Below are 121,896 nucleotides of genomic sequence, written 5' to 3' on the forward strand. Positions count from 1 at the left end.
TAAAATGTCTCTTAAGAATAAAAAAAAAAGGAAAATAATTGGTATAATGATCTTTTTTTTTTCACTTTAGTTCCACTAGAAACTTCAAGCCTGTGCTGCAGTGATGGAACAAATATGGAACTGACATTGCCAATTCCCCAGTTCCTTGAGTCTGATTAAACTTTTCCTGCTGTTCTGAACTAAAGCAGGTTTTGTATCTTACGACATTTTACAACTGCTTCAGGTGAGAACTATTTCCTCCTTCTGTTACTGAGCAGCATCTATTGCAATCATAGTGGTAATTTCAAACTGTAAAAGCTTCAAATTTTTCTACGCCTGTGCTTTTTAACCATGGTTTTAACCACTAAAATCATTAATAATGGTCTTGACATGAAAATAGAGGAAAAGAATTAGTCTTCTAACAGAGAGAACATCTAGTTTCTGTAGGTGGATCACATTGAGGCACAATGTGCACTGCCTCTCCAGCACTACCACTTCTCAAGCAGTTCCAGACATGCCCGGTGATGTACCACCAGATTCCTGGCACACTTTGAGCCTAGGAATTGGTACCATATAAGCAGGCATTTTCAGGTTTCTAATTTTGGCCTTAAGTGCCCGTATTTTGCATATGTCATACTACAGGCTTATACAGTTATCCTGGTTGGTTTTTTATTCCTGACGTCATTCTTTTTTCTGTTTATACAATAAAGTAGGAAGTTGGATGCTGTTGATACTCTGTGCATCAGCAGGGTGAGAGGGACTCATTAGGAGAGTAATTCTGCTCCCTGTGGTGAATCCTTCTTCTGAATTGCCCTCTAGGTGGTAGAAATCTCTTTTTCCTAACAATTCTGGAGTGTTCTAGGAAGGCTAATCAACCAGCAGAGGCACTTGTCCTGAAGTGTCTTGAATGAGGCTGTATGAGAAGTACCACATTACTAAATAACACCACCTTTGCATGGATCAAACAGCAATATCTGTCCTTTATATAAGAAGGGAAGGGTTTTTTTATTAGTTATTGTTATGCTCGCATCTAATACAGAGCTGACATGCAGTCAACATAAAAAAAACATTTATCCCACAAAGCACATTTCAACTATTTCAGGACTAGATCTTTCACTGACCTTTACTTTCATCTTCATCTTTTGTAAAAAAATTTTTAGGATTCAAATATAACCCAACTAGAAAGAACAGATCTTATTTCTTCAGTAAGTAATGATAATTTCTCTTGCGTTGGTGTGGTATAAATACAGACAGCATTCAAAAGTCTTACAGCCACTTGTGTAATAAAGTTCTTTTTCAGAGAGATTTAACATCAAATAGTTTTAAAGAACTCATTTATAAAATTGTAATTTCAAATGGTTATTTCACTGTCAAAAATCTTGTATTATGTTCAGACAGCTGAACTATAAATCCTCCAAAGTTTTAAACTGTACTGGCCAAAGAACTGTATCATTCATTAGATGAGGATAGTGACTACCTCATTTAAAATGAATCCTAGTGGATGACAGGCTGTGGAGGGAATATTTTTGAGCGTGACGTGAGCCAGAAATAGTTACCTACAGGAAATAGCACTGAGGGGTAGTAGATATTAAACAAGGAAAATGCCTGCATGATGATGACTGTAGAAGGAGGTGATTCAGAGTTTCCACACAAGCAATATTTCTTATGTAGTCTTGACTACAGTCCAAGACTTCATACACACACACAAACACACACACACACACATATATATATGTATAAAAAATGCACAGCCCATTCTGGGCTATATAAATTAAAACATAAATTAAAAATCCTTACATATATTAATCCAACAGCTGTGAGCCACTTACTACAAGAGTCCACCATTATATGTTAGAGGAAATAATATTATTTACAATATTATATTGTTTATTTTATTATTTTACAATATTATTGTTTAAATCCCTTTGTCTTGCAATGTATAGAAAACTGAAGGTGCAAATCAGGATCTTATGTCTCATTTGGCAAGAAACAGACATTTCTGAAGGTTTTAATCCTCTGAGGACAAAGTAATAATTCAGTTCCAGTTTTTGCACATGCCTGTTGCACACAATATTAAAAAAAAAAAAAATCAATGGGAATGTTCACACGAAAATATTTCAGGCAGATTCATAAAATTGGAAGAACTATGGCCTTAATACGTACGTGGATTAAAGTAGTTTTACAACCAAGTCAAGGAGAATGGTCTGTAATGACTGCACATGTAGGGTACACAAAGGCCTACCTGCACGTGAGCAATCACTTCTAAAAGCAACTTAATTCACTACAGCAAGATGGAGGGAGTGCTATGAGATGTTCTTCCAGTACATGGCTAAGGCAGGAATAAAAAGTTGGGTTCAAATTCAGCCTGGAAGCAAGAGGAAAATGCTTTCCTCTCGTTACATTTTGGTTTTGTCCAGAAGAGTTCTGCTGACATTCAGTATGCACCCACAAATTTTAAGGTATGGGGTACTTCCCATCAATTGTTCAGATGCATTTCAGCCCAGAATGCAGCAGTAAGGTCAAGAGAAGTTTAGAATTTATTACAGAGAAAAGATTGCTGCTGTGGGACATTGCTGGCATCAAGCCCCGAGAACAGCCCCCAGTAACTGCTGGTCTACACAACCTCCATTGTTCTCTCAGGTTTCACAGCTGCAAAGGTTGCTTCCTCTTCCAGAAGGCAAGAGCTCTCCTCCCTGCAAAGCTGCACAGCAGCTCCATGACGGGAAGGATTTTGCTCTTTCTGTCTCATTTTGGGAGGGAGGGGTGCTGGCCTTGCTCCTATAGCCCTGCCCAGAACCAATTCACTTGGCCTGAATAGCCCAGTGGGTCTCAGGTGGCCAGGGATTGATAAGGCATTTCCTCTCCCTGTGCTGGTCTGGATAAAAGTTATTCGAAGGACACACCTTCTAAATGATATAACCATTATTTATTTATTCAAAAAACAACTTCTGCCTTATAGATAAGAGTCTGAAAATAGGCCAAGGACATATGACTTGAATATTTTAAATTCTTGTTTAACTGACTGCATTTCTCAGAGACTTCTGTGGGTTTCTAAGAGGAACCTTCACCTAACAGTTTCCTTTCATGGAGGGTAAGCATGTTTCCCAAATTTTAGTAACTTGATCCATTTCTACATTGGAATTCCCCTGTGTCCTCTAGCAAGAATCACCTGCAATTCCCAGCTGATGACAGTCTCAAGGTAGGATATTTGTGGCAAAAGAAAACTACAGTTTGAACAGTTCTCCGGAGTTTGAAAAGGAATCTATCCATGCTTAAGCCTGGAGCTGCAGGGAGGGTGTCCCAACACCCTACTATGGCACAGAGCCATCTCATGGGCTACAGCAGCTCCTGGCAGAAAGCAGAGGAGACATGGAAGGTGGAAAGGGAGATAGAGACAGAACAGGTGTTTCAGGAAAGAAAGCAAACCCCATTTCATCTGCTCTGCTCCTGATGCAGCAGAGCATTCAAAGCAACCTACAGGCATCTGATTACATCATTACCATTGCATACATTTTTCCTTGAGTGCCTTCGTGGTCTTTTCAAGCAACACGAATGAGAAATTGGGGTGTGACCACTCCAGAAAGCACAGACATAAAACATGTGAAGAGTAGGCCCAAAACCTGAAGTTTAATCATGAGTAACTCTAAACTAAACAACAAAGGCAGTAAAAAGAAGCTCTTCTAAAATAATTTCTCCAGGAAAAAGCCCTCACTAGTGTGTTCTGGGGAGACACAGGAAAACCTGACACTTATTGTACCTACATTATTCTTATTGCTCTTTTGCATTGGTGGACCCAGATCCAGTTGCCATTAAAAAAAAAAAAAACACACAAACAAAACAAACAAAATTTTAAAAATCCCCACCCATAAATCCACAGACCTTCATGTAGTATTTCCAATATTACTTAATCTATGAGTATGACATCACTTCAAGCTGGTTTTGTGAACATTCTTTATAAATAAATTATTTAATTTCTGACAAAAATACAGACTTAAGAAGGTTGTGTTCTCTTTTTTCAAGCATGGAAAGACTTGCTTTGTCAGACTCAGTAAGATTTTAAAATGCTAATCCATTCTTGGAACATAGAGGTGACATTGACAGAATGTTTTATGATGTGATCTCTCGCACCTACTTCCAGCTAAGATTAATAAAGTCCTCACCTCCCCTTTGGCCTCCAGATCTTATTCCAGCAGGAAGTCACACCTAAAAGTTACTGATCCTGCCAAATACTTCATCAGTTTCCACTAAGAGGGAAAGTGGAAGGCATGTTCCATCATAGATCTTCCCAAACATGCTGAAGTGAAAGAGGAAAAAACCTAGATGTGTTCATCTCAGTCATCTACACCTGTAGCTTCTATTGTTATAATGAATATCCTTTAGATAATACAGATGTAAGAAGTTGGTCTACTCTGAAGTTTTTAGGAGTTTCCTGTTGTATGTTTATTTCTGTATTACTGCAGCCAATTTCATTAAGACCTATATTTTAAAATATCATCCTAATATATATGATGAAATACTTCGCACAGATAAATTTCTGGGCATTACTGCTCAATACAGTACAGTGTACACTGCATTTCTCTGAGTACACCTAATTCCAGAAATATTAACATAATTGTTATAGTGGGTTTTAAAAGCAGTCTAGTGGAGGAAAAAAAAGCTCAGGTGGAGGAAGATTTTACAACAGATGAGTGAAAGTTGTTGAGGGCTCTCTTCTTATCAGGCCAGCTCCAGTGAGAGGACTGTATTTAATGCCATGTGGGACTGACAATTTCAAGCATGGTATGACAATGCAGTCATGTGCTCAATCAAGGTTCTGCATTATCTGGAAAGTGATATCAAACCTGTATTTTGTAGGCTTGTTTCCCTTTTTCAACTACTAACATTGCCCGGATGTAACTAATTTATTGTTCTACCCTGTGAGTTATTATTCTAGATTTCCAAGGGGAAAGCTGCTCTAAGAAAACACCTGCATTTAGAGTAAGAAATTTTACAGAGCTATGAGATATTGTCCGGGGTGCAAGTGGAAATATTAAGAGTTATATCCCATCCGTGACTGAAATTAATGTATTTTAAATTTCTGTTTCACTTTTGCACATATGGAATATGTTAAATATAATTTTCAATGCCTGTAGACTTCCTTAAAGCTTGAGATAAATTTACTGTCAGAAGAAGGAGCTGTGTAGTCACACAGAAGTAATTACTTTTAGTCTTATTCCACATTTTAGCCTGAAATCTAGTGAGCATTTCTGTTACCACCACAGAGGATCTGACATGAAGAAAGCATCTCAAATTGTAATCCCATAACCACCTGAAAATCATAGCTGAGTCATAGTACCCAGGTTTTTGCCAGGGCAACATATCTAAGTAACAACGCCAGAAAATATTTTCTGACAGAAAATATTTTTTTTAAATAAATAAAAAAATATATATTTTTTAAATAAAAAAGTTTTACAGAACTTTACAAAGGATAGGAAAAGATGAGGGCACAGAATAATCACGTCCTCCCAATGACAGCTGTCCTTAGCTAATTTTTCAGATTTGAGACAAGAACACATTATGGGATTTTGATTGATTATTGGGTTATTTCAAGTAAGTATTGGCAGATAGGACACAATTTAGCTGTGCCACAGAGGTAATTCTGCCAGGTGGGTCTTCACTGTTTCACAGATTCCCCCCACACTGAAATGTTAGATGTTTTGACAGGCTTTTGATCCAAGCAGACATTTGCTTTTGGTCTAGACCTTCAACCTCTGAAACAAATGATGCTGTTTACATGCTTCAAGTCCCTTCAGACCAACTACAGGAAATATGCAACATCCTTCAACGTGATCACAACTGATTTCTTAGGATTACTATGAGGCATAATGTGAAAATAGATATTTCTGTAGAAACAAAGTTATTATTTGCTGTGATGGAATGTAAGTCTGATGGCTTTGGCTCACACATAGGACATAGTGTTATTATATTTTTCATTCAGACCACAGGTCTTCCTGCTCTGACTCAGAAGCAAATACAGTTGGGCATTGTCACACTGATTCTGCCTACAGGTTTCAAAATAGTCTGCAATGCAATTTGCAATATATAAAATTTATTATTACCAAAGCCTATGGATAATTCTTCAAGAAAAATTTAGTTCATTTTTTTTTTCTGATTGTCATTGACTGAAATTTTTCCTTAGTTACCACTGATTTTACAGAAATCTTCAATTCTTCATCTTTAAAATTATCTCCTGTTGCATTGCCATGAAAAAAAAAAATCCTATTATTCTTTAGTATATAATATCTTCCTAATTCTTTATTTATTATATTTCCATTTTACCTGCTTAAATCTCTAGTGTACTAACATTTGGTCTGTTTTTACGCTTCAGTTTCTATACCAACAGTATTTTAAAGTCCAGGGTTTTTCTTATTAATATCCAATTACAATAGCCTTAGAGCCAGGAACTGAAGTACTTTATTTTTAATAGGTTCAGAATCCCTGTTTGAGCTACATCCATGAAACACAACTGTATGCATGTGTTTGTGGCCATGACAGAACAAAACATCCTGTAAATTTTTAGTGATCACTTTAGTGTCTGAATTCTCTATTAAATACCATTGGATTTTTCTTGCTCTTTATAAAGGAGCCTTGCTTCACAGGGGATGGAAAAACAGCAAACCCAAGCAGGACACTGAATTAATCTCAGTGCTCTGCTGACATCAGAAACCACTCCATCTTTGCTCAAGAGACTCTTCATGTATTTATAACCCTGTCATTTACAGTTTCTTTCCATTTACTCTTTACATGGGTGACCTACCAAATGTATGCACAGCAGCCAATATGCATCCCTTATATGCTGACTGCAAGCTGCCTGATGTTAGCACCCACACTCCAATTAGGCTTGCAAATATCTTGGACAAAAATATTTACCATGGAGCAGAAATCAGAGGAGCTGCCTTCTAAATACTATTCACAGAAACAAAACTATTGGAAAGCGAGCCTGACAAGATATAAGCAAGAGTTCAAAGATGAGAAGAACATTTGGGGTTTGCACAAACTCTGATGGTTTTCTTAATTAATTAATTTCCCTCACTTACATAAAACCAGAATAATTTTCTAATCTTATCTATAGAAGAATCCACCATTATTCATGTTGAATAAATTCTTGGTTTTAAATGGGTTTGACAGAACAGCTTCCTTTAACACTTGTTCAGAAGTAAGCTAGGCCTCAGAGCAGGAATAAACCAAATGCCCCTGGAACATTTTTGTACTCTGTTGGGAATAAGATTTTTCTAGGTTGTTCACTATATTAAAACACTCTTTAGTTAAAATAATCCCACTCCCATTTCATTGCAGTCAGCCCTCCTGCTTCAAAGCTAGTTTAGTTCCTTTGGTATCTGCTTGTACCGTCTTTGACACAAAGTTGCCCACAGAAAAAACTATTAAGGGGTACCAAAAAGTCCTCCAGCTTTGCTAAGAGATTAATTCAAGGGAAGGCTAGGAGCTGCAAGACTATACAGGAGCAAGCCTCCAAACTGAAATAATTAGGAACCAGTTTATGACTCTGTGTTATGCTGTCTCTTCAGTCTGTGCTTCATTCATAAACAGATGGACTGTAAATATTCATGAAACAAATTTTTCAAAATTAACTTCTAACCTCATAACCAAATAGTAACTGAACAACATGAAAATATGATTTAAACAGATCTCTGGACTTAAGTGTAAGGAATATGGAACATAACATCATAAACCCTGAACAGACTTTTTAAAATTTATTTTAGAATTTGAAAAACCCAGTTTTGCAACGACATTTGACAATCCTTACTAAATTGGTCCCTACTGTGCAAAGGAGAAGATTTAAAAGACTGGGACTGCTTAGTTTAGAAAAAGATGAGAGAAAATCTGGCCTCAGAAATACAAATGTCACATTTTATTTTTACTCATAAGGCAAGAACAAATGGACACTCATAATTATGACAGACTAACATAAGCATGTAAGCTTTGTGCTGACTTGTAAACTCAGTTCTGTGACATTATTTTCTCTCAAAAGCTTCTAATTTTGTTTATTCTTTCCTTCTGCATTTTTCCACTTGGAAGTAAGTATACATGAAATAGTGAAATCTTTCCATTCAGCAAGAACACATTAATGAGAAGTATGCCACAAGTAGAAATTTTAATAATTAATTTGTGTTCACTCTAGAAAAGGAGGTTGCCTACAAACTCCAGGAAACTGCTTCTCCTTGCCTGCAATTGTTGTGAAAGGGCAAAACTGAGGTAGGCAATGGATCTCATGATTTCTGAAACTGCTGAAGACCTTTGAAAGAGAAACTAGAAGAAACTAGAACAGCACAGATTTTTCCATACTGATGTCTCTGTAACAACCCATCATCTGAGGTCAGGTACCATAAAAACCACTAAACTGTAAGAAAAACCCATGGGTTTAGTAAATTTTGTGAACTCTCATAAGAAGAGTTTGGTAAGAGGTGCTTATTAACTGTGTTTTGTTTTGCTAGAAAACTATGGCTGATTTGACAATAATTTTCTAAATCTCTAAGTTCCACAGTTTTACTTGCAATCTCCCTACTGAAGGGGTTTATTGATCAGATCATAGAACATGGTAAAATGCAGGAAAAAAACATGGCATTAACAGAGCAATGCTGCAGTATTAATATTCCTCAGACAGAAAGAATGGAAGTTGTCAGAGTACAAAAGTGGACTCAGCTATGGCCTCAAGAAAGGCTGTAATACCTTCTGAGTTCTCTTCCCATCTCCAGTAAAGAGCTCAGAGCAAATCAGAAATGCCTAGAAATTCCTTGTCTTCTAGAGGAAAATAGACATATATACTTTATGGAACAACCAAAACAACACATTGGACACATCTGGAAAGATCTGTAGCTGTTGTAATGTCATGTACTAAGAAGCAGAGTCTTTCTGGTTCTGGTAAATGACATAGTCATAATTTATACCTGAACAACAAAAACCCAACAGTGGCAAATGCAAATAAAATAAAATAACCAACTGATGCTCTGGCTGTAAGAAAGGATAGGACAAAGGCAGTATTGTAACAACAGCTTTTGAGGCCTGATCAAACACACAGTATTAAAATAAACACCCAGCTCTAAGGAAACCTAGGTTATGCTCCAACTAGAAATATGCTGAGAGTCACATCTTATAGAGAAAGGAAAAGGAGGAGCTCATTCAGTTGTTTTGTGTTACTCAGCTCTTTACCCTTACACAGGAAAGTGAATCCCTAAGATATCTGCCAACTATGTAAAGCAGGAACCATGTAAAATCTGCTAGAGTGGAGTCCAGAGATGAGCTGAATGCTTTCTGCATTAATTTTTTGCAGACACCTTATTTTAACTCAAAGTCCTATGGAGCCCAAATACAGGACTCTGTTTTCAGGTCTGGAAAGTACTTAGGTTACCGAATAAGGTATAAATTTATGGTGGCCCTAGATAAAAAACAAACAAAAACTAAATCCAAACCTGAAAGCAGAGTTTCTGTAGCAGAAAAGACTGATTTGCATTATCTCCTCAAAACATTGACATTCTCTATTTCTATAATAATCACTGCAGCAGGAAAGAATTGTGATAGTCTAACTTTAGACTCTATTACTAAAACCAGACCTCGTGTTGAAGAGAAGCTGCTAAAGTTTACAACCACAGCAACCTCAGCAGTGGCAATTTCAGACTGAAAATAATGAAGATCTTAAATGTGCAAAACTCTGGAAAGGATTATAAAGGCGACTGTAGTACCACAGCATGCAGTAGTTTATTATATGGTTATTTCACCATGCACAAAGTATCTTAGACACACTTCTGAAACTTTGTAGGGTAAAATTTATTTATGTAGATTGAAAAAAATAAAGTGTCTTTTTTTTTTTTTTAAACTAGATTTAGGCTAGTGTTACAGAAGTCATTCTCTATTTATGCCTCCCCAGACTATGCACTAGCTGAAGCAGGGCACCCTAGGCAAATTATAGGCTATCATGTAATTGTACACTGTATCATAATGTATTCACTCTAGAAGGCAAAATTAAAGATACATTTACTTTCATGGGAAGAAAAAACACAGTAATGATGGTGAACATTTTAGAAGCCTGTGTTTGCTAAGAACAGAGAATTAAAAGGCTTTTAGCAAATGGACTTTTTCTAAATTGGTAAAAGTATTCCATTGATATTCTCCACACTTACAACCCCAACAGTGGTAGCAATAATGGAAGTGATGTTAGAATTAGGGTTCAAGGCACTGATGCTCAAATTGCTTTCACCATCACAGGGAAATGCTGCAACTAATCACAGATACTCAAACAATCAGCTGGCCTGATTTAGTCTGATGACCCATCAAGACTGGATACTGAACTTAAGCAGGATTTTTTGGAAATAGTTTGTGTATAAATTCTTAATATGACTTCTGGAATACAATGTTCAGATCTTGTGCTCTTTACATGAAGATTTTTAATTGCTCTTTGTAGTACCTTATACCATTTGACAAAAAACCTATTTAATAATCAAAAGGTGTAACTTCATGGAGGTTTGCTTTAGTATAAGCCCAAGCACAAGAGGACAACTCAGAAGAGCTGGTATTTACAATGTCCTCAGATGTGTCAGGTTCACAATGAAAATAAGCTAAAACTTTTCACTCAGCAGATTTCTGTTCCTCATTCTAGTAGGTAAATAATTTAAATACTAATAAATAATCATAAACTTTTATCTTTTTCCTGTTGCTGGAATAACAAATCAACTCCCAGTATTATTCAAAGGGTACTTTACAGGTATATATCTACTTATCAGCAAAGGACAGGAGTATTCCAATTCTACATTTCAGTTCATGTTTATTTCCAGTAATAGCATTAACTACACTTCTTAATAAACTAAATTGTACAAAATTGGCATTTACCCTTGAAAATATGCAATTCCCACATGCAGCCACTGGATGGACTTATGGAACTAGTAAAACCTTTAGACTGTAGACAAGACGAACAATTAAGTGAGCAACTAGCAAGAAATTTCCCTTCTGGCCACGAGAAGCTTTCTGCAAAAAAGACTTCGAGCCTAAAAAGCAAGGTGTGAGCTGGAATTTTAGCATCTCCTTTTCAATACTTGTTCAGTACTTGTTTTTCAATACATTTAGTTTAAGAACAACTAAGTTGTTGAGTGATAAGCAAATTGGTTTGTAGAACATACAGGTCAGTTCAAAATGCGATTATTTGGCATTAAAGCTTTAGGGTAAAAGCACTAAAATTTTTACTGAAAAGATGCTAGGGTTTTGTTTTTTTTTAATAGCTCAGTTTGCAAACAAAAGCAGATCACAGTTATTTAAAATACTGCTTAATTTTGTTTAAATTTATGCTACTTTAAAATGCTCAAGAAGATAGAACAGTATTTGCTTAAGCTCCCTTACCGTTTTCTGGAATAGGAACCTACTACTCTGCATAGGAAGTGTAAAACAAGCCCTGCATCAAGAGTATGGTCATTCATTAATATAAAACCTTTATTTCCTTTTTCATTGCAGGTGTTAAAATTACTCCTGAGTATTTTGTGCGTATTATATTTAACTATATTACAATTATTTTAATGCACTCTTCTAGACCAGTTACCATTTCAGTGTATATAACAATGATAAAATACAAATGTGATTCCATTCATTGTGTTCTTCTGTTGTGCAGATATGAGCAGGAGTAGATATCAGCTGTAGCAGGAAAACTCAGTAAATTCACCTCCAAGGAAGTAAATAGGGTTGCTCTGAGGAGAACTAAGTGAATCTGGGGAGTGGAAATACAGATGTATGAGCTCAGGACATGAAGAGCTGTTGCATAAATCTCCCCATACCTGCACTTCTCAATCTGTGGGCAGTGACAGTGACAAGCAAGGCCCCTTCATTCCCCCTCTACAGACACAGTTTCAGATCTAAAAGGGGATCATGTGTTTTTGTCATGTTGTCATTTTGTCTGCCCTCACCCAATTCTGTCCTGAACAATTTAGAATGGCACCAAACCTAGCTCCTCATCCCTGGGTTTCCTTTGTGCTGTGAAGGTCATATGCAGAGTCTGTGTAGTGAATGAATGTCCTCTGACTCTCTCTTTAATTGCATGGGTTAGTCTTACTGGGTATCTATTATAGCCAGGATGAATGAGAGACAGTGAGAAAAAAGCACAGCCAAGGCAGGCTGGGTCAGGTTCAGTGCTGCTGTCAATTGCTTTCAGTTCTCATCTGGAGCAAGGCATGAAAGGACTCTACAGACATTTGTCAACTAACAACTCCTTCCCAGCCTAATTCATTTCTTCATTGTGTGTAACAGCAACTCTGTGGATAATCAAACACCTGCAGAAAAATCTCTCCAGATCTCACTGGTTTTGCTGCTTTTTACCATATTCTTTAAACTCCTGTTCCTTTATAGAAAAGCAAAGCCACTCACAGGGCCCAAAGAAGCTAACTGAGCAGCCACATTTAAAGTTATGTATGCACTTTAACACCATTCTAAGTCAGGAGCTGATATCCATGAATTAATTGCCTACAATGAGCACACAAATCATGGAACAGGACGGAATGACACCTCTTACACTTACAATAATCATGATGCCCATCACTGGACAAAAAATGCATGCAGTGTGTCCCTGGCATGCCAGGACTCCTGAATGCCATATGTTGTCCTGACCTCAGATGGGGAAATACCATCTGGCATAAAAGGCCCACAGTTGGCATTGCAGACTGCAGGCTCCAAGCTCCTCTCTCTCCCACCCCACTTCTCACCCTACCCCTCCTGACAATTACAGAAACAGCAATTTTGCAGGAATGAAGTCAGGCTACAAGAACATTGAATACCTGAGTCAGAGACTAGGAATGGGGCTGGAAACTCCAGAGCTGCCTGATATATATCATTGCCTAAAAGCAGAATTGTGACAAATCAGGTTCTTCTGTACCACGCACTAGACAATGAGATCCCTTCCCTGTTCTCCCAACTACACACAGTGTCATGTCACAGGCATGCACTTCCCTGCTACAATCTTCCCAGGAAACATCATACCTCAGCCAGGAATGCTTTCCCTTGTGAAGCCCCTGAGCATAACTTGCTATTCTTGACTTGCTCTGACCTCCTTTAATTTCTTGACCTTGCTCTGGAACTAGGTGCTGGTCCACTTTTAACCACACCAGACCAACCAAGCAGCAATCTTCCCACACCAGTGCTCATTTGGAAAGCCTTGCTAAGCTACTGCACTGGGAATCTTCCACCATACAGGATTAGGTCACAGACTTCCTCCCAGGGTAGGTGGCACCAGGAGCTGCCAGCTCCAAGCTAGGACAGTAAAATGGGTGGGGCAGCATTTGAATATAACACAGGGAGATGCAGACAGAGCCTATGGAATTAGTGGTATCACTAATCTAACCAACTACATAAGCAAATCAAGTGAATCATCTGCCTTACTGGTCTATCAAGCCTCTGGCACACACATGATACTGGATATATAATGGGGGACTGGCTCACATGAATTAGATTTTTAAAGTGCTTCTAAATTACATGTTACAATTCAAGTTGCTTAGAGACACAAGCTCAGTTTGGGAGTGGTCCTCCTTCAGACAGAAAATCTCACCAGTTTTTTATTCTGCATGAACCACGGAATACCAAATTGTTTATTCCTATGAATAGAATATTTGCCTAAAAATGCAGAATTGCAGAATAATCTCATTATTCTACTGCTGTGACATTTTTTTCAATCTACTCTAGTTAGGAAATATGAAATAAGTATCTATACCTGTAAGGCTGCTTTTATGTAGAGTTCTGTCAGGCAATTAGCTGTTAGGCACACAAATGACAAAGCTGATGCAAAGATCATCTTTTTACTGACAGATTGTCTGGTAAATTGGTTTATTTGCGTTGGATGCACCGCTCAAATCGTTCAAATTAGTAACCAATCAGTTCCTGTTATTGCACACCTGAAAGTGTAACAGCAAATCTGTCCTGTTACAGCCAAATGACAAATATCAGGAGAACTGTTGCCAAGGCTGCCTGGTTTCTCTGTGTTGGGGCCTGTGGATTCCCACCTGTTCTGTGCAATGCCACTGTGTATATTAAGTCACAGCACAGGCTAAGCACAGCTTGGAACACTGCAAGTGTGGATGACATATGACATTCAATATGAATTCCCCTCGCTTAATTAACATCGCGTACTTTCTTTGACTCACAAAAAAAAATTCAGTAGCATGTTCTTAAAATTTAGAGATTTGGCTTTGTTTTCTCTTTGGCCATTTGTGCATGCCATTCTGAGAAAGTAACAAGTTAATAGTGCTCACAGTGCTCAACCCCGACATTTGAAATGTCTACACCTCATGCCAAATTATTTTTTGAAAATCCAAAGTGCTTACATACACTCATGCTGATCGTTTTTTCTTATCTCCTGACATTTAAGATTAGCTTTATAAGGTGCAAATACTACCAAGACATGTTTCCATGTGTTCTTTAACACATTTCTACACAATTCAGACTTTAATTTCTGATACCACACACACACATGGCCTTTTCTCATTGAAACCAATTTCCCATGCAAATGTGAAGGAAAAAGAAGAAATCTGGAAGGAAAAATAATAATCTGTAACTCCTGAAAAACACATGAAAAAATGGATAAACCTTCTATCCTGGAGAACAGCTCCTTTCATTTATGCATAATCAAATTCCAAAGCCAGAAGTTGGTTAGAATGGGTTTGTCTCCCCACTAGCTAATGTGTACCTGGAGCTGACCAAGTTAATTGATAGGCACAATGAAACAGGTCCTGCTCCAGGGTAACCCCACCCTTATTCTGCTCTTCTTCAGTGACTCCTTGTCCTATGTCCCTGCTATCCATGCCTGACCTTGATCCTCACTGCTTTACAATGACATGTGTCTTTTTATGAATTGGTTCTTTATTTAAACTCGTGAAAATCAGATGTGGAAGTGTGTTACACAGTGCATTTCCCCTTAGAAATTCCAATCTCGCAGTGCATGCTGATGTGCAGATTGCATGCTGTAAATCCACCCTCATTAGCCAGCCAATCAAATCCTAATAAGGGAATGGATTCCTTGAAAAGGAGTGGGCAGGACAATCCAGGGTACTAATTTCATGTACCAATATGCATTGGTATGTACCAATAAGTATTCTAATTTCATCTACCAGGATGCATTTCCTTTTCTGCCATTTAGAGCCTCTGGATGAGCTCAGAGCTAATGATGACTCTGAAAATCGGTGGAATGGTCTTTATAGTTACATTCGAGACAAATATTGATGGAAATGGAAATTATACTGGGAAAATGTACATTCAAGTGTATGGTAATTAAAGATGAATAGAGTGGTTTAGCATAAATTGTATAGCTCAGTACTAAGAGAACAGAGAAGTGTACTGTGACCTTTTTTTGTAAGATGCTGTTCTTGCATTAAGTGACTTCTAAATATAGCAGCATTCTGCAGCCAGACTACTTAGATAAACTGGAGTGGCAATGCTATTCATCTAAAAATAGAGAAGCACTTCTCCCTGGAAATACCTAGAGCCTGTACCTGTGGTCTCACAGGCAGCTGAAGGGAATCTGTTTGCACAGTCATGGAAAGCAGCTATCCTGTCCTGTCCTCCATCTCTGCTTGTAAGGATCTGGTCATGGTGATAACGCTCCAATTTACAAAATGGTATTAAGCCTTAGTCAGAGGCAGGAAATTTGGCCCGATTTCTTCCTTGGCCAAATGCACTTAAACACAAACCTCTCTGAGGTGTGCTCTGATCATCAGGCTAACATTTTGCTCTTGGATGAGGGCTGGAGCAAAGGGAATGGTCAGGCACTGGTAGTACTTGAAAGGAAAACAGAATTCCAAGCTGATTGGGCAAGACAGAGAGCATGACACTAATCCTTTAATGTAAAATAAACAGCGAAGGAACTTGTCCTCATTATATGATGCCCAACTGTGGGTATGGGAAACACAGCTCTACAGATGAACAACGGCAAAAAAAAAAAGATTTTGCTTTCTCACGTGTGAGCTGCTAATTACAGTCAATTAAAATCAAAACAAAAACCCCAATCCAAACCACAGATTTGTCCTCCAAAATTTTAAGTCTGGCTTTTTTTTTTTTTTCACACATCTAGGTGCAATCTGCATGCTTATTATTAATTTTATTTGCTTTATCAAGTACTACATTATTAATTTAATTTACCTCACATTCAATTACTTCATCAGTTCTGCAGTTCCTACTGCAAGGTAGCACTCATACAGAAGGCTCAATTTCCATCCCTACAAAATTATGTGAACAGTGATGAACAATGGCAGGTATATCTAAAATGTAGTTTGTATTGCTGTCCACACAAGTTGGATTTGTTATCCAGTGTGCAACAAGCCAACATTTACACACTCAAAAGAGATGTTGATTATTTATTTCAGAGTTGCACAAGCCTGGGTGCTCAGTGGTATTCCACGAATGAAGCACATCAACTACCAAAACATTTTTACAATTCACACATTTTAGCAAACAAGAGGATTAGTGTTCATTGGCTACAAGTTACATAGTTCTCTAATTAATTAGCATTCTGTCTTCTATTGGTTAACGATTCTCTCATTTCTAATGCTAATTAGTCTGCATGCTCAGTCTTTCTGTTCTTTTGGGTCGGTGTGTTTCTTGGATTGGCGGTCTATGAATTGGTGGCCACACCCCTGCCAGTATTATCTTTGACCCAGTTGGAGCTAATTACAGCACAATTGCTCCGTTGGCTTTACTAGTTTCATCCTTATCTTGTGGGTTCTGCCAAACATCCTCACAACCCCTAAATTCTGCATTCTTTGTATCCTCTAAGAGAGGTACATCCTTCTTCCCAAGCTTGGTTAACTTCCCCCTAAGTCGGAGATCATTGAAGTCAGCCCTAAACCTCAACAAGGCAATTCTACAACAGGCAATTTGGACCTGGACATCACTTAGATCTTGTTAGCTGCTACCTGCTTCACTGATTAAATCTCCTTTCTTGCTGTTTAGCCTTGACAGTATACAAAGATCAAACCTATAAGAAAGATCAAATCTTTCTTAAGAAAACTTACCTACTCCACATTTTGCAACAATCAGCTGCCAGACTTTTTGAAAAGGTACAGACATTGCCATTCCTATTTTTGGGCTCCTCTTCCCTGACTTGTACAAAAAGTAATGAGGCTACAGAACAAATTCTACTCCTTTCCCTTCCTTTGGGCTGCAATGATTGCCTTTCATTCTCAAGATGCTTCCAATTGTTAATATCAAAGGAAAGAGAACTGCTGTTATAGATTGTAAACAAAGAGACTGCTTGAAACCCTGTGTCATGGGCCTTCTGACATCTTTCCACAGACATCATGCACAGAACTTTCATCCTCAACCTCAAAAGCAAGGCCACCTGAAGACTCTTGCAGGTTGGACTGCCCTGTTAAACCAGTATTGCTGCTGCTCTTTACCAAAGAGCTTGTTCATGAGCTGACATTCAGTCACCTGAATTTTCAGTTCAAAGAGCTGCCATGTCCTCCCATATCTACAGCAGCTCTCACACCAAGGCACATCATCTCACTTAGATGAACTCCCAGGTGCAAATCAATAGAGAGGATATAGAAGCAAAGAGAAAGCATTAGCCACAAACTCTGCTGCTGCCCAGCAAGAAAATCATAAACTGCCCATTCTAGCTGAAGTCCGCAGTAAGTCACAGAGCTTTTCTTTCTTTTTTTCTGGATCATGAAGAGCAGTTGCAATATGTTATTTCTAATCCACCTTCAGGACATGGAGTAGGAAGGTATTTAAACAGGGAGACAAGGCTGTATCACCTGCTCTTTGAAGCTGGCTATAAAAAAAGGAGTTTTACTGCAGCTGCCATAACAAAGTAACATTTGTATCCCTACCTGTAAAATGTCTGGAATTCAGTCTGATTTGAACTTTGCAGAATGTTTGCATGTGTGGGTCAGTTCACAAGGCAGGACACTGCAAGCTGCTTGCTGTATCTGAGAGATGTATTACAGGTCAAAGAGGAAGAAAAAGAATGTTCAGAGTGGCCAGGTGGCTGCTGGTGGCTGGTAAGTGCTGGCTGAGAGGGTATTAGTGACTCTGCAGCATCTCAGAACACAAGGAAGTGTTTTCTAAAATAATCTCTTTTAGCTGGGCACGAGGATGGAAAGTGAACAGTTTGCTTTTCAACCTGCTGCTCTTGCAAGGGTCTCATTCTGCTTGTTCACTTTTCACTGTGATCTACTTCAGAGTAGAGAAAGAGTAAATATAATCAGCTATAGATGGGACCCCTGCAGTTCAGAAACCTGCTATTGCCCACAGCACTGCTAAAGGCATAGAAAATTTAGCTGAGATGTGAGATTTTATGATTGCATTAGCAAATATCGAAGTGCCACTGAAGACATACACTACATAAATAGGCTGGAATGGAACTACTCACAGCTGATTGCAGGAGCACAGGTACAAATTACAGCAAACGCAGCTCTGCTGATGCATGAGGGCTGTAGTCTTGCCAGGCCAGCAGGTGATTATTCCCCATCCCCTTTTGTACTGAGGGAGAAACAGATCACAGATACCCATGATGGCATATTTCCAGCCAGGCTTCTTTAAATTCAAACTACACATGATAGCACAATTAGAACTCCTGATTTTTCATAGGCAAGAATAATCTTAAAATGTTCTTGCACTGAACAACGCTTTTACAAAAAAATAGATATATATTTTTAATGAAATCAAAGAAGAGTATGAAAGGGTGCCATAATGAAGCATTTAATCTAAGAACTCGAGTTGTGCTTCATCTTCCAAGATTAATTATCAAAAGCTTCTGGGATCCTGCTAGAAGAAACAGAACTTTTTTTTTTTTCCATACTAGACCAAATTTTCTTTCTTATTAATTCCTTTCCTTAAAAGAAGAGTGTTTTTTTTTTCTCTATTTCTCATACGTACAGCCTTTAATTAGTCGGTTAGACAAAAGCAGTATTAGCTAGACTCTGTCACAATTACCCACATTTGGTAGCTAATTACCCCTTGAATAGTCTTAGGGCTACCAGCAATTTTAGTGCAATTGGCAGCCTGGGGCCCCCAGGAGCTGTTCCAGCAGCCAAGAATAGCTGGAACAAGGGGGAGGGCCAGCCATGACCCTTTCTCCTCAGCCACAACCTAACATATCTACTATGCCAAAGGCAAGAGTAACACAGAAATGAAAATATTCCCAAGCGGCTAAATGTGCTCTCTTTATAGCCTTTTTAAACTAATGGAGTGGCATAAAGGGACTACGGGGAAATAGAAAATAGGACCTTTTAAATGCTAAAGCATTGGCAGGACTACTAATGATTTTTCAATTTTGCAATGTTCCATTAAAACAACAGTACTAAACACTTATATGGGATCAAATTCTGACACGAGACTACTATTCTAGTGCAATTTTATTCACTGATGCCTCATATTGCAACAATTTACATCACTGCAATATAGGTGTCAAGACAATAAAAAATGCTGACTTGATTTAGTAACATTTCATATGTGTTTTACACAGGTAGAAATTACTTCACAAGGGACACAGCAATGTCTGTGATTTCAGTAAAATTATTCCTGCTGTACACTTGTGTGACATCAGTGGAAAACTAAAATTAACATAAAAATTTAAATGAGGATCTCAGTTTTAAATACACTGCTAATTCAAATTCTATCCCACAACTGCAAAGAGCATTGCTCTGCAAATTCAGCAGCACTGTGCTTGTAAAAAGCCAGGCATTCCTTTAAAAAAAACTTCACAAATTCATGAGGCATCCCTTTTCACTACATTCTTTAAATTTAACCTTTAGCTTACCACTGCTGATGAGAAAATTGTTATGAGTACATGGATGTGGCAGCATTGCAGAGGCTGACTGTAAGATGGACACAACAGCAGCAGCTCAGCTGTCAGCAGCAGCATCAAAAAGCTGCAAGTTTGGAGAGACATTGCCTTTGGCAGCAGGATTGACTTAAGGTACTTGCAACAAATACTCCCTCCTTACTGCCTGTCCTGTCCTCTCAAGGGCCATAAGACTTTTATCAACACAACTGTCTCTAAGGCTGCCATGTGCACTGGGCCCAGGGAATGTAACAGGTATTAGAGAAAAGAACTCTAAAAAAAAAGCATTGCTAGTCAGTTTAACCTGAGTCAGTCTCAGGATTCAGTTCCCAAACACATACAGCTGTGATGGCACAGCTGAAAGGGTTTCAGGAACAAGCAGCTGGCAGTTGAGGTGGGTCCTGGAAATGCCTGGAAATGGGCTGCTGCTGGCCAAAGTGTGCATGGAACCACACATTCACTGTTGTCCAACTTGGCATTGCTTACCTGCACGTGCACTGGCCACTTACAGGGCTATGGTCCTTTAAGTACTGCAATAAGTTGAGGCAGCAGGAATCCTTAACCAGTGTTTGTGAGGGAATTTGCCTGCCTTTCTGGGAGCAGAGCAGGGATCGGAGAAACAGCAGTGCTCTTAGCACTTGACTGCAAATCACCAGCCTAAGGGAAAACAAAAGCAAGACATATCAAATTTGAGTTCCACCAAAGTGCAAACTTTGACCCTCCTGACTACCCTTAGTAAAAAGCGCCCCTCAGCTTAGCTGCTCAGTGGGAGCTATACTAAGACCTCATCCAAAGCACTGCACAAAACCCTCTCTGGTTTTAAAATTCAAGATAACTATATGGTGTCCTGACAAGAGATTTCCTGCCAGTTGTGCTCCATGAACATCAGAGTCCAAGACCTGGATGAACAGACAAGTGCAGCAGATTCTGAAGAGATAAAATTACTTCCTAAAATGGTCTTGGTTATAGATTGAACAGTAGGACAGATGAATTGTTGGACAGACAGAACAGCTACTGTGGAAAAAAAAAAAAAAAACAAAATAAAGATAGTCCAGTTAATCTGATCTCAAATGGCCCTGCTCTGGTCTGAGATTGACCAAGTGATCTCCAGGATCCCTTCAAATTAAACTGCTCTGCAATTCTGTCAACTAGGAGTGCCATGTGCATGACTGATGAGGTTCTGAAGATTTCAATTAGGCAATACCTCAGAGACAACCCCAAAAAGCGCTTAAAAAAAGCAAAGCCTCAGTCTATCCTTTTTACCACTTATTCATTTCCTCAGGCTCTTAAGGTCACAAAAAAAACCCCACCTTATTTTTCTTTAATTCCCCACTAAACTATGACAGGTAAGTACTTGATAACACAGGTGATTTGAAGAAGGTCAGTATTTAGAAGCAATATCGGGAAGGTGAAGAGTTTTCTGTTGAATTTCAGTTATAATAGTAGCAAAGGTTTTGATCTTTTTGGTTCACCAATAAAGGTTTTGAGCCTCTTTCCTGATAATGGAGATCACATTTGGTCTTTTCCCACCTCTTTTTTCAAATGGTTTGGAAATTAAGGAAATGCCCATAGTTCTGACACTGACAATAGTTGCATCAGAGCAGTGAGGGAAACAGCAGCACAGCAAATGCTCTCATTCTTTCTTAGTACCTCTTACGAGAGTACAGAGCTTATGGGAAGCCTTGACATTAGGGAAGCAAGGCCTTAAGTGCAATTCTGGAAATGCTGAGAAGGACAAGGATAGGTAAAAGGCCTTAACTTATCTTTCCAAAACAAAAAAATAAAGTAAAATAAATATTTATAAGAACAATATTATTATTTTCTGTAAGGCTGGAAGACCTTAAGAGACCTATCCAGGAAATCAGAATGTGGTTTTGCCTTGCATTAGAGCCTTTCCAAGCTCCTTTCATTTGGGGGAATTCCTTTACTATCATCTGTGGGCAAAGCCTAAGTTAGGTGTGTCATTATCATTGCTGTGCAATGAGAGCTAAGCACATTGGGAGTTAACAGCTTTGCAATTATAATAATTGCATATAATTAGAAATTGTGTAAAATGCATCTGTGCATTTTGCTTCACTAGTGCAATGTGAGAGCTGTGGGGTTTTTAGAGATTTGTATCTGGAAAAGGCTAATTAGACCTATACAAAACCTGTGCACATGACATGTTAAGAGCACCAAACTGCAGGAATTAAAATGAATAAGTACTATATGTACCCGACATCATATTTCACCAATATCTTACAGTGGTAGGAGAAATGGCTCTTAATAAATTCTTCTACAGTGCAGCTTACAGCCAGAGTATTTCTTTGATAGAAGACCAGACAGCAATAATGTTGGGAGGAAGGGAAACAGGAAGGTGAAGGAACACAGGGCTACATCCATTTCTGAGTAATCAAGTCTCTCCATACCAAAAACCTCTCAGTATACTCTTCAGTCACATCCCACTAACTATTCTCTCCCATACTGTCCATGTCCAAAATGGAAGAGTAAACTGCCAATGTCTTTTTTAAATATCCTGTATATTTTGAATTCTGATAAAGGCCCAGCAAATGTGAGTTTTCCTTTTGGATATCTTCACATCTTTTGCTCTAATGCAATGTTGCACCAGGGCCTATGACCAAGCTCAATTCACAAGTGGCCTCAAAGAGTTTGAGTCCTCCCTGTACATTTTACATTTCTATGCAAAAAGCAAGAAGATTTATGAGTCCAGCATAGCATTTATGGGAGGAGCACAGAAGAGGCAGAGGAAAATTCTGACTCCTAGAGTGTGATGTTGCACAAATTTGCCATTATTTTACAAGAAAATGCATCAAGAGAAATCACATGCATGGGTTGTTTTTGTTTTGTTTTGTTTTTTTTCTTCACGACTCTGATTCCCATCTGGTTTACCCCAAATTAACAGGCCCTATCATTCAAGGAGATTGGATCCTCTTGGAGTATCTGGGCCAGCCATACTCAATAATCTTCAGCAGTTCCTTTACTTTAGGATTTGTGGTCAGTCCTGAGACTCTGAACATCAACAGCAACCTGCCTAAGACAATGCCTCTATAAGGCCTGCTGCTTAGCAGCTGGATCCATTCCATCCCAAGGGCACTGGAATCACAAACAGCACAGCAGGTGTTTCTCTTGCTGGTGTAAGTCAAATATCACTTTTTGGGTTAAGTACCCTCCTGTGCAGCAAACTGCTATGTATCATCAGACCTTAACTTGGTGTATTTCATCAACTATCACCCGGAAGTGTTTCCCCCGTTGATGAGCTTTATGCAAAATTCAACCCCACCCCAAAGGATGTTTTAAGCTCTTGTATATCTTTAGTACTTGCATATAATGTAAAGTGATTGCAGCTAAAAGAGCACTGCTGGTGCAGATTACATGGGAATGGTCTGGAGTCCAAGCCTGTGTCTGGACTAAGTGATGGGAGTGCTTTGTAGGAGTTGGAGAGCAGTGTGATGGCAGGAGCCCAGGTTATTCCTCCACAGGAAACTGGGTTAAAAATACCAATCTCTCAGTACAGTCTGGTCCCATTTGGAGAACAAACACAAGCTTTCAAGGGGTAATAGTGGAAGAAGTAGCAGTAATGGAAGAATGCTAAAAATGTTTCAGGTGCGCCAAGACTGATTTCGGAAAGTTCACCAAAATGTATGCAATGAGGTAAAATGTCTCTTCAACTGCTAAAAGGTAACTTCTGCATTCTCCCACAGTGTTAGCTTAGTAGAATAACAGCTCTAGAAACTCAGACCTGCATAATAGGAATTCTTGTTTAATTAGGGTGTGCAATGTTTACATTAGATTGATACGTTATTTATTGATTACTGATTCCAATTTTCAGGGGTCTTGTACCTAAAAAAGTTATTATCATCACTCTCTCAGTTAGGAGAACATTTTTATTAATACTATATCATAACTACCAGCACCATTGGTATAGATGTAGTCATACCAGAACAAATCTGATCTACAGCCCCCAGTACATGCTGTACTTTTCAAGTGTTCTTCTATCCATATGAGTGCATCTACCTCAGGTAATCTTTTCCTGCTGGGATGGAGGTTACAGGTATGCTCTTACCTCAAATTTTTCAGGGATAATACTCCTTTCAGTTTATTCCACGCTGCCATCATATCCTTTTGCCAGGTCTGCTCTAAGTTCCCAGCTCTATTTGTATCATAGACTGTGTAGTTTGGAAGGGAAAAAAAAAAAATCAGTGGCAGAGTCAGCTGCCATAATCCCTGCTATTCTTCAGTTAAATCACTTCCATAGGCTGGTCCAGCAGGCACCCAAAAAATTGCTGTTCCAGCCCAGTAAAGACTGCAGTACAGGTGCAGGCAGAAACAGGTAGCCAAGGTGGCCTGAACAACACTAAGCAGTGCTGTCACTGAATGTTGCTCTGCAATCACCATCCCTGGCCAAAGACTGACACTGGTGCAGTGACAAAAATAAGTCAATAAATTCTAATGAAATTCAAATTAAAATTAACAAAATTCTAACAAAAGTCTAACAGGACGTCAGCCAATTTTATAGCAAAACTGGTAAAATCTGCATACACTTACTGATGGATTCAGCCCTCCAGCTTCGGAGATCTTAAAAATCCTTGGGTTCACACTGTAGTGTTCTGGTTTGTTATCTTCACTTCCCACAACTATTGTCATGACAATTCATCTTCAGAATGAAATGCCAAGGATTCATAATATGACATGGAAGCTACATATTTAAAAGATGAAACAGGGTGGGAGACACAAAATCAAATCCTTTCTCTTTCACAATATGGGCTCAAACCTAACCAAATAATTTCAAGAATTATGTTTCTGTCACTATGACTCATTTTTTCCCAGTTCATTATTTACATTTACACTCAAGATTTCTATACAAATCATACTCTGGAATGCTTCTGTACTTGCCTAAGGTGTAAAATACAATGTGGATTTGTGACTCTCCCCTTCTTTCCCTCTGAGGAAAAAATTGTCAGTCTATTTACAGCTAATCAGCTATAGACACGCTTTGACTTGAAACAGATTTTTCTAAGATCTATGTAGGGCTTATTGCATAGTAGGGTGGTAGGCTATCATTCTGTGTGATTGTAAATAGCTTGAAGAAATAATTTTGTCCCAGGAGAGGTCCTATCAGATGAGATACTGTCTGTTTGGACTACTTAACTTTGTGCTGGACCAGGCATAATTTATCCAGCTCAACTGACAGAAAGCTGGCATAAACCCTGAATAAACACTGTAACATATGCTCTGGCTCATTTGGTAAAAATGCAGTTGTGTGCTCACACCAATACAGATCAAATTTCAACTGCCAGGAAATCCCACATTCACAAATTTTATATGACTTGCTGCAGAACCACATCCTTACATTGCTTCATTTTCTTCTACATATTAATTGAGTTTTAATTACTTTATGATGGGCACAATAAAGAATAAAGATATTTGAAATCTCCCTGACAAATACTTGGTGGAATGAGTCTACTATAGCATAATGGTTCTCCAAGTCGGGAAGAACACAATCTCCACAGATTACCAATGTCCCTTTTGTAACACTGGTGTACATGATTTTGTACCTTCATGGTCTGTACAGAAATTACCTCACACAAGGCGAAGCAGGCTGTAACATCCCTCTGCAACAAAGACGTTGGACTGGCAGTAATTCTGCACCACTGGAGACAAACTCGTGTACTTTTGGGCTACTTTTCACCTCTTTGCAGTCATTAACAACACTGGAAGAGAGGAAATAGGTTACTCTGACTTCCAACAGCTCATAGTCCTCATAGTCCGGCACGGGCTTTATGCTGTGTCTGAGCTCTCCTATGTACCTCTGCATACTTGAATCCCTTCTCAGCACAAATTACTACAAGTACATGGTTTTTGCTACCATTGGAGGAAAAGTTTAGGCTCTGAGATTACTTCTTCAAGTCTGCATCAAACACAGATCTTAACAGCAAAGTTCCCAAATCCTTACCTGAATAAAAAGACAACCTCTCTGACTCTTTCCAGGCTGTTTCTGTCTAATGCCCATCCAGTTTCCAATTCTAACAATCTGATTGTTAAATTATAATATTGCATTGCCTCTTTGGAACATGGATTTCTTGCTCAGTTTCAGCCTAGTCCTGGTCATTACCCAAAATCAAAAGGAAGACACAGGGGTACAGAGATAACAGATGGATATACATACACTAAGCCTGCTTTTCCAGGGTCTTGTGTTTTATTTACTCACACACAGGCCTGTTAGGTGAATGCAGAACACAGGACAAGGGCTCCAATTTTAATTTCTTAGTATTATTTCCTTTAATTGCAAAAAGGTTTTAATAACCAATGATTTGCAAGATATCTAGTGTACCTCGTTTGTGAATTACAAACTCTGAATCTAGCCTCAGATAGCTTCAGACTAACATGTACAGTAAAGAAAACATAACGAAACACAAAAATTCTGTTCTTCTTCTTTCCAGTTGTCCTTCAATTTTTTAAATATTTAATGCATTTATTATATGCACTACAATTACACTCCTCTCATCACAGGATTACTCCCAAACAGAATATGGTTGTCTCTTCTCAAATAAGGCTGGTCTACATCAATTATCATACAGAACACTGCTTCCCCCCACCCTCACCCCAGCAGCCCCGTGAAAAAGCTGAGCCGAATTTTTCCTCCCAGAAGTTTTAACGCCAGAAGAAATCTAAGTCCAGTTCTGAATGTCTTGAGGAATTTGATCACACCTATGCCAAAAACACTATTTCCAGTGTAAAGCACTGAAAGGACAAACTGGAACCTTGTTCAGAAGCAATGGCATTGCTTGCAGTGGATTAGCAGTTGTTAACATATGGGGTCAACCTCATTTACCTTGTCCTGACATTATTTTATAAGCAAGTCCCAGACAACGTGGGACCTGCAGAGAAAAATCAGCTATTGTTCTCAGTCACTGCTGAAACAGAACAGGGGTTTGGCTGGCAGGACAACACTTCCTTTTATACTATCAACAGTTTACACTTGTTTGTAGCCTACTTCAATCTGCACCTTCACTTGAGAAACTGAAAGTGAGGACTCTGACAAGGTTTGGATCTTGTAAACTTTTTGCTGGGAGTTGGTTTGAGCCGACACACTTTTGGGAAGCATCCATGCTCTTGAAAATAAATCGGGAAGACTACAATTAGAAAGACTACGTGTGTATTCAGATGAGGCCATTTTAGGGAGATTTTATTGCTCCCTATTATTAGTTTTAGGGAACTTATTGCTGATAGAGTGGTTTGGTGCTAGAAAAATGGTTTGAAACCACCATGTCTGTATGTTAGGAGGCTTTATAGAGGCCTCTGGTGCTTCTTCTTTAAAAAGCTTTAGGTTAGGTGGCCATAAATTTCAGCTTTACAGTGCAAGATTCATTGTAAGGATTCCGTAGGGTTGATTGCTTTTGTAGATGACATGTCAAATTAAACATAAGTCTTGGTGTGTGCTTTCCTGTGAGCACAGAATGTGCTTTTCTGATGCTGTTACAGCTGATCTAACAGGTTGGTTGCTTTACTCATCTTCAAAAATTCTGAAAATGGCATGATGGCCATTTCTTTATGATTAAGTGAACAAAAATGTGTAAACAAACAACTTCATTAACATTAAAAACATAAAAGGAAATGTTTAAGTGCAAGGTCATCAAACCTTCTGTCAGCTAACAAAACCCTGCTTTTAACTACCTAGAGTTTGGCAGACCAAAGCTAAAGTGAAACCTGTGAAAATAAACTCTATAAATGTACTGTCATAACTTTTATGTGTTACACTCCACAAGTTATTGCTCAGGGATTTTGTAATTAGTCTTTACAGAATTTGTATCTGCACATAAACTTTAGATGCTGGAAACTCTTTGTTGCCCTTCTAGCAAGTGCCTTCTTCCCTCATTTTTCCTCATGCCGTTGTAAGAGTTTCTTATCCTTTGTTGTACCTGCTGCAAGTTTGGAATTTGGTGTTCCTCTTGCACATCTCCACAGCAATGTCAGTGGGAATGAGATGCAGTTCCTTGCTACCTGCAGAAGTGGCTTTGCTCAGCCTCCTAAACTGGACCTTCCATTCCCTGAGTACCTGCAGAATTGGAGAAAGAAGATTTGTTGATCTGAGATTCCAAAGAGAAATGCTGTTAGGCTTCTCTCTGATAAAGGTCCCAGTTTACAAACTGTAACACAAAGGCTGTGCTGTCTAAGAAATGAAAAGGGGACATGTTCCAGTACAGGGATGTGCTGTGCAAGTGAAAAGGTTTTGTAGACTAGGGTGACAGTACCATGTACCAGTGAATGTGAGTCTTAGTAACAGAAATTACCCAGCAAAATTCACCTTATGAATCAAACCAATCAAAATTCTGGCTGTGCAATAACTTCACAGGTAGTACTTATTAGAAGTGGCAAAGGCTACTGATGAGTTACTGATGTGAATGATCCTACATGATAAATAAAATCTGACTGTATTCCTCAACTTTCTCCCCTTTCCTCATCAAAACCAGAAAAATACAAAGGACAAACCCTGAAATAAGCATGGACTTTGCCAAAGAGGACTTCAGCAATTTATTCCTTGCTATGACTGCTTGCCAAAGAACAGGAGCTGCACGTGTGCAGTCTTCACAAACACCCCTCCCAAAAAGGAGGAAAAAACCCCCAACAATTTACAAAGACAGACTGACTTTTGGTGACTTTGAACCCTGGCATGCTTTGTCCAACGCGAAGAGATCTAATTATCATGACAACTCTATCTCAAATCTGTTTGCCATTATGTGTGAATGATGCAGTTCTAGATTATGACACCACACAAAGAAAAGGCATCTAATTGTATGAATGGTGCCTATTTAAAATATATAGGTCACTACTACGACACATTTACACTTGGCTGTGTATTTAGCATTCTCCCCCTCCCCCCCCCCGAAAATGAGGGGGACTTTGTGATGGAAGAGAGGCCATAAAATTCTGTGTAAGCTGCTCAAACGGCTTTTGCCCTTTACAGAAGCCAATCTCTTCAGGAAAAACCAACACTGTAACAGATAAGGCTAAAAAACACAAATGGATGCTGGCTTGAGACAGGGGTTCCTGTACTTTGATCCTACAAAACAGTATGCACATGTAAACACAACAGCATTTTACAAGGATAATCCCAAGAGAGAGTAAAAATGAAAAAAAAAAACACTGTTTATAAAAACAGTTGATTTTTTTTTTACCAATGAAAAATTGAGTCCCAGACCAGTAAGAAAGAAGAATATTAACTCTCTCCTAGCCCAATCCAGCACAGCAGGCCAATACAAATTTTTATGTGACTGCATTTTCAAATTTTTAAATGAAATTCCTGGATAATTCAGCAGTCCTTCATTGTAACATATTATATGAAACAATTCTTCATAGGTCTACATGTAGAACTTAAATATGAAATAAATATGTGCAAAGGAATTCAGGCAGGCACTATTTTGAAATAAGACATCAAGTACTGCATTGACCTCATCACTGTTTCCAAGCTGTATCAGCTTAAATCAAAATTGTCAGTGCATCCCATACATTAGGCTGGGTTTAAAAATACCCCAGATCAATGGAGCTGATTGATTGTTCTGTGACTCCAAATTTACTCAGAAATCCCTACATTCCTTCACACACGATCCACCTCCTAATCTATCCTGAACATAGCCTGTCCTTGCATGATAAGAGATGTCTCTTCAGCTTCAAAATCAATGGAAAACAGGCCTCAGCCATGAAAGTGGTTGAGGGTTCACGGGAGTTCAATTTCTGCTCGTAAAGCTGGGCTCTCCTTGTGCTTTTCCCTGAGTTGTCTTCTTTCCAAAGGCTGCAGTAAGCAGTGCTCAAAAAGAAAAAATGAACAGCATCACTCTGAGTCCAGGCATTCACCTCCTAATGGATAAGTTATCCAGAAGATGAGGAAGCACAACAAGGTGAGACTGTGTGTGAATGCAGTGATGAGCTATTCACTTTCTAGGTGTTCTTCAAATTTTCTCAGGGAAAAAAAAGCCCCTACAAAATTACAGCATCTGTAATTAGAAACTTCTTTCATACATTTTTTCAGGGCTTACTAAGCACTTTATGGGAAACTGTCATATGTAAATGTTATTACTATTTTGCTTGCTCTTCAGATCAAATTCACGTGAATGAACTAGCTGTGCATGGCTTTCAGAATTGGAAACATTCTGAGGTTTTTTTTTCCCCCACAGATAACCCAGAGTGCCCAACTTTCCTTTCACTCCTTTAATCATATTGCTGCAATTACTCCTCTAATATCTGCAATTACATACCTTAGCTATACCTGGGCTTCCCAATCACAAATCAGGACCTATGACAGATGGCTGTCATTTAGATTGAAATAAGATTTGTTCACACCTCTATAACCACTGAGAAGCACAGGTAAAGAACAGCAGGAGTAGTGCTGAGAGACTTTTGGATACCATTTATCAGTTGTGTAATTCTTACACTGTACAGGGACAGACTTTTTATCTGGGCAAACCAGTCAGGCAAGGAAGAAAATCTGGGAAAAGTCATACTGGAGAAACTATGTTTTCTGGCATTTCTTTGGCAGGTCAAGCTACCACCACTGTAATAAAAATTGACAGGTTTGGGAATGATCCAATCCAGATTTATTTAGTATTTGTCTATTTCTTAGTGTTTAAATTCTTTCAAGTACAACTCCTCTAAATGTGGCCTTTTAAATTATTTCATGTCCTTAGGGCAGGTTCCTGAAATTCCTCTTGGTTTCCAGCTCTTATCTGAGGATCAACAATAGTCACCATGGCTCACAGAACTAAGCCAAGGTGCCCCAGCCAAGCCCAGGTAGCAATATAATCTCTTAAGAAGGTATCCAGAACAGAAGAAATGAAGATTAAAAGGAAGACTTGGAGTTGCCTCACCGACTTCTTCAAATATTCCCGCCAGGATTTATCACACTACCACATTCATGCAGTGAGAAACCACAGGTTTTCTAAGAAACATGTAGAATGATTTAGCCCCTCTGGATGAATTTAGGGCCAAGATCTTTCTAGGAAGACGGGTAAAAGTACTTGACATCTCTTACCACTTCTGTTTTCTAAACCCACCTTTGAAATACAAAGGAATTTAAGAGACCACCTTAAGATGATGTGGAAAAAACCATATCAAACTTAAGAGGGAAGGAAATCCAGAGATAATACAACGACTGTCTTTTTCTCATCTGCACCATAGGTATGCCCAGACAATTTAAACATGTTATAATTCTGTAATAAAAACAGTTGTTAAGCACAATCAAGCTGTGACTCGTTCAGATAAAAGGACTTTCCTAATAGTGTTTACTTACACATATACTAAATAGAGCCTGCTGGGTTAAGGAGAATAGTGATAAGTATTTTAATTACAGGTCTTTAACTATCAAGAACTTTATCCTGTTTCCTCACAGAGGTAGTCATTACTGAACCGGCTCAGAGGACAGAAGATTAAACACCTAAACATTACACAGGGTGTTGAAAACTCGGGGCTTCATGAAAATGCTAGGAAGCCTTAATGTTATTTCCCACTGGGTTTAGTCCCTCGCATTGCCTTCCCAGCTTAGTGAAAACATTTGCATTTTCTAAGCGAGTTACATGATTGCGAGTTACTCTAAAGCACGGATGCTTCAGCACCGTGGAGTACCAGCATTTCTCGAGCCCGAGCAGTAACTCCCTGTACCACATTCCAGCCACAGGGAGAGTTGCTGAGCCGGGCTTGCATTCCCTGAGCCTGTTATACATCCATAGAGGGGGCTCTTGTGTATTACCCGATGAGACAGATGGTCAGTGCTGCTCGGGAACACGTTCACAAAGTGAGAGGTGCAGAAGGGCTTAATTCTGCTCCCAGGTCTTTGTCTCCTCTGCAGGCGTCCTCCTACTGAGACGGTCTACGCGTACAACGTCTCCCATTGGAAATAATAAAGCCTTTAAGAAGCGTTTTTCCCTCAAGTTACTGAGCACACTCGCTCCCGAGGAGCACGGGTATTATTAAGTACGTCACGAGGAATAAGAGAGCCATCTATGTGCTGCCAGCGATACATTTCACAGCACGGGAGGCGATCCTAGGGCTTCTGTTAGCAGGCAACCCGTTTTCTGACAGCCAGAGAGGCAAGAGTACGTCTACCCTAAGCAGCGAAGTGCACCAAGCAGCCCCCTGAGCCCCACAGGCAGGCCCTGGGTCACCCGGGCGGGCAGGGCCGCCGCCTCAGAGCGCTGCGCAGGCAGACGTGTCGCTCACTCAGAAGCTGCCGAGCGGGCACTGCACGACGTGGCCGCACCGCGGTGGCCAAACGCCGCCGGGCTTCGACCCTCTCCCGGTGGCGGGGGCAGGCGACCGCCTCCCGCCCGGCCCTCGGGACTGACGCGCGTCCCTCAGACCCTCCCGGCGGTTCCCGCCCTCTGCCGTGAGGCGGCGGCGCGAGCCCCCCCGGAGCCGCCAACGCCACCTGGGCGCGCGGGGGCCGGGGGCGGTGTGCGCGCACGCGCGCTGGGGGCCGCGGCGCCTCTCGCGCGAGCGGCGCGCGCGCGCCGTTGGGCGGGGCGCGGGGCGGGCCCGCGTCCCGATTCGCCGGCGGGGCGCGAGCCTGGCGGAGGCGGGGCCGGCTCGGGCCGGCGGCCAATGGGAAGCGGGAGGGGCGGTGGGCGGGGGCGTGGCCGCGGCCGGGCGTGTCCCGGGCGGGCGCGCGCTGTCCGGGCAGCGATGGCGGACGATGGGCAGGGGCGGCTCAGGACTGAGGGCGACCGGGCGGGCGGCGCGGCCGTGGCGGGCGGCGAGATGCTGCTGGGCGTGGGGCTGCTGGCCCTCGTGCTGCTGGCGGCCTACCGGCTGTACCTGCGCTGGGGAACGCGGAACGGGCCGGGGGGCGCGGCCCGGCAGGGCGAGGCCGCCGCGCTGCCGCGCATGAAGCGCCGGGATTTCTCCCTGGAGCAGCTGCGCGAGTTCGACGGCGCTCGCAACCCTCGCATCCTCCTGGCTGTCAACGGCAAAGTCTTCGACGTGACCAAAGGCAGCAAGTTCTACGGGCCCGGTGAGACGGCGGGGGGATGGGGGGAGTCCCGGCCTGGGACCCACCGGCGGTGTTACACTGGTGATGCTCAGCGGGTCTGGGTTCTCCTCAGGCAGCCGTCGTTTCCCGGATGCCTTGATTTGGATGTGCCGTGGTTAATTCTGTGTTTTTTTTTTTTTTTTTTTTTTCCTTCTGTCTCTTCTAGTAGGTTTCCCAAGTGCAGCAGAGCAGTGCTTTCTTCGTTCTAGCGCTTGCGGCTCAGGAGAGGAAACCAACCAGCTGGTTATTTATTTAGGTGTAAATGGCGTATTGAGCGTGACTTTTAGTCAGGCTAGAGATAGGCAAGGAGAGCTCTGGGACTAGTGTGTTGCTGCTGTTGGGAAGAGTGCAGAAATCAAGCCAATCTCGTAAACAGACAGACAGCACTCCTTTTCGGAGAGGAAATGTGTATTTCAGAGGTTCAGAAAAGCAAGCTTCGAGCAAATGTTCTGGTGTTGTATTCACACTGTGAAACTGCATCACATTTCCTCATAATAAACAGCATTCTTAATAATGAGGTGGGTAAACTTACTGGTGAGCACTGTGTTCACAACTGATGCCAAAGGAAATGAGGTTTATGACTGCTGCTAATTTTCTTCTTTAAACAATGGTGGTTTGGAAAACTTGCTCTAATCAAACTATGCCGGAGTTTTCGTAGTAGGCATGGCAGTCTTCCTTGTGAGAGGGGTGGAGGGGAGAGAGAGGATACTTCCCACTCCTCCAGGAAATAGTTCAAGTTAAGTAATCATTCATTATTATTTAATAATTGAGTTTACAAAAAGAAAAAATATGAAGCTGGTGTGCTATGAGCCTTTGGTTCTTGGCAGGGAAGGGACAAGCGGGTCTGTGGTTGACCTGGGCTAGAATTTTGTAACTACTTTATGCTCAAAGTTTGTGATATCAGTTGCAGACAGTGAAACTGCTGTAGCTGAATTGAAATGCTTTTGTGGCTGGGTACAGTAAAAGTTGTGGAATCTGAAGTACTTTGCTGTGCTTTATGCTGTTTATTAACCAGTAAAGCTGAGAAAATGCAGCATGATGAGCTGCAGCTTTCATGGCACTTAATCAGGCTAGTTCTTTTGTCTCTCTTATTTAGGGGTTTTTATACTGAGACCTGTGTGCTGGCATAAAATTCAGGTAATACACATGCTGCATGAAACTTAAAACACCAGTAAGCTGACAGAGTGAAATAATACAGAACTGTGGTGTAAACATTCACTTTCTCCCTTTTGTGTATCAAACTTCAGTTAAATGTTCGGCTCTCCTCTCCAGATACCATCAGTGGTTCACACTGTCAACCTTTGGAGGCCTGTTGTGTTGTGAGGAAGCTAAAACTTAATGTTCTAGGACATCAATCTGCTTTTTGATAACTGGTAGCAGCTGGTTTCCTTAAAAGCAGTGCTTCTAGCTTTTTGTCAAAGAAGGACAAAGGCTTTTTTATTTTTTGTCCCTGTAGTGAAAGATTGCCTTTTTCTAACAGAAGTGGCATCGTTTTCATCTATCAGATCTGTAACTTGGGATGTTGCATGTAAAGCTCACCCTGTGCATCATCAGCTGTGTGTTCTCTGCCAAACACGATGGTTTTTGAATTGTGCTGACATGGTTTCCCTCTCTGGATACATATCAGGGAATTTTTTCTTGCAGCTGTTTTGTGGCTGAAAAGAAAAATACTAGTAGGTAGTTTGCAGGCCTTAAAAACCTGAGAAGAGTTCAGGTGGAAAAGTCTCCTACATCTGGTTGAGATCTTTTCAGAAAGGCTTCAGCCAGAGTAGCCAGATGTCCACAGCAGTTCTCATGGAAATTCTGTGTCTCATAGCTGGAGTATGGCAAGGGAAGTACAAACTGTGGCCAAACTTTAACAGAAGAAAGAGCTGAGGATGCTGGCCTTGATGATGTTTCAGGCTCTGACCGTGAGCCTTTAGTAGTTTGTTGAGGTACTGATGTGAAGAGAGGGAACTTCAGCTTTGAAGGCAGTGGGAAGCAGTGGCTGAGGGCTCACTGTCAGTCTTCACCAAGTCTGGAGAGCTGGGTTAATGTTGAATAACGTGGCTGCCTCAGGTGGCTTCTTATATCTCAATAGTAAGGTCTGTCTTTTCTCCTTCAGTGTAGTTTGGATACTAAGGTGTTCCCTTTTTTTTCTACTTAAGAGCAGAGAGTTTTAAAATGGACACTATTGTCATCTAATCCAGATTTTTGTCCAACAATTGAGATTCCATTTAAGCTTCCACCAAACTGCTGACTGTATTCCAGGTTCTGCTGGTTTTAAGTTTCTGTGCAGCACATCATGTTATACTTTGGTGCATGTCATTGAAGAGCCCTTTACATACATACAGTTAAGATATTTTTAAATAATGATAAGAGTGCTGAAGCCATCCTTTCAAAGAGACATTTTGAAATGTCTGTTTGACATGAAAACTTAATTTTCTCAAACATTTAATCCAGATATTTCCCATATTTCCCATTTTTTTTCCTCATGTTGTCTCCTTTAAGCTTTCCACAGTTTATCTCATTGGTGTCCTGTTAGTCTTTCATATGTCTTTAATGTATTTTAGCTAAGAGTAAAGAAAGGCTGCATTGTACATATAACAGTCTGTGCCTCCAAAAACCGCTTTGCTTGCATTGAACTCTTAATTTAAAACTTTACTTGACAAGTTCTTTTCCAAAATGCTGCTCTGTCCTGCAAATACACCATTTGTTTCAAGACTTCACTTAGGTGTATTAAATTCCACTTCTGCATGTGCCCAGATGAGTAAGTGACCTAGAATGCTTTGACTAATTATTAAATCTAGTTAATTGCCTTTCCCTTTATCATCCACAAACTCCAAAAGAGATAAAGTAAACAATGAGTGGTTCACTATTAAAAATATCACACAACTAGACTGTCAGGGAACCTCTATTGGGATGATTTCCCATCTGTAATCACATCTCATGACTTAGGGTCTAGTCATCAATACCTTCTGTGTGTGCTGTGTTGGTTTTGTATCTTCTAATGAGAGACAGTTTTTTACTTTCATTGTAACATTGAACTTTGTGTGTTTGTTTGCATCAGGATTTCTGGTTGTATATTTGTCAGTAGAATAGCATTGTAAGAGTTAGTGTACTTTATGTCAGCAAATCCTAATGTTTCACAGTTCAAGTTGCATGCTAAGATAATGCTATAAACAGGTTTTGATTAATTTAGTAAATACTTTATGCATTTATGAAAAATAGGCATCTTTGAGCATGACAAAGCAAGATTACATGCAACCCTGAGTGTGCAGCTGTTCACGTCACTTCTTGGTTCTTAATGTTTCATGATCTTAAAAAAAAATCAATTTCCTTTCTTTCCTTCACTGCGGTATGTTGCTACTGTCAACTCATTGGTCATCCCACTTGTCTTTCACGATGTCATGGAGATTTCTGATTTTCCAAGTTTTCCAAGAAGAATAGATTAGATAATAGTTCCTTCCACAAAAAATATTCCATCATAGTTCATTTTGTCTGAAGGGAAAACTTCCTTTATTTCACTGTAATAAACAGCTGTCATTTTTTTTTTCAGTAATTTATATAAAAATAATCTGATGCTGTTAGACTTTCTTTGGAATTGATTGCCATAAATTTCAGTGTGTCTCTGTTGACCACCTGGCAATGGTGCTTTTCCATACATCCTTTCCAAGGGTATGGTTAGAGTGAAATGTGCAGGAGGAACTCTACATATGTTGTATTTGGAGAATACTGTTTAGGGTGGCCTTATCTTAAGAACACAACAGGCTGAGGGGGTTACAGATAAGTACAGAGGATAAGACTTCGGGCAAGAAATGTTTTCTGTAGAGTGTGAAAGGTCTTCTCAATGGTTCTGATGTTTGTCAGCTCTTTGGTTGTCTGTGTCGTGCAAGTGTCTGTTGCCTTGGGATTCAGCTTTTCAGAGGAATAGTATTTTTGGATGAAGAAGTGGAGTTCCAGCCAGCAGCAGTAAAGCTAAAAGGTGTATACACACATTGGTGAGAGATTGTTTCCATACTTCTGGTTCAAGGGAATAGTGCCTTTGCTACCAGGGTAGAGGTTGTTCTGAGCCTCCAGGCCATGTTCATGGAGGGCAGTAAAGTGGTTTTGTGCAGGAAGATCAGCACTCTGTCTCCTCCTCTGCATCTGCTCTGTCAGCTCTCTCTTTCTTGTTTTTTAAACTTTTTCCTTTTTTCACAACCTCAGTATATTTCTAGAAACTTGAACAATTGTGTGTTTCATAAGAGGTCTGTGTAAATTCCTAGTTCCTATTTAAACCAATCATGTTCCAGTCACAGAATTTATTAGGTTGGAAAAAAACTTTGAGATCCTTGAGTCACCGGACATTTGAGGGGCCTGATCAAGCAGGTGTGCTCAAAGCAAGATCTCTGAAATGTGATAGTGACATCATTGCTAGTGACATGTAGGTGTTAAGTCCAGTACACATCAGCATCACCCTCACCGAACGAAGACACTTTGCCAGCATTGCATGTCTCACTAGGAAATAAACTGGTGGTCAGAGCATTTCTCACTAAACCAAGATGTGGAATCTAGGTCCTTCTCAAGAATGCAGCTATCTTCCAGAAAGCTTCTGACTGCTGGCCTACAGGCTCTCTTACCAGTGTTTGTTCTCTGCCCCTTCAGTTGAAATTGGGTCGTTGATTCTTGCACTTTTTTTTTTTTTTTTCCACAGAGTTAAAAAGCGAGTAAGCAAAAGAGAGACTCTTGGCTTTGTGCCTGAGGAATCAGGTTTAGACTCCTGTTTCTGGGCAGTTCCCATCTTAGCATGGAGACTTCACATCTGTAGAGTTCCATTTAGCATGTGGATTGGTCTCCTCAGAACACGTACTTTCCACACAAGTTGTAATTTAAAATTGACCCACATCTTCCCTTTCATGTAAATCTAGAGCAATAAAGTTAAAATTATGTCACCTTGAATTCCCAGGGATAAATGCTGTTAGAAACCTTCTGCTCTCAAGCTCTGTCTCCAAATGGCTTAGTCTATAACTTTCAGCTTTTTTGTTCTCTCGTGAAAGATGTAACACTGAACAAACACATGCCAGGATTCAGATAGAAAATTTGAAACAGCCAGTGAAGGTTTCACTTCAGTTTGGGGTGGAAAAAGGAAGCAAAGTGATAGAATAATGCAGTTTTTAATAATTTTGTGGCCTGTCTCCCTATGCCCTAACTCACATTAAAGGGGAGATTAGTCCTTATTTTCTTCTGCAGATTAACAGGTGCTGTCCATGAGTATCTAAACTTCAGAAAAGCCTGGGGTTTATTTACAGTAGCTGCATGGAGCCCACAGATGCATATTTGGTGATTGCTTTGAAGTGCTTCTTGACTACTTGAAGAAACCAAAGCTGCTGGTTTAAAACTGAGCCTTGTTGTTAACCTGGGTGGCTTCTCTAGAGAAATCACGTGGAGTTTGTGGAAACGAATACAATTCTTAGCTCACCTCTCGCTTCATTAGCTATAAAGTCCACATGTGGTTATCTGTCGTGTATTCCCTGTGCTGCCCCTTGGAGCAATCCAAAGTTCAGTGTACAACACTCACCTTTGTTATTGGTGTTGGAGTAATAGCCTGGGATGTTCCACAAAGCTGCTACCAAAATGAAATGCTCAGGGAGCCTCTCTGGCAACCAGGGATAGACTCTGAAGTTGGATACCAGCATAGGTTTTGCTGGGGGAGCTATTGGCCAAACTGGCTGAAAATTGAAATGTAGGTTGTCCCAGATCCAGTTTACACTGGTTTGGAGGAAGTGACTAGAAGGAGTGCTTCCAAATAAAAACTTCATGGTTCAAAATTTTTAATATGTTGCTTTAGGATGAATAGATTTTCCTTGTGTGCAAAGAGAAATCTTAATTAGAGAACCAAAACAGCACTAGGCGATGCAGAAATCTTGAATGCATTTTTATGGTCTGAAGAGACTTTAACTTTACCAATTCTCAAGGTACCCAGTTTATTGTGAATAAAGATGAATGTCAGGCTGAACAGGATGTTAAATTCATCGAGGCTGCTAAATTCTTAGCTGCATTCTGAAAGGAAGTGAAGCTCTGCAGGTGGTGGGTAGCATGTGTTTTGCATGTGTTATAGCTTAGGGAAGGGTGTACTTCATACAAGGTAGAGTTGTAAGGTAGATGAGGACTTTATACAGGGGAAATGCAGTGTATGAACGTGGAGGTGTAGATGTGGAGATAGGCAGGCAAATATGTGGGCTTGATAACTGGTCTCAGGGCTAAAATAAACAAAGGCTCTGAGAAAGTGGGTTCTTTAAATGTGCAAGCCACGATGGGAAGAAAAGCATTCTTCAAGGAGCAGCTTTCCTTTATGAAAGAGTTGTACCTCCATATAACCATGTAACATGTAGCAGACGTGTTTCAATTGTTTTCAACACTTCCCTGACTCTTCTTGTTGTACTGTGCCAGATAGGAGTGGGAAGAGAATTTTTTTAAAGACATATGACAGTGAAATGGCTAATTTGGGGATACAGCTGAAAAACAAAAAAAAAAAACCCAAACAAACAAAACAAAACAAAAACCCTGAAATTTTGTGATACAGTCTGAGAAACTTGCTTTGGTTCACATACCTGTGCTCCAAGCTGCTCTTTCTGCCCTCTCTTCAGCATGTCTGTCATGTCGTGCTGCAATCAATTATTTACAGCAGGAGCCAGGCTAAATAGGTAGAGAGACAAAAGGAAAGGGAAGAAGGACTGAGGGTAGGGCTTGCAGAGTAAATTACATCAGGCCACAAAAGAACTCCTGGGAGTGTGTCTAGGATTGCACTGATGTTTCTACCTCAATCATATTCCTGAAAGATGTTTACTCCACAGGATTTTATGTGCTGGCACCTTCCTGGACACTTCTCCAAGTGCAAAATAGCTTTTTCAGACTGTTGCACCAGTTTTTTATATTAAAGTAAGTAATAGACTGGGGCTTAGAGCAGAACCCCAGACCTGTATGTTTTGTATTAATATAAAATTCTGTAGTTAAACTCTGTGTAGAAGCACCTGAATGGAAGGTTTAAATCTAGAAGTAGATTGCTTATACTGAGATCTCTGAACTTTTGCTTTAGGAACCAAGGTGAAGCCAAGCTTGCACCATTTACTAATAATCACAATTCAGTATTTACCTTTTAATATAGGATTAAATAATAGAACACATTTCTAAGTTACATTTGCAAAGCTGGAATTTAAAATGCTGTCTACTGAGTCCAAAGGTTGGTTTTTACAAGTTAGCATTCTACTGAGTGCTTGGACTGGGCTTGATGATTCCTCTGTGACTTCTGCATGCTTCTGTAATAAACATTCTGGAATGTTAAAGTTCAAACTCAGTTTTAGGAAAGGAAAAAGATACTGATGTAATAGTGTCTGAGTTTACAAGCTACTTGCAGAAATTTTGCATCTATTAATCTTAATGCAAGCTGATGTATTCTAAAAGTTTTCATGCTTTCAATTAAACATGTTATTGAGATTTAAGAGTGTTCAATGCTTGATACAGATAAATATAATATCTTCCTCTTTTTAATATAAATAATTGGAATCAAGCTGGTGGTCTGAGAGGTGGCGTCTCAGCAGGTGCTGTGAAACTCCATAACCCACTAAATGCAGGGTAGAAGGGAAGGGCAGCAGGGTGCTACTCTGATTAGCCAGTTTGGAAGACACCTTGTGCAAGTAGTAGGATCTATGGACATATTTGCTTGAAACACTTCAAAGAAAGGAAAAACTGGGGACAGAGTAGACTGTTGGTGAGGTCACTAAGTAACAGTTTCTAATTGCTTGTAAGGATTTACTAATTTTGTCGTTTGTAAGAGCTGTTTGTAGCTCCCATGTTCTTCATTCAGAACATGAAAAACAAGATCTCTTGAATGATTGCTGTTTTGCTTGAAGCAGGACTTCTTGTTTGAAGAAACTGTTGTTGTTGCAGATGATGGTCATTGCTGCCTCAGCCTGTCCTGTGGAAGGGATTGAGCATGCAGAGTGCATTGGTAGAGGATTGATTTCAGTCCCTAAATCCTGCTTTTCAAAGAAATACCTAATTCAGGATACAAATAGGAAAGATAGAACTCTTGACTTTGTTTCCCTGAAGTACTGTACCTGTAGTCCCTGATCCCTGAGGTACTTCTCGTTAATGCTGTTCTTGGAGCTAAACACCTGAAAGGATGAGCACAGTGCAAACTTCCAGCTGATAGTTTGTTCTCTAATATCTACTTGTGAAATCGTGCTTTGAAACCAATAGGTTTGTTTCCAGAGAGACAAGGGAGTTGTCTTTGGCACACAGGACAACCTTCTGTTCTCAGGTTTGACTGTAAGCAGCTTACAATGCCAAGCACTCTGGGGTGGAGAGACGACAGCAGTACTGGCGAGGATGTAGTTTCTTCTAATCCATATGGCACTCGGGTTCCCCACTTCAGGAATTGTCCCTGCTGCATTCAGCCTGTGTCTCAGCCCTGGAGTCAATGCCCAGCAGGAGCAGATAGGTGTGGTGGCTGGAGCCAGCGGCCTGGGAGGAGCCAGCCTTTCGGAATGATTCCCCGTGGGTCAGAAGAGCAGTGAGTCCTGGTGCAGAAGAGCTCTGAGGTGCTCCAGCAGGCAGTAGAGGGGGTGAAGGACAGTGTGCTGCCACTTGCTTGTGTTCATTCTTGCCCATGGGTGCTGCCTTTTCTTCAGGCTGACAGCCACTGTTGAGAGGTAAGCCAGAGAAGGGTTCTGGCCTCTTCACCACCAAGTAAGGACAGCTCTGTAGCAAGCCTTGGGTATCTCCCTGCTGCTAGGCTGCTGCAGTTAGTGCAGGAAAGTTTGAAGTGTGGGGGTTTTGGTTGCTGCTTTTTTTTTAATTGCTTTGAGTTTTTTCATTGATCTGAATTTAAGGTATTTGGTTTTAGGTCAAGAAAATCTAAGATAACAATATGCTTAAAGTTGTTTCAGTTAATTAAAATTTGGGAAAGCCAGTTAACCAACCTTACCCTGCAAATTGTTGGTTTCTAAATCATCCATTTCTCTTGGTAGTAACATTTATTTCACAGTCATTGATCAAAATTTTATTGGGATATTTGGGCTGCTTTGCATTGGTCAAAAAGCAGAGAGGAAGCAGTTGTTTTGTACTCCTAATGTGACAATTTGCACTGTCTTCAAGAGCATTAGAGATTAAGGGTATAGGGGATCTGCTGCCCAAAATAAGTGAGATGATTTCCTCAGAAGTAAGAAATATCACAAAAGATACAGGAAGTTCTTGTGATTCTGTAAGGGAAACGAAACCATTAATTAGCCCTCTTAAGTTCTATTTATTAATAATAATGGATTTCTAATTAAGAAGTGTATGCAATTTGCTTCTGTTCATACCTGACTTGTAAATATTCAGTGTGTTGCTTAATAGAAGTGTATTTCTTTTGAATTCCAGCCTCTGGTCCCTTTGGAATTTGCATCAACTGGCTTGCATCAACTGACAGGGATTTTTCCAGATATCCCTTCAAAGCTATTTTTGTGGTTCTGCTTCTCTCAGCAGACTTTATCTCCTAGTGATATTAAAGATTGAATTGTAGTGCTGTTGAATGTCAAACAGCCATGGCATTGAAATTGCTGCTGTTCCCATCACTGCAGAAATTTAATGTATGGCTTTGGCAGACTATGTAAAGAACTGAGGTTTGGTCACCACAAACAAAGACGTGAAGGTATCAATTTTGTCTTTTTGTTTTCAGAGGGTCCATATGGAATATTTGCTGGCAGAGATGCCTCCAGGGGACTAGCAACTTTCTGTCTAGATAAAGATGCACTCAGAGATGAATATGATGACCTATCGGACTTAAATGCTGTACAGATGGAAAGTGTAAGAGAGTGGGAAATGCAATTTAAAGGTAAATTCTCAAATTATCAGCTTAAGGAAATGCTTTTAATAAAAATAACTGATTTGGGCTTGGGGAAGCTTTTAAATAGGTGTTGACAATAATATTATCACAGAATATGCTGAGTTGGAAGGTAGCCCCTAGGATCATCGATTTCCACTCTTAGCCCTGCACAGGACCATCCCCAAAAATCCCACCCTGTGCCTGAGGGTGTTATTCAAACACTGATGGAACTCTTGTCAGGCTGGTGCTGTGGCTCTGGGGAGCCTGTGCCAGCACCCAGCCACCCTGTGGATGAAGAACGTTTTCCTGATACCCGACCTAACCCTCCCCTGCCACAGCCTGGGGGTTGTGTCACCGCTCACCACAGTGAAGTGTCTGCCCCTCCTTGTCCCCTCATAAGGGAGGTGTGGACTGCAGCGAGGTCCCCCCCTAATGTGGGTGCAATGTAACTTTGTTCCAGACCAGGCATTTTGGGCCTTTCTTCCAGAGGTTTTCACCATATGTCACTATAGCTTTTTTAACCTTTTAATTTTATACAAGAAAACTGTTCTCTTAGCTCTTGAGCACAGAATCTCACTCCCAGATCTCATCAGCTTAGCTGGTGGAACTCCCGCTCGAGGTTGTTGGCTTTGGATACCATAGAATTATCATTAGGACTAAGAGTTGTTTTAACATAAAGGGTTGAACGAGTTTGTCTTGAAATAATTTCTGACAAATACGAAAGTATGCCTTTGGAGGGAGGGGGAATAATTTTTCACACTAATTGAAATCAAAACAGGCTGAAGGATTGAAGAGCAGTGGTTTTTAGCCCTTGGGTGATTAATCTTGCCTGATCAGCTGGAGGAGAATGGAAACAAAGTACTCACAGTTAGAGGAAGTAATGGTAGAAAGACTGCTTTAGGAGGCTGAGCTTGCTGCTAAATTACCATCAATTTCAGTGATTGAAATTTAGAAGTGTAGTGTGTAGGAGAAAAAGTGAATTTGCAGTAGTATGGACTAGCAAGTAAATGTAGCTGTATTTAATTGTAATGGAATCATAAATCTCTTTCAGAAAAATATGACTACGTAGGTAGACTCCTAAAACCAGGGGAAGAACCATCAGAATACACAGATGAGGAAGATACCAAGGATCACACTAAACAGGAATGAACTTTGTAAACAACCAAAGTCAGGGGCCTTCGGAACTGCAACCTCTTATTCCCCATCACAGAATGTCCTGCATCTTTGGGTACAGTTCATCTGCTGCGAAAAAAACATTCAACAGGTTTTGTACAAGGAAAATAATATACTCACAAATGAAGATTTGAATACTAGACATTCTTTGTGCTGCCAAATTTTTTGTTGCAGTTTATTTGTAATGTCTGGTTAGGCTTCGTTAGTGAAGAGGGGCCAGGGATTTAAAGGCAAAAATGCTATTCCTTTTTATCAGTAAGCTGAAGCCTTCAACTAGTGTACCTTACAAGCTATCTAAAGACGTGAGTCTTCAAGCTCAGAGGAAGGTTTGAATCTTGTTTCATGTGTGTCTTCTCCTTCAGCATTAAAAGAAAGATGTACTCATCCACATCAGCATCAGTAGGTGAGACTACTGAAGCCAGTGTTAAAAAATGTGAATTTCCAATTTTGTTTTGTATGTGGGCGCTAGTAGCCCGGCAGAATACTTCAGTTCTTTAAGAAAAGTCCATGTAGATTAGGATGGGGATAAAATTCATCCTTTTCTCAAAAGGATTGGGTAAAAGTTTCTTCTACAACAACTATTATCTGAAGCCTGCCTCTCCCCCTTTTTCCCATCCTCAAAATGAAATCAAATATTAATTGTGCCTTATTTTGCTTACACAGACTTGAATTGTTTTAAGGGACAGCCCCCAAATTGCGGTTTCATAGTCACTACAAGCAGCAGTGAGACTGAATTGGAATGTTCTGTTGACTGGAAAACCTTGATGTCATTCTGTGTATAGAATGTAAAAGAGGAGTACTCAGTGTTACTGCCATATGTTAATACTACATATACTTAAATTAGCATTGTGATGGCCAAATGCATACTCCCATGCTTCTTTTTAAGGAATTACAAACACACAAAAAGGTCTCCCTTCCTCCTCTTCCAGAAGCTGCCTAACTTTTGGGAGCATAGCCTTCACACCCCCGTAGAGTGAAGGGGCATTGCGCGCGTGTGTCTGTGTGTGTGTCTGTCTGAATGCAAGACTTGGGAGGGATTGTTTCTGCAGATATTGTAAATACGAGTACCATTTTAATAAAGCATGTACAATACCACATGTGCTGTCAGACTTTGTGTAGAAGCTGTTAAGCAGAGCTGGAATATGATGTAATAAAAAGGGGGAGAAGTCTGGGCTAGATGAAGCAGCCACTGCTATTAATACTGCTCTTTGTCCTGGTGGAGTTATTTTCCCTTTCAAGTCCCAGCTGTTGAGGAATCTTGAAGACTTACTCGGGTAAGTCTGTATTTAAGAGACTAAACCTATACCAGTGAATTTATGGTGGGGGGAAAAGGTGATAAAAATAAAGGATTTTACTGACTGCGTGCAAGGTAGAGTATAAGGAATGTCACATACCATTAACAGGACAAGAACAGCAGCCTGGTGGCTTATGTTTGTACCTCTGGTTGCAGATTTCACTATGTTAAGTCTACAGTAACAATTTATATACATACCTTCCGTTGAACTGTAAACTGAAATTCCAGGGATGACTACTTTTTTTATTCCTGTTTGATTGAAGGGGACTGATACTGATATAAATGAAATAAACAAAACCTCCTCTGTGGAATCGTGTAACTCATGTGGCCTAGAAGGCAGGATGAATTCTCTCTCTTTCATCTCCAGCCTTGAAACAGAATTGTTTTGGCATGGAAGAAGCAGCAGAAATGGAGCTGTTTCTCCCTAGAAGTTGTGTTTGCAGGCTCCTGTCGAGGCTGGACACTCCTGGGAGGTGTGAATTCAGTAAGTGCTGCCTTCTGCTTGAGTCACATCCTTATAAGCTGAGCAACGGTGCAGTGCCCAGGCTTGGGTTGAGTATCTGCTAATCATCTAACTCTGCTGAAATGCTGGGCACGCTGCTGTAACTAACCACAGAAATATGTGGTTTAGATGGAGCAGTGGGAACCACCAGGATAAATAAAAGCTTCCCTGCATAGGACAGGGGCTGGGAGTAATTAAACACCAGTTCTATATCTGGATGCTTTGCTAGGGAATTTTTTTCTTTTGGGTAAGTCTCAATATGAAATGTTTTACATGACTTTTACAGTATGCCTTTCACTTACAGCTATTGCACCTCATCATGGCACCCAGCTTGTTTAGCTGTGGAACAAGAAAAAGCAGCTTGCTCAACTCTTCTCTTAGCACAATTGGATTAAGTTGTTTGTCCCCAGGCTTCCACATGAAAATACATGTATGTGTTACAGCTTCTAGTGTACAGAGTCATAGCTGGAAGTTCTTGACACTTGCTGTGTTTCTCTGCTCTTCGCTCAGTGCAGCTGTTGGTATTTCTGTGTCTGGCACAGCCGTAGCATTAGCTGCTCTTCATGCTTGTAGCTGCTTGCTGGACTAACTTCCTACCGCTGAAAGAAAGGTAACTTTTGAAGGAAGAGTAGTTTTGTGTCTGCTGTGACTTATTAGCTCAAGTGCAGTCTTTTCCTTGCTATCAGAAAGGCAGGGAAGCTTAATCACCGGGAAGTTACATGTAGTTGTGTTGCTGGGGGTTTAAAGTTGCTTTAGAAGGACAATGCTTAAAATCTAACTTTCAGAATTGGCTGAACAACAAGGTAGGTAAAGGGTGACTTTTGCTTTCAAGCACCTTCAACTGTGAAGAATACAAAACTTGTCCCATGGCAGCAGAACACTGCATAGACTTAATGTCTAGTGGATTTAAATTAAACTCATCCATCCTACATAAAAAGTCACCAGTGCTCTAAAACTGGCAACCTAAAAGAAAGTGCTTTAAAGCACACTGTAGCTTTCATACTTATAAAACCCTGACACACAGCATAATTTAGCATAACATCAAATCCATCTGAACTTCAGTGCAATTATTATAAAAACTTGATGGAGGTGTTCAACCTTGGAATATTTGTGTCAATCACTTGGTCAAAATTCAGTGTTGGGTAAAATGACAGGCATGTTGATACTGCGGTAAATTTTGTTTAAGCAACATGAGGATCTTGGTGGAAGAATGTCTTGTCTTCAGAAACAAAATACATTTCCATTTTAATACATGCCTTGTTTTCCTAGGCTAGACTAGGTGTTAAATTAGTTTTAGTCATCATTTGTTTTGACACTTCTGCCTCATTTTGTACACCACTTCCCAAAAATGCTTCGTTTTGGCAGGAGATATATTTTCAAACCTCCTTGATTTAAAAAAAAAATGCCATGTTGTTACTTGATCTGAACATTTTGTATTTCTAGTAAGGACTACAGAATTATCTCGTGTGCTTGTACTTGTTTGTATCTTTTTATTGAGCTATAGATCTACTTTTCCTTGACTAAGGCTTACATTTTTTATCATTCAGAGTTGGGCACAGCATATAAAATCAGTTTGACACACTGCTATGGATATTGTTTCACTTTAAATATCTCATTTCTGAGCTATTTCCTATATTATTTTTTTCCTTCCTGCAAAATCAGTTTGATTTTACTCTCTTTGCTGTATATAAAGGGCAGGGAGCAGTTAAACCTTTTATAGGCTTTGAGTCTCTTTGACAGTATTCTATTTGACAATACTGTAAGAGTTTGTGGGGTTTTATTTCCTGTAGGAAGAGGTGCCGTTCCTCTATATGTAACAGTACAAAAGATTTGGCTATTTATTCCTTTCCCCCTTAACATGAATAATAATGTAACTCTGGCCTTGCAGACTTGCTTTCAGATGGAAAGCAAATCCTTCTCCTGGCTTCTAATTTATGTTTAAAGGTGAATGTTTCTTAAGAGGTGCTCACAGGTTGGGTTTAAGCTTGCTTTGACAGAACCTGTGTGCCAGGGTTGGCTGAAATGCAGGTGAAAGGTTGTTTACCTGAAATCCCAAAAGCACAGAGGATGAAGACAGCAGAGAAGAAAGCTCTTGAGGTGACAGATCAAGCCTGGTGTAGCTGTGGGATTTTTCAGGAAGACATCCTCAGCTACTCTCAAGTGTCCTCTCAGCCTGGAGCCGAGGGAGTGTCGTTTGTCATCTCAGCAGTGCCTGAAGCAAAGGCTGCAGCGTGGAGGCTGCCATGAATACAAATTGTTTTCCTCCAGTCTAATGTTTTATCTCCCACAGAAATCCAAATCCCTGTTAAAATACAGACAGGCTAGTGCTGCTCAGTGTAGGAAAACATCTGGTGTCCAAGAAGAAAAAGAGACAGCTTGAATTTTTTGTTTTAAAAAGCTGTTAGAACCCAGTATTTTTGAGCATGCCAAAAATCTGTTTTTAGGCAGAGTAATGGTTTGAAGTTTGTATAGCTCTTTGTCAACAGAAGAAATAAAGACAAACCTAGACATTCTACAGCAAGCACATGGGAGAATTTTTAGACAAGGTCTTAGACTTGCAAAGTGGTCAGTCATAGACCACTGCTAGAACACAATCAATCTTAAGCCATAGCTAAGGTTGGAATAAATGGACCTAAATGGAATGGGAAGGGATGTTGGATACATAACTATCATGTTCAGAGTTATAGGGCTGCACCAAGGCCCCTCAATTACTGAGAGGTGATGAACCACTTGAATCCAGACAGTGAAACCAGCAGCAGTGCAAGGACTGTTTTTTCCACTGTCTGCAAGGGAAAAGAGGGAAGATTCAGGGAGGTGAAAGGGGCATTCCCAAGAGGCAACCAGAGCTGAGAATGGACTTGGATAGTGTTTTTGTCCAGCCCACTAAAGGGACACTGAGCAGCTCTAGAGGCCAGCAGGTGAAATACTCACTCTCCTTGCCCCATGTTTATCGTTCACCTGTCGTATCTTTGACAAATATCCAATCATACGACAAAAATTAATTTATATTCTTCTTTTGATGCTTCTTTTGAAGAAAGCTGGCTTGCATTCCAAGAAACACTTCCACCTTGACCAGGCTGAGTTTCCCCAACACCTCAGTGCAGCAGAAATTCCCATGTAAATCTACAGCCTTACCTTCTTCCAAGTTGTTTTTCTTCACACTTTTGGGAGGGGGGGGAGAAACTTCATATACAACACTATTAGGGTTTTTTGTTGTTTTTATAAAATTTTTCAAGATATCACAAAATTACACACACTATAAGCTTAATCTGCATGTTTTCCAATGAAAAATTGAAATATCTTAAATTTATTATATACAATTTCAATCCAAATTTACATTCGCATCATTTTCATGGGTAGCAAAAGGCATGGATCAAACACAGAATTGAGATGTGTCACTTCAGCATATTTATAGGATATTTACTTCAAATTTTGGTATGTGTTCATTTAAATTTATTTAGAACAGGCCACTGACAAAAAGGCTGGATTTTGTGCTGAAATGGTATAAATTGTGGGGAAAGTCACCTACCATCCACTCCTTTCAATGCAAGCATCCATCATCTGTTTCAGTGGGATTCACAGGGCAATGACTGAAAAATTAACTAATTCATTATAACCTCTGAGAGCTGTTAGTGTAAAGCTCCATCCATGGTTGTGCAGTCAGTTTAAGGCATCTGTGCTAGACATCACTTTATAACTTTAAAAGTTACCTGAAGTAATGCTGCACTTAACTAACAAAATGCTGGAATTCTTCTCACCTAACCCTGGAAGTGAAGGTATTCACTTGGTTCTTCTTGAGTGTTTAAAAAGAAAGTAATTAAGTTAATAAGACATGACAGGTTCTAAACATCCCCCTCTTTCAGCTACAAAAATGGATTTGTATTTGAATAACTTACATTCAGTGAAATTGTCTTTAGACCTGTTTGAAATCATTTAGGCTTAGCGAGCACAATTTAAGCAGAACTTCATTCAGATATTGCAAAACAAAGCAAATAAAAATGAAAATTTTCAAGAAATACTTTGTTTCCCTCCAAACTAATTATTACTTGAAATATGGAGAAAAAAAATTAACAATTATGCCTCTCCTGCTAGACTTCATAATCATACGAGAATTCAAATGAAGACACCTCTCAAGCCCAGAGTATGAACAATTGGCTATTTTAACAATCTGCACAAACTGTAGATACTGGATGTTAATTTAAGACACTATGAAATCAAAAGCTCAATTTTTCCCCGTAGCTTTCTGTTACTTGAGTTATTAAAGAACCAGCACTGAAGGAAATATCTGCAAAACTATCCCAGTTATGTCCACTCAAACTCCATACTTAATGAAATACTAACTATGGAGACCCTGAAAAAAAAATAGAAACTATATCTTGAAACAGAATCAAGAAATGCAGTTTCATAATACAGCTGCATGTTCTCAAGTGTGCTTTTGCAGAAAAACGTATTTTTGATAGTTAGCCTTGAAAGCAAACAAGTCACATGGATCCTTCCTTTCCATTTAATATTCCACATAGAATGTGATCTTTTTTTTGCTTTGGTAAAATACAAATAACAGGGAAATATGGGTAAGGAAAGCACAGTAAATAACATGGGTATATAGCATACCTTTTTTTAAGAAATCTGAGCTGAAATGTAAGGCATCCCTCGAAGTATTTTTTGCATATGCAAGGAATGCAGTTCTTTGTAAACAAAAGCTTGAGGAAAGCAATACTGAAGCCAAAGAATCTTCCCTAGCATCCTTCCAATGATCCCATAACCAAGAGCAACTCTCCTAGGGCAAGTGTTTTGGAGCTATATCCTGTGAAAAAGAGAATCCCATCCTTTCCATACATTTTTAATCACGTAGTAGAGATTGCCTCGCCTTGAAGATCTCCAGATTAGGGGAGTGATGCCAAAGTTGATTCTTGAGGGCACGAGCTCATCCCAAGTCTATTTTTCTGGTACATCACTTTCTATAGATTTTGGGGCAGCATTGCTACGGCCCACAGAGGCTTGCACGGTATTCCCACAGGAAACGCTTCCCAGCGCCTGGGACTGGCAGGCAGCAGCAGATTTGTTGGTGGAAAGTGTTTTAGAAGAGTTGGACTGATGTCTGCGATGACCTGAATCCTCACCTGGTCTCCTCCTGCCAGATTCTTCACCAAGAGGAGGCTGAAAATAAACATGGGCAACTTGTTGGGTGTTTTGCTGTGAAGCCAGGTAGTTTTTGCCTCTCCCCAGACTTGTAGGACTGAAAAGATTATACCCTTAGAATTTATCAGGTTGCCTTTTCATGAAATCAAATACTATTATCAGGTTACCTTGCAGTGAAAATATTAGTACACCAAATATTATTTAAAACAAGCATTGAAACTTACATCCACCCTGAAGTCCTCCAGTCTCTTAAATTTACTCAGGTATTCTTGCAGTTTGGGATCAACAGCTGGAGTCTTGTGCTGAGAGTATTTTAGGTAAGCCCAAAATTTTTCCAGTCCATACAGCTGACCTAGTAACAGAATAAGATAATTTTACCATTTTACAAAGGTCAAATTTAATTATAAACTTCATTATTCACTGGTAAATATATTTTTAAGAGAACTGAAGATAAAAAGAATATGAATAAAAGCTGTTCTTGGTTAGTTAATAAGTCAGTGCCAAGGAATTGGAATTATCTTCAACTAATGGTACCACAGTGCAAGCCTGTGATAATTACCAGCTTCATAGTCCCTCCTTGTTTCTTGTTGGAAATCCTCAAATATTTCTTTCCTGAATTTCTTTTCCAGGCCATAGCTGTAAAATCTGAACAAGCATTCCAAGCCGTACCTGGAACAGAACAGAGAGGTACAAAAAATCCACCTTATCTCTTTGGCTCAGAGAAACAGAGATGGGGGAACTGGAATTATATCCAAGAACTGAAGGGCAGTGACAATTTCCTTTGTGGTCATTTTTCTGGTATTTTTGTAAGGCAAGCCAGTTTGAACAAGTAAAAGGAGGTTAAGAACATCTTCACCTACAGAAGGAAGACTCTGAGGAGTGTTAGTACAGAAGTGACTTGTCATGGTCAACAAATTACAGGATTTTGTAGAATTCAGAACTAATTACAGGTCAGGAAAAGCTGCACAGTCAGCTATCCATCTGCAAAGCACAATTATATACTGATTTTTGCTATTAAAATAACTTTTACACACTGCTATTTTAAAGATTTACAAAAAGTCAAAGGCAGTACTAAAATTGTATGCAAACTTTACAGTCATTAAAAGGAATGGTAAAGGCCTCAGGAAAAAAATACCTGTAGTGTTCTTTTGCATCCTCTAGAGCAAGCTGTTTGAATTCTTCATACATTTTCTTGTTGAAGTGATCTCTCAGAAAAAAGGACCAGAAACGAAAAAGTGTGTTCATTTCTTGGGACTGGCCAATTCCCAACCGTTTCCTCTCTGGAAGAAAAAAAGAAAGGGAAGAACAAAACCACTATTTTAATTTTTCACAAGAATATTTTGAAGTGCCTTGCCTTTAGTAAAAAAAACACCAGATCTTCTGGTAACTTCAGTTCATATTTGAGGGTGATATTTTAGTCAGGGAATGTAAAGTTAAATGGAAAGCAGGGTTCCTAAAACAGGAACCAAATAAATTCTGCTTGCCTTTCCCAAGAAAAATTAAGGATGAGGAACAATGGAAAGAAAACTGGTATCAGACAACTCCTGGAAGCATCTAAAAATTATAGGAGGTTCATGGAGCAGCTTACCCGTTAAACACCTCCGCCGGTATTTGTGGTACACCTGCTGAGTAAAGCCATTTTCCTTTAACAGTTCATGAGATGGGTGCTGGAATTTGGGAAGAGAATTTGGAGTACAGCCATAACCTGTCAGTGGAGCTCCTTCTGAAGGTGAGGCATTGGAACTGCTGGAGAAAAAAAAAAAACAAACCAAGATATTTCTGCCCTGTAAACAGAGCTTTTCTGCAGCATTAGTTTTCACCCACCCTGACCTATACAAGAGCTGGGGTCTGCTGCACCTGGGGACTGCTGCAGTGCACCTGGGTTTGGGTGCACCTCAAGGAAATCAGATTTTGCGCTAATATGTTGAAAATAAAAGAGTTTTGGACAATGATAATTAAACATTACTGTCCTGCTTGATTTTAAATGGCCACTGAAGTGCCTCAAGTACCATTACTGCTGCTGTATCATGGATCAAACAACACTGAACATCAATCTGCCTAGCTTGTTTCTGGACAGCTCCGAATTCCATATTTTTGTCTTTCTCGAACATTCTTTTCTTGCTTCCATTGTATTTATAAATTGCCTTTTACAGCTTGCTTCTCCATTAGTAGTGAGAACTACCTGCAAATAAATTTTGACTAACAGCAACAGCATTTACCTCACAGAGGAAGTTCTTGGCCTGTGGTCTCTGGAATCCATCACCCAACCAACATGGCATTCTAAGGGAGGATTCGTACTGTGGCGCGTTTTTCTTTTTCTTGGAGTCTAAGAAAGTAAATGAAGGGTTTATTTCCCTAATTTGACTTCACTCATTCTCTCCCTTTTAAAAGAGAGATCTAAAAGTTTTCTATTCTGTTATCTAACAAGTCACAAGACCACGGTTTCATAACCTGAAGATTAGTCTTATGTAAGTAATCAAAAGTCTTAAGCACTACACTTCTTTTAGTAAGGACTTTCAAGGAAGAAGACTCAAAAAGCATTTAATAGAGATAAAAAAATGAATATGGTAAATATTTTGGAGTTAAGCAACAGGAGTACAAGCATTTAATTTTTTGCTTTTTGATTCTTGCTAAACCGTGTGCACAAACATGAGCTTTACAGGCTTTTGCTGGTTTGTTTTGTTTTTTAATATATTTTTTCCATTTACCTTTACATCAAAGGATCGTGCTTCTTTAACAACAGGGTAGAACCTGGGTGTTTTGTTGGGATCCTGGAGCCTTGGGGTGCGAGGTGTTCGTGGGATGAAGCCAGGGTGGAAACAGGGGGAATCTGGGACTGCTGTTGGCAGCGATCGAGCCATTCCTGCTGTTGGAGGTACTTCAGTAGTCAGGAAATGACAGGCCAGCTCCTCTGCTAAATATGGAGGCAGGGAGGAGAAAGTGAGGTGGTTTTACTGAGCTACTTGAGAGATGCTATTAGCATGTAACCCCGAAAATGCTAATAGTACCACTGTATCAGAAATACCACAAGAGAGAAGATTTGGATGTTGTGGCTGCTCAGTAATGGTATGATACAAGCAGTAAATTCTTCTAATCTCATTTCCTTCCATCCCTGTATCCCATTAAAAACCTCTATAAAATGTTTCACAGCTTCAGTTTAACTTTACGCATTGTAAATTCCAAGGCACACAAAGAGTACCTGGTGCTGGTGGAGAGTGACAACAAGGCAGAAGAAGTGCCAGCTTCTTGTCACTCAACTGAAACCACACTACCCATGAACAGCTGACAATTTGAAAAATTAGCAAAGAAAAAGCCTCCTCAGACTGCTGACTGAATCAAAATTAAAATACAGCACAGGCAGAAAGACTCAAAACACCTACAGAGTTGTTCTTTATTACAGAGATTCTAAAAAAACAAATACTTTCATACTTACCTTTCTGGAACCCTGGAGGTCTTGGAGGAACTTCTTGGGTTGGATCAGCAGTTTCTGGTGCAAGACTAACAAATTCGTCCTTATTAATGAGGTTTAGCTTCTTAAAGTTCTCAATCTCTTGCTGAATTAGAGAAAGCAAATTGTAAATGCAAAGCAGGGTAATAGATACCATCCTGAGAGACAGATGCATTTCATGAAGAGCAAACAAGCCAGAACTGACACACAAGTAACCTCACACCTGTCTCAGGTGGGACATGTGCATGCTGTGTGTGAAAAATCTCATCAAATCATTGCCAAGTCTGTAACAACAACAAAACAAAGGAAATATTCTCTCTTGCTGTTTGCTATTTCTCACTGCCCTCTTCATGTTTGCTGGTTTTCTTGGTCCATTCTAATCCATATTCTAAATTCTACCGTTATTTCTTGCTCTTATTCTCAACAACCATTTCTACCTTTGTCATCTTGCTTTTGTACAGACATGCTCCATTTGTCCATGAAGCTACTTCCCCCTCTTTGTGCACAGATGAAGCAAGCCCCTTTCCCTCACCACTCATTGTTTAGGTTACTTCATTCTAACTATTGCTCCACCAAACAACAAGGCAAACATTACCTTAATATAAAACTGCTTTAAAATAATTGTATTATTTCCCTCTCATCATCTCATCTCTGACACACCCCCCCCTTCCACTCTGGGTAGAGGTTTGCAGTTGTTATGAAACAAACTACTCACAGAACAAGTGAACATTGGAAAAGTTCAACCATCTCCAAAATGTAACCAAAAATATTCATTCAGTGTTTTTGGTCAAGTCTGTGGCATGAAAAATTGGGGTTTGCTTTCAACTGTAAAGACAAATCAGCAGACCTGCAGATTGCTGTCACTTTCCTGTAGCATTTTACAGCTATGTGGCAGAAGGCTGAAACTAATTTGGAAACTCTTTGAACAGGCATGGTTTTCAAGTTTAAAATTAAAGAGAATTACCTTCATCGTGGCATCATTTTCACTCTGATCCATCCACAAATCCTGTTCGTAGTAGTACAAGCCATCATTAATGACTTTAGCAAGTTCTGATGTGATTTTTGCACGGCACACACGATTGCCAGCGCGGTCTCCACAAGGATGTTTTTTCACATATGGTGGTGTCTGTGTTACAATTAAAATCTTGTTTACATCCTGATCATCAATTTCATAATCAGAATCGCTATCTGACCAATCAGTAAATTTATTCTTCCGACACTGATTTTGTTCCATCTCTTCATCAAACAAAAATTCAAGCTCTTCCTGTTCTTGTTCCTCCAGAGGTGGGGGTGGTTGGTGTTGATCTGGTGTTTGATCAGGTACAGGAACAGTCTCCTAAGTTGGAAAAGGTCTTATATTTGAATTGGATAATGATTTTCCAAACTTTATTGCATTCTCAAGCATCACATATGTTAAGATGCTTAAACCTTGGTTTACACTGTAACCTCAAAGGTGGTTCTGCAACTGGTTAATTAAATATAACATAAAGGTTTTTGATTTTACCTTTAGCTTTACAGTGGATGCACGATGCCTCTTCTTCACTTCTATCCAAGGTTCAGAGTCCAAATCGGGCAAACTTGTAGACAGTCCTTTAGACATTGTCTGAAAATTACTCGATTCAACGTTTTCCTTTGGACTCAATGGGCTTCCCACTCTTGGAGAACTTGGGGCAGACTCTAGCAATAGAAAACAGCAGTTCAGTTCCTGTTGTGGATTGCTTTGGTTCTGTTTTGCTAGTTTTTCAGTTGTTTCACTGGTCTTTCTCTTAGCCACAGCTATCATTTTTCTACCTCTCTGGATAAACATAATGCTGATGAAAGAATTTTTACATTTTTAAGAGACAGCTTTTCACAGTTCACACAACATTTCAGAATAAAATCAATTCTAAGAATTTATTTCCATGGAAAGTTTCTTCTTAGCCTGTGAGACATTACGTGTTATTGAGGAAAAAGAGAGCAGCATCCTTAGGATCGTGTTTTCTCTGTGTCATTCTCTAGTCCTGTGGATGGGTGCCTAACTCCATCTTCATTCTTCCCATTTAATTTCAGCCAACATTTTAGGAAAAGATTCCCTTGCCAAGGGTTGTCAGCAAACAAACGCATCTCCCTATTAAAAATGTGAATGAGCTTCCCATCCAAAACAAGGATGTCCCAAATAAAGAGTGAACTTTCAGCTGCCATAAAAATGAAGCAGATTTTAGGACTAGTTAAGGATTTTAGGACTAGTTTAAGATTACTATTGCTAATTCTACAGGGCTGTAATCCACCGTTCTATATTCTGGAGAACAGTCACAGCCATAACACACGAGAGACATTTTTATCTACTTCACATCAGCCACATGACTTGGCAAGTACAGGGCTGGCAGGCAGAGCAGCTGAATAAACCATTACCAAAAGTACAACTTCTATTATGAAATCAGTATCAGGAGGCAAATTTCCTAAGCTAGACAGACAGCCCTAAACTTATGTTTCTGTAAAATAAATCCTTTACCAGTATGCGAGTCAAAAGTTTGTCCTGGTATGAATTCTGGACAATTGATGAGCTGAGAAAAGTCAGTTGGAGGCAGGTTGCATGAAGGAGGACCTGGAATTGGCCACTTTTCTGGATCAACTCTTTTTCTTAGTTTCTGATCCACAGTTTCAACTTCTGTACTGTCCTTGAGGGCCTGTGTGACAAACATATTATAACATTAAAAACTATCAAAAAAAGAAAAACAAAACAAAACAGCAACTTGGCCCCTTAGAGCCTCTTCATAGAATCCTTGTCCTTGCAAGCAGACATTTTTCTTAACTTCATAGCTCTGAAGCTGTGGCAGCATAGAATTAACCAAACAACTTTTCAAATACATCCTTCAGAATGCTTTTACCTCCAAAATGAGTGCAGCATTCGTAGTCAGAGCTTGCATCCGACGGAAACTGGCGATCAGTGACACAGGCAAAAATCCTTGTTGGTCCATCTTCCTCCTCAGAAAGAAGTCTCTCTCCAAATTTTCTGTGCTGAAATAATACTCACTGCAGAAGGAAACACACAAACCTGAGCTTATCCTATGGTTAAAGAAAATCCTAAAGCAGCAACCTAGATTCCTCGTTAACATCTTCCATTAAAAAAAAAAAAAAATCCAGAGTATTTTGACAACAACAAAACCATTCTTCAGCAGAAGACCTAGAGAGCAGCAAGCATGCTTGACAGGCTGACAGACTTATGACTCAGTACAGCACAGAGGGGTAAAAACCAAAGCCTTGCTACATTTGCACAACCAAAAACTACGCTCCAGTTTTCCTTCACCCACCCCCTCCCTCATTACTTACATGGACAGAAGGGAACAACATTGTCTTGGCCTCCATAGAGATGAAGGACAAGCACTGCTCACAGTCAGAACATAAGTTATGTCCCACACAGCAGTACCAGATCATCCTGAACTACATATTTTATTATCCCAGTTTTCAGTGCATTGGAAGGCTTAAGTATCCTATCTGAGTGTTGAGGCACAGATATATACCCTGAATCACCAAGCATGCTCGTGGGAAGATGAGAAAACAAAACCAGTAATGTTGTATTTGGTATGAAACTGTACCAAAAAGGCACAACAGTTCATGGAGGAAAAATGTCTTAAAGAGTAGATGATGTTGAAGTACAAGGACATTTCAGGAATCTGGTAATACCGCAGAGACGAGGGACAAACAGCAGAAAGACAAATTCAACAATGAAGCTGCTCTAGGAAATAATCCGGGTGTTAGGATGTTTTATACTTAGTGAAGGCAAACATGATCTGTCACACAGAGCAAGAGAATGAGAAAAAAAGTCCTATGAAGAAGAATGGACAACCCCCTCAATTTCCATGATAACTGAAATCTAGGCCTTTCATAGAGCTTACACATCATACCATGATTTTGCACAGTACATCCAGGGAATATTAACTCCTCATTACATTCAGAAAAACACAAGTATGGAAAGACTTAATGGAAAGCAGTAAAATTCTATGACAAAAATAGAGGTAGGGCAAAAAGAAAATGAGAGGGTATTAAAATGCTGAGGAAAAAAGCTGCACATGCAAATGTAAATAAAGACCATTCTACTTTCAACAAAGAATAAAACAAGTCTGTCCACTAGAGCTGGGATCAAGGCCAAAGTCTCCACGAGCAGGGCATTCTGATGCCATCAATGACTCAAGCAGCACCTTGATACCATTTCTTTCTCTAATTTTTTGTAGCTGAAGAAATTTGAAGCAAAAGCTGGCTCTGTGAAACACATGGAATCTCACACACAGAATATTGTGAGCTGGAAGGAACCCACAAGGATCCTCGAGTCCAGCTCCCAAGGGAATGGCCCATGCAGGGATCGACCCTAAGACCTTGGCAGTATCAGCACTGTGCTCTGACCAACACAGAATGAATTTAAAGTCTCAGTGCTGGACAAGACAGGACAAATGGAAACACTGCTATTAAATCAAAGCAAACAGAGAAGAGAATGAGGCTTTTGGAGAATTAAGCTCTTACTCAGAGCCAAGCATGATCACTGAAGCAACTGGGCACAAAGAGATAATTTCTTTCAAGAATATCCTGTCTACTGTTCTGAGCTGCTATGTTCCTTTTCCCCTCCCAGTCTAGAAGATAAGCAAGCACAAATGCCATATACCAACATTTTACTAGTGTTACCTTTACAATCATACAGTAAAGGTAAAATCCTGTCACGATTCGCCTAGTTAAAAATTCCACAAGCAGAAATGGACAATGACTGAACTTGACTCAAACTGCCTCACTTGATGTCCATCACTCTAGAAAAAGGAATGTGAAAGACCATTAATGATAAATTAATACAATGCACAAGTTTGCTCCAAGTAGAGGGACAAACCTAAACACACACACCCCCTGCAGCTTTTCTCCTTTTCCTCAGAGTCCCTTTCCTTATTCTTGAATTGATACTTGAACTTTTATTTATTTTCTAAAGCAAGAGGAGTTTTTAAACAGAGTTCTGCTGCATGTTGCAGAATGAGGAGCTGCTAAGCACTGAAACTTTTCAGGCTGACAACTTCAGCCTGTGGTTAAAAACATGGAAGATACTTTTGTATGCAATACAAATATTACTCTCTTGGACATCGAGCTGGTTCTTGGGGCAAGTATAAACTGCTTGATTACAATATGATTCTTCCTGTAATTACAGATCAACTCACTTGGACAGTGTCTAGGATTTTTCTCTATTAAGCAGGTAAACTTTCGAAATCTATTCATCCACTAGGATTCAATCTCACTTCTTTAATATATCCTGGTTTATCTTGGACTCCAATAGGAACTCTGAGACAACAATTCTGTGTACCTTTATTCTGTACATACTTCCTTCTTTGGCATAGTCACTTTAATATTTTATAGCTAAATTATGAAAGGCAGACAAAGCCAGCCCAATTTAGAGGCTAATAATAGGTAACTGATTAATAAAGCCTGTTTCCCATCATTATTAATGTGGTAAAATAAGGGAATAAATAAAAAACACCTTTTTTGTCTAGGGAAAATAAAACTAGTGAAGTTCTCTTCTAAATCTGCTCAGGAATCTCCCTCTCATGGAAAGCAAACTCCATAACCAAATACCTCAGGAGTTCACATCAGGCAAGTAACCAATGGCTGTGTTTATCCAGCCAAGCCAAGTCTTCTACCAGCACCTGCCAACATCTCGGTGCCAAAAGGGAATACAAATATACCCAGAAGTCAGATGTGACCAGTGCTGTAACTGACATTTTTCTCAGCAGAGGGGGACATCATCATGTCCTACCTTAGGAGGTCTGGATTCTACACTGCATGCCCAGAAATCTGGCCAACAGTGGAGTGGCTGTGCTCCTCCCCCACTTGTCTGAGGACAGTGAAGGCCGATTATCCTGACATGGGGGTACATGTCCACTGTCAGGTCTCATAGGGGCCTGGCAGCAAGAGCAAAAAAAGACTGCAATAGAAGTTTTGAAGTTGATAGCCACATGTCAGATACTTTCTGCCCTTTAAAGAGGCTTTTCTCTTCCTTTTTGCGTCAACTGTAACAAAAGAAGCGAGAATAAAATAAGCAAGTTGCTGTACGGAACACGAGGGCAATCAAAAACCACCACAGAGGCATCCAGGGAAATGCAAGTACAGAGGATGAAATATCTGCCAGTGGTGGAAACTGTCTCTTTAAAATGAACTAGTGCTTTCCAGGCCCTTTTTGACTTGTCTCCTGGTGATAATCAGTCTTCCAGATGGTTTCTCATTGCCTAATGGTATACACGAGAAAGTAAACATTTCAGATTATTGAAAAATCAAGTATCATTGCAAAACTACTCTCTCAGTTACATGTTTCAGGTGAAACACACTGAAAACATCAAACTAACAAGACTTCTCTAAGTGAAATTGAGAGCAAATAGGGGAAACATCACCCAAGAAGAGTTTTACAGGCAAACAGACCAACAGTACTCAAAAGCACAAGCTCAGAGACATCCATATCTCAATTACATGACAACATAAAGAGGGTTGTACCATAAATAAAGCAGTTAAACAAGTTAGAGCCAGACTACAGCACAAAATGCAGAAACAGCTTCCTTAAAACTCCCCCCCATCACTCAAGTTTTTCCACCCCACCAGTGAATAAAATTGAGCCGACACTAGTAATGGTCAAAGTTAATTCAAAAAGTTAAGCTGAAATGCCTTAATCTCCAACTTGACATGGATAACAAGGATTCAACACTGTTTGAAATTAGTTATTTTGTCTTAATTCGATCTCTGAAAATATTTATACATTAAGCAATCTACTTACATTTGGTGTTTTATATATTCCTTGAGAAGTGCTTCATCCACAGAATACATCTGCACTCCTGTTCCGTCACCATAGTAATAAATCACACCAGGGTTAAGTTCAGGCTGAAATACTTGGTCAATTCCTTCACCATACAGTTCTTGATAACCAACTGAATAGTCAAAGTTCACTTCAACATAAAAGAGAACATCAAATAACAACATTAGAAAATGAAAACAACATTATAGCCAGTTTTATATTTTTTGGCCAAGTATCCATTTCTTTGCATACTGCTGGGGTTTCCTCTGCCTCGTCCTCTTCCTCTGCTTCTCCCCCTTCCTCTGCCTCTGGAGACCCCTCGGACGCTGCCGCCCTCGCTCCTCACGCTGCACACCTCGTCGTGGTCATCTCTCTTCTCTCTGTCACGACGCCAGTCTTGAAGAGAAGAAAAACCACAAAATCACAATGAAACATCCTGGTGCCTCAAAGTCCCTTGTGCCACCTCAGTTCTCAGCCTGAGCCCAGGCAATGCAGAGCCTCAGCCATGGTTAAGTGGTCAGAGCTGAGGCTGCAGGAGAGGAACAGGAGACGTCTGACAGAGGGTGAGTCAGGCAGGAGGGTCAGCAGCAAGGAGGTAATGGATGGACTGACAGTCAATCCCAAATCCTTCTGAAGCAATTGGACACCCCAGTGCCAGCTCTGCAGAACGGCTTGGGTTGGAAGGACTCTTAAAGACCAATTTGATTCCAACCCCTCTGCCACAGGGGCAGGGACACTTACCACTAGACCAGGTAGCTCAGAGCTTCATTCAACCTGCCCTTGAACACTTCCAGGGATGGGGCATCCACAGCTTTCCTGGATAATCTGTGCCAGGGTCTCACCACCCTAGCATTAGTTTGTTTTTTTTCCCCCTAATATCTAAGGAAAACCTACTTGCTTTCATTTTAAAACCATTCCCCCTCGTCCTGTCATTCCATGCCCTTTTAAATAGTCTCTCTCTCTCTACCTTGCAAGCTCCCTTCAGGTATTGAAGGCCACAATTAGGTCACTCCAAAGCCTTTGCTTTTTCAGGCCAAATAAACCCAGTTCTCCCAACCTTTCATCACAAGAGATGTGCTCCATCCCTCTGATCATCCTCCTCTGGACTCACTCCTGCAGGTCCATGTGCTCCCTGTGCTGGGAGCCCAGCTCTGGATGCAGTGCTCCAGGTGGGCTGTCACCAGAGCAGAGCAGAGGGACAGAATCCCCTCCCTGCCCTGCTGCCCACGGGGCTCTGGATGCAGCCCAGGACACGTTTGGCTCTCTGGGCTGGGAGTGCTCACAGCTGGGTCATGCCCAGCCTCTCCTCCAGCAGCACCCCCAAATCCTTCTTGGGGTCATCTGCAAATGTGCTGAGGATGCACTCCATGCCCAGCTCTTGATGACAGGATCCCACAGCAGTGGCTCTCTGGAATCTCCCTTTTGTCCCTGGCAGCAGCTGCCAACCACTCCCCTGACTCTGCCCATTGAACAGCAACTGTCCAAACCAGACCCCAGGGGCCTTGGCTTCATCCACCCCAAAACTCTGGGACAGGTGTAATTCCCACTTCACTCGTGAGAGGAATTGTGTGAGAGAGGGTTTCATTTTGTTTATCTTTTCCTAACACTTGCAGAGACTTCCATATACAGTCAGTCACCTTTGCTGAAAGTTTCTCTTTGTTTTAAAGCTGTAATTGGATAGTCTTCCAGATGCCAGGGAGACCATTTTGCCAAAGGAATGCCTGGGGATACAGCCCCTACTGGATCAAATTGAGAGCTGCTAAATTTAACAAAGGATTGACTAAAGACATGTATCAAAAATTGTATTAAAAATCTTGGTTTAGCAACTATTTTTAGTGAACCCTACAACCACACATGTATGTCCATACACTCAAGTCCTGTTAAATAAGACTCTGAATTTACAGAGAATATAATCTCTATGTGTGTGGTTTGCAGTCATTTGAACATCCTAAGAAAAAACTGCTGAAGGAAGTGATAACTGGTAAAAATGCTCCCCCCACCCATATCCATCCTTCAGACATCCAGATCAAACTCTGATATCCATGCTCCTAAAATGACTTCATAAATTCCATGTCAGTAGCATCCTGTCGTTATAATGAGCAAACATTCAAACTGTGAATAAATATTGCAATTTTAAAACTTAAACCAACAATTTTTTACTTGGACCGAGATTTCTGCCTCCTAACCAGCTGTGTTCACAACACCTGAGGACCAGAAGCAGCACCAGTTTTGGTGTTAGTACAGCTTTTTGCATAGCTGTGCTGAGAAATAGGTCAGGGAGCTGAGGGAATGGGTCCAGCTCGGAGGAAAAAAACAACGTCAGTAGAACTGCCAAAGCAGAGTTCAAAGTGTAGCTCCACAAGCAACTGTTCTGCTAGCAACAAGCTGTGGGAATAGCAGCAGAGCAGGACTGAGCAGACAACTTCTGAGGCTGTTTCCAAACTTTCTGCATTGTAAAATGGTGGGACAAGATGGTATAAGGCACCATGAAGAGGAATATATATGCTGCTGGTCACTGGCAAATATAAACACCAGGTTTTACCTACCACAGGTAGAGCTAAGTTTGGATGTGAACTGCCAGCTCATGTGACATTACACTTTACTTGCCACCAACAGCAAGACCCAGAGACTGATGATTACTTACTTCTTGCCTCATTCCTCCTGTTGTTATGAGGTATCAACTTGTTTGTTTCCAGCAGAAATCTGGAGCTCGTTCGAGCTCTGTCTTGATTGTCTGACCTCACATCGTCCAAGTGAAGCGGCACCCATTTCTGCTTGTTACCTTGAAAAGTTAATGTATTACTCTTAATTATACTAATACTCGAGGCTTCAGCTCCTGAAAAGACTCTATAGAGTTTTCCTTTTAAAATTAGCAGCAGTTAATTTCAAATGCTAAAAAGTGGGAGAAGCTTAACATTGAAATGTTAAGATATCACGAATGACTAAATAATAAATGCAGTAAACAAGAATTTCTGAGACTGAAATGCAATCTCACCTAAGCTTCAAATATTAGAAACAAAGGCAAACATTATATTTAATGGCTTTTTAGATGCTTCATGATCAAGAATTTACAGCTATGTCACTGTTAAATAAATACAGGCTGTAAATTCCTTGCTATATAATTTCACAACTTGCATATGAAACTTTGAGGTAAAATAATAACATGTAAAATTAACCATCACAATAAAGATTTCAATCACAAATCATTCAAAATTTTCCTGAGAATTTAGCTGTGGATACTGTACTTTCACCTCAAGATATTCAAAGTTCATTCACATGCACCAAAAATTACTAGCAAAGCTTTATTTTGCTTTATTTGCAGGTTGGCCTAAAGTATCCACTAACAATTAATTTAACTAAAATAGAGATTGGTATTATGGGGTCCATTCTTTTGTGGCTAAGAAATATAAGCCAGTACATAAAATGTCTTCTCTGCAGTGGCAGCAGGGGGGAAGAAAAACACATTTTACCTGTGGAATGGTTTGCTTTAGATTTCCACTTAGACTGAAAAAAATAAAAGCAGTAAAGTTTATATATATATATATATATATATATATATATATATATATATGTATAAAGGATGATTCATAAATCTCAACAGCAAAGGTCTTTAAGGATGTGGAAAAACACCAGCAGGGAATCAAAACAAAAAAGCAGCTGATCTTGAGACTCTTTTTGCTGCTTCTCCAGCCTATTCCAACCTCCTGACCAAATGACATACAGGTTTGCTTCCCATTTTTAGTGTAAGAGATTGGATTGAAAGGAAGCAAATAACCTGGTTTGGTTTTCAAATGATCACTGCAATGTGCAAGCTAATAGTAGAGCATGAAAACTGAAGTACTGGTGTATATGCAGTAGCATACACACACACACACATATATATAGATATAGATACAAAGTTAAATTAACACAGTGCTACCTATCAAGGGAAACAAAGGCATCAGAGACAGCAATGACTTGTACAGCCATGACAAAGTCTTCCAGAAATCATCAGAGCTCCAAGGACCATCAATAGGGCACAAGCTGCTTTTCCCCCAGACTGAACAGGATGCTCCAAACCCTGGGGGAGGCAGCCTGGCTGAGGCTTCTGTGCAGACAGCAATACATTCTGTATTCACCCAGCTAAGGCAAATCATGAGAAGTTTTATCAAGTCACTTAACTGGAATCCATGCAGCTGTATCAACAGTGACTTACTGCATTATGCACAGTGCCTAAACTCACCTTTTTTCCTTTGGTTATTAGTCTGGGCTTCATCTTCACTAGTGTTATCTGTTGGACCATCTGGCTTTGCCTCTGGATTGTCCTTGATTCCATTATCGCTTTTTTGATCAGATTTTTCCTCCTTTTCTCTTCTATGTGTTGGCTTCTTATTATGACTTACAGTCTTACACTGTAAGAGACACAGGTAATTATTTCTGGCAGTAAAGCTGCTGATAGCAGGAGGTGCACATTTCCTTTAGCTATTAAAATTCCTTTTTTATTACCTGTTCTCAGCCTCTTCAGCAGGGTTAACTAAGAATTGTCTTGTTTTGTAAAGTCTATTTTAAAATGGTTTTATTTTCTGCTAACATGGCAAGAGCATAAAATAAATTTTTAGATTGAGAAAGTTTTTTGTTTTTTAACAGAAGATGTAAAATGCCAGTGTGTACAACAACCACGACCTCAGACATGAAAATCTATTCTATAGGAAAGAAAGAAATATTCTCACTAGTATCTACTGTTCAGACTTACTATCTTTTAAAAGCTGGGCTCACAGAATACTGGGAGGGAGAGAGGGAGGGGATTCTGCTCCTCTGCTCTGCTCTAGTAAGACCCCCACCTGCAGTGCTGCCTCCAGCTCTGGGGTCCCCAGGATGAAAATATGGACCTGCTGGAGAGAGTATAGGGGAGGCCAAGGATGATGAGAGAGCTGAAGCTCCTCTCCAGTGAAGACAAGCTGACGGCTGGGATTGTTCAGCCAGGAGAAAAGAAGGTTTCATGGCCCTTCAATGCTTAAAAGGCGATTACAAAAGGGAGACAGACTATTTAGCAGGGCCTGTAGCAATAGGACAAAGGGGAATGGCTTTAAAATAAAAGAGTTTCAGACAAGGTATACAGGAGGAAATTTGTCAGGATGAGAGTGGTGAAACAGTGGCACAAGCTGCTCAGAGAGGTGGTGGGACGTCCCTGGGACATCCAGGGAAACATTCAAGGTCATGCTGGATGAAGCTCACTTGATCAAGTATAAGATGTCCCTTGCACTTGGGTTGGGGGGAGTGGGGGGCCTGGATGAGAAGACCTTCAAAGGATCCTCCCAAGCCAAATCATTCTATGATCAGATATAAATTTTGCCTGCAAACTGGGACGTTTTGCAGACATTTCTGCAAATGATAAAGAATGTTCCTATGTTGTAGAGACAGCTTTGAACCTTCTGGAACACACAGAGTAGATACTGCCGTACTGTGCTATAATTAATTTGAACGAAGCCTTCCCCTATTCAAATAAACTAAGTTTAAGTACAAACCGAATGTTATTTTGCTTTACAGACACCACATGAATTTGGACACTTTCAGTTATAAAATGCATGTTGTTGAACCCAAATGTTGTGGTTTCCCTGACCAAGAACACAGTAAAAGCACCACAGGGATGCTGCTGCAGAGCTACAGCACAGTGAAATGGCACCCCACCATTTGCAATCATCTGTGCTCTCTTCTTGTTTTAAATAGCATCAGAGAGGTCTAAAATACATTATGTACTTATCACTTGAGATAAAGAGAAAGGAAGATAATTTGACAGAATAGATGTTAACTTAAAACCCAGAAGGGGGAAAATCTATCAGAGGAATAAGATAACTAAGAATAACTAAAGTGTGTTCAGACAACAAGCATGAGCCACAAGAGAGGGCAGTACTTTCACAACTCCAAAGGCCTTCTCATCTGGGCATAAACAGATGAAAACAGCAGAAAATAGAAATGAAACTTTTAAAACAGTGTAGTTATAAAATAAGGCACTATTTCATGTACATGTCTGTGGCACACCATTAACGAATTCCAGTGCCAGTGCCAACAGTTAAGCACACACTAATATCCTGAATTATTGACAAAACTTCTATTGAGACCCTAAACACCCAAATCACATTCTGGGGGGAACAGTATTAAACAGATAAGCCAACATGGTTTAAAAAAAAATAAAAATCCTGAAGATTACACAGGACACTTACTTCATTGTTTGCTATTTCACTCGGGGTCGGCCAGCTTGCGATATCACCCAAATCATCGGCCTGCAAAGATGAAAAACAATTTAATGTCCTTCCTTGATTTAGCCCTTTTTAACCCAGGAAAGATGTCAGTCGTGGCTCAGGGAGCCAGACCACCCCCTGGAGCAGAGCAGTTAAAAGTAGCAATATTTTCACAAGACAAGAATTACAACAGAAAACAAACACACAGCTTAAGAGTTTTGAGCTCACATCAAACAATTTGTCAGATTAAATGTTGTCTTACACATATGTGATTTAGAGGTATCTACTGCTCAAGGCTTTTAGCTTTTTGAAAACCTTGACAGCTATTAACCAACCTAAAAAGGAGTGGCTGTACAAAATTTTGGAAACTTAATGTTTCAATAAAAGGACTCCGTGTCTCCTGTTGTCATAATGGTGATTTTATGCACATAAAGGACACTCATCACACAGGATGCAAAGAGGATTTCCAAAACCAATCTAGCATTATTCGTGCTCAAGTGATGCTATTTCTTTGCAGCCCCTTCAGGTTTTTATGGAATCCTACTGATTTTTTGAACAAAAATGCCTTTCTTTATCCCTTGTGCATACACCAATTTAGCAACTCTCCTAATTTTAACTTCCTTTTTTATTAATATTTATCTATGTGTTCAAAGTTGTCTATTACTAAGGTATAATGTAACACTTCTGGTTGGAAGTCCAAAATACCTTCTATCTTTTTATTAGAGCAGTATCAGCTATTTATCACACTGAATATTTATAGGCAAAAATACAAACCTTGCTGCTTTTTCTTGTCCTGGGTTTTCCTGATTTTATCACTTTAGTGGAATTTTGTAGTTCTGAAAAGGAAGAAAAACATTTTCAGGTGAAGAATTAGGCTGTACTTTAAATGAGTAAGGCAGGTGTGTGTTAGTAACTCTGCCATGCTCTATCTTAACTACACCAAAGTGTTTCTGAGGGCTTGATATCAAAGTCAATTAACTTTTTTTTAGTGAATAATGTCACTAATAGTACATGACACTGAAAACTCACATTCATAACAAGGGCAAATCCTCTTGCAAACCAGGTATACAAGATGCTGCCTTACTCTGTATTTAAGCACTTTTTTCAACGAAGAAGGTCAAGGCTATGTCAAAATGCTGGTAATTTTAACCTAACAAGTGGCAAAGAAAAGCCCTGATACACATTTAATCAGTTCTCCTATTAAAAGCTATACTTATAAGGCAGAATTTATGAAATCTATAATTATGCAAGCACGGGGGGTGGGGGGAATGGAAACAATGATATATTCCCAAATTCCTAATAATTTTCTTTTAGAAGTAATTAGTCAGGTGCCAAATAGTTTATATGTATAGCTCAAAATCAAGCCAAAGTAAAAAACCAAAACAAATCAACAAAGGAAAATACAAAAATATAAAAATACTACTTTTTTAAAAAGCCTAACATTGTAATAATGATGCCATCTGATCTCCTGAGCAAGAGGAAACCATCTCTTGATTTCTTCTGTTAAGTCCTGGCTCTCCCAGTGCATGTCTTCCCATACAGATGGGAATCACAACCACTCCTTGAAACTTCTCGTTTGGTGTTTTATTGTGAGACAAGTTTTAAACACTGAACGTGTCTGAAATCACAAGTGGATTATTTTATACGGGGATAACATCACCTCCTCAGCCCTTATCTCTTTCACATCCAGTGACTAATCTCCCTTATCACGGCTCCACACTGGGAACCCCACCCTTGTGCCCCAGTGACTCTGGAAAGCCTCTCTGTCTGCTTCCTGGAATACACAGCAAACGTTAGAAGCACAAACTAATGCTTACTCCACATTCCAGTCTAGATTTTAATATCATTTATAGCCACATAAATTATGAATTTCGTGTATGTGCTTTATACAACTTGCCCATCTCACCAGACACTAATCCAGTGAATCCTGACCACCATTTGCCAGCAGCTTTTTGCCTCTCCTACAGATCTGCTTTTTAAAACAAAGACAAAACACGTCTCAATTAACTTCGGACTGAGCGCTTTAAGAAACACACAGTGACCATATAACCCTCATTTTCACTTGCCACTCAGTAGTAAACTAATTGCCCTTTTACAAAACAAGATAAACGACTGCAGGGGTGGAGCCGCAAACAAATTTGTAATTCTCTCCAAGAGAACTGCCAATTACCCGTGCAGGTAAACTGAGAGGCTGTAAACACAGGTCTCTGTCCAATTACCTGACTGAAGCCCTTTTTCCATCTCACAGCACTTTTACTTAAATTGCTGCTGAAGGACTGCTCTGCCAGAACTCCTGCTCTGTGTGTCAGCAGGGCGTAGCGAGGCACTCAGAAGTGCAAGACTCACTGTTGCTGCCCTATCTTAGTCATGGGATATAATTTATTCCAGGCGGCAGGAGAGGCTATCTGAATCGAGCAGAATGAGACCCAACTCGTTTTAAGGAATCTCTCTTATCTGAATGGAGTAATCCAGGACTCGGAAGATGCATTTGCAAGCTAAACACAAAGAAAATATTAGGCAACCCACTGCCTGGCGGATGATGCCCTTTTGGAAATCAAAGGGCTTGAGATCTCATCTCACTCTGTACTTCCCTACCTTAAGTACACGTAGGGAAACACCTCCACAAAGTTCCTTGTCCTCCCAAAAGAGCCATGCTCAAAAGCAAATTTAACAGGTCCTTCCTGGCCAGCTTTCTGGGGCTTATCACGTGGGAGCTGGACTTCAGTGTGAAGCATGAAAGGGAAGATAAAGGGGAAGGAAAAAACAAGAAGGAGGGTGGGAGAGTAAAAGTAAAAAACCTAACATGAGATCACTGAAAGGTTTTACCCAGGTCACACCTGTCCTGTTGTTGTGAACAGGCTCAGAACCACTATTGAGGCAAAATACGAGTTCAGCTAAAAGCCCTCTGCCTAACATCACTCTGGGATTTGGTTTTGACATCCCATAACAGCATTGGGTACCCTGAAATGGCATCTTTACTTTCAGCAGAACTCAACAAGGTCTTCCAAATGAACTATTTCACTTGTTAATTCCAACACAACTGCATTAAAACAGTTTATTCTGTGATGTGCCACAAGGAACCTGCTCATTAGTGGCATGCTGTGACAATAAAAAAATTCAATGATCTTACTCGCTGAGTTTCAGAGTTTTGAGGGTGTGGGAGAAATAAATAAAGTATGAACTTAAACTACCTCAAGCATGAGGCAGTTTAATTGCCAATGATCATCTTTCAATCACTGAACTCCATCCAGTCGAGATGGCATTCACATGAAAGCAGAAATCAGCCTCCAATGCCATTTTTACTATGGTTCTTCCAAGTTTCCTGACAGACCACATCCTAGCAGGAGGTATTCCTGCACAAAGAAAAGGTTCCACAAACTCACCATGTGCATTATGTCAAGATAAATGGAACAGCAGGTCTGAAAAATGAAAGATTAATTTTGGAACCACCAAAACTGCAGCAATCCTTTGGGACAATGGCAACAGAGAAGGAAAAGCAGACTGGATGGCTGAGAAGCAAAGTTTGTAGCTAAGATCTCTCACCAAAATAGTCCTGATCACAATCACAATAGGATCAAAAGACAATTGGATCACAAGTAAGAGGACTTCAGAAAGGAACGGTTTGAAGCTCTGCAAATAACCAGTCAGCAAGTAATTTTTTCTGATGGAAAGGGAGGGATGATATTGCCAATTTCTTCTGAAAGTAAAGTCTATTAATATGGGTGAAATGCACTCTAATTTTTGATACAAGCACTGTTTATGCTGTGAGGCTTTCTAGACAATATTCAGGTTTTATTTTTACTCAGAATGCACGTGTGTTCCCTTTTGTAAAAGAACAGCATCACATAAATACCAGAAGGAGTTCAGGCAGCAGATAAAATCACCCAGCTTTTCAAAACTTAATTGAACCCTGTGTATTGAACTTGTAAAATACTTTCCTTTCAATGCTCAGTTTGAAACTTGACAGTATATTCCATTTTTAAACAAGGTAAGCTATCCTTAAATCTATTTTTTTAACAGATGAAGTATTGCAAACGTAACAAAAATTATCCCTTGGAGAACATCATTAATTTAAATCCAGAGCAAGGATTTAGAGCAGAAATTCTACAAAACAAAACAAAAAAGAATCCTAGTTACTATCCTAACATTCTGCCCTACAAGAGTTTTAGCATTTTATAGCAAAAACTACACTACATTGTCAATCTCCACACTATTTGAACAATTAACCAAGGCACTGAGTTATGACACCAGCACCCTTCTACCTGTTCATGTTCAATACCCATCAATTTTTCAATGCAACAAGGAATTTGGGGGCGGGGGGGTGTAATCCACAACATATTCTTGAATCATCATGGTGCTATTTATTTTCCTTATGTTTAATTTCTCAGTTATTTTTTTTTCTTAGCTTCTTCGTAGAAAACTGCAACCTGTGACTCAATTTCCACCGAAGTTTTCACAGTTAAATGGTGCACATGCCATAGCACAGAGGTGGGTTTCAGTTTCATAAAAGTTTTCCAGTTTAGAAACAAAAAACCCCAGACAAAAAAACAACCACACAAAATTACACATGCTGTTAGGTAGAACTAAAATACAGGCAGCAGCTTTATAAGGATAATGTTTTTAATCCCTTTAGGGTTGTCAATGCTGAAACTTCTGCTAATGCTTTGAATAATTTTTAGATGCTGCTATTAAAACACTCTATGAATTCATAAGAACTAATGAGAACGCCTGTCTTAAATACACCCAAAAAAACCCTCATAATCAGATCATTTATGAATTGACTCATCTAAGGTTTGCTATTCCTAGCAACACAGCGTGTCTTCACTGAACTGTACCTTTACAACCTGTTTTGCTATCAGACTAAAGTGAATTGATTTATACAATAGCACTACAGAAATGGCTCTGCTACCAAAATAGCAAACAGAAAACATGTATTCTTTGATGCCCAGAAATAACACAATAAGCACAAAATAAAAGAATGAAGTGTGTGCTTATTTTAATTAACTACATCATTCAAGCACACACTAGTAGGCAAACCCACTTCAACCACTTCAGCAGCACAAGTGTTTCGTTCCACTAAATATTTTAAAGAATTTCATTAATGATTTTTGAATAAGCATCTAATAAATCATTAGAGACCCACATCAGCTATAAAAATCACAGGAAGACTTGAGAACCTGTCATTCAGATTCCCTTTTTGTAACCTCACAAAAAGGGCAGTGCTGAAGGTGTCATCAGATGAAGAGATAGGAGAACTTCTGAAATAAATTATTTCAACCACTTGATCCAGGGTGAATTTTTTTATGTGGAGGATGGGAAACACACAGTTTCAACCTAAAGTAATGACTTACTGCAATACATTGGCTTGGCACTACAAGGGGAGGGAGGCACATCAGAGAAGCACCTTTCATCACTTGGCAGCCTCTGTTAAAGCCCACTCCCCCTCACCACGATCACCAGGATTAGAATCATGGAATCACTGAGGCTGGAAAAGATATCCAAGATCATTGAGACCAACCTTTGACCAAACACCACCTTGTTAACTAAACCCTGGTACTGAGTGATTTCTTGAACCCCTCCAGGGACTGACACTCCACACCTCCCTGAGCAGTGCGTTTCAAATCTTAACCACTCTCTCAGGCAAACAATTCTTCCTGAACTAGAGAGAAGCCTATTCATTTCACAAGCAATTTTATACCTGATACAAGTCTTTCCCCCAAGTTAAAAGCAGATGAGGATGTAAAAGCAGCTTCTGAAGTAATTCTGAAACTATTCTGCTTCAAAGCGAAGTTTAATGAAACGCTTGGTCAGAAACACTGAACTGTGGTAATAAACACACCATGAAAAGTTCAGATATGTTTGCAGCAGGTGTTTGTTTACTGTAAAGACTAAAACATACTAACGTATCTGAGAGAAAAATATAATCAGCTTTAATAAAAATGCTTGGACTGAATTCTTCTACCAAAATTTTACATTTTCCTGGTAGCATCAGGTGACACTAACTGTTTGTTTCAGTAACAAGAGGCAGGTATGCCTCTATCACAAACCAATCCTATGATAAATTGAAAGCCCAAAGATGACAAGCTGGAGCAAATTTTCTCTAGTCTGTAACTATCACTGAACATTCCATAGGTGCACGTCTCAGGAAACTTTTAACAAATTATGCCAGGATCAACAAGTCTAACAGGATCCAGTCACTGCTTTGATGTGAGATCCTTTTACATTTTATTATCCTCTTTACGGATAGTTCGACATTCCATCCCAGTAGCATTTCTGCTCATCCACTTATTATTTCACATGACTAATTTCCATACTACAACATTCATAAGGGCCTAGTGTGACAGATTTTACTTTGCCAACGTGCAATTAGTTTCTTCAAAATACATCCCTTGTTGCGGGTGGAGGCACATGGCAATTTCTTCCTTCAAACAGCCAGGAAGGATCAGCTGCTTTGCCTTTTACAAGGTTAAGAATGGTGGCTTCCTCACAGTGCTTCTGGTGGTGGCCAAACCAAAACACACGCCCTGGTGTGTGCTCTTCACCAGTGCCACTGCCAGCAATACTGACTCCCTTATTTGCTCAGTTATATGCCCGGACACTGAAAATTATGTTCTAGTACAACTCCTCAGTTTAATTATTAATTACATTAATGGCAAGCACACCTTCTTGCAGGAGAAAACCAATATAAGGCTCTCCAAAATCATGAAATGAAGCAGACAATGTGCACAGTGGATGAATGCACTGCTTCCTGCCTCCTCCTTCCTTCAACAACCATTTCTGCGTTTTATCTTTGCTGGAAAAGCACACTTTACGGAGGTGAAGCACACAAGGTGCTAGCACAACAAAAGCAGTTACTCCACTGCTTCTGATGCAGCACTGTTGTTATTTCTTCCACATCAAGGCAGATGAGTGACAAGTCCCCTTTAATGCATGAAGCAGACCACAGGCTACTGCCCAGCCAGCTGGATTTTGGAAGCTCGACACAAACAGGTACTTAGGAGTGCGTCAGTACACATAAACAAAACAGTCCAGATAATAAAGATGGGTATATATGTTGCCAAAAGTTCTGCTCTTCAGCCAAGTAGAGATTTTGTGGTCTGGAATGTGCTGTCCGTTTGTATGAGCTGTACACTTGAAACTGTAAATTATATATTTCTCTTTGTCAAGGAAGTACATGTTTAATTCAAGGATAAAAGTGACTGTGAGATCACAAAAAATGGTTTGTCAGGTGCCCTCGGGAGCAAGTGCTGAGATTGAAATTCTCAGCAAGCACTGGTTGAAGCATTTGTTTTGAGGTCAGCAGCTTACTTGCAGCCAAGAACAATACTCCAAGAAGCTACAAACTTCTAGGAACTCTTTGCTAGCCTAAGCATAAAGCCTGGCAATTTCAAGTTAGGTCCTTGACGACCAGCTTTGTACGGCCATATGCCCGTTCAGTCAGTGTGGTGCCTATAAAGCAGCTTTATCTTACACGTAGTGATTTAAGGCCAGGAAATTATCCCGTGGCTACTCTCCCTATGTAAACACTCCAAATCCCAACAGCGAGGGAACTGCCTGCTTTTGTCAGCGCTTAGAGCTTCCGCAGCCCCATTCTGGAAGCCAAACCCAAGTAACGGATCGTTCCGAGGGCCTTGCTACACAATTAGCCGAAAAAGAGCTGCGGCAAAGCAGCATTTCTAAAGGAGACTAAACGAGACGAGTGGGCGAGCAGCCCGCTCTGCGAGCGCCAGGGGCCGGCCGGAGGTCACCGCCGGGCCGGGGTGGCCACCGCAAGCCCCGGGACCTGCAGCCGGCCCGGCGCTCCTGTCCCCGGCCGCGTCGCCCGCCCCGAGCGCTCCCTCCTGTGCCCATGTATGTCAAACCCAGCGCGCCCGGCCCGGCTCCCGCCGCGCTGCGCACGGGCCCGGCTCCGCGGCCGCCGACAAACACGCGCTTTTCCTTCCTAAAAAAGAAAAAGAAAAAAAAAAAAAAAAAAAAACGAAAAACAACCCAACGAAAAACCAAAACCAAAACCACCCCGATGCCATCAAGGCGCCGCGCACACGCTCCCGGCCCCGCACCTGGCTCCTGCGGTCCGAGCCGCCCGTCCGGCCCCGCGGGCGGGGAAGGGCTGTCCCGCCGGGCTCTGCGCCGCGTCCACGCGTTCTCCTTGGGCGCCGGGGCTTCCCTGCTCCGGCCTCCCTCCTCCGCCCCCTCCTCGCCGCGGGGCGAGCCGGGCTCGGGCTGCCGGGGCTCCTGGGCCGCCCCCCAGCCCCGCCGCTCCGACACCTGCGCCGCGGACATGCCCGGCCGTGCGCCCGCCGGAGGGGCCGCAGCCGGGGCGGCCGAGGCGAGGAGCCCGCGGCGGGGGAAGGGGAACCCGCCTCCTCTCCTCGCCGCCCCGCCCCGGAGCCGCTGCCAGCGCCCCCCGGCCGGGCCGAGCGCCGCCGGCTCCCTGCTGCCCTGCGGCCGCTCGCTGCCGCTGGGGGCGACGCGCGGAGCGAGGGACAGCGACGGGGACGGGGACAGCGACCGCGACCCGCCGGGGCCGCCGCCGCCTGCGGAGGGACGGGCGGCGCTCCGGGCGCGCTGCCCCGGCCCCGCCCGCGCGGGGGAGGGACCCGGGGCTCTCCCGTGAGCCGTGACCTCACGCGGCCGGGAGGCTTTCCAGGCCCTTTCGGACATTTCGGCTCTGCAGGCCTCGCCCGCACCTGCACGGCGATAGGGTGAGGAGGAGGATGCGAGCGTCTCCGTGGTGCGAAGGACACTCCCCGGGGCACAGCCTCGAGAACAAGTTCAGCAGGCGCATGGGGACATACTTGAAGCGCCAGCAGCCAGGGAATCCCGTATCATTTAAGCATTCCAACAGACAGGTACCTCTGCCCTCACACCATCTCGCTCCTGACCTTTTACTTGCTGCCAAAAATGCCCCGGAAAATCATCTCTCAGTAGCAGGTGTACTCATTCCACGCTCGCTGTTCGTACCCACGCTCCCGACACTGCATTATCCCACAAGCACTACGGTCACAGGATGAGGAAAGCCACCATAGCATGACATTAATCACTCCTTTCCCTCTTTGCCAGCTCCTAGTGCTCCAACAAATCTCCTTGATTACACCTTAAGACACCTGCTCCCCTCCCCTTTCTTTCATTCATCCCTCAGCCGTGTTTTATTCCCTTTCTTACAACAGGTCTTCCAAAAAAGAATGCCAACATTTCATTAATTAACTAAGAAAATTCCCAAATAGGCTTCTATAAAGATAGTCAAATATTTTTGAAGTAGTGCCACAAATAAACAAATTTCCTGAGTTTTGCAGCAGTTAAAAAATTGTTCTGTTCAGGGTAATGTTCTCCTCTCTAATGAGATCGTGTGGAGTTTTACCCCTTCATCGGAAAAAAAAAAAAAAAAGTCCACCACAAATCAACCAAAACCTCTACAAATTCACACCACAGCTGACACTTCAGGCACTGAAACATATTTAGGATTATTCTGGAACTGTGTGTCCATTAGTAGCAGATCAGATCACCTGGTGGAAGTCCAGGCCTACCTCAAAGTAAATCCCAGGTGCCTGCTGTTTTTTTCAAGATACTTGAAAATGAATTATATGCTGTAGTAAAGGCTTGAAATTAAAACATCTATTACAATTGTTATGTGACAAGGAGCAAACCACATATACATGTTAATGCACATTCCTGTCACTGCAGATTTCAGCTCCAAACATTAGAGGATTTTTCATGAATAGAGAAAAACATCACTCCTGCTTCTCAGCACTTTTGGTACGGAAAGTGACACGTATTTTCTTTTAAAATTTACATCAAGAAAGACTAAAAAAGGTAGAGTGATTAAAATTACAGCAAATCTTCAAATCCTTAGAGACATTTTTCTTTGATACCAAGAACTCTGTTTTTTCAGATGCCACACATTTACTAATCAAGGACGTGCTGATTGCATACATTCCCAAAAAAAGGAGAATCAGTCGCATTAAAACAATTTTCATTTTTTCTATTTGGTCTCCCAAACTCAGAAGTTAAGCAGAGGTTAGAGTGATATGAAAGTAAAGACGCCCTACCTAAGTCACAGGTAAGAAGGGGGATTAACCTCTTGTTTCCTTTTTTTCCCAATAAATGTTAGAAGATAAGGAAGCAGAGGAGTAGGCCAGCTGGGACTTCAGGAATACTACATTGCAGGTACCTAAACAGAGCAAGAAAAAAAAGCAGGAAACTAATTAAGGGCTATTTTTTTTTGGGGGGGGGGGGGTAAAAAAAGCACTAAAGTTGGTTAGTTCTGTGGCACTTGAAAAGTTTTTGTCTACACTTACTTTGCTAACTCTGTAGGACAGAGCTTCCTGCAGACTTTGTTGGATGGACAGGGACTGGAGAGGATATAAAAAGCTGTAACAGTTGCTAGGACTCCTCCTTCACATTTTGTCCACTTGTATCCTCCTCCTTGATACTTTCTAGTGGTGTAGGTCAGACTTCTTTGGCAAAACTCTCTTTCCTTAGGGAAAACAGTACTTAAAGTGCTCATGTTTGGGAAAGGGGCTGATTTACACCAAATGAAACCAAGATAATAACAATTCTTATTCATGTTCTAATGTTCATGTTTTATCTTGTGTGGAAGCATCCAAGCCTACCAAGGAACACTGCAAATTCCAGGACTGCATGGAATAGCAGTGTTTCACCTCCCACCGGGTAAAAATTCAGGAGGAATTACATGGTTACAGACCACCCTAAAGGTTCTTTCCATACCATGTAACTTATCATTACTGCCAAGCTGGCAGAGAACCTGGCAGTCTGAGATAAAGAAACTTCCCTGCCCAACTAACAGCAATTCAGATCAGCATTAAGAAAAAAAAAAAAAAAAAAAACAAAAACAAACAAACAAAAAAACCCCCCACAACTTAGAAACAATTAAATAATAATAAAAAAAAAATATACCTGCCTCAAAGTGTCAGCAGCTATCAAGCAGAGATAGTATTTTAAGGATCCAAATTTTTGCTTTTCTACTGTTTAGAGAGTATCTCCACTACAGGCATTTGACACTCCAGTAAGAAGTAAGAAAAAGCAGCAAGGCTCCATTCCTTCATGTAGTGTTTCCTTTCTGCAGACTTTCTGGAATAATAAAACAGAGATCTGTCCTTGCTAAAAAAAAAAAAAATAAGATAAATTCCTGAATGATTCCTTATGAGTTGTTCGGGGGGTGGGTTTATTTGCCTTGGGGAAAAAAAAGTAGAAAAGACTCCATCTGACAACTACTAGATGAGTCCTGCCCTGGCAAGTGTAAAACTGGAATCACAATGGTATCTTAATTAGCTGATACAAGCTTATTTTCTTTACTAGGTTTCTAGGCATGTAGAAAAACATCAAAGTAGCACCAGTGTTTGTTGTGTGAAGCTTTTATCGTGTCCTGTAGATTACCTGCTCTCCTCGTGCTACAGCTCTGGTAGGAACAGAAAGGATTTCAGGATGACAGTGAGATGCATTGTAAACACCTGTTAACAATAGAGAAACCCCCCCCACTCACACCTAAATATTTTTAGGACTTTTATTGAAAAAATTTAAAACCCAAAAAAATTACCAAGGCCAGTTTTACATTAAATTTAAGACATACAGAATGGCTCACCGGGTACATGGAAGAAACCTTATTACAATATTTCTCTCATGCAACTCCTGGATTAAAACCACATCCTCATTTAACATCAAAATGGATTATTTATACTTTCTTAGGATTTAACCTTAAAATATGATTTTAAAAGTCGATTTTCCAAGGGTTAAAAACAGCAAGATTCCTCCATTCACAGACCAGCTCCCTGTATCTGATAACTGGCAGAAACAGACCACTGAGCTAATTTTTCCTTTTTTTGTTAATCTAACCTGAGAAATTTTTAAAATAATGCTTATTATAGGCTTTTATATTTGGCAACACGACTTTAGTTACAGAGCAAAGTGCAATTCCTTATTCTTGTCAGAAACTAGTCTTTCACTGCTTGTCCCAAAAGACACTCTCACAACCAGGAGCAGCATTTGTCCCAAAAGACACTCTCACAGCAGGAGTGGCATTAGCCTAAACCTCCTTCTGTGCCATTTTGGTAAGTTAAACCTTGTTAGTAATACCATTGGGACACTAACCTCAGGATGCAGAGTTCCCATCAGTTGTGTAATTCCCAGTATTGTGCGCTTTGAAAATATTTGCTTTGGCATGTTATACTTTGTAGCATAGTTGATTTTTTTTGTGCTTACTCCTGGCCTTTACAAAATCTGTCTTTTCTCTCTTGCATTTATTCAAGCCCTTTCCCTTGCCACCAGTTATCTCCCTTTCTCATAGCTGCAACAGAAGCAGGACACAAAGCACACAATTACATTTAAAATGTGAGAGCTACAAAAGCTGCTGAACAGCAGTGTTCTGGTAAAGCACTCTTAGTTGATGAATATGATTTTAAACCCTGTGAATCTTTTAGTATCCTAGTCAAGACTTCAATTTTAAATTTGTAAACTTACTAGTATTTAATTTCAAACCCTCCAAATATTTGGTGTTTAAATGTGCTAGTCACTTCACACTTATTCCCCCCACATATTAAACAAAACTAACACCCTCCAAAGAAATGATGAAAAACCACTTGAAAGAAGCAATTTAACTTCCAACAGATTAGAACCTCTTCTGCATTTTCAGTATATTTCTATGTTACATCATTTGGGTTATTCTTCAGTTTTATCTGAACCAATCTGATTTTCAAATGAACCATGATTTCTTCACACTTACTAGTCCTGTCTAAAATTTAAGAGAATATATAAACTGAGCTTTGTTTGCTCCATACTTTGCCTACTAAAAACCTTAACAGCAGCCACAGAGACCAAAAGTGCTCGATTGGAAAGGTGCAGAAGTCACACATCCTGAGAAATGGCTGGATTTTTGTTTGTTTCAGAGTAATCCTGGTTGTGACTGTAGTAAACACTGAAGTGTTTCAGTTTCCAACTTCTCTGCAAATTGGTTTTAAAAGAATGTTATAGGAGATTACCACAATAAAAAAAATTGTGGAGAGATACCCACACAGTTGGTACCTGACAACCTTTTATTCTACTGTAATTTGTTGGCATTTTTGATCCCAAAAGAGGAAACAACAGACTTTGGAATTTCTTAAATGTGTTCAAAATCCAAGGTTCTTTATTTTCAATCCAATTAAAAAAGACAAGTGTTGAAAAATAAGGAGCAAACCTAACTGTTTCCATAACCTTTAGTCTGATGTATCTTTTAAATTATACAGTGCAAGTGTATTTTGCATATCAGCGCTGAGTGGACTTTAGAAAGGACATCTGTTGAAGTATTTCCAACAGGTCTTTATAGCACCATACAATCTGCTATCAACTTAACTGCTTAGAATCAGCCAGTGCTTAGAAAGTAAAATGATATTTCTATTTCATCTATCACTCCAAAAAAAGAAAAGAAATCTGGAAGCTTATGTTATCCAACTGAATTAATGTAAACAATTAATTACCAGATACTTGATCTTCACTTATTCCAGTTTTGTGAACTGGGTTGATGAATTGGTACATGATCCTTCTGTAATGGTACGGTTTAATTCAGTGGCAGGAAAACTTCACGGACGTATTGAATGAAAACATCTCTCTCTCACTTCTCCTTGAATTGTCAAAGTCTCTCTTTGCAAGATGTGGTGCTGAGCCTTCTGCTAAGGCTCATTTTCAATTCATAATTGAAGAGAAAAGCAATGACAAACACAAGAAGCTGAGTTCTGGCAAAGCCACAGTACAACACAATAGGAACAGCAAGGCCGTGAGGAAGCAAGAGGTAACCGAGGTATCTGGAACAAAGCAAAACTACACTAACAACAAGAGAGCAGCTCAGCCCCACAGCACATTTTACATTCTTCCAATACTTGATTGGTCTGTTTCCTACTGACACACGATTCAGAATTTATTCAGAATTGAAGGAACACACAGTCTAATTAGACATGAAGTACATGAACCGTTCATGCACTGACGAATGCTGCCGCTGGTTTTTCACAGGTAACGCTGAAGTAGCTGTGTCACAATGGCACTGGGTTGAAATGAAAGCAATGCTGGTACTTTACCACTTCTGGTAATTGTTACCTACAACAGTCAGTGACCATCTGCTCAACACTACAAGAGGCTTGTTTTCCAAACACGAGTTCCAGTAAGCTGAATTACAAATGAGATCAGTCTGAATGCATTAGAAAGATCACATGGTGTATTTCTGGAGGAAGCGGTCAAATGCGTCGTAAATCGCTTGTCTGAAACAAGGAAAAGAGAAGGGAATTTGTATAATGTGGGGAAGGGCAGATAAAAGTGGCATCTTTCCATGTATTTACAAATTTGTCTATAAAGCTATCATCACAATTTCAAAACAGTGCTCTGTAAAAATGTGGTATCCGGTGGTATTTTCTCCTTCCTTTATTTCTGGGATCTCCCACTTCAGCCTAGTAATGTATTTATATTTCAGGAATGAGTGGGACTATTTTCCAACTTACATGCAGGAGGAAATGCAGATGGATTAGGAGTTTTCTACTCAAACACATCAGAGACATACACAGCTTGAAATTTCTGAGCAACTATCATAAAAATAAGGCTGAAGTTTTAAATAGCAATAAACTACTAGTTAGCACACATTGACCTGATATAGTGCTATTCTTTTTTGTTGTTGCTTAGACTTCCTAAGTGGTGTGCAAAGTATTCCTAATTTCTTGTTTTTTAAAAATAACAGCACAAGCATTTAACTTTTTGAAAACCACAGAGCTGCATTCATAAAATGGATTTACATAACTGTCTTTAGAATATCAACACCTAATATTGCTAAGGCACAAATTCATACAAGAACTACTTATTTACAGTCAAGCCTTCATTTTGACTAAATCTAAAATTTAAACTTTTCTGTTCCCCTTACCTGAAGAGTCCTTGTTTGAAGAGGTAGGCACTGACATGACCTCCATCCAGATACCTGATTTCACACCCTGGCCAGATCTCTTGGAGGCTGCGCACGCCGGTGCGAGGAATGTACGCATCCTCCTTGGCTTGTACTACTATGATTAAACTGGGATCAACTGGAACTAAAGGAAAACAAAGCAAAACTGAATTTATCTGTGGTAAGAAACAGAAACACAACAGCTGAGATTTCTGTTGGCAAAATGCTATTTTCACAAAAAAAAAAAAAATAAATTATTTGAAGTTTTAATAAAATTACATGTTCTAAAGTCTCCAGCAGAATTTGTCTGGTTTTGATGTTACAGCAGTGAGGCCAGCAGTGGAAAAACAAACTAACCCTTACCCTTCCCACCCCTAGAGCAGAAATTCCTCAAAGACTTGTGAAGTTCACAGGAGAATTATCTTTCCTCTGATCAACAAAACTCTACAACATTCACATCAGTTCTCTGAGATCCCTTTTTATTGGCAAAAAGAACTATGAAATTCAACAGAGTACAAGTTTGATATGTATTTTTCCCCTCAAGGAGGAAAAAAGACAACTTTTCATACAAGAGATCAGAAAGTACAGCCTATGTTCACTTTTTTTCCTGTTTCCTAAGCGGTTTACTTGCAACATAAAAATCTCAACATATTGTTATACATATTTATTACTCATAACGAAAACTGCACCAATCAAATTACTAGCAGGAATAACACCAATATGATGTTGAGAAAAACAACACCAAAATTATGTTGAACACAGAACATTTCTCCCTTCAAAAAGAAAATATATGATGTGATGAAGAGTGACCAGCCAAGATGTCTGGCAGTGGGGTGTCACAAATAATTTAAACTTTTCCTTCTCTCATACTAAATCATATATAGAGAATATGCAATGCTAAGGCAAATTTAAGTCTTCCATTCATTTTTTCATGAAATCTGAGCATTAGGCAGACTTTCTGAAGCTCCTCTCAGGCCTCACTCTAAAGATAACCTGACAGGGGATGCAAAGTCTCTCAGAGAATGATGAGACCTGGGAGACTTGACACAATGGACTCCATCACTTGGACAAGTGCATCAGGATCACAGATCCTTTAAAGTTCCAAGAAAGGTCAGTGCTTAACTAAGTGATACCTGGATAAGTCTAGATAAACAACAAAGTCTGTATACAGAACAAAACTTAGAGGGCTTTCTCTGTCTACTGAAATAACTTCAAAAGCTTTAAGGAAAGCACTTCACTGCTATTTGTCACAAAATATCTCTGGCTAGCAGTGAAAGAATCTACACTAGTGTAGATTCCTTTTATTGTGTGTTTCCTTTTACTTATTTTTAACATTTAAATAAATCTAAATACTTGTATCAATGGAGTATTGGTACAAGTGTTTATACGCACTGAATGCCAGAATTAAGAAACGAGGTGGCACGGGGGCTCAGACACTAAAAGACAGCTCTGTCTGAAGTCAAAGCACGTTGTAGGAGATGCCCTCAGCAGGTCCATGCACAGCCAAACCATGAACTGCCACGAAAGGAATTCCGAGCCCCCACTCCAGCAGAACCTTTTAAGGCGGCTCTAGGAAGCAATCACTTGTTTGCATCGCTGCAAAGGGTTTGTCCTGAACGCCAAGGAATGCTGGACTACAGCTCCCCCTATATGCTATGCCTGTCCTGGGAAACGGTGTTCACCAGCCTGCACCAGCCCAGAAGGACCTCCAGAATGTTTTTACTGGCAATATCATTCAAGATTGGTGCTCAGCTATGCAGGCTACTTTCTATCTGAAGTCAGTGTGAGATTTCTGCTTGAAAAACCTTATTAGCAGATTAATTAAGATTAATTAGACCTAGGTATTACTTGCATCACACAGGTATTTTCTTCCTTTAGATAATACAAACTTGCACTAACTCATATGTGAAAAAGGCAGAGGAGAAAAATGAGCAAAGATACCGAGAGGAAAATTTTTAATTAACTTTTTCATTAGTTGGCCATTGAGAAGGAACAGAAAAACAACTAGGAAATGGAGTAGTAAATAGACTCTATAGAATAATGCTCACAATATTTCCATATCTCAGCAAAGGTACCAGCAGGTTTACACTTGGAGAATGAAGAAAATACCTTTCCCCCCCACTGTATTTTGCTGTATTTTCAAAGCGCACATTGAAGCGGAGAGATACATACCTGGGAAGTTAGCTACATGGGTACATTCATCCATTACTCCCTTCATGAACATTAAAGATTCTCTCTGTAAAGTTTCACTCCTTCTCCTTGTATTTACCCTGTGTCCTTGTGGGCTGGTTAAGTTTTTATTGCTACTGCTACTGGTGGAAAAGGTTTGATTTATGCACTGCATTTTAGGAGCATCTTGCATTAAGAGTCTTTCTGAAGAGGCACTTAGAGCACTTCTATTTGTGGCAAAGCTGTGAACAGATTCTTTAGGTACAGTGTCGTTCAAGGACTCAAAGTTGAATATTCTGGAAGTCATGTCCATGTCTGCCAGACTGTCCACGCTGTCAGGGAAGTTCTTCACAAAGTCTTGTCCCATCTTGAAAGAATCCGTCTAAACAAAGACAACAATTAAGGGCTTCTCCCTTCAACCAGTTGGTTAATTTTATTTTTAAGATGAACTCATAATTAAAAAAAAATAAAATATATATACTATTAGCACTACTCACTTCTATTTTCTGCTTGCAGGTCATTCAATTAAATCCTGATCATCATACCTCTTGATAATTTCATTCTACATTTCTGTCAGTTTAAAAAAGTGCAGGAGGTACTTACATATACAGAAGCTTGTGACATAAACAATTGTTTTTCTTTCTATATTAAACTCTGAATATGTAATTACAGTCATTTAAGCTTAAATGACCTAATTATAATAACAGAAAAATGAACATATGTGATGAGGTCTAATGTTATGTTTAGGACTGAAAAATTGACAGTGTCTAAATACTAGGGAGACACAACCTGATCTTGAAAAATATTTCTTCTTTTCATTTTGTCTTCTCCATCAGTGTTGCTGGAGCGTATTTGACTTAAAAATGGCAAGTGCCCAAGTAACAACTATCTGCACCCCAGCTCCTCTTCTCCTGCTGTGAGGTATTAGAAGAACTATCACAAAGGAAAGGAATTTAGGGGGGAAAAAAAAGGCATTTACCAGAATTCTGATTGAATACACTTTATGCTGTAGATTACACTAAGTGTGATCAAAGGAAAAACTTGTGGCAAGGGCTACACTTTAAACACATTACATAACCAAAATATTAGTTTTGTTTCTCAGGTTTTTCCTTCAAAGACTGAATTTATCAAAACATACAGAAACAACATGCCAGTATGTTCTAGCTAACAATTGTCTACTTTCAGTGGAAGTAAAAAGAAGTTGCATTACTTGCTAGAATTGCACATGTAAATATTAGCAGATAGGTAAAAAAACCTATACTTACTCCACAATATTCAAGCATTTGAATAATTTCTTCTTCATACACAGTTTCTGTAAAATACTGTTTCTCCAACTCTCTCCAGTTCACTGCCTTACTCAGCACTCCCTGAGATGACAAACAAAAGCATTCAGTACACATGTAAAACCCAGAGGTCATTCTAAAATAATGACACATGCAGGTAATTGACCTGTTCCTCTCCTGATTTTTCCAGTGGAATTCTGTTCCCAGACAACCTCAGAATTATTGCAATCAAAGCACAAGCACATATTAAAACATAGGACAAGGAACCCCACCCCCCTCACGGTCAACCCAAATATTTTAACTTACATTTCTGATTATAATCTAATAGATTAATAAAAAATGTATTTTGGAATTTCTTAATTACCGTAGTGAAGACTGCAGAGGCTGTTGACCAGGACAGACATGGAATCAATGGCAATGGTTTAGGCCAGTTTGTCACTGCCAGTGAAGCCATCTAGAATCAAAGGCAATTATTACACATTTTAATACTGAATTCACAATATGATAAGAAGAATTCTCATCTTCAATTTCTTTGTTTACATGCTATTTATGAAACATGTGGTGCCAAAGAGTTAAGGACTGTGGCAGCTGGATATTCTTTCACCTATTTAGAAGTTACTATCTAGTCTCCAGTGATTTTTTTAAAAAAAATAAACATTGCTCTGGAAAGGACTCACTTCAAAGCTGAGCGGGATTCAGTTATAAGAATTCCCAATGGAATATTTACTAAATATTCCATTAATTACAATACAATGAATTATATTTATAATCTATTCATTATCATTATAATTATAAAAACTATTACAAGCTATTAGTTGTTTAAAAGCATGAAAGACTTCTATAAAGCTTTCCATCAAGCTCTTGCAAGTTTACTTCAAAGCAAAGGCAATCTATAAGAAGGACTATTTAAAATTCTATACTTTCAAAATTTGTATACAGGAAACAAAATTTGAAGGAGAAGTAATTCAACATGTTAAGCACACTCTTTTTTTTGTCCTTTAAGTTTGAATTATTACTTTTGCATCAGTTCTCAGATCCTATTTTTGCGACTATTCTGTTTATCCCAGAAAAAGCCAGAGCAAGTAAGTTCAATGTACAGAAGTTCCCTATATGCTATGTTCTTGACAAGCTTTATTTTATTAACATGAAACACCTCATGTCTGTTCTAGATGTTCTAGTAAGTGGATTTATGCATATGAACTATAATTCTATTCTAATTATTTTTATTAGTAAAAGGTTACAAGAACACCACACATCTATGTCCTGATTCTCTCCAGTAGTAAAAGTATCTTCCCCTTTAGTAGAACTGAATCAATGCTTGCAACCTTCCATTGTAAAACACACTCTATAGAGGATCAACACCAAATATCACATATTTCACAGAGGTTTCTGATTCAGCAGGGTGATTTTGACACAAACCAAAGCTGCTCTGTACACTCATGACATTTGCAGTTATAAAATTGTGCTTTAGGGGAATATTTTGCTTCCAGGAAACACTACCAATACTAACATTATTTACTGAATTCCTAACAAACAAAGAAAGGTATGTTGTTTCAATAAGCTTTGCACCCCTGTCTCACAGAGGTGTGATAATCTGCAGAACCACAAGCAGTAACATTTTAGCTGTGTATTAGCCTTTCAAGCACCTTAGTGATACACTGCTGGTTTAGTTTGAGAATGCAGTGTCTCACAGAAAATGCTATCCACCTCACCACAGAAATCTCTGAACAGTACCCATGATTACTGACACCAAAAGTCACCTCAATTACAACATGCCACAAAGAGGGGGTATTTCACACAGTGCATTAAAACACAAAGGTTTAAGCAAGCAGAAAGGAGGAAAGGAGGGAGAATTAGCAATCGATCAGTGCAGACTTTCTTTCAGCAAACATTTCTACCCCCCACCCTTGTGGAAAAAAAAACAATTATGTGAGAAGTTTATACTCTTATTAAGCCTGCTGGGAGATGGCTGACAAAGGGCTCTATGATTTGTCATTACATATTAAGGATTATACTAATTCAGCACCACAGAACATGAGAATTGCCAACAATTTGTTTCTCATGACTCTAAGTGTTTATTTTAAAGCACTTCTGAGATCAACACTGTAAAACAAATTATGTCCGTATGCTACGTGATCAAATGAGAAGTTAAAGCAAAAATTACTGAACAGGAGATATAAAAGCTTACATGTCCTCCCATGGATATTCCAGTCATCCCTAGGGGTCCATAGCCTTCTCTCTCTAGCCAGTGCAAAAGAGCTGCCGATTCTAGAATTAGAGCTCCTCCCATCACAAACAGGTCCGAGACATTTTTTAAACATGACCGTCTTTTCTCCCCAGAAAAGGAAAATAGAGGGTTTATTTTCTAAGATTAGACTCTGACAGTTCTTATCATTCTACACATATTTTTATACACAGCTTCATCACAATCCCAGAGAATTTTGGAGATTCTGAACTCCTGTTGATTCAACAGGAGGAAAAAGCAAGCCCAGATTTTCTGGCACTTGTAATTTTTCATCCAAATGAGGACTAGAAATAGACACTGACTATGCTTTTAATGCAATATCACTGACAGCTTGGTCTTTTGGAAATAATTACCAACATTAGCATCTCATCAGTAGCAATATTCTGCCTTGTGAAGTTGTAACAGATATTTTAGAAATAGAATCAAAGTGATACAGTCCTAGGCATACACTATCTCGTTTGCAGAAGCAAGTTGTTTTTTTGGTTTTTTCTTATTTACCTGTTTTACATCATTGAAAAATTGCACACAACATTTGAAGAGCAATCAGTATGCCAGCTTTGGAACCACTCATCAGTGTCACTGTAAGACTGAAACTGTAAAGTGGGAAGTTGGTCACAGTATTGAGAAATTCAGGCAGTGTACTAAAAGCACTAAAACACAGAAGACACACAAAAAAGTACAATTCTCTTTGGCTGAGCCATCAGAGGGACCTAAAAATAATAGACCTCTAACTTGGGGAGGGGGACTGAGTATTTTTAGTCCCACAGCCAGGTTACAAAGGGCTCCTGGCCTCTCCTGCCAGCATGCCACTGTAACATTTGCAACACTCTGAAGCACAAGGACAAAGCTCACTGTGAAGTCACACAGAAATGAACATAGCTGCAGAGCAGCATTTACAGCCTAATGCAATTCTTTCCTAGAGCTTTGTGAGATCCCTCAGCCCTCTGCAGCTGCTGTATTTATTGAACACTGTCACCTGTTACACTGGTGCTGTGTAACATTGTATTGGAGAGGGACAATCACCTGTTGGGGTATCAGACTGAGCACTCCCCACCCTTGAAACAATCCTGACACACTGGGCAACTGAGAACAGAATTATTTAACTTATTCTTCTGCATCAGATCACCCATAACGGAAATTAACCTACCAATGGATGTATTTCAGCACACACTTTCTCCTGTCACTTTCCTATAATCTTATGAAAAACATCTTCTCTGTGTCTTCTAGTCATGTTAAATGTCCGAGTTAGGATTAAAAAGGATTAAAACACCAACATATATTAGGACTTCCAGAAATACTAGGAGACTAAAAGCTTTGCCTCAGACACCTATCCTGTTGAATTCTGATAATACGTTTGTGGTTTGGAAAATGTAAAAAGTAAAAAACCAAGAGTGCCTAATTAGACTTCCAAATTCCAATTTGAGAAATTGACTGAAGAAACAAATCTTGTAAAACACTGAATATTGCATAGCATCCTGACTAACAACCAATCAACACTAGATTTATTCTTATGCCTGCAAATCCTTAAAAGATCTTGGAAAAGCAAAACCCTAGCAATTATAATGGAAACACACTCTCTGAGCAAAGATTATCCAGAGCTGACTGAAATATAACAGCAGCACTTGTACATGCAGTTGTGAGTCAGGAAAATAAAATAGCCCTGGCTTGTACTCACACAAGATGTTTGCATCTCACTCCATACTGCAAGTTCATCTTGTGCAAACTTTCCTGATCCCTGAGATCTCCTAACACAACACCCAAAGCAGCTTAGCAAAGAGTAGACAATTTCACATTGGCAGGTTACAAGTGTTTTTTAAATGTTTTTTTCTTAATAAGCTATCAGAGTTTAGACAACTTTTGGCTTGAAAGAGAAAAAAAGAAAAGTAGTATTTTAAAAATATGGTATCTATAATAAACAGGAATACTTACAATTGATCCTTAGGTTTTCTACAGCCATGTAAAAGGCTCCAGTTAAAGAAACTAAAAAAAGGCTTTATCAAAACTGGTCATTAAAAAAATTGATAAAATATATAATATGCATAAATAGCATGAATTAATTGAAATTTGGAATCTAAACTCACAGTATTTAACTGTTACTAAATTACATTTAATCGATTTCAATGATGCAGTTTGCAACATTTTACTGTTGTCAGATATATGGGCAGGAAAAAAGTGTAACTCAAGATCCTATTTACTGAAACAGAATTAATACTGTTATACAAGATGACAGAACAAAACTGTATTTAAAAAAAAACCACCCAAATCTGAAGTGGTAACAGCAAGTTTCTCAGAAGTTACCTGGGGTACCATACAATTGTGTTTCACATTATGGTCATACTTTCTTTGCTTCTACCCACTGGGTATCAAAAAGTTGGTATTTTATGAGTGTGGTAACTCTTCTACCTTCCAGAGAGGACATTAGGAATAACTACTGTGTTTTCCACAAAAGGATATAGTAAGGATTTTCGAGCAACAGGGAAGCCATACAGGCTTCTTTAATCATTGGCCGAGCCATTAATGTGCGTCTCCTCCAGAAGTGCTAAAGACAAGATGCACAAACAATATAGATAAGACAAAATCTGAGGATTGGATTTCTCAAAACCAATCAATTTTACTTTTTACACACTCACATGGTCTCCAGTGCCTGCTAAATGAATGCACACAGGTCTGTGCTTGCCATTCCATCTTCTGGGTATGATGAACTGAAATCTGTGAGAAACAAACACCTATTTTAGCAGAGTAAGAATATCTATTAACAAGCTGCATCAAGAGAAATTAATTAAAAACACTAAACCAAAACAATAGAAGTATTTGTAACCCATGCAGGCAAACTGCCAGCAATTCAGCAACATCATTTTTCATGAACACATTCAGCAAACAAAAGAATCTGAAAGTAAGACAGAAGAAAGGCCAAACAAGAAAAGGAGCCAAGATGAAAGATCATGTTCCTAAAAAAGACTACTACCTCATCATCACAATTTAAACTTTGCAGAGTGGAGAAATGCAACTTCAGATAAAGAGCAGCCTAAACAATCATGTCCAGCTCTCCTAGGCATCATTGCTACTTTTCTCCTGAAGGCACAACAGCTGAAATTGAAGATTAAGATGAGCAATAAATAAAAAAACCCGAAACCCCAATGTACAAACCATGAAATTATTCTATACACTCAAAATCAATAAATTAATGTCTTCTGTTGCTACTTATTTACAGTCTAAACTACTGAAAAAAAAAAAACCCTTCTGAGCCATCACTATTTTCCCCACAAGATGGAGCACTGTTACCTACAAGAGTGTTACACTTCAGGAAATACATTCAAACCACCTTGAGGGAAATTTGCACAGATTTTTGAAACTGTCACAATACTGGCCAAAGTAACAATTATGGTAACTTGGCTATAAAGCACAAGAGAACACAGATGAGGAAACAATGAGCATATTGTATTTTCCAGTATGGCACTAATTAGTTTGATAATATTAACAGACAGCCTCCTTCTCTAACCAGAAGAGAGGTGGAACAGAACTGATTTCTTGACTATCAGCCTTTTTCTCAAATTCCTTAACATTACATGCTTAAGCACACATTTAAAAATACCAACCAGTATTACTGACAAAATTTACAATGTCAGTATCAACTTGAGCTGACAAACTTTTATGTTTATGTTATTAAACAAACAAAGTCTGGAGGAAAAAAATTCATCATGACAGTTCAGCTCAAAACTAAAAGCAAACAGAAATTATACTCCCTTTGCAAACCCACTCCTAATCTGCAAAGAAGTGTTAGTGTGAAACCAGCACTGCTAGGGAGCCTCCAGCTTTCTGTGAGAATGTTTTGTTTTTTCTTTGTTTGTTTGCCAAGTAAGAATGGAAACAGATTCTTTGGCTACAATAAAATAAGCTTGCTACTTTATCACACATACAAAATTTTTGTATTCAATGGAAATGGAAAGCTGGAATGGCTCCTTCAAATACAACATAATATGCTTTGATATAAACAACTTCTCCTGGTACATATACAACAATAACTACTGTTCATTATTTCCAGCATCCCCCTCATTTGCAAAAAACCCAAACAAGTAATTCAAAAAACCCAAGGTATTCCACAGCTTTGTGCAATATGACTTCTACACTAAAAAAAAAAAAAATCAAACAAACAAACAAAAAAAAAGTACCACTTGGCTACTGGTTTTCTTTTTTAATACATAGATTGAACTATCACATGAATAAGACTTTATAGATTGTTTGTATTACAATCAACTAGCTGCACAATAAAACTACTTACAGACCACTGTTTCTCTGCAGCACTAATTTCAGAAATATCTCTTGGTTTCTCTTACCTTGCTACAAGAGATTCAACTGGCAGGATACCTGGGACACAATGAGCCAAGGGGGAAATGAAATGCCCTTCAAGGATTTTACAGTCTGATTGCCCCTCAACCTGCAGAATGAATGGGACAATAACAATAAATATTATGTCTGTCTTTAACTTGCTCTGAAAGCAAATATCTTAAAGTTGAATTTGTTATAGGATAAAAAAATTGCTTAAAAAACCCCAAAGCTGAGGTCTACTTCTAAAAATAGGGATACATGTTATCAACAGGGTCAAAACACTTTTTTTCAACTTTGCTTTTATTAAATAATCCTTTATAGGAATCAAAGAAAGGTGCAATACTGTCCTATGAGTTATTTCACCTTTATATACCCTCAGGGAAATAAACAGTTAAATCACATCATCTCTTGCTTTCAAGTACCTTGTCAATGAACACAGGGTAATCTTTCGAAACCAGCGTCTGGCATTTTTCCCTGTTTCCAATAATCTTTCTGAATTCAAATATTCTGTTGAAAGGAAACAAGTAGAGAAGATTCAACTTTTTATCTAAAAAAAAAAAAGAGACATATTTATATAACATTTCAGGAGCTAAAGTAAGCCATAAACAAATAAAAGTTATGAAGTCAGCTTTGCATTTACAGATTAATCATAGGGAAGGTAGCTACCATAGGATGCTTTTAAGTTAAGCAAAGAGTCTCAGGTACCTTGATGGGGAACAGAAAACTAAGGGGCAAATCTTGTTGCTTTCTTCTGCTGCTTAAATGGGCTGCAGAGCCAGACAGAGTAAAAGAGACAAAACTCTTCTCAGAGGTGTACAGGAGAGGACAAGATGACTGAAGGACATGAACACTTAAGAGGCAATCATAGTGTGCTGCAGTGTAGGAAATCCCTCCCGGAGCAAAGTGAAAGATGGCTTTCACAGTTAAGCACATGAAAAAATAGCCCAGGGAAACTATAAATTATCTTCACCCTCAAGGGATAAATAAAGTGCCGAGTGACTTGAAGAAACAAAGAAGTCAGCTTTGTTTTGAACAAGGATTTTGATTTGATGCCCTCAATTTGGCCCTTTCAACCTTAAATACTCTGCAACTTGCTCATTAATACGCACTTTACCTGACAAGCTAGAACAGTTTTGAGTGAAAACTACAGAGGAATGGCCTGCTCACCTCCCCAACACCACAGAAAACCCAAAGAATGGAAAGAAAATCAAGTTTATCACCACACAAAAAATAGCTTTACTTTATAACCTTTGCTTTTGCTCTTACAGAAACTGCATTAAGTATTTCTGAGAAAGCAAGGGTAAAGAAGTGAGTGTAGAGGGTAAGCAAAATGACAAGATGCTTTGTTTGACTATAAATATTCTAAAAATACTGCATTTATGTCTTTTTTCTATAGTTAGGTGGGTACTGAGGGTTAAGTCTTGCCTCTACTGAGGAATTTCAACTCTTGCTAATGAGTCGAGGACCAAGAACATTCATTACAACAAGGGTGTGCACACAACATTTCAGATTATTCCGAACAGTCTGTCATTCAATCTCAGATAATACCTGACGTATAAAAAAAAATTAAGAACTTAATAATGGAGCTTCACAATGATGAGTTAACAAACAAAATAAAAACCCTCCTCCCACAGGCCAGTGTGAGGAGCCAGGAGGAGGTAGCATTCTTCCTTCTTCATCCAGGTGAAGCCAGGCTGCTGGGGAACAGCTCATCTTTGTCCCAGTCAGGGGCAACACAAAGAAAAAAAACTTTCTTCCCCTCTGCAGACCAGCAAGCTCACCTCCTGCTTCCCCTACCACTTTGGAGCTGGTGGGAGAGAGTTTTCCCCCAGAATGAAGACTGAAGAACTATAGCTGCCATCACTGTTAGCACCAGGACCCTCCCTTAATTGCCATTTGGTGTGGGTGTGATCTCCCTCCAGAGGCCAGGCCAGCCTTGCACTGGGGAGCAGCAGCAGTCAGAGAGGCTCCCTGCATAGAGACACCACTTGGACTGCAGGGAGATGGAGACAGGGCACTGAAACTTCACTGTGTCTCACCGGGAACCCAAAGGTCTTTTAAAGAGAGGGGCTTGATGGCATTAAAATACCCCATTTCGGATGCACAATGGGATAGAATACAGAAATGCTGCAATCAAAACAAACCTCACTGTTTTTTGATTATTCCAACCAAAGCCAATTCTCATTTTGCATTTAAGTCTGCTATTTAAGAGAAAAAAAAAAAATCAACTGAGACAGGCACACAAACCAATTTAAGTGCCATTTCAGATCAGATCTTTCATGTGGCCTTAAAAAAAAAAAGCTCCCATAAAACTCCACTGCTATCCAGTGCACACAATTTATTTCAGTAGTTTTCAAAGTTTTCTTTATTGATTTTTATGTACCTAAGAGTGAGCTTATTAAATGCAGGTTTATATTTAAATACTGCACAACGCAGAATATGTCACTTCATTTTTATACTTATGAAACACAAGTGCTCAACTTCCAGGTGATAATCTCAATAGCTATTAATAAAAATAATCAAATGCTTAAAAATTAAGAGGTACTTAAATTTTATTCTTGTTTTCAAGACATCTAAAAAGAAAGAGTTTACTACTTTTGGCTGTGAGAGAAACTTCAGAGTAAATCTTACACTTTTAAAACTAATTAGGAAGTGACAGAAAGATAGCAAGAGCTACTTTAATGTTAAACAGAAACAATTCTGCAGAAATTCATCAAGTTTTGTTTCTAGAAAACACTTCCAGAGATGCTGTTTGAAGTATGTCATCAGATAAACAGAGATAAGTAAAAATTTAGTTGGACACAAAGGCATTCTCTCAAGAAGAGCCTCTTTAAACAGAAAAAAAAAATTGCAAATCCCTTTAAGCTTTCTTTTAAATCCAATTACTCCCTTGGTATAGAAACACATGACTTCTTGAACAGAAACAACTTAAACACCTTTGGTATTTTAAATACAGGATAGCAAATACTGTTGCTACTTCAAGGGTTGTTTGTTGCTTTTTTTCTTTCAATGTAACATATTGTTTGTGCTGTTACTTTTTAACAAGTCACCTTTTCAGGTCCTCTGGCTTTCCCCATCCTCTGATGAAAAGTTTAGTGAGGAGAAGCTTTCGGTACAAGACATCTAATTTACTTACACCCATTAGCAGCACACTGTCATCTAGGGAAAAAGCAGAGGTAAAACAAGGCAGTTAAAGTCTACAGGAGTGGCAAATTCATTGATTGTAACACAAAGTGGTTTCTTATTCTGGTTTCTGCATTAAGGAAAAGCCATCTAATGTATTCCAAGAAAGTTATTGCTATTCAGGTAAACTTTTTTCATTTTGTACAAAATACAAAGGCAGTTGATACAAAATGTAGGAATTTAAAATGCCAATTAAAACCAGATATTCATTACACCACTGATGACAAAGCCAGCTGAAGAGACACATCAGGACTACATCAAAACTGCATCTTCAACCAGTCCTAACTGTACTTTACTTGGACTGATTAAACAAAGAATAGCACTGATCTCTGTCCTCTCAACAGAGCTACCATGGCAATACTCTTCAGTCAGTGTGGGCTGTCATAAACATATCTCAGAACAGAAGCTTAAAACAATGTTTGGGTTTAAACCAATAGAAGACTTCATCTCTTCATCTTCTTAATGGAGAGGAGAGGAGGGAAAGAATGTCATTCCAGTCACTGCTGCAGAGAAATTATTTTTGTAATCTTGCCTTCATTGCTGTGGTAAACATTTATCTTATTCCTTATTTTATCTGCTCCTTTCTAATTTTGCTATCTCTAACAGTTTTCAAAACAATTCTCCTCCCACTCCTTTCTGGGAAGAAATCACACCCTCAAAATCCTTGCCAGGATCATTTCTCTTTCAACAAATACATCAGCTCAAATAGAGCTAAATCTAAAAAGATTTTAGGCAAGCTGAGCATTATTCTCAAAGCAATACTTACTGAACAGGAGCCACTGCTGAGCTCTTCCAACAAGGAAGAAAAACAACTAAACACTAATGAAAGGAGAGTTTAAATCTGGTTTCTTGGTCAGCAGGATACAGGTTACTCAATCAAAAATAAAATCCAGGCTCTGTGTACACCTAAGAAAACAACAGATTTAATAATCAAACACTTGGTTAGTAAGTTCACTTTAGGCATTTTCTAGTATTCCCACATCCCTCCATACTAAATGTACTCAATAATCTCACCACACTCCAAAATAGTGTAACTTAATTTATGGGGTCTTAGAAAACTTATTTTCATCCAAAAGCACTTATTCTGCCACACTCCAATATCGTCATTTCTAAAATAAATTTGTTTGACTATAACAAGTAAAAATCATGGTCAGATTGACCAAAACATTCCTCTGCACTTCTAGAGAGCCAACATTTAAGCATCAATATACAGATAAAAAGGAGAACTTGTTAACACCTAGAATAAATTACTATCAAAACAGGAATTAGAGGCACTTGCATTTTAGAACAAACATGCTAGAGCCACAATGGCTCCAGCATGGTTCAATCACTACAGGGTAAAGATAAATATATGAAATGAGCAGAAAACCATAGTGGAGATGGTTTGTTTTAAAAACACGAAGATGCAGATTTTTCTTTGAATCCAAAGTCTGTCCTGACAAGCTCTCTGCTCCACCAAGGGAGTGCCAAAACAACTTTCTAGGCAAGTACATTATATTTAAGTGTAATATTGATCGAGGCAAAAGCTTTGTCTCATCCTCTGTTCTGCTTCATTGATGGAACGGAGACTCTGAAGTAACTTGGGTTATTTCAATTAATCAGAATCAAGATAAAAGCACTACTGGAAAGAGTACAGGAAACACTAAAACTAATTTTAAAAACTATTCCTAGTATGTGAAGTATGCTGCACAGAACTTCTCAGAAATATCATTGAGAGAAAAAATTTGGGAGGATGGCCCCTACTGTTATCTCTGTAATAAAAAGGCAGGACATGCTTCAGTCACTGCCCACCCATGCCTACATGGCAAGACAATTACAAACACTTTTACTGCCAGGAAAGGCAAATCCAACTGTAGGAGGCTGAAGTTTTATAATTTCACATTAACAGGAGTATTCAATCAGTGAGGATTTGAAATGGATAAAAGAATCAGGAAAGGCTGTTTCAGAACGAAACTCAGCTTCCTCCACTTGACAGCACACATGCCACATCCCAACCCCACTGTGAGACAGGTCAGCTGGAAGCAGTGACCTGATAACAATGCTGTGGAGCTGTGTGGCCCAAGGGACAGGATCTGTGTGATCAATCTTGAATGAATACATTGTCAGCACAGAAAGCTACATAATGCGAACTCTGAATGGAAACTGCAGCAGATACAAAAGCTCGCTAAGAAGAAACATAGACACATAAATCCATCTAATATCATAAGAAGTCAACTATTGCTTTTTATCCGTACAAACAGCTTCGGTTACAAGAAAAACACCCTAGGAAACTACACAAGGGCTTCACTCAAGGCCCACAGTGTAGTGTCTATTCTATACATGGATATGAAAAAGCTCCCACCCAGCAGCCAACCCGAAAAAAAACCACTGAGGCTCTCTTTTAGAAGGCGGAGCTGTCAGCTTCCCCACCCTCCCTCTCTATTTAAAACACCTCTCTTACAATTAACGCCCGGTCCTTTTCTTACAGAAGAAATGACTGCTTAAAAATCAAAGAAATCACTAAGTCACGGCAAGGCAGACACAAACCTCACAATAACTCCACAAGACGGGATGGACACCCAGGAGCCGGAGGATAAACAACGGGGCCTAAAGCAGGGTTACCAGCAGTTCGCTGCAAGCCTGACCCGAGCACTCGAAGTGGGGGGAGCAGGTGGGATCCCCGCTCCCAAATCCCTGTCATCCCCCGCTCCCAAATCCCTGTCATCCCCCACTCCAAGCCTGCCCCAGCGCCCGCGGGAAGGGCCGGCGGGAAGCAGGACACGGCCACCGCGACCCCTCCGCTCCCCGAGCCCGCCCCCGGGCCCGGGCGGTGCCGTGAGGGGGAGCCGCTCCGCCACTGCCGCTCCCCGGGCGGGCGGCACGGCCAGCCCCCGGCCCGGCCCGCGAAGGTCACCCGCTGCTCACCCGAAGCGCTGCCGGTGCTGAGGCACCACATGGGAGGGCGGGAGCGGGAAGCGGAGGAAGACGAAGAAGAAGAAGAGAAAGAAGAGGAGGAGAAGGGGGTGGGGGAGGGCGAAGGGCGGGCCGGCACGGGACGGGACGGACGCGCGGGCCTGGCGAGCGCGCGTGCGCGCGCGGGGCACCCAGGCGCGGGAGGAGCGCGCGCGCGCGCGGGGCACCCAGGCGCGGGAGGAGCGCGCGCGCGCGCGCGTGAGAGGCGGCCTCCCCCCGCCCCGCCCCGCCCCGCCCCGCCGCGCGCGTGACCCCGCCCCTCCTTGCCCCGCCCCTCCGCGGCTCGCGCCCCTGCGGCGCGCGGGCGGTAGCACGCGTGCTCTGGCTCCCCCTGGCGGCGCGCGTGAGGGGCGGGCGCGGGCGGGGCCATGGCGGCCGCGGGCTCCGCTGCCGAGGGGCAGGAGCCCCTCCTGGGGTCCGCAGGGGTCGCGGCGGATGAGGACGAGGAGGAGGAGAGCAGGTAGGGGCCGGTTCCGCTGTGAGGCGGTGCCAAGAGGTGAGCCGAGGAGCCGCCCGAGGGTGCCGGGTCCTTCCCCGCCCCTCACGGGGAGCCCGAGCCTGGCTGAGGGCGCTGCCCCGGCCCCAGCCGCAGCCCCGGTGCTCCGGAGCTCGCAGCTCGTGTTTCGGACCTTCCCGGGCCCGGCTGCTTCCCTCTGTAGGAAACCACAAACCCACTGGCTTGGGAAGTTCCGAAAAATCGCCAGACAGGATTAATGTGGGGCAGAAGTCTGGGTGTTTAATAGCAGCCTTCATGTGTGGGCCGGCTGTTCGTCGCTTTAGGTTTTTAACCCCCTTGTGACAGCAAAACGAGTGTCTTGAACTTAAATTCGCAGATATGCCTAAGTCTAGGTACGACTTACATAAATAGCCTTTATAAACTGTTTAAGCATCTGTGTATCTGTAACGCGAGTCTACATCATCTGAATAGAGATTACCTTGTAACTTAGTTTGTGACTTCTATTTTAATTTATTTTCAGCCTTTGCAATCTACAGCAGTATGTTTTACACGCAACTTTTATGTTGTATATTGTAATTTTCTTATCGTAAGGACAGACTGGCTGTAGCTTTTTTTGTCAAATCAAGAGTTGTTCAGGTTTGTGCTTCTTTAAAGGTTACAGCTGTGAGGAAATGTCTGGGGTTTTATGGTTTAACACCCACTTTTTAAAGCTTTTATATAATCTGTGATGCTCCAAAGTGCCTATACAAAGAGTTTGCAGAATTGAAGACCTCCCTAGATCAATATTTTTCCATGGGACATTTGGTGTGTGATAGCATTTCTCTTATTTTATTTGATTTGTCCGTCTAGTAGTTTCCAGCGAAAAATAAATTCTTTATAGTCTTTGCTGAGCGGAAATCCACTTCTGCTTAACAAGTTACACAATTGTACTGAGAGGCTGGTGAAAAAATGTTTTCGTTGTCATGTGGGAGCAGCTAGAAGAGGATCTGATAATGATTTCTTTCTCTCTCTTGCTTTTTGTTTTAAACCCAGGGATGTTGTGGAAACACAGGAACATTATAAGAGCAGGTGGCGATCCATCTGGATCATGTACCTGACAATGTTTCTCAGTAGTGTAGGTGAGTAAATGCTTGTGGAACTCGATGTTACTTGTTTAATTAATATACTTGAGTTTGAAAATGACAGGGCTTTCTAAATTCCAGCTGCAGAGCTTCTTTAATTCTACTGTTCTAACCTCTAAAAAGGTGCATTGTTTGATTCTTCAAAAGTTAATATATGAATCTAGCAAATGAAACAGAAAGTTGCATCTAATGAGATAAGTAATAAAACTGGTTTTACACAAAGTGATGTATTGCATAATGTGGATTATGACTCCCTAATAGTTTTTAGTAGCAAAAGGTAGCAGCAATGTAAGGGTACTCTGCTCAGAACTGAACAAAGCAAAGGTTGCACTTTTATCATCCAGAGTGAAACTACTAGGGAATGAAAACAGAAATAACATGGAGCTCTTGTGAGAGGTAAGATCTTTATGGGAATGTATGCTGTCTGTTTCAAAATATATATCAAACATGTTTTCTCCTACTGGACTTTGCATCTCCATTGCGGGACAAATTGCAATATTATTCCTAAATAACTCCCCCCAGAAACAAGAATGCTGTTGATTTTTGACCTGTGATGTTTTTCTGTGGGCCTAGAAATTACCTTGAAGTTGATAGGATACTTCAGTAACTTTTTTTTTTTTATGAATTAAAATCTCTTTGACTAATTAATACAGATATATCAGTATATCAAGAAATTATTTTTACTTTGGGGACTGTGTTGTGTTTCCATTGGGAGGGCAACATAGGAGGTTTTTTGTTTAATGTGTATGCACCTATAAAATGATCTTTCAAAAACAGTTCCTCCTGATAGGAGGAATTACCACTCCATAAAAAAAAAACAAACAGGAAATACATAGGTTTATACTATAATTCATTTAGAGTAGAGGCAGAAGAATGAACTTGCAATAACTGTTTCAGGAAAGAAAATCACTGATAAAAATGGCAAATAAAATAACTTCGGTTTTTACTGTGTTGCAGGTTTCTCAATTGTAATTATGTCTGTGTGGCCATATCTCCAAAAGGTTTGTAAAAATGGGTTTTTAAAAATAATTAAGAATAGAAAACTCCTGCTCAGAAAGTAGGTAATACAGATTACCTTCTATTTAGGAAAAGTAGAGGGAGGTATGTGACTTTAAGAGGCTTTAATTCTGCCATCCCCTTAGGCAGCTTTTATTATTTCTTGAAAAATATGTCCTTTTTTTTCCTGAGTTGATAAAGGTACAACATAATCCAGAAATGTTTGGTTTTCCAATATCATGATTTCTTGGACAGCAAATCAATAGAAGTCTTGTTATTAAAACACAATAGATAAGATTTGTCTGCATTTTGGAAAAAAAAATAATAAAAGAGGAAACTGGAAGTAGAAGTTGCTCTGTAAATGTCACATTGTTGCACATAGATCTGGATATTCCTAACAGGGAATTGCCATGGTTCCTGTATAATGATTTTAGTTTCCTTGGGGGCTTTTCACCTCATAGTTGTGATCTTAGAAGCAGTACAAAAGTCTCTAAAACTTCAATTTAATCTGTGCTAGGATTTTAATGCCCCTGGAACTGTAGAAGGCAGTTTCAAATGCAAATTTGGAAGAATATAACCTGGGTGGGGACCTAGAGGTGTCATGGAAAGTGAGGCTGATGCTGAGCTCTTGCAGAAGACAAGAAAATGCATCACCAGCCTTATAAATCAGGACAGACTCAGGCACGTGCAGAGACAATGGAAGTGACTCCTCGCTCCTGGCATGGAAGGTGCCTGCCATGCTGCTGAAGTTCTGTCTCTAGCCCAGAACATCAGCAGGGCTATACAAAAACTCCAGGAGTTTCCTGCAAGCGAGCCATTCTCAGGCTTGGAAGCAAAGCGGATTTTATTGGTTTGGAGCGTTGGGGGAGAGGGTGAGCCGAGGTTTATTGCCCCAGACAAAGCATTACAGTACAGAGTCCTTGGTGTCCCAGGTGCTAATTCTAAAAAGTTGTTCCTGGCTATGGAAAACACCCCAGTGCTTTACCCACTGACTCATGTGTTCCTGCAGATTGACCCGACAGCAGATGCGAGTTTCTTGGGCTGGATTATAGCTTCGTACAGCATTGGCCAAATGGTTGCCTCTCCCCTCTTTGGCTTGTGGTCCAACTACAGGCCCAGGAGAGAACCTCTGGTCATTTCCACTGCTATTTCAGTAGCTGCTAATTGTCTCTATGCCTACGTCCACGTGCCCCATTCCCACAACAAGTACTACATGCTGACTGCCCGTGCTCTCGTGGGGTTTGGAGCAGGTAAACGCAGCTGGATTTATATTTCTGGAAATTGTTACATTCTGTGTCTCGTGTAAGATGGTTCAAATTATGTTTTAATATCAGATTTACCATTATGTGAATGATAACTTAATATTTAACAAAGCAAAGGGTTGGCCCCTGGTGATAACAAAATTGTGTCATTGTGCTGTTGTGTAAAAATACTGGAGGGAGTGCTTTTATTGTCTTGCAAAATAAGTAACAAAAACCCTAAAATAACACTCAGCAGTTTAACAATATGAACTTGATATTCATATGAACACTTGCTTGGTTTTGGTTTTTTTTTGAAGGAAATGTGGCTGTAGTTCGATCATACATCGCGGGTGCCACTTCTCTGACGGAAAGAACGAGTGCCATGGCCAATACCAGTGCCTGCCAAGCAGTTGGCTTCATACTGGGGCCAGGTAAAGCAAAATCTTTCCTCACTTCTCTTATTAGGCTGAAATTGGGCACTGGAAGTAGGAATCCACAGCAGCTCTATGCAGGGGATTTTAAGACATGGTTTGTCAGTGATATCACAATTGAATAATTGGGGTACACTCATCTGTACTTCTGTAAGCCAATATAAATGAAACATTCTTGTCCAATTGCTCTGCACTGATTTAAAATGTAATTTAACCCCCCTACACTGCATATTTTCTCTCTAGTTTGCCCTTAGCACGAGGGATAATCCACTCCCAAGACCAAGGTTTTCCTTATAGGAGGAAGGGGAAAAAAAGAGTAAATCATCTGTCTGCCAAGAAAATTAACCATTGGTTCACTCAGAATTCAGTTCTATAAGTGTCATGATGCTGTTTATACTGTTTATTTATGTAATCAAGTACTTTCCTGGCTTGCTGAGATCCCACTGGAATCCATTTTGTTTATCTAGAGGAGGATTCTCAAAATGTAAAAAGTTTTACAGGTATAATACTTATATTTTACTTTGCAATTAGAACAACTTTTCTTATGTGTTCTAATGCTTTCTTAATGATTCTCAAGATTTTCACAGTACACTGATTTTTTTAAGTTTTTCAGACATGTTTTACACTTATTGGAGAAGAAGGAGTAACGTGGAAATTTCTTCGTCTTCAGCTGAACATGTACACAGCACCAGTTTTATTTGGAGCTCTCTTAGGAGTTGTTAATATTATTCTCATCTTTGCCATATTCAGGTAATCAAGTAATAAAAAACCCCAAAAAACAAAAACCAAACTTATAAATACCCTACCTCATTTTTTCTGGGTGACTTGTAGCAAATAATATGGTAGAGTAGTAAATCTGAAATCTGGAGTGTTAAAACTATAACTTTTTTTTCAGTGTTTCTGCCTTCTTTAATACCTGTATTTTTCTGATGCTCATAAATGAATCTTGGTGATATTATGGTTAGAATGCAAACTGATCTAAAAAGTTAAAGGTATTAGTCTATTAGGCTTGATATAGTTTTAGTGTTGGTAGTTGCTACCCATGTTTTTTCTCTAAGGAGAAATAAGGTTGGCTTGTCTGTAGGGACCTCACTGTCTGTGTCTTTCCTTTAAGATTCTCAGGGGGATTTTTATTCATTATCCCACTGGTGCAGATGCATATGGATACGTGATATTCTCCCACTAGAATTGAATAAGTTGGTGTTCAGTGCAGGCAGGTGTCAGCTTTGTAGATGATATTTAATGGTGCTGCAAATAATTATCATATAGATGATACCATTTACAATTATTTTAATAGAAACTTGACTAGATCAAACAAATATGTGTATTAATGAAAAAAGTTCTAAATTTCTAGGGAGCATCGAGTGGATGACATGGGACGGCAGTACAAAAGTGTCAATTCAGATGGAGAAGGTACCAGTGTTGCCTTGAAAACTTATTCTGTGATTAAACTTTTGAAGTAATCTCTTCTTCCATAGAAGCATTTAGAAGTATTCTAAAGTCAGATGCACTGGGAAGTTGATGTGGAAAACAGGCTACATCTCTCCCTAGCTGGTCCAGAAATTGTTTCATTTGTCATGTTGTGTACATAGTGCTGTCAAGTAGCAAAGAAGGAAAAAAAATGGTATGGATCCTTCCATATTTTCATCCTGAGAATTCTGCTGTGTAATTTGAAGAGAATGTTTTGATTTCCATTGTTCAGATATTTCAAGAAGTTTGCTTATTTTGCTGTCCCTCAGGACTCATTGGGAAAACAGACCGTGTAACAAGTTTGGAAATAATTTTCTCTAATTGTCAGAAAAATTGAAATTTCAACAATTCCATTTTGATGTAAAAACTTTATACGTTGACTGTCAAAGTAGAACTGCCTAGCTGCCCACCAACTTGCACGCTAAATACTTAGAAGACTAAAGGAATCATTACTGTTTGTAATTTGTGATGGTATAAGAAAAAGCTCAGTGTGCAGTTCAGGTAATTCTTTTGTGTTGCTGCAGGAAGTGATGTTCTGGATCAGAATGCAGAAGGAAGCATTGACCACGTTGCTGTGGTAGCACTCAACATTCTCTTCTTTGTCATCCTGTTTGTGTTTGCTGTCTTTGAAACGTAAGTTTGTCTATTTTCCCTCAAAATATTCAGACATGCAGAGTAATTCGACTGGGGCTACATGTAGAGGCTTTTCTGTTCTACTCATCTTCCTGACTTCCTAAGTAGAAGTCCAAAACCACAGGAAATCAAGTTGATGTTACTGATACAGAGTAATGGATTAAAGGTCAGTAATAACTAAAGATAGAAAACATTATTATAAAAGCTTTTGAATGGAGGCAAACCTACATCCTCAACATTTTAAGTATTCAAAAAAGAAAAGAAAAGCTTAACTTGGGCTGCCTAAAATCTTCAAAGAAAACATGTTTCCAGTTAAGTATCTTGTTCTATATTTTTTTATTTTTGTGTGATTTCTTAGTATGATTCTGATTATCTCCAAAAGCTTCAGTGCATCTCTTATTTCAGTAATGATTAAAACAATTTTTGATAGAGTTAATACAGTTGTATTCTGAAATACACTGTTTTGTGTGACTAGGATTTTTTAGATTAAAGAGGTTATTATTTACTCCCAAATTTTCTGTGTGTAAGAAAAAAAGTATAACATCATTATCTCAAGCTCAAGTGTACTTCATTTATTTAACTTAGAAAATATTTTGAGGATATAAGATTTATTCTTCAAGTTTTTGAGGTTTTTTATGTAGTTAAAATTAGTTTTACAATATCTATCATAAACTGCACTATTTTTAGATTTTTTTCTCTGTCTCTATTACCCTGGCTTGTCGTTCACTTCATCATCTTTTCATGAGCTATCAGGAATAAATTAGTGATGCTACAGAGTATTGCTGGTGTAGTGCACTGATGTTTGGGATGATACATGTGTGGACACTAATGTATTGAAGAAGCTTTTTATGATTACTCTATTCTTGTTCTGTCATTTCAGTATAGCTACTCCACTGACAATGGATATGTATTCCTGGACCAGAAAAGAAGCTGTTTTTTATAATGGGATAATCCTTAGTGTGATTGGCATTGAATCAGTTATTGTCTTCATGGTGGTTAAAACACTATCGAAAAAGTAAGGTTTTGGGATTTTGTTACTTATGTTGGCTAAATGTGCAAAGCTTTATGGCAAGGCCAAATCTCTTATTCAGGTCTTTTACTCTGTAAAGAGTGTGGGTTTGGGTTTACTATGACAATGAAATACTTCCAATTTTGACAGAGCCTCGATGCTGTGATAGTTCTTTATTCTGTGAACATAACTCTCATTTGACTGTCTTTTACCCTTGAATCATAAGAAAAGCTGGTTTTAAGTTACTGTGGTTTTGTAACTTTTCTTGCTGGCGTTTTGGTCAGATGTCATTTCCACTAACTAATGGGCTATGTCATTAGCAGCTGCCTAAATTTTACATTAATTAAATGATCCGTTTAACTGTAATTTCAATGTTTGGTAGGACTGGTGAGCGTGCCATACTCCATGCAGGCTTACTTACTGTCTTGGTTGGATTCTTTATCTTGCTGCCTTGGGGAAAGAAACTACCAAATATCCAGTGGCAAGGTATAGTTCCAGTCTTACCAGACCACCTTTGTAGTGTTCTTCTGAAGGCCTTTTATTGCACTTTTGATCTTCATGATACGAATAACTTGCTTTTACAGAAATAAAGAACAACTCCATTCCCAGAACAGCCCCCAGTGAAATGTTAGCACCTTTCTGGAACTTGCCAGAGCTGCAGCTGTCATCCAACCACACAGGAGAACCCGTGGGCTGCCCTGTCACACAGTCCTGGTGCCTGAACACTCCCATGATCTACCTGGCCCAGTACATCAGCTCTGATGTGCTCATAGGGTTGGGCTATCCTGTTTGTAATGTCATGTCCTACACTTTATACTCAAAAGTCCTAGGACCAAAGCCTCAGGTAAGCACCATCCCTAAATGGTTTCTTTCATTTGCTCCACAATACTTGCACTCTCTTCATTCAAATGAGGGGTTTATAGTTAAAATTCCTTTTGTCATCAGAAAAGTAATAGTGTATTTTAAGCAGGGCAGAACTTTGCAGGAGCTACAATCTTTTTTAAAATTCAAGGCAAGTCTCTAGGGGAATTAGAAAGCAAGGCTTGTGCTATTTATGCAAATATTACAACATGAAACTATCATTACTGTTCTGGCAGAGTCCTTTTTGTAACTACCAGTTACATATTTGGAACACCAGTATGGAATAATGTCTCTTACTAAGTTTATTTATGTAAAGACTACAAATGCTGCTAGACCCCCAGTATGAGCATTTTTTAGTAGTGAAACACTATAGCAAACTTACAATATCACTTAACAAAAAATTTTATTCCCCTTTTGTCCATTTTTTTTTCATGTTTTATTTTGGTGAAAGAGACTTAATGCTTTGAGCCGGAATGTATTTTGTGAGAAAACAGTAGAGTACCTATGAGTGGAGCCTTGGAATTAAAGCTTAGAGAGGCTGAGCAGTACTCTTGGAAACAAACTAATCAGTGTCTCAATGAGTTAAGAAAGATAAGTGGTTGTTTAAATACTTCTATATTTTCTAGTTAGGCTAATGGGTTGGAGCTAATGGCAAGCTAAACAATGCCTGTATCACTTACATAAACTTTTGATCTGCTGTAGGGTGTCTACATGGGATGGTTGACTGCCTCTGGAAGTGGAGCACGGATCCTTGGGCCTGTTTTTGTGAGCCAAATCTACACTCACCTGGGGCCACGCTGGGCATTCAGCTTGATCTGTGGTGTGGTTGTAGTCTCCCTCTTACTCCTAGAGATAGTATACAAGAGACTAATTGCATTTTCTGTCAGATATGGGAGGATGCAGGAAGAAAATTGTTAAATACATATTAAAAAAAAGAAAACAGACAGTAAAACTAAGCAGAAGTAATACTTAGTTTATTACTGCTTTTGAATGAGGAGTACCTAACCACTGACCTTGTTGGCTGAGTGCTAACAACTGTACACCTGTACTTACAGATTGACAGAACACTTAACGTGGTCATACCCCAATACCTGGTTACCCCTGCTGCAGTTGGCTTTTGTGCCCTGTTTTTCCAACAGCAGAGGAAGGAATGTGACAGGTTAGAGTGATACAATGGCACATTTGAAGTGTGTACAGTTTATATGATGTACATGTGCACTGAATACAGCTGTGAAGGTCACAGGTTATATGCATCCTTTCCAGAATGAAGTAAAAGAAATATTATCTTGATTCTATGAATCAGGATTAGTAACTCTTTGGTAGCTAGATTAGTTGAGCTGCATGCACTTTGCATGGAGACACCACTACTTGAGCAAACCTCCTGCTGTTTGGTTTGTTGGCTTGTAAGCACTGGTTAATACAGACCATCTGGTTCTGGAGCTTGGTACATGTCCTCCAGGATTCCAAATGATAAGAGAGAGAAGCAGAGAGAAAGGGGGGGTGACCTTCACACAGGTAGTTGGTATGGAATTTGGGTCTTCAGTTGACCAAGAACCATTGAAAAAATCAGCATGAGCAGCTGTTACTTGAACTATGGTGAACCAAATGTGCAATTCCTCTACTGTTATGCTGAATGCCTTTTTGTAACAAGAAGGGAAACCTGCAGCAATGAAATATGCACTCCTTTTCTTAACTATAAGAAAAGAAGTCTAAGCACTATAGTTTACACTTTAGTGCTTGGTGAGAATGAATGCACTGTGCTGAGCAGTGGTGGTTAGTTAAATGAAAGAAGAAAACTGGCTCCTGGGTGTTCACTGTTATCTGCAGACTTGTATTTTTTTTCTGATATTAAGGTACAAGAAACAGGAATTTATACTGTTTTAGTAATTCAGACTTTATTTTAAAAATGAGACTTTAATTTTCCTTCATAATAGGGCCTAAGCTCATCTGTACAGGTTTGTTTAGCTGTTTTAATGCTACTGGAAAAAAACCTCTGGAGCAACTCCAGTATGAGTTGTGGCTGCTGTCTCTACCATTTTAATTCAATAATTGTAATTATGTATTCCTATGTACTCAATTGTTCAAACACTAAGAGACTACTGAATTAAATTATTTTTTTCAATACTGACTGAAGGAGATACAGAAGTTTTATTCTCATGGGCTTTTCTGCTACAGAATCACAAAATGGTATGAAATAGGACTTCACTTTTATAAGCTAATTCATAGTAAACGCTTCTCGTATATTGTTCTTGATGTTCCTAGTGCTAAATTCTTTATTTGCAAGCTATTTCCTTGATTTGGACATGAGAAAGCAACCAAAGTTCTGTCTTTTAAACAGTAGCTCTACAAGAACTGGCTTGAATCAGTTCAGCTGAGCTGTGCTTGCACACAGCCAGCAGCAGCTCCTCTGCAACCCTTCATCCTCCTGCCTCAACAGCATTTTGGATCCCACTCCAAGATCTTTTCCTGCCTGATAAGGAAGTCATTGAGTACTTAAGTACAGATACAAGCACCTTCAGGAGTGTTAGCAGACCTGAAGCCAAATGCTTAGGAGAAAAGCTACTGTTAATGCTACTTCAGTTGCTGTAAGTATTACTCAATGTGTAAAACAAGGTAAAACTACCTGAAGTTATTAACTCCTTTAACCATTACTTGACCATAAAACAAATAAATAGATCCAGACAATTACCACTGCATTTATTTTTTTTTATAACATGCTTGTGCAGGGAAGTTTTAAGCTGCTGCTACAAAAATTAAAAACAGAGTTATAAAACATATACATATTTACATATATTACTTGTAAGACATAAAAATATAAGTTATTTACAAATACAAGTACTTGAACAGCACAGACACATTTTCCTTGACTGTTGGCACTGAGCAAGCAGTGGAGTAAGATTATTTCCAAAGACTTAATGCAGTCAAGATCTAAGTTCCTCAAAGTTTTGCTTGAGGGAGTTTATCCATCACTTTAATGAAAAGTATGTTTTGAATAATACTTCACACACAATTTGCTACACATAAAGAAAGTAACTTTCCCCTTCCTAACTTTTTACCAGATTGTGGAAGAACCTCTGCATAAGCTGAGTAAGATCAGTCACTTTACTGGGAAGTCAGTGAGCGAGTTTATTAAGCTCTTGTACTGTGACACCCGTTTTCCTTTAATCAGTGAGGACCAGCTGGATTGGTAAACATTAAGAGAATAGAAGACAGACAGTGCAGCTTCTCCTTGATGTATTCTGGTAACTTATCATCTTCTCCATACCTAGAGTGGCAAAGCAGCATAGGAAAACAGATGCTTAAATAATTTGTTTCATTTCATGACAATACAGTTAATTCAAAACACTACTTTCCTCAACCTCCCTGTTTTTAACACTACACATGAATAGTGGCTGTACTCTGGAGACCAAGGGGATGCATTCCCAGCTTGTTTTATTCACTTCTTATTCAGAGTTCAATCAGCTATGGGTGCTTCTCTTTATTTAATAAGCTTGCATAACTAACCAACTGTGAAGTGATGGCAATGCTAAGGTTTAAAATTTACAAACTAAAATCAACAGCAGCTAGGAAGTTACCTAATGTACAACAGTCTTGCACCGAGTTACCTGGATGTTTTTATGGCAGGAACAGACTCACCTGCTTGTCTGGCCATCTGGAGAAGTGTAAGTGATGGAAGAGACACCTGCTTGGGCTACCAGCTGGGATCCATCATTGAACTGAACCCATACTGCTCCACTCCTCAGCTGATGAGAGAAGTAACATTATGGTTTGAGCATATGAAACACAAAATTACAAACTTTGAACCTCTCTAATAATGGAAGCTGAAAGCTTTTCAAAATTGCTGAAGGGACTTAGGTATTTTGGTCAGTCTTTTAAAGATTGCATGGATATTACTTTGGAGAAAGTAGTCTCGTTCTGACTTCCTCAGGTTTCAGATGCTTGGCTTTAGTTACCCTTATCAATGTCAGATAAATAACCTTTAGCTTAACCACTCCTAAAGAAATATTATGAAGGGCCAAACACTAAAAAGAGGCCCATTTGTGAGAGTTCACAGCTATACACAATTTAAAGTTTATATACTTTATAAAGTTTTAATATAAAGTTTATATACATAAAGAGAACTTTCTGTTAGGACAGGAAGCTTACTTTATCTGCATTGCCAAGAACAGTGTTTTAAACCTAAAGATTATCCAACAGAAAAGCAGAGGGAAAATGGTTTTGCAAGGGAACGGCTTTTCCTGTTGGTGAGGAAGATGCATTTCTCTTGTACAGATCTGGTATATTTCTATTAAAAACTTCGTCATGATACCTTTGCATCTATACTAGTGAACAGAGAAGTTAAACCATTTTGCTTTTTTTACTAGAGCCAAATTTAAATGACAAAAGACATTGAAATATGCAATAATAGCCTCAGGAAAACTGGTAACTGAGATACTGAACTATTATTTTGGTTTCTTCTGCTTATGTAGTTCACCATGGTTTTTATCCAAGATACTTATTTAAAAGTATCTTTCTACATGCAAATTTTAGACTTAAACTGCAGTGCACAACTGAACGATTCCTCACAAATCAAGTTTAAAGTTAATGTAACATTAATTACTTAAATACCTATCTCACATTAGTAGGAAAAAGAATAGACATACCTCCTTTATTAATTTCTCACCTGAGAAGCCCAACCAACATTTTTCACAAAAACAGATTTGACAAGTTGGGCTGAATTTGGACTGCAATCAGTTTGATGAACAGAGGAGCACGTCTTTTCAACAGTGTTAGTCAGAAGCTTAGGTTTTTCACAGGACGCCACCTAAAACCCAGAGATACCCAGAATTAACAGCCTTGGCATTAATCCTCCTGAGGAGCTGGAGTGGTCAATTGCCACCTGTTCATGTATACAGACAGATTTAGCCCCTATGCTTCATTTAACAGCATATAAAAACCCCACAGGGACACAACTTTTTGTTGTCAATTCACTTCAGTCAGGTGGAAATGGTCAGATTCTGTATTAGGGACACGAACTACACAATCAAACAGATGCAGATCCAGCAAATACAGATTGATGTATATTCAATGAAGCTCACAATACAAATTCAGTGTGCCAAGACTCCAGTTCAATTCAGTCAGCTCAGGAAGTTTTATTAGGAACCAAAGCTTGGTGGGCCTTTTAAATAAACCAGATGAAATTGCTCACAAAGCCTTATTGGGTACACCTATCTTCACTGACCCTTTTTAATATACGCACTAATACTTGATGATATCAGAACGACATCATCAAGTGCCAATACCCTGTGTGACACCGTTTGTTATACAGCACCGAGGGCACATCAGAGCTCTCAAACTGGAGACTCTGCTGTCTAACATGAGTAAGCAATTTTTCAACTCTGTTCCCAGGAAGTATTCGTGGTAAAATTTTGTAGCATTCTCTTTTTTCAGTTGCTCTTAAATCCAGATATCAAAAGTTAGTTTAAATCAAAGTTAGCATTTCTAGTCAATATGCTCACAAATGGCTAATAAAAGTCCATGCCCATGCAGATGTAATTCCATTAATTCAATGTAAAACAGCAATATGGGAGACTGGTCTCCATGGTACATCCTTGTGTACTTACAGGAGCACAGTTTGGAGTCTGAACTGGAGTAGAACTGGCAGCTTTATTCCTATCCAATGCCACAACATCTTTTGAATAGTTTGTCTTGTCCAAAAGTGGAGGTGCTACAGCCTGTGGTGATTCAGTATTACCAGGTTTTCTGGAAAAATCATGAGAAAAATGGGGAAAAGGTCTGTCCAAAAGGGATTAAAGAAACAAGTGAGGAGACATAGCTCTTCCTTTATTTTACCATGGATGGTCCAAAGCACCTGGTGACAGGAGTCTTGTGCAGAACTGTTTTTCAGTTCAAATACATAGGTATTCAATAAGTAGTTAATAAACACATAAATATTCAAATACATCAGTGTTTTCAACTTGAAGATATTACCTTCCAACAATTATTGGAAAAAATGGAGCACTTCCACTCCATTTCTCTTCTTCCAAAATAGCAGATTCCAGTGCAAGGCATATACGATGTCCCTGAAATGAGGAGTTTATGAACCTTTTAAATTGAGAACTGTAGAACTATTTCATACACATTTAGTGTGGCAAATGATTCCACACAAGGAAATTTCAACAGTACTGAATTTTTAATGTCGTATAAAGCAGCTTCTGTGGTGTTCAATCCTTTCACCAGACAGGCAAACCTGCTTTACAAACTAGTAAGAATTTCCTCTCAAGGCTTTCATGTGAGGGACTGTAACCATTACCTCTACTCTGATATTTGCTCTTCCAAAAAAACCACCATCCTTCCTCCTTAATAGTGTAATGAAAAACATGGAAAGCAACACAGGAAGCACATTTGCAAAAGGGAAGCTGAATTTTCAGGAAGTTGCTTTGCACTGGAAAAGGTCTGTGTAAAACACCTTACCTCATTTGCATGATCCATGTAAGCCTGGATTTCCTTCTTCAACCCTGCTTCGCTTTCTCCTTTCAAAGTGAAGGATTTCCCTGACTTTTCAATCACACGAGTTATACCAGCTGTCTTATGGATCTTTGTTCCTGCCAGAAAATGGGAGCACTTTCAGTGTGAGCTGTATAAAATAACAGTTAACCATGGAAGGCTTGGAGCAGGGACATGCCTCTTACTAAGTAGGTTAACTATCAAAGGCAGAAATAAAGAAGAGCTCATTCATAAAACCAAAGTATAACTTAAATAACACTTTTGCAATGTGTACTTCCTGAAGAAGGTATTAGGTAAGGAATTAAAGAATCAACTAATCTACAAGTGCTAGAATAAAGGCAGAGTGTCCAAAAACAGCTTATAGTGCACCATTTTCTTCAGACTGAAGTGGTGGTTGTTTAGTGTTAGGCAATATTTTAGTGCAGCCCTAAAGTAATGATATACCTATCTGCATAACTGAAAAAATGAATACATACCATCATAAAAACAAATTTCAACATCTGCAGGGGGTGAATTTTCCATCAACATGCACTTGGCATATCTTGTATAAAATGTCACTTTGGGGGTTTTTGTTCTCACCAACTGCACAAACTTAGCTGCATACTGGTATTTTTTCCAGTACTTTTCTAAAAAAAGAACATTTTAAAAAGTTTAGAATTTAGCAGATTTAACACTGTGCACCAGCTTGAAGAGAAGTAATTGAAATCATGTATTTGATAGCTTAAGGTTTTGAGTAATATTTAAGTACTTGACAGGTTTGTGTAAAGAAATTGACTTATTTCCACCAACAGTTCCCAGTATGAATGATGAAAAGATTACAAGAGCTTTAATTTTAGTATGCTGCATTGCAAAGGGGAGACTCCTTAAAGCTCCCATAAAAAAGGAATCAAAACCTGTAGGTTACACTTCCTTGTGAAGTTTCAAAACGTTTTCCAGTTAAACTATAGTTTGCATCTAATTCCAAAAGGAGTTTTACTTCAGAGTTATCTGAAAAGTAATAGATAAAAGCTATAAAGTCACAAGATTCACTTAAAATATCACATTAATCGTCAAAATTTTAAAGTAACTTTCAAGTAACCTGGCAAGTTGTCAAAATTATATGTGCAGATGCCTTCAGGAGGAGCAGGAGGTCTGTCATCAAGAAGGAAACCTCTTCCTTCATTTGGATGATAAACTGCAATCTACAAAAAGGAACAAAAATTGTGTGTAGTTGCAACTTAGTACAGTACTCAGCACTTCTAGCACACATGGAAATAACTCACATTTTAATTAATTACTATGACTTACCATAAAAGCTCAATTCCTCTAATTATTTAACAGCAGCACTTTTTCACCAATACTTCACCTATTCCAAAAGTCAAGTCCAATTTTTCTCTGAAATAGCTGCTTGCCCCCCCACATTTATATGGCTTTATTATGGAGAGGCAAAGCTTACAGCTGTGCATATATAAACAGTGGATTTCAAAAGAAATAATCACTTATCAAGAAAAAAAAAAAAAACCAGCTCTGAATGAATTCTAGGCACTTTATACAACAGTGAAGAAGTCAAAATTACACTCACCACATTTCCATCACAAGATATTCTGAGAACTTCTTTCACAAGTTCCTGTGAGCGGTGTTCTTTCAGAAACTCCATACACACTTCCCCAGTATCTAGAATGCTCACCTAAAATATATTAAATATAAACAAAAAGACCTTCACTTTCTGCAAAAGGTAGGGTACAACACTTTTTTTCCCACAAATGCTTTAATAAATGCTTTTCTTCTTCCTTAAATGCACTTCAAGCTGATAAATGCTTCTTACGGTAACTTTTGTTATTAGTACTATTTTTTTTTAAAACAGAGCACTTGAAGATGACTGAAGGGTATCAGCCTGGTAACTGAGGGTGAGGCTTGTTACGTGACAAATCAAACACAGACAGGTCTGCCCTATTATGCTTTAAGTATTCTCTATACAAAAACTAAGATGCATTTTATTGATATGATTTTAAATTAAATTATTTTAGATGAAATTTCCTAAAAAACATATGGTTCTATTTTAACAAGTGATTTTTAAGAGACAGTCACACTATATTAAGCACTTCAGTTGTTCTTATTTTTAGAAGTGATACTTACCACTGCATTTTTTGTTTTTTGCCTGATGGGTTTCAGCCTGTGAGCAGTGAGAGGTGAGACAACACTTTGCAGTGTAGGTTTCTGGTGTGCTGATGGTTCTTGGCCCCAAGTTTGGTTTTGTTCTGGAGCTGACCAAAGGCCACATGTAAGAGATGGTTGAATTCTCTCATTTTTGCACAGAACTCCAGGGATGCATGGCTTTGGGTTTCTCTGGTTTAAAGAATGTGGACAGTCACCAGATGCATCATGATTCCTTATATCTTTTAAGGTGTTCCATGTATTTCTTGGTGCATCCTGCTGCAGATCCACATGGTATCGAAAACCTCCATGGGCATTACTCTTGCCAGTCAGGTCTGCAGGTGGTCTCAGAGGAACTGAAAGCATCACAAAGGGACATTGGAGAGTCAAGAGTCATAGCCAGAGGAAAAAATTCTAGTATAGCTTTAAAAGCTTTTCAAGGGATTGTCTTGAAGGCTTAGTTAAGGGAAAATTGGGATTTCTTTAATCCTCAGTCCAATCATCAGGCCTTTTAGTACCATCAACACCAGTGCTAGCAAAATTCCAGTGCTACTTTAAATAAGCTGTTCCTATATTTCAGTTATGATGGTCTTCAGTTTTTATACATCAAATAACATTTAAGAATAATTTATAAACAAAATATTAGGACTTCAAATACATTCTTGCATGAGAATTAGTTTACCTGTTGAAAAACAGCTCATTTACCGTTCACATAACCACTAGTAGCAAATTTCATCTAAGTTTCAGTTTATCTAACTAGTGTTTTACCATCTACCAGAGGTTTTAGTACTTAAAATGTTAAATGCATACTCCAAATCCATTGTTTTATTTTTAAAATCCTTGTGTTTATTTCTTTTAAACACCTGTTTTTATATTTAACCTTCCCTAGTTTTGATATTTAAGCCCTTGATCAACTTTCACCTCACCCACATCACTATTGTGCTCCTTCTGCTGTGTGGCTAAACAGTTCAGAAGGGACCAAAAATTAAATAGCATTATTCAGACCATATGTTCTCTGATTTCAATTCCCCATAGACAGGAAGGGAAGGAGTCTACTAATATCAAATCAAAAAAGGCCAGAATGGATTTATGGTTTATTCTTATGATTAAATTACACTGTTTGCAAATGATGTAATATGAGGCACAACAGAGAACACCTCCTTCCCTTCTGTGTCTTTGTCCTGTCCTCCACCCATCCTTCTGCAGCCTTATTATCTTTCTAATTCATTGAGGTTTCACCTTCTCTTATTTAGTTGTATTTGCACAACTAAATTAACAGAGCTTTCAAGTCACCTGCTAATATTTTTTTACATATATTTTAACTGACACATTTACACAAATGAGTAATTATTTCAGGGTCTAACGTTCTGGTTTCCTTTTTTTTTTTTTGTTTGCTTGTTTTTGCTAAAACAGTAGTAGAAAATAACAAACTTGTTTTAGGAAACTATGTATTCAAATTCAATGCACAAAGAAATAAAATCAAATAGAAAATCCCACTGAAACTATTACAAGTCACTAACTTGAGATCAAAAATACACAAGTGATGAGTAACAAACCATTTGTTTGCATGCTTCCAAGCCACTGCTGCATTGTCTCAGCCTGGGACTTCTGCTCTAACAAACCAACCTGGGGCTTCATTGGACACAGATAGTTAGAGCTACAAAATAAAAGTTACACATGTAATCAAGATTGCATCAGACACTTGCACAGCAAAAGTTATAATGCTACAGCTGCAGAAACCACAACACTTAGAACATTTAGGAAATACCAGTGGCATTATTTAGCTCTAGGCAGCCCAGAACATGCTTCTATTTCATGGGGTAAAGAACAGGAAAATAAAACGGTTTCCAAATGCAATGAGAAGTTATGATAATGCTGCCAGCAGTAGCTGTTCTTACATCTAGCTCTTAATTCACAGCCTTGGAGAAGGTAGTGATGACATGACACCCCGACCCTGTCTCACTCCTCACAACAAACATTCAGCTGAAAGATGCCAATTCTACCACCCAAAATAATTTGAGTTTATATAAAATACAGCCAATCTCAAAAATTATAAAGACTTTTTACCAGCTTTTTAGATGATGACATATACATAGACACATGTGAACTCAAGATATAATCTACTTGTTAAAGGACAAAGAAGACACAGAAAACTCAGGGAGAGTCACTGATCTGTTGTAACTTCATTCACACTGAGCTCCTGTGAGGTTTCTTATTTCCATAGCCTGAACCTGTCTGCACTTTCTTGTAGTGATGACGACTACTTCACCATTGGCAAGGGCTCACTTATCACCAAAACCACCCCAAAACCACAGAATATAAACCATCTAATTCAAGTCTTGGGACCTTGCATTTAAGATTGCTGTGCAAACTATCTACAGGTGTAAGAGGTTTTCCTATAATCACCCGTGCAGAAGAAGTTGTAACCATTAAGTTAATTCCCATACTCACATTAATATTCTCTCCTGTTTACATTCAGCATGGCTTTATGAAGTCATGGGGAACAAAAGTAAGCATTACAGTAACATCTGCATAAATTTTTGATTCATCAAACATTTCTCAAACTAGAATGAATGCACACGCCCACTGAACTTTGCTTATGTCAAACACTTGACAGTCAAGAAAAAATTCTTACTTTATTACAGGCAAAGTGCTTGTTTGTGTTTTCCTTGAACTGATTTGCAAAGAGAAAATATAGGAAATTATGCCAGTTCTTAATGTAGAGAGAAATGCAGGAACTAAGATATGGAAGTCCTTATATTAAAACAGAAAATTATTCTTGTTATTCTGTTCATGAAAAATCTATAGAAAGAAGCCAGGATTTTCACAAAGAAGGTACAAATAACTACAGAACCAAATTTCAGATAATTAGCTATGATTGACACTTTCCTTTCTGGTACATCAACTTTATAATCTATTGCCTAATCTTTATTAAATTTTTGTTTTATTCTCTCTAAGAATAAGAAAAAAAATCACCTCAAGAGATCAGCAAGGAAAAATGTTGATAAGTGCACTCTGAATGCCTTCTACCCTCATCTGTCTCTTCTAACAAGAACAGTTAGCAATGCTCTCTACTACAATTACTGCGGGGAAAGAAATAATCAACTTGCTGCAAGTGGAAAGAAGACAGTAACAGAGCTCTAAATTTCATCTGAATAAAAAACTGATTCTTACTGTGGTTGGTCTTTTACAGGTGGAGATATCTGCTCTTCCAAAGAACCAGAAGTACTAGAAGTCTTCTCCTTAAGTATTTCTCCTATATCAGTATAGCTGTTGGCAGGTGAAAAGTATTCTGTGTTTTCCCTTGTTCCTATTTTAGGCTTGGAAAGCACTTCCAAAGAATGACATCGATCCATGATGCTGGATATGCCTTGAGTCTGGCTGTGGGACGTGCCAGACCTGTCTGAGGAGTGGGCTCTTCGGAGGTAGCGGGAATGTGGCCTCTCCTCATCAAGCTGCGCGGTTCTTCCCCTGCCACTTACACCAATTTCCTTTCCCTGAATTCCCCACTGTCGGAAAGAACCGCTTCCGTCTCCCGATGAATTACTACTGGAATTCTTGTTTGTAGGAAAAAAAGTAATTTTATTTGGGAGCGGCTGTCCAACTAACAGCTTCTTCTTTTCCTTCAAGCTACCACTGGTACTGATGCTGGAGGAGCCCGTGAAAGTTGTAGAGATGGTGGCATTTCCACTGTCCATGGAATCTTCCGAGGTTGCCAAATCTCTGCTCCGTGCAGAGCTAGCCCTGGCCATAAAAGGATGATCCAACACTGAGGAAAGACTCAAGCGGTCTGCCGGGTTTTTGCGCAGTAACCTGTGAATGAGGTCCTGCGCCTCTCTCGACAAGAAGGCTGGCATTTCATAATCTGCCAGCACCACTTTATTCAGCGTGTTCCTGACCGTGTCCGTGTCAAAAGGCGGCTTTCCAATGAGCAGAGTGTAGAACATACAGCCCAGAGACCACACGTCCGACTCCAGCCCGTGCGGGCTCCTCGTGGCTATCTCGGGAGAAATGTAATTCGGAGTTCCACACATGGTGTAATGCTTCTCGTGAGGCATCTTCAGCTGAGTCGCCAGCCCAAAGTCAGCAATCTTGACATTCATGTTACTGGTGAGTAAGATATTGGAGAGGGTGAGGTCCCGGTGCAATATTCCATGGGAATGGAGGTACAGCATACCCGTGATAATCTGGTGCAAGAAGTGTCGTGCTGTCAAAACAAAAGCAGATGTTGCAGTCTTACATTTGAAATCATAGCTCTGAAGGTAACTCAGCTTTAAGTGTGCTATTCGTCTTGCATCTATTCTTATTTTTGATAAAAAGAACATTACAAGGCCTTTTAGGTGGCACATAGTGAAATTAGAATTAACTTTCTGCTTTCTACTTTAAGCAAAATAGCACAATTTTGTTCTAAGTTCATGAAACAGGGAAAAGGACTGGAAATATTTTCAACTGGCCCAAACTTTCTAAAATTAGGTTCTTAAGAATTCAAGCTAAGTTACTCATCACTTTTGGCAACAGATACAGATTAAACTAATGATGCCTGTATAGCAGTACCCCATTAATCCTGTCCTGTGGCCTGGGTCCCAAAAAATCCCTATCTATAGCACTATCAAGGAATTAAATTAGAAACTGATAGAGAAGCAGGTAAGCTGGAAGAACTGAGCAAGAGGTGAGCAGTGAGGCGAGTCTGGAAGCAGTAAAGGCAGAAGTTGTGAGTTTTCCTGCTCTTTCCTCTTCCCAGTCTTGACCCACATTTCAACACAATTCTAAGTACAAAGGTAAGCTCTACCCTCCAGCTGTCTCTGCCTTCTAACATCACCATCTTTTTTTACTCCAAATAGCACAAAGAGAAACAAATGTATATAGAAATGCAAGTAAATATATGCACAATAATAATTAATCTCTAGATTATCACTTAGACAAGATTTTAAGGTATAGAAATTGATGTCAGCTTTAAATACTCTTCCTCTAGAATTAAGTATTTATTGAGTGAGCCAAAACATTAATGCAGAGAGCTCCATAGACAAAAAAAACCCCAAAAAACAACAACAACAAAAAGAAAAACAAAAAAACCCAAAACAACTCACCTTCATCTTCTGAAAAGGGTTTCTTTCTGTTCTTTATGTATCTGCTCATTTCACCATTGTGACAGATCTCAAGTATCAAGTATACATAGTTGCTATCTTCAAAATAGTTATAAAGCTGGGACACAAAACAAGGAAAAAACAAAATTCCATTTTGCAGACTATGCAGCAAGTCCCATTTACAGCCCTCTGTACAAACCCCACGGTTCTTACCTCAAGTATAGATGGATGTTTTAGCTGACAATGTATTTTCACCTCGTTCTGAACCCTCTGTACCATTCCAACTTTGTGCATGGCTTTTTTGTCTATCTGTAAGTGGATCATAGCATAACTTAGATGTTCAGTGCCTATCTGCCTGACAATTTTTTATGTATAAGCAAATTTTCACATAGTTTAACTTCATACAGTCTTTCAATTAACAAGTACAATAGATAGTTGGAGGAACACCACAGCCAGAAGCAGTCAAGTGTAAATATTATCAATACTAACACTTTTTTTTTTTTTAATACTTAAGCAGAGAAATCTAAGTCTGATTTTGCTATGCAGGTAGGTTAAATGTAGTCAACACTCGAAAGCATTTATATTAATCACCAAGTCGATTTGGTTGTAGTGCATCTTTCAGAATCGAGTCCCAATCTTTATATCCATTATATACAAACATTCAACTCAAGCATCAATGCCCAACTGCATAACTCCAACCTGGTGCAACTTCGCATTTGGTCTCTAGGGAGACGGATACTTGCTTGGCCGGCTGCCTTACCATTTTGATGGCCACTTCCAGGCCGGTTTTCAGGGACACCGCTCTGTAGACCCCTGCGAAAGAGCCCTTCCCCAGGAGGTTCCCCACCTTGAAATCCTGCAAGACGAACAAACCAGCCTCATTAGCCCGGGGCTTCGTCAGCCAGGCTTAGCAGCGCCTCTCCCGATACGGACCCTCCCACCAGAGATGGGGAGCCCACACTCCCCCGAGATGCGGCCCGGGGATACCTGGAGGGAGCTCTCCGGGACCGGGCGGCGGGGCCCGGCCGGGCCGCACAGCCACCCCCGCCGCATCCTCCAGCCTGCACCGCACTGGCGCTGCCCGGGGCGGCGCGGCCGGGCCTCCTTCCCGCCGCCTCTCCCGCCGCGGCGCCAGGGCCGCGGGATGCGCCCGCCCCAGCTGCCATGGCAGCGGCCGCGGAGCCGCCGCTCCCCACAAACACGTGGGGACGGGGCGAAGGCGCGGGAGGAATCGCGCTCCCACGAACACCCGCCGGGAATGGGACGAGCCCGCGCCCGGCCCCTCCGTGGCCCCGCAGGGCGGCGGGAGGGGCTGCGTGCCTCACCTCTATCCTCTCGCCGATGCAGGTCGCCATGGCGCCGGCCGCTCCCCCTCGGGTCCCGCTACCGGTCGTACCGAGGGCCTGGGCCGCGGTTGCCCATTAGGGCGCCCCGGGCCGCCCGCCCCGGCGCAGCCCCGCTCGCTCCCGGGCCCGGCGGCGGCCGCTCCGTGCCCCCCCCGCCGACATTTTGAAAAGTCGCGCCGTTACCCCCCGGCCCCGCCCCGCCCCGGGACGAGGCTGCGTCTGACGCAATCGCGTCACTCCGAGGCGCGCGCGGCCCTCGCGGTCGGGCCGGGAGGAGCTGCCGCGCGTGCGCAGCGCGGTGCGTGCCCGGGCAGCCGTTAGGGCGCGTGCGCTGTGAGAGGCGCACGGGCCGGGCTGGGCCTGGCGCA

At 39.8% G+C, this 121,896-nt stretch overlaps 5 protein-coding genes across 15 annotated transcripts; 2 read left to right on the top strand and 3 right to left on the bottom strand.

The window, feature by feature from the left end:
- The first annotated feature begins 32,452 nt into the window (after window positions 1-32,452).
- Window positions 32,453-46,192, top strand: PGRMC2 (progesterone receptor membrane component 2). The gene is made up of 3 exons (XM_062493130.1): window positions 32,453-32,780; window positions 42,478-42,633; window positions 43,676-46,192. Exons 1-3 carry the CDS (start codon window positions 32,453-32,455, stop codon window positions 43,771-43,773), a joined length of 582 nt encoding a protein of 193 aa, XP_062349114.1. The 3' UTR covers window positions 43,774-46,192.
- A 2,601-nt stretch (window positions 46,193-48,793) lies between these two features.
- Window positions 48,794-75,709, bottom strand: LARP1B (La ribonucleoprotein 1B). Of its 4 annotated transcripts, none has more exons than XM_062493129.1 (19): window positions 75,249-75,709; window positions 67,963-68,024; window positions 67,171-67,230; window positions 65,193-65,361; window positions 63,615-63,752; window positions 61,223-61,366; window positions 60,953-61,121; window positions 57,048-57,192; window positions 56,672-56,846; window positions 55,685-55,857; window positions 55,145-55,516; window positions 54,166-54,286; window positions 53,441-53,646; window positions 52,952-53,058; window positions 52,321-52,475; window positions 51,868-52,012; window positions 51,292-51,401; window positions 50,957-51,084; window positions 48,794-50,750 (listed from the first exon to the last, which is right to left on the bottom strand). In XM_062493129.1, the coding sequence occupies exons 1-19, from the start codon at window positions 75,469-75,471 to the stop codon at window positions 50,529-50,531; spliced, it is 3,024 nt and encodes a 1,007-aa protein (XP_062349113.1). In that variant the 5' UTR covers window positions 75,472-75,709; the 3' UTR covers window positions 48,794-50,528. The 4 variants fall into 4 exon arrangements, with proteins under 4 accessions (XP_062349113.1, XP_062349111.1, XP_062349110.1 ...); XM_062493127.1 differs by having other exon boundaries at window positions 52,321-52,478; window positions 53,441-53,652; XM_062493126.1 differs by having other exon boundaries at window positions 52,321-52,478; window positions 75,249-75,689.
- Window positions 75,710-81,312: 5,603 nt separating this feature from the next.
- ABHD18 (abhydrolase domain containing 18) lies at window positions 81,313-96,209 on the bottom strand. Its single transcript, XM_062493132.1, has 13 exons — window positions 96,075-96,209; window positions 95,176-95,284; window positions 92,548-92,632; window positions 92,134-92,234; window positions 90,430-90,508; window positions 90,254-90,338; window positions 89,729-89,756; window positions 87,743-87,881; window positions 85,919-86,008; window positions 85,537-85,638; window positions 84,275-84,653; window positions 82,085-82,247; window positions 81,313-81,434 (listed from the first exon to the last, which is right to left on the bottom strand). The coding sequence occupies exons 2-13, from the start codon at window positions 95,265-95,267 to the stop codon at window positions 81,383-81,385; spliced, it is 1,395 nt and encodes a 464-aa protein (XP_062349116.1). The 5' UTR covers window positions 95,268-95,284; window positions 96,075-96,209; the 3' UTR covers window positions 81,313-81,382.
- Window positions 96,210-99,756: 3,547 nt separating this feature from the next.
- Window positions 99,757-107,690, top strand: MFSD8 (major facilitator superfamily domain containing 8). 7 transcript variants are annotated; one of them, XM_062493977.1, is made up of 12 exons: window positions 99,757-99,835; window positions 100,796-100,839; window positions 101,844-102,084; window positions 102,393-102,511; window position 102,884; window positions 103,112-103,256; window positions 103,861-103,927; window positions 104,521-104,609; window positions 105,490-105,624; window positions 106,001-106,104; window positions 106,203-106,462; window positions 107,182-107,690. In XM_062493977.1, exons 1-12 carry the CDS (start codon window positions 99,805-99,807, stop codon window positions 107,395-107,397), a joined length of 1,452 nt encoding a protein of 483 aa, XP_062349961.1. In that variant the 5' UTR covers window positions 99,757-99,804; the 3' UTR covers window positions 107,398-107,690. The 7 variants fall into 7 exon arrangements, with proteins under 7 accessions (XP_062349961.1, XP_062349960.1, XP_062349959.1 ...); XM_062493976.1 differs by lacking the exon at window position 102,884 and having other exon boundaries at window positions 102,393-102,506; window positions 106,203-106,469; window positions 107,180-107,690; XM_062493975.1 differs by lacking the exon at window position 102,884 and having other exon boundaries at window positions 102,393-102,506.
- A 1,521-nt stretch (window positions 107,691-109,211) lies between these two features.
- Window positions 109,212-121,537, bottom strand: PLK4 (polo like kinase 4). Of its 2 annotated transcripts, none has more exons than XM_062493984.1 (16): window positions 121,508-121,537; window positions 120,943-121,038; window positions 120,396-120,491; window positions 120,186-120,300; window positions 118,273-119,305; window positions 116,655-116,755; window positions 115,081-115,454; window positions 114,527-114,631; window positions 114,044-114,146; window positions 113,442-113,591; window positions 112,933-113,063; window positions 112,450-112,541; window positions 112,083-112,221; window positions 111,143-111,283; window positions 110,116-110,222; window positions 109,212-109,744 (listed from the first exon to the last, which is right to left on the bottom strand). In XM_062493984.1, exons 1-16 carry the CDS (start codon window positions 121,535-121,537, stop codon window positions 109,645-109,647), a joined length of 2,913 nt encoding a protein of 970 aa, XP_062349968.1. In that variant the 3' UTR covers window positions 109,212-109,644. The 2 variants fall into 2 exon arrangements, with proteins under 2 accessions (XP_062349968.1, XP_062349967.1); XM_062493983.1 differs by lacking the exon at window positions 121,508-121,537 and adding an exon at window positions 121,170-121,235.
- Between the last annotated feature and the right edge of the window lie 359 nt (window positions 121,538-121,896).

Source organism: Cinclus cinclus, chromosome 5, assembly GCF_963662255.1.
Source record: "Cinclus cinclus chromosome 5, bCinCin1.1, whole genome shotgun sequence".
In the NCBI taxonomy this organism is placed as follows: Eukaryota; Metazoa; Chordata; class Aves; order Passeriformes; family Cinclidae; genus Cinclus; species Cinclus cinclus.

Excerpts from the sequence above, each read along its gene's own strand:
- PGRMC2 (XM_062493130.1), top strand. The coding sequence starts at position 32,453 with ATGGCGGACGATGGGCAGGGGCGGCTCAGGACTGAGGGCGACCGGGCG. Across the intron at positions 32,781-42,477 it reads CAGCAAGTTCTACGGGCCCG|AGGGTCCATATGGAATATTT; the intron begins GTGAGACGGCGG and ends TTTTGTTTTCAG. Across the intron at positions 42,634-43,675 it reads GTGGGAAATGCAATTTAAAG|AAAAATATGACTACGTAGGT; the intron begins GTAAATTCTCAA and ends AATCTCTTTCAG.
- LARP1B (XM_062493127.1), bottom strand. The coding sequence starts at position 75,471 with ATGTCCGCGGCGCAGGTGTCGGAGCGGCGGGGCTGGGGGGCGGCCCAG. Across the intron at positions 57,193-60,952 it reads GAATATATAAAACACCAAAT|TGAGTATTATTTCAGCACAG; the intron begins GTAAGTAGATTG and ends TTCCTTCTGCAG. Across the intron at positions 55,858-56,671 it reads AACTTTTGACTCGCATACTG|AGTCTGCCCCAAGTTCTCCA; the intron begins GTAAAGGATTTA and ends TTCTATTGCTAG.
- ABHD18 (XM_062493132.1), bottom strand. The coding sequence starts at position 95,267 with ATGGGTGTAAGTAAATTAGATGTCTTGTACCGAAAGCTTCTCCTCACT. Across the intron at positions 87,882-89,728 it reads AGAAAACCTAAGGATCAATT|ACGGTCATGTTTAAAAAATG; the intron begins GTAAGTATTCCT and ends TGGGGAGAAAAG. Across the intron at positions 81,435-82,084 it reads TTCAAACAAGGACTCTTCAG|ACAAGCGATTTACGACGCAT; the intron begins GTAAGGGGAACA and ends TCCTTGTTTCAG.
- MFSD8 (XM_062493976.1), top strand. The coding sequence starts at position 99,805 with ATGTACCTGACAATGTTTCTCAGTAGTGTAG. Across the intron at positions 99,836-100,795 it reads AATGTTTCTCAGTAGTGTAG|GTTTCTCAATTGTAATTATG; the intron begins GTGAGTAAATGC and ends ACTGTGTTGCAG. Across the intron at positions 103,257-103,860 it reads CTCATCTTTGCCATATTCAG|GGAGCATCGAGTGGATGACA; the intron begins GTAATCAAGTAA and ends CTAAATTTCTAG.
- PLK4 (XM_062493983.1), bottom strand. The coding sequence starts at position 121,235 with ATGCGGCGGGGGTGGCTGTGCGGCCCGGCCGGGCCCCGCCGCCCGGTC. Across the intron at positions 115,455-116,654 it reads TGGAAGCATGCAAACAAATG|TTCCTCTGAGACCACCTGCA; the intron begins GTTTGTTACTCA and ends TGATGCTTTCAG. Across the intron at positions 111,284-112,082 it reads AGACTCCAAACTGTGCTCCT|GTGGCGTCCTGTGAAAAACC; the intron begins GTAAGTACACAA and ends TCTGGGTTTTAG.